The sequence below is a fragment of the Orcinus orca genome, chromosome 1 (assembly GCF_937001465.1).
Source record: "Orcinus orca chromosome 1, mOrcOrc1.1, whole genome shotgun sequence".
Classification (NCBI taxonomy): domain Eukaryota; kingdom Metazoa; phylum Chordata; class Mammalia; order Artiodactyla; family Delphinidae; genus Orcinus; species Orcinus orca.
In genome coordinates this window covers 180549739-180653017 of record NC_064559.1, presented here as the reverse complement: position 1 = coordinate 180653017, position 103279 = coordinate 180549739, and the positions used below count along the sequence as shown (strand labels likewise).

General features: G+C 44.7%; 2 protein-coding genes across 3 annotated transcripts; both read right to left on the bottom strand.

The window, feature by feature from the left end:
• Nucleotides 1-14109: 14109 nt before the first annotated feature.
• On the bottom strand, nucleotides 14110-56893 carry TRIT1 (tRNA isopentenyltransferase 1). Of its 2 annotated transcripts, XM_004266406.3 has the most exons (11): nucleotides 56705-56893; nucleotides 31727-31867; nucleotides 27343-27441; nucleotides 26489-26634; nucleotides 23643-23785; nucleotides 21508-21619; nucleotides 21037-21149; nucleotides 20706-20783; nucleotides 18010-18119; nucleotides 17575-17692; nucleotides 14110-14938 (listed from the first exon to the last, which is right to left on the bottom strand). In XM_004266406.3, exons 1-11 carry the CDS (start codon nucleotides 56876-56878, stop codon nucleotides 14769-14771), a joined length of 1404 nt encoding a protein of 467 aa, XP_004266454.1. In that variant the 5' UTR covers nucleotides 56879-56893; the 3' UTR covers nucleotides 14110-14768. The 2 variants fall into 2 exon arrangements, with proteins under 2 accessions (XP_004266454.1, XP_033277942.1); XM_033422051.2 differs by lacking the exons at nucleotides 26489-26634; nucleotides 27343-27441 and having other exon boundaries at nucleotides 31632-31867.
• A 10453-nt stretch (nucleotides 56894-67346) lies between these two features.
• MYCL (MYCL proto-oncogene, bHLH transcription factor) lies at nucleotides 67347-73956 on the bottom strand. Its single transcript, XM_004266405.4, has 3 exons — nucleotides 73734-73956; nucleotides 72871-73375; nucleotides 67347-69904 (listed from the first exon to the last, which is right to left on the bottom strand). The coding sequence occupies exons 1-3, from the start codon at nucleotides 73812-73814 to the stop codon at nucleotides 69306-69308; spliced, it is 1185 nt and encodes a 394-aa protein (XP_004266453.1). The 5' UTR covers nucleotides 73815-73956; the 3' UTR covers nucleotides 67347-69305.
• Nucleotides 73957-103279: the final 29323 nt, after the last annotated feature.

The window sequence follows — 103279 nt, the reverse complement described above, 5'->3', positions numbered from 1 at the left end:
CCTGACATCCTCAGCTTATATCCCCAGGGCTGACATCCAGTGGGAAGTCAACAGATGCTCGATGACTGGATTCATTTGTATTTTATCTTCTGTAGAATATAAAAAGGAAAGAAAGAGTATGTGGGGAAATATGTGTACCGATAAAAACAACACCACAAAAACCAAATGTACATTTATTTTCCAAATAATTGAATTAAGCATGTAAGTGTGACACTGGATTCTACTCCGAAAGGGCTTAAACTATAAACAAGATGAATATAAAGTGATCTCAGGAAAATGATGGTCTTACCGGTGAATAAAATAACTGCAAATTCAGTTGCCTTAAGACAACATTATAGGCCCATAAAACTAGAAAAAAACAAAGATAGGTAACGAAGCCCCAAGTTGGTGAGGCTGTGGGAAACAAGGGCACCACCAGCCACAGGTGAGAGCAGCGTGGCCATCTGGACAGCAGCTATAATAGCGTGCATACCCTGGAACAGGGGTCCTTAAGTTGCACATAAAAGAAATCCATTTAAGCAAAACTGGGGTTTTAATAAGGAAGCGGAGGTATCCAGAAACCCAAGGAAGCACCTGGGGCCTGGGCGGGGTAAGAAACCAGGAACTGGGAAGCCAGTAGGAACCTCTCTCTCCTCCTCATCTGGGACTCCTTTGCACATCTGCTTCTTCTCTCCTTCTCTGCAGATCTTTTTGCCATGCACCCATTCACACAACAAATATTTATTTTACGTATATGCCCAAACATTACGTTTCTGCATTCAAGTGTACCCAGCAAAGACTGAGTCGTGATTTGAAATTCTCGGGAGGAGGGGTCTGATTGGCTCAGCCTCGGGTCCTGCACTGCTCTAATCAGCTAGAACCCAGCGGGGCAGGGTATTTCTTATCTCCAAGTGGGTTGGAAATCTCTGATTCCTTTTTCCACAGGAAGACCTCCATGTAAATTAGTAGATGTGATTAGATAAACTGGGGAGGGGATGTCCCAAAGCAGAGAGACAGCTAACATTAACCATTAACCCACCTAGAACTTCTGAACTCCAGGCCCTGCTTCCGGCCAGAACATCTTTTTCCTGCTTCCACATTCCAAATCCTTACAGTCCATTCTCCACATAGCAGCTAGATTTATCTTTTTTTTTTTTTTTTTCGGTACGCGGGCCTCACTGTTGTGGCCTCTCCCGTTACGGAGAACAGGCTCCGGACGCGTAGGCTCAGCGGCCATGGCTCACGGGCCCAGCCGCTCCGCGGCATGTGGGATCTTCCCAGACCGAGGCACGAACCCGTGTCCCCTGCATTGGCAGGCGGACTCTCAACCACTGCGCCACCAGGGAAGCCCTAGATTTATCTTTTAACATGCAGATCAGACTATATTCTTCCACTGCTAAAATCAAACAGACAAAACAAACCCAAAAAAAAACCTCTCCAACTCCTTCCAGTGGCAATTAGGATAACATCCTTACTTATCATCACTCTAATTTTAATTTAGCACCTCCCCTCCACCCCGTTACCTCCCTGACTTTATCTCTTATAAATCTCCCCCTCCTTCACTCTGCTGTAACACCTCTGACCTTGCTTGTCCTCGAATAAGCCAAATTCATTCCCATCTTAGGGCCTTTGCATTTGCTCTTCCCTCCCCATTTTCGCACAGCTGACTCCGTATCATTCCAGACCCAGGTGACACCACCACCTCAGAGGCTCTTCCCCAACTGTCCCATCTAAACTAGTAACACCTACCTCAACACACATAACTCCAGTTACCCTCTAACCTGTTTTTTAGTTTTTTCTTCATAGGACTTAATACCTGTTGAACTTCCCTTGTTTGTTTACTAGTATATTTTCTTTCTCTCCGTATTAGAATGTAAAGCTCTATTTGAGCAGGGACCTAGATATTTTCCCAGCAGCAGAACTGAGTCTGGTACATAGGAGACACCACATAACACGGAAGGAAGGCCTGAGTAACTTGGTTTCAGTGTGGGACCACCAGGCACGGCACTCCGCAGCTAACGCTTTGGAGCTGGCCGCCTGGCTCACCAGTCCCCCACCCCCACCCCCACCCCATCCCCCCACCCCCGCCCCCGCGCTTCCTGTGTAAACTTGCACAAGTTGCTGGACTTATCATATGTAAAATGGGGAGGATAACAGTACCGCTCCCATGGTATCGTTTGAGGACTGAATGAGTTCACACATATAAAAAAGGGTTTACAAAGTGCTTGCCACAGAGTAAGGCCTCAACGTGTTTTCACTTACTATTCATTATTAATCACTAGTCCATTCATTTTTGAATTCGTAAAATTCACCTTTCATTGTTCCGCCCTCCATATCTCCAATTTTATCTTCTTTTCATAGCTTTATCGGGCGTCCTCCGGGTTCTGGGAGACCATTTGAAGTTGGTTTTCCGTACTAAATCAACCAACGGTGTTCAACCTGGCCGTCACTGCTTCTATGCAGTTTTTAATTCAACAGCCACATTTTTAATCTCCCCCCTAATCCTTCCTTATCCTTCCAACAAATGATTCATTTGTTGGATTGCTAGCTCTGCATTACTTATGTACATCTTTTTGAAGCCTATTGAAACATCCATCAGGCATTGCCTACATTTTCTTCTGTTCCTTGCGACAGGTCTTTTTCTGAGGTAGGCAGCTCCTCTGAATCTTCAGAGAAGTGATAAACCACCCTCTTTGCAGCTGCAGAATATTTCTTACTTAGCCTTACGGAGGGAAGTCTGTATCCAGGGTAACCAACCATCCTAGTCTGCCCGGACCGAGGGGTTTCCCAGGACATGTCACTTTTTCGTGCCAACACCAGGAAAGTCCCAGACTAAACAGGACGAGTTGGCCACTCTACCTCCAGCTGTAGACGGCGTCAAGGAGGTGCTCTGTCACATTGGTACCGACGCTCCTCCAAATCTTTCACAAAAGGAGGAAACCATTTTCTAGTACTTAGAACTACTAGCCCTTCCAAGCAGCATTTAAACATGTGACAGTGTCTCGGAAATAAAGGAAAACACCATCAACTCCAAGCCTCCCACTGGCTCTCTCTCTCCTTTGGTAACTTAAAGATCAGACCATACTCACTATGGCCACTCTCTCTCCTCCTGTTTATTCCTCAAACTTCTGAGATACGGCTTCCACTTTCTAACCATCCAATGAAACTTCCCTTGCCAAGGTTATCACTGATGTTGTCACTAAAATCCACTGAAATTTTTCTCATTCCTTATCGTATGTGGCCTCTCTACACGTTCTCCCCTGCTGCCCACTCCCTTCTCAAACTCTTTCAGTGATCCCAGCCTCCTGGTTTCTCCCCTCTCACTACTCCTCAGTTTCCGATGCAAGCTCCTCTTATGCAATTGTCGATGTTCCTCAAGTTCTGTTCTGGACCTTTTCTCTTCTCACTACACCCCCTGCTCCAGTGACCTCATCTCGCACAGCTTCAAATACCATGAGTGCTGATGACTTAGAGATCCCTATCTCCCAGAATTCTCTCCGGGCTCAACCTGAATATCCAGTTCCTTACTGTACCTCCCATTAGGATTCTCTGCAGACACTTCAATCTCAACAAGTCCTCAACTGAACTCATCTAATGCCTCAGGCCAATCCTCAGACATTCTCTTCCTCCAGTGCTCTCCATCTTGGCCAAAGGACCCACCATCAATCAACTGCTCAATTCTTGACTCCTTCTCCTCCTCACAATCATCAAATCCTGTCAATTCTACCTGGTAAATACTAGAACCATCCCCCCGGCCTCTATTGTCTCCAGGCTGTCTCCAGCTTATTAGAGTGATTTCTCCAGTAAACACGTCTGAGGTTGCTCTCTTGGGGTTAATGGTTTACAGGGCCCTCTATGACCTGGTTCCTACAGACCTCTCCAGACTTTCTCCTAACACTTCCCTACCTGACTCACTCCTGTCACTTTTTCTGGTGTTTTCTTAGATGTCATTTCCTCAGAAAGTCTTCCCAGACTCCTCTGAACTGGGTCAGGTACAATCATGAGTATTCCCTGGACATCTCTATTATAGCATTTATCACACCCACTGAAATAGCCTGAGAGACTTGAACTTCTTTGAAGACAGGAACTGTCTTGTTCACTGATATACCTCTAGCACCTAAAATGGTGAAGAGCAAGCATTAAGTCTGTCGAACAATTTAAACAGACATTCCTCATCATAAAGCTCTTATCTGTTTATTGGATTAGGCTCCCAAAGTTCTCGACTTGCCTTTGTGTCAGTCCAGTTCAAGTTACTGTGAGCCTGAAGAAAAAAACAACTACTCTTTTGGAGTGCTCATTCAAAATAGCCAGAAGCAGCATCACACAGTGGAAAGAACACAACTCCTAAGCCAGGAGACCAGGGCTCCAATCACAGCTCGGCTGCTCTTTGTGCTGTTGTGGGTGACCACTTAGCCTCTCTGAGCTTCAACTTCTCCATCTGCGAAATAAAATGGCTACTCTAGATCAGTGATTTTCAAAGTGTGTTCCACATGGGAGGAGACTGAATCGGAGGGTCCAGAGGCCCGTGACCACCAAGACCCCAAGCCACTCTGCTCCTATCTATATTGTATATTGGAATTCAGGTGAGGTTTTCCCTAGAGAACGAAAAGAAAGGATCCACAGCGAAAGCAAGTTTGAAAACTGAACCATAAGATCACTGAATTCCCCGCTCTCTTTACATGCTGACATTTAAAACAAATGAAAGGCAGGAGTGTCATTATCAAGAAGGTAATGTCTAAAAAGCACGTGAGGACTCTGTGAGCATCTGAAGAGGTGGGCTGGCACTTCCGTCTGCCATTAAGAACTCACTGGTTGTCATGCAACTTCACCTCATTATGCAGGTCTAGTAGGATGCAGAGACTTTTTTTTTTTTTTTTTTTTGCGGTACGTGGGCCTCTCACTGTTGTGGCCTGCTCCCGTTGTGGAGCACAGGCTCCAGATGCGCAGGCTCAGCGGCCACGGCTCACGGGCCCAGCCGCTCCGCGGGATGTGGGATCTTCCCAGACCGGAGTACGAACCCGTGTCCCCTGCATCGGCAGGCGTTCTCTCAACCACTGCGCCACCAGGGAAGCCCAGAGACATTTTTGAATCCACAAATAACATCTATATAATCATCTTTATCCCTCAATCCCCTTGATAATAACCAGGAAGTTCAGACCGAAAAGATACAGGCCTAAATGGTTCTCGTTCAAGTCTTGCTTTCAGATGGCTCATCACTCCAAATCTGGTGACTCAAAGGCTGACCCCAGCCTCACAGGTGAGATGCACTGTCCTGGGGGCCTTGCACAGAGGGGGCCTTCCTTTTGCATGAAAAGTACTCAGCAGTTAGTGTGTGTGTGCCACTGAGGACTGCAGTCAGAAGACTTGGGCTCCTCTCCTCATCTGCCACTTACTTGCTCTGTGTCACTGTTGTGGACACGTACGGTTTGCTCTACTCAGCATCAATCCCATCCCCTCCTTCTTTCTGAAAACTGTTTTCTTCCCCCAGCCCCATTCTAATCCTATGGTTCTAGAGTGAGTTGCCAAGTTCTCGGGTGACTGGTTCTCTTGATTAATCTGGGGTAGGGGGTGGACAACAGAATTCAGCTCTACTCAGAGTCCTTCCTTGGGATTTCTAAATTTTGGACTCGGGTCCACTTCTGACATGAGGCGTGGAAGCTTCCAGCGATCAACTGGTTGGTGTGGACGAAAGAGTGAAGTCAGCATACAGAGAAGAGAAAGGAGGGGCAGACAGTGTTGGTGGTGCGAGTCCCTGATGGCAGTTGTTCCTGATGCCCAGAGGCACCTGACCTGCCCTTCAGGAGGGGCTTGGTTGTTCAACTCGTCCATAGGTTCCATGAGCCAATAAATCCTTCTTTATACCTAAATTAGTTCAAATTGGATTTTAGTCCCTTAACAACTGATACCAACCCTACATTAAGTCACTTAAATAGTATCAGTCTGTTTCTTCATTTGTAGAAACTACTTCAAAGATTTTTGGCAAAGACTAATGAGATATGTAACTCTGTTAAAACCATACTGAGCTATAACTATGTAAGGAGTGACTACGACTGATGTCTAATGCTGAAGATAAATGCAAGTGCTAGCCCAGTGGTTTGGACATAGCATAAGACCACCCCTGCTGCTACAAAAGCAAGTGTCTTGGGCTTCCCTGGTGGCGCAGTGGTTGAGGGTCCGCCTGCCGATGCAGGGAACACGGGTTCGTGCCCAGGTCCGGGAGGATCCCACATGCTGTGGAGCGGCTGGGCCCGTGAGCCGTGGCCGCTGGGCCTGCGCGTCTGGAGCCTGTGCTCCGCAATAGGAGAGGCCACAGCAGTGAGAGGCCCGCGTACCGCAAAAAAACAAAAAAAAAAACAAGTGTCTTGCTGACCAGAAGGCAGTTACTCCACAGTGGATACCCACTGCTTGTCTGTCCAGTTACCCTCCCTCCCAGCAACCCACACACCCTACCTCTGGAAATCACTCCACTTCCATTCCATCCACTTGGTTTCCATGGGAACTGCCCTATCCTTTCAAGACTCCATCCTAGTCTGGTTGATGGGCCTCAGGGTAAGCGCCAGACCCAAGCTAAGCTAATGAATCCCTTTCCTGGGACTCTTTTTTTTTTTTTTTTTAATTGTGGTAAAATACATGTAACATAAAATATACGATCTTAACCATTTTTAAGTGAACAGTTCAGTAGTGTTAAGCACTTCATATTGTTGTGCAACCAATCTCTAGAGCTTTTCCATCTTGCAAAACTGAAACTCTATACCCATTAAACAACTCCCCATTTCCTTGCTCCAGGCCTGGCAACCTCCATTCCACATTCTGTCTCTATGAATTTGACTACTTTAGATACTTCATATAAGTGGAAACATACAGTATTTGTTGTTGTTGTTGTTGTTTTTATTTTTTAAAACATTTATTTTTGGCTGCACTAGGTCTTTGTTGCTGCGCGCGGGCTTTCTCTAGTTGCGGGGGCAACTCTTCGTTGCGGTGTGCGGGCTTCTCATCGCGGTGGCTTCTCTTGTTGTGGCTCACGGGCTCTAGAATGCAGGTTCAGTAGTTGTGGCGCACGGGCTTAGTTACTCCGCGGCATGTGGGATCTTCCCGGACCAGGGCTCAAACCCGTGTCCCCTGCATTGGCAGGCGGATTCTTAACCACTGCGCCACCAGGGAAGCCCCAGTATTTGCTCTTTTTTTGAATGGTTTATTTCATCTAACATAGTATCCTCAAGGTCTATCCATGTTGCAGCATGTGTCACAATTTCCTTCTTAAGGCTGAATAATGTTCCACTGTATGTATCTACCACATTTTGTTTATCCATTCACCTGTCGATGGACACTTGGAGGTTATTTCAACCTTCTGGACTACTGTGAATAATGCTATGAAAGTGGGTGTACAAAAATCTCTTCAAGACCCTGCTTTCAGTTCTTTTGGGTATATATCCAGAAATGGAATTACTGGATCCTATGGCAATTCTATTTTTCAGTTTTTTAGGAACCACCAGACTGTTATCCATAGCAGCTGTACCATTTTACATTCCCACCAACACAAGGGTCCAATCTCTCCATATCCTCATCAACACTTGGGTTTTTTTGTTTTTAAATAGAATCCGTCCTAATGGGTGTGAGATATCCCGGCACTTTTGAACTTAGAACCAGAGAAAGCATCAGCACAATCTCTCTCAGATGTAAAAGCTGGAAGAGGTAAAGCTTAGGTGCTGTGGGCAGTCCTGTCTCCCACCAAAGAGAAAGCCTGTTTGCAGTGACAGAAACAAGAGAGGGAGACTCCACAGCACCAGGGTAGGTGGTACTGGTTGTACCTGGGGCCTTGATCCTTTCCTGTGCTTGAATCTGATGAGGCACCTCAATAACCCTATCATAAGATCACCTTTTTGCTTAAGGTCATTTGAACCTGGCTTGTTTCATTTGTAACCGTAAGTCTTACCTAACAGAAACATCTTAGTAGAAGGGTTACTTCTTCAGGAATCTTTTTTTGCTTTTTCTTGTCTTGATTCCTTCTTATACATAGATGGGATATAAATAATTTGTACATCTGAAAACCCCTAAAGGAATGCCTTTAGAGAAGTACAGCTTAATGGTTACAGCACAGGTTTTAAGGCAGCCCAAACTGGCTTCATATCCCCCCTCAAGGAATGTTTAGGGACTTCCCTGGTGGTCCAGTGGGTAAGACTCTGTGCTCCCAATGCAGGGGGCCCGGGTTCGATCCCTGGTCAGGGAACTAGATCCTGCATGCATGCCCCAACTAAGATCCCGTGTGCTGCAACTGAGACCCAGCATAGCCTAAACAGATAAACACATAAATAAATAAATATTGGAAAAAAAAAAAAAAGAAAGAAATGTTTACCGAGTGCCTTTCAAGCAGCAGGCCCCTTGTAGGTGCCAGGGATAAAGCAGTTAACAGTGGACAAAAATTCCTGTCCTCACAGGACTTTCTCTCTAGTCCTCAGCAAATATTTGCATGTCTACTCTGTGCCAACTATCATTAAGCTCTCTGTATATATATGCCTGTTTATAAAATGGGAATAATAAATTTCCTTGTCCGTTTAAAGAAATCATTATAAGGTATGCATGTACTTAACACAAAATGCCTGACACACAGCAAAACACCCAATGAAGAGTAGCCATGTTTACATTTAGACATGGAGTCATGTCCTGTCTAAACCAGCCTTAGCATCTATTGGGTACCCACTGTGTGCCTCACATTTGCCTTAAGATAGGACTCACGTCATGGCAGGACTTACTCTCCAACGAGAGCATGAGATAGTTACAGGTGATATGTGCTGTAGCAGAGTAATGAGGAGGGAAAAGAATATGGTGGCTAAGAACACAGACTTTGGAGCCACCCACCTGGTTTCAAACCTCAGCTTGCCCTCCAGAAAATCACTTAACTCTTCTACTCGGTTTCTTCAACCGAAAAACAGAGCTAATAACAACAATGATGATGTAAGGACTAAATGAATTATATGTAAACTACTTAGAACATGCCTGGCACGTAGTACCATATGCTACTATTATGTAGTAAACTGCTATGGGAACACGTAGGAAGGAAAAACTAAACCTCCCTAAGGAGCCAAGGAAGCTTTGTCTAAGGAGAGGACATCAGATCTGGGCCTTGAAGGATATGCAGGAGTTCACTAAGTGAAGAGTAGGGGAAAGGGCATTTCAGGTGAATGAGACTGTTTGAGCAAATGAGCTAACTCATGAAGAAATCATATGCATTAAAAAACAACAACAGGGCTTCCCTGGTGGCGCAGTGGTTGAGAGTCCGCCTGCCGATGCAGGGGACACGGGTTCGTGCGCCGGTCCGGGAAGATCCCACATGCCGCGGAGCGGCTGGGCCCGTGAGCCACGGCCGCTGAGCCTGCGCGTCCGGAGCCTGTGCTCCGCAACGGGAGAGGCCACAACAGTGAGAGGCCCGCGTACCGCCAAAAAAACAAAAAACAAAAAAAAACCAACAGTAACGACTAACAGCTGAAGCCTGGTTGGATGACAGATAAAGCCTGAGGCCCAATTTTTAGCCAGTAGCCCCATTTTTAGCCAGTAGCCCTGTGGACCACCAAACCAGTCAGTTTTGAGTCAGAGCTTGCCCTGATAACTTCTGGGAACTGACACCACACTATAAACCAACACTTTAGTAACATTAATAATTTTTTCCCCAATGAAGCAAATAAATCCAATTTATACCTACCACTTACTAGCCACTGCAGTGCCAAACACTATGCTGCTTTCAGAAGGACGTCATTTAATCCTTACAATGTCCCCTGGAATGGAGGTAATAACTCCATTTTATATACGAGGAAATTCAGGCTGCTTGAACAACCTTCCCAGGGCCGCACAGACAGCATATTAGACAGGAAAGCCTTCAGCTGCAGGTACAAATAGCAGTTTCTTTTTTTTTCCCCCACATCAAAAGAAGTCTGGAGGTAGATGGTTACAGCCCTTAGTTCAGGTATTCTGCAATACCACCAAAATACCTTCCATCTTTCCTTTCCACCATCTTCAGAGCATTAGCCATTGGCCCCAAGGCTCACTCAGTCTCATGTTCACTGTAACGATTTTTAATTCTCATCTTAAAATCTCAGCAGCCAAGATTTTGTCAAGCTTTACTTTTTGAAATATTTCAGGTCAGCTCATACAACTCACTAATTTCACAGATGGGGAAATAGAGAGATTTGCCCCTAGCGAGCTAGCAGAGCTAATTAGTTAAACCAGTGTTCTTTCCATGAGACTAATTTAGTGGAGACTCCAAGTTGCCCACCAAAATCTGTTCTCCCATTCTTTCTTGGCTTGACTACATTTCTCAGCGGCCCTTGCAGGTTAGGTGTGGCCACGTAACTAAGTTCTTGCCAAAATTAAGTGAGCAAAAGTATGTGTGCCACTGCAGGGTCCAGGCCTTAAGGCATCTGGCGTGCCTGCTCCACGCTTTGCCGCCTTCCCACTGGCTGGAACCAGAGATGAGCCAACTTTAACCAGGCAGGTGTTGACAATGCCCCCCAGAGGGTGGAGAGGCAACATGATACAGGGAATCTGTGTCCCTGAATGACCGCTTAGAGTGGAGCTGCCCCACTGACCTGGACCGCTCACTTCGGAAATGTTAACTCCCCTCAGAGTTGTTATGTGAGGAGGAAACAAACTTCTTTGTTCTTTAAGCCACTGTATTGTTGAGTCTCTTTGTTACAGCAGCTTAGCCTTTTACCCTAACTAATACAACCAGGCAGCGTCCTTTGTACGTATTCAAAATAGCTTTACCAATGACCCGTTAGCCATCTTTTCAGAAAACAGCCCTAACCACCCAAGTAGGTGATAATCAAATAATGAAATTCCTTCCTGTGGCTACTATCCCAAGATTTCTTCATCTTAGTTAAAGGCTATTTAACAATTAAAGCAGATTATTTATGCAGAAATCCACTTAACTGTGAGGCTTTCACGCAACTAATTCAACAAATATTTGCCTTTCTAGATGCTGGGGATATAGAGACAGGTTACTGCATTCATAAAAGCTTACTTTCTAGTGTTTTTTTTTCTGTGTGTTTTTATTGTTGTTGTTTTAATGTTGTGCTGAGTGTTTTAAGCAGAAAAATCTTCTTTGTAGAATGTGGGATTGAGGCTAAGAACATAAATAATTGCTGAGAATTACAAAGGCTCAAACCATGTACCTTGACTATAGATGAAATGTTCTTTTGCTGAGCCCTAAAAAACAAGCAAAGTATTTTAAAGACTAAGAATCCACCTCTCTTTCTGGAGTCAAAGTATTTCCTACCTACTTAAAACAGCATTGTCTGAACTACAAGAAGTGTCTAAAGTCTAGTCAAGATTTCTGCTTTATCTGTCAATTATCTCTCAATAAAACTGAGGGGAAAAGGTTTTTACGGACAGAGGTAGATGGACCTAATAGCTTGCTGAGTGCTGGAATTAACCGCCAAAGCCATTTAGATAGCACCGCCATGGACTGGAGACTGGGTACCTGCGCTGAAAGGCTCTGCTGGTCTAGGGATTATCTGAGGCAAGATGGTACAAAATGGCATTCCTTATCCTCACTCCAGGCTGAACAAAATGCCCAAAGCTGGCCCCTTCCTGCTCTCAAATGAGATTTGGTATGAGATTGGGCAGTTGAGTGAGAGAGGAGACCTCAGGCTTGTTCTGGCTTTGTCACAACTTGCTCTGTGGCTGTGGAACATCCATGTTTTGGGCCTCAGTTTCCCCATCCATACAAGGTGCTAAGGAGCCTTTCATCTCTACATATAGGAAAATCATTAGACAGAGCTACTCCCTTCCCTACGTACAACAGCAAAGTCATTCAGAGGGCAGCAGGCAGACAGGGGACATCTACCTCAAGGCAGTGCCTCAGGCCAGGGCACCAAGGAGAGTCCTAGTGAGGGTCCTGCCTTCCTCAGGCCCTCTGCTGCTGGTAAAGGAATTCCATCCTGCTGAGTCTAAGAACAGGGGTAGCAGGCACAACCACAGTGCCTTAAACGTAGTTAAATATTGGGCACTTTGATTCTTCTTTTTCAAGAAATCCCTGATTTCCAACTGCCAGAGAGATAGCAGTAAGTCAGTTCAACGAGAAGTTACTGCTCCAGGTATTTCAGAGGACGGATTAAAGGTTTTTAAGGAAGGATTATTAAAACTAGTTTTTCCTGCTTCTCCACTGAAACTTTTTTTTAAGCTTTAAAACATAGTTAGCAACTTGTGTGAAGAGCATTTCAGAGACTAATGTTCCTCCTTAAAACCAGCCACCTTAACACAGGGCTCAACAGCTTGAACTCTTAATTCTGTGGCCTCGCCTCAATTCCGGCTTTGCCACTTACTAGCTGGGTGCCTCTGCTGAGCCCGTTTCTCCATTGGTAAACATGTATAGAAACAGCGTCTCTTTCCCAGGGCTGTATGAGAAGCTAATGTATATAAACTGCTTGGTCCCCCTTGGCTCACAATAAGTATTCACCTCCACTTCCAGTGGGAAGATGCCGCTTCCCACCCCATTAGCTCCTGAAGTGGTTAATAAACTGATTGGGAAAATGACACATTTAATCTAAAGAATAAGATGACGTGGATTCAATGACAATTTCTTCTCTGACCAAAGAATACATTTATTCTTGAGATTCAAATCCGTTAACATGGGTAAGTCTCAATAAAACTCAAGGGGGCCAGGATATCCCACAGACTGGGGGAGGAGAAGCCACTGAAGTCAAGTTGAGAAGCCCAGCTTTCCAGATCACGGGGTACCACGTGCAGTCTTGGCTTCAGACTCCTGCCCCAGCATCCTGCTGTGTCACACCATGCACCTCGACACACACCTCCCCACCCCCACACACTCCCACACACCAAGCAGGGGCAGGACTGTGGCTTACCTGCACTCACCGCGAGTGTCCTTTCTTTATAGCCCTTACTACAGCTGTAATTATTTGATCAATGTGGACTTTTTTGATCATTGAATTCCCAGAGTCCAGCACAGCACCTGGCACATAGTAAGTTCTAAAATATCTGCTGGCTGAATGAAAGGGCTGGCCATAGCTTAAGATTTCCTCAGAGGCTGGTTTTGGCCTAATCCTGGCATCTGAATGAAGTTCAGTATGCTTATGGCCTGTGCTCAACTGGGGGACCCTCGGGAGGGTGGTAAAGAACAGAAACAGGAGACCTACCAGAGGAGGCAGGGGAAACCCATGCACACCCAGGTACTGTCAACAGGTAAGGTAACGGATAAAGACAGTATGTGCTCTTTGTTATCTTTTGGGTAAGGGGAAGAAATAAGAATATATATTTGTATTTGTTCATATTTATTGATACTTAAAAAAACACTTGAGAGGTATGTAAAAAAACTAATAAGTGGTTATCTATGGGAGGAGAAGGGGATGGAGGTAGGAGTGAGATTTCTCAATGAACGTCTTTGTCTTTTTATATTATTTTGATTTTTGAAAATTGAACTATGTAAAAAAATCTAGTGAAAAAATAAAACTTGCATAGCTAGCTCACATACATTCACAAAGAACTGCTTTTTCAGGTCCCGCAGAAATGCGCCTTCTTCTATGATCCCTCCCCTCTTCCCTCCAAAGTGAAATTCTATACAGCTCTTACGGTCTTTGATAGTCTCTTACCTAAATTTGTTGTCTGTGTATATATAAGATATTTACAAGCTCCCTGAAAGCAAGGACCACATTTCATTGTATCTCTGTACCCCTCTAGCCTACTCTAGGGCCTCTCATATAGTAGATTCAGAACAAATAAAATACTGCTTGAGTGAGGAGTTACTGCTTAATGGGTGCAGAGTTTCTGTTTGGGGTGATGAAAAAGTTTTGGTTGCACAACATAAACGCTGCTGAACTGCAAACTTAAAAATGTTTAATCTTATGTTATATTCATATATATGTATACTCACGTTGTTGGTAGCTCAGGTCACTCCAATAAGAGAGCTTCAACTGGAGATAACAAATCTCCAATAAAAAGAAAGATCCTCTCCAGATGTTTTCCAGGAATATAGTAAGTGCTCAATAACCATGTGCTAAATAAACAAATAGATAGCATATTAAGAACATCGACTTTGAGAAAAAGCTCTCATGTTGAAAACAAAGCATACTGTATGTAAGTTAGACATGAACATAAACATCTTTTTAAGGACGAGAGAGGTTCTTGCAAACTTTTTCTTTATTTAACTTTCAATAAAAATATAGTCTCCTAACTCAATAGAAAGATAGCAGTGATTATCACACAGGAGGAGCTCAACAAATGTCAGTCTTCAGTTTTCAAGTTCCATGTCACAACCACTTCAGTCTGATTCTCTCCGTCTCGATGGAATTCCAAAAACTGGTTTGGTTCACTTAATTATCTCACTGGGGCTGCTCCTTTACTGCCATTCACCCAAATTCAGAACTCTTGAGTTGTGGCTCACAATAACTCAATCATCTATACAAGTGTCCGGAAATTAGATATTTCCAGCCAGAGTCAAGGACATAAAACTTTTTTTTAAGGGATACAGTAAATCCCAGTATTCATCACCAAAAAGATCAAATGTAAAAAAGTGCAATCTGTGCCTCTTTCAAAAATAGAAACTTTAAGGTTAAAAGAAAAAAAAAGCCCTTCCCAAACTCATTACCAGACCAGACATATCAGCCACACAGGAGCTAACAAGGCCTGTTGTTTCCATGACAGAGAACATGAGAGGTTAAAACCACACCACTAAAAAAAAAAAAAAAGAAAAGAAATAAAAAAATAAATAAATAAAACCACACCACTGAATGAAAGAACTGGACCCCTGCCACCTTTGCAAAGGCCACTGGACAAGTCCCTTAAACGCTGGATTTCAGCTCTTCATCATTCTGCCCTAGGGATCCCTTTTCTTTAAGCTCTTTATCATGGTCTGGGGAAATACTCTGACTTTCTATGGTAGTGATGGCATCTGAGTCCAACCTTCTTCTTTTCTTCAGTTGGTGCAAGTGGGACTTGGATTTCATGTGTGCTAAGGTAAAACAAACAAAAAAAATTAGGATTTTCTACAACTAATCCTGGAAGCATACAAAATTAACTATACAATCCTTTTCTTTAACAATAACGGGATCAACACATGTACTGGTACAGCTGCTTAGCATTTTTAAGAGAAGAATAAGTCATATGGCCAGCTAGCTAGCAAACTATACCTGCACATATCACGTATATGTATACGTATACGTATATGTATATGTATATGTATATCACATATCACGTATGTGTATATACCTATACATATCACGTATACCTGCTGGGGGCTTTACATCACTAAATCCACACAACAATCTTGCGGGACAGTATTATTCAGCTCATTTTATACAGGAGGAGACGGATTTCAGAGGTCTTACATTGTGTCCAAGGTCACACAGCAGGTAAGCTCCTCGGATTACCTGTAGCTCAAAACGCGAGTCAGTTTTCCAGAATAGGGCTCCAGACTCAATTTTCCCATATAGGGCTGCCTGTTACAGATACATTTCAACTCACACATCTCAAAAGTTACAAATCCAGGGCTTCCCTGGTGGCCCAGTGGTTAAGAATCCGCCTGCCAGTGCAGGGGACATGGGTTCGAGCCCTGGTCCGGGAAGATCCCACAGGCCGCGGAGCAACTAAGCCCATGCGCCACAACTGCTGAGCCTGCATGCCACAACTACTGAAGCCCGTGCGCCTAGAGCCCGTACTCCGCAACAAAAGAAGCAATGAGAAGCCTGCACACCGCAACGAAGAGGAGCCCCCGCTCGCCGCAACTAGAGAAAACCCTGCACGCAGCAACGAAGACCCAATGCAGCCATAAATACATAAATAAATAAATAAGTTACAAATCCAAATTCTAATCTGTATTGCAGGACAGATGGCTCAGGCCTACGGTACCCAGAGCCGCCCTTCGCTCTTCTTAACCAGCTCGCTCAGGTTGCCCCTCCTGATGTGACATCCCTATGCCTGGGTCAGATAAGCCATCTGAATGACTAACCCAGATACTCGCATTCTCCAGCACACAATGCACCAGAGAGATCACAGCAAGTATTCTTTTCTGATGATCCCTTTCACGGATCCACAGAAGCAGTAAAGCTGAAAAGCTACTATTGGCTGATATCAATTTCTGACCTCTCACCCTAAAGACAGTTCTCAGCTTCTGACTAACTCACACAAGCTCCTTTTTACCATCCTGTTCTTTTTCAAGGAAATCTTATCTGGAAACACCTATAAAGATAGACAACGAGATTAAGTTCTTTTATACTTACTTAAAACATCATTTTTAGGGATTTGGAAGCAAAAGTAGGTAAGGAAGAGGTTAGAAGTCAAGGAAAAGTTTACTTGAGGGAAAAAGTCAGTTTTGTCTCCAGCTAGAGCCTACGGCAAAAAGTGGCCTTCTGGACTGACTCTCCATGGCAGCAGGAGATGGGAGAGCAAGGACTTGACAGATGGCACTATAGAAGGGCTTACACAAGCTATGCTCACAAAGGCTCACAAATGTTGCTTCTCTGTGGCAATCCCTGAAGGACATTCGACAAATCAAACCACTAAGTTTCCTTTAGAAAAAACAATCAGACACTCTCTTTCTCTTCCCCTTTCATCATTATGAACCAACGATAATTGAGGCTTCTTCTGCTGCTTGGGCAATCACAGCCATCCCCAGTCTCTGACAATGCAGTTCATTTTGCCAGCGTTAACAGTTAATAGAACTAATCGTTCTATTGGTTGGTATGGGGGGAAAAATCCACTTCTATGAGAATGCCATGCAAAGCAGTACTCTGAACGGGATTCCAGCCGCTGGGTAAAATACAAGCCCCGCTTGTGCCTAAAAGGAGTGAGCCTTCAACAAGTTTCTAAATACAATGTAAATTCAAGGCTTAGAGGCTAAGGCCCTTTTGAGCTTTGCTGGATTACTGCAGAAATCCGACAGGGGAGTGCAATGTGACTCTATGGCAAAGACAGATCCAGGCTCTGAAACGGGGAACTAGAACCTCGGTGCGGGGCTGTTCCTGGGTTGGTCAGGAGCGCCTTATGAAGAAGACAGTACCCTTTGACCACCGTCTTTCGGCGTGTCTAACCGTCTTGCTTTCACACAGTTTCCCTTAACACTTTTCATCACAGTTTTTGCAACCAACACCATTTCAACGTATTACCTTAAAAGTTACTGGAGAGACACCACTTTTGAAGAATGTACTCAGGAGGAGTAACTGCACTTCCTGTTCCCTCCCAGCTGTTTCTGCTCCTTTGGCCTCTTGGGTGAGTTGCCTGGCTTCCCTTACAATCCTACCTCACCCCCACTGAGGTCTAAACATGAGACCAAGAAACTACTCAGGCAGGATCATGAAAGTCAAAGGAGCTCTGGCAAGTTAACTGCAGACCTCTCAGTAAAATATCTACTCTAGCTGAAGCTAGAGGGCATATGATCTTCCTTTGAAATTGAGAATACAGAGATAACTCTCCCGTTTGAGAAGGCCTCTCCATGAAATTTGAACAAAGGCTGTTAGAGGAATCTGGTCATTTTTTTTTTTTTTTTTTTTACAAACAAGCAGACTCCAGCATTCAACCTACCAAAGACCTTAAATTTTTCACGAAGTCAGTGTGACCCACCCTTACAGATTTCTCTATCCTAGACTCTACCTGCCCATTCACGGTCCCCAATGATGATTCGATCACAGAGGTCACACATGTGATAACTTCTCTTGTTCTCAGTTTCACTGCTTGGCATCTTTACTGGAGTAGCTGCAGGCTTGTGGCCCTGAAAAAAAAAAAGGCAGGGATGGGGGAGAAGCATTTGATTCAAAGAGATTTGGATATTATACTCTGATATTAAGAGGAGTGAGATTTTCCCAAGATTCCTTTTTCTCATCCCAGAGAGCAGGTGGGCTGTGAAGAGATTTTAACAACAACCTTTCTGAAAGTGAAAGTAGAAATGCAGCCTCCAGGGATTTAAAAGCAGCCTTCTGCTCTATTCCAAGGAAAAGAATGCTTGGTTCCCAGAATAGCAACAAAGGTGTCAGCAAAGGAAAGCTTTGTGAAAACCAGACAATAGACAGTACCATGATTAATAGTCACCTGGATGAAACTTCGCACAATTTCAAGAGCAGGTTCAAGAACAGACTCTTCCCACTTCGAGACGTCAGACACTTCTAGGCCATATACTGGGGGAACACTGGGACCAGGTCCTAATGATGACAAAGAAAAGCTGTGAGAGGTCAGCCTCCAAGACCCAATCTATTCTGCTCCTAGGACTCCAAAATCCTCAAGGGAAACATATGGGGTCAAAGAAATAAACATTCTGACCATGCCATTCAATCTAACCAGAAACATGAACCAAACAGCTACACACAATCCAAGAAAGACCCAGAAGGTTGACTGGTCTGCAGCCAATAAGTCTAGCTGTATAATCCAGAGTCTCAGGTGTAGGATCTTCCAGATCAGTCAGGAAAACAATATAGAGTAACAGCTCTAGTGACCACTGTATGGGCTACAATATAAAGGTAGCACGTGACAGGAGGCAATTAGCAGCTTGAAGTGAGTGCCTGTTCTAAGGTCCATATCATCTTACAGTGATGTCATTCTGTGGCAAAAGAGTTCACAGCTTTCTTTAGTCTCAGGTTTGTATACATCCCTTCAGCAGTCTAGCATTCACGAAACTCATTAATACCATACTGATAATCATGGGCTGGTAACAGCAGAGTATCAACCAGTGAGCTGCTGAATCTGAAAATTAGAAAAAAGCCTTGGAATTGAACTAGTTGAGCCCTGTCTCTAAGAAACAGATCTAGAGGAGTATTCAAGAAATACCCTTTGGTGAATACTTCTGAAGGGAGATAAGACTGGAGGTAGCCGCAAGTATAGCTATAAGCATTTCATCCATCTGAGCCAACTACGTTTAGTCTCTGCTGGTAGCTTCCCCAGTATGTGGATACACTAAATTGCCTTCCACATCCAGGTTAAGTCAGTTGCCTAAAGGCAAAGAGCATTGCCCCATGGACAAAAACATCAAAGTCCTCAGAATGCCAACGGCTGGCAGGTGCTGGCCTTTTGATAGTGCCAACCACAAATAAGATTCTTCATAAACTGGACTGGGCTGCACCTGCCACCACACGGAAAGGTGAGACTGGGAGGGTGCAGGCAGCACCACAGCACACCTGGCCTTGGCTAAGCTCTGCACCTGTTTCCAGGCCACTCTATATTTTCCTTTCCCCTCTAAGTCCTTTGTTGGGCTTCTGTGCCCTGTCTAAGTACCTTTCAACAAGTTCTCGGCTCCCAGCTGCTATTTCTGGCTTGGGTCCAAGGCCAAGCTGGGGTGGGGAAGTCCCTCTGGCTTCTTGCCAGAACCTTACCCCAGCAGACCAGCCCTTGGCCAATCACACACGGCTCCTGATTTACAGGGCAGCTGTGCCTTTCACCCTAGCACCAGGACTGCGCCGGCATACACATGAATGAGGACTGGGCATACGATGCCATCGAGCCCTCATGACTCAGAGATGGGGGAGTTATTGTGGCTTTACCACAGGAAGAAGTTCCAAATCATTATCCCAAAAACCCATCTTTTGTTACAGACTAATTGTTAGCCCTGCGGAGAAGAGAAGCTGCATTAGAAATTTGTAGTAGGGAACTTTGTTTCAGCTGACACAAAGACTTCTATCTAAAAGGACATGCAGAGAAAGCAAGGTAAGTAGAAGAAAGTGTAAAAAGCCCCTTGGTGTGAGAACTACACTGGAGAGCTCTAGCAGAGGGTGAGAACTGAGAGAGAGATCCAAGGGTCAACAACATGGCCCAAGGTGTTTCTGTTCAGAGGCACTGAGAGGAGGGTGAGACCTCAGCTGTGCGTATCTGTAACTGAAAGCAGAAATCCAATGGCAAAAGGTAAACAGGGATGATTCAAAAGCATATTAAAAAAGGGCCCAAAAGATAAAACTAGGGTTTCACTTATGCTTAATCTCCTTTAAATAATCTCCTTTTTGCTCATAACCACACAATTTCTTACCCGAGGCCCAATACTAATGCTGTCCAGCTAAAGTTATAACTAAAGGAAATAAGAAGCATGGTGTAAAGCTGAGCGTGGACTTCAGAGTCTGGCCCGCATTCAGTACTCTACTGCTTATTAGCTAGGGAAATTTTGGCAAGTTATTTAACTTCTCTAAGCCTCTATTTACTTATCTGCAAAAAGAAAAGAATACCACCCACCTTGAAGGCTCAGTAACATGTATGACACCAAATTTAGTGCTAAGGATGCAGTACAGGGTCCAATGAATGAGAATTTCGTTCCCTTTTCCTTAAAAGTGCTGTTCAACTGAAGTTAGAGTTGCAGCTGCCTGAAGCACTATGTATCTGAACACAGAAGCGATGCTGGGAGAATTGGTGAAAGTTTTGTCTTTTTATACTACTTATCTGGCCCCCAAACCATTTTAATTAGGAAAGCCTCCCTACGGAAATCTGACTGTTCTTCAGGTACAAAATCTGAAGCTAAAAACAACCCTGAGCACCAACTCCGCTAAGAAGGTATTGCTATTTTGTTCTTCCCTGTCTGCAGCCAGCACTCATGTGTTCAAGGCTTAAGGCAGATTCTTCCTGGGGAAGAACTGTTTTCTGAGGCATCACAGGAAAACACCCCTGGACAATCACTTATGCAAAACCCCCCAGGTCAGGTCCCAAATCTTAGAACAGATCCAGAAACTAAAGTTCACTTTCTGGGTGAGCTGAGAACATCTATGTTCCACCGAAAGCAGACCCAAGGCATCAGGAAAAACAAGGACACTTACTGCTCAAAAAACGGTTTTTAATCCATCGGTTTTGCTTCCGGGCATATCTCTTAGTCACTTGTTTCAGAGCCTCAATACCTGAAAGACAAGGTAGATATAAGAACCTCTATCTAACCACTTCTCACTCTGCTGAAAGGAAGGCCCATCCAGCCCAGCGTTAGAGAAAACTAGCCACGTCAGCACACTGGTGGATACTTGGTAGGTGAAAATCTCAATTCTGAGCTGAAGGCCGTTTGGGTCTCTTTTAGCCTCAGCTCCTTCTCAGGCCATAGCAGCAGGACACTCTGTCACCCAAGGATGTCCAAGGCTAGGTTAGATGGAGAATTCACACCTTTCTTTAGGAGCTGGTTTCTAGTCTCTGGTGTGCACTTTCCCTCAGTGATCAGGTACTCGTGAAATTCCTTGAAGCCAATTGATTGGAAGATACCATGTTGATAGTCCTGGCTGGGAACAGGAGAGCATCAGCAGATGAGCCATTGAATCTGAAACCTAGCAGGGCACTGGAGATGATCTAGCTGAGCCATTTCATCTCATAGATGAGGAAACTGAGATCCTTAGCAGTTACTACCCTCTGAAATCCTTCCTCCACCTTCCCCCACCAGCTCCCAGGTTACTTCCCTTGAAAATTAACTTCTGGGAATGTCTGAGATTAGAAAATTGCAACTGTAACAAGTACACCAAACCTCCTCCCAATGATGAAGGGTAGCAAACAAGTAGATCCAAAGCCAGTATTATATGTTTACGGTCTTTTGACCGTAAGCAAGGGGTGGAGAGTAGGTGAAAGTAATAGCCAAATTCTCACCTGTTTTCCACAATTTTCTTCTCATTATAGCGTCTGTGAAAATCTCTTAGTTCATCCAAGAGCCCAGCGGCGAGCATGTTATCCACCCTCTTATCCAAGCGCTCATCTAGAACTTGAATCAAATTAACCCATCAACCAGCAAGCCTGCCGAAGGTGTGTACTATACATGATGAATGCATAGGCTGCCATAAAGAAGAGAATTTGTTCAAATGGAAGAAAAGGTTCAGAGTCCAAAGATTATACAATAATTCATAATTATATTTAGTCACACTTAAAACTCGGCAATTCCAATAAAAACAGCCAGAATGAGGCATGTCTTCTTATGCAAAGAGCACACAATTACAGCTACTAGGAACAACAAATATTTTATTCTTGTATGGAATGTATATCCATTGTTTATTTTAGAGGCAGCTGAGAGCCCCGTTTTACTCTTACTTTTTTCCATTATATTTGTTACTCTAACTTTATGCTATTTCATATTTAAGAACTCTCAGATGACACCTTAAATAGGAATGAAAAACTTTAAACCAAAGCCATCCTAAGTATATCTTGAACTACTGAGCCAGACAAAGGAGCAGAGTGAGAGATGATAATCATTCCAATGTGGTGGGCAAACACAGCTTTATTATGAATCAGATACCACTGTTGGATGCTGCACTGTAACACATGTTTTTATTTACAAAATATTCATTATTAAAACATTACCTTTTTCTATAACCTTATAATTTAAGTTTGAGATAATATAATCTGAGATTAATTTAACAAATTTCCACCATTTCAATTATGCTCTTCTACATCTCTGCCATTGCTATTTCTTGGCTTACAATGATAATAACCTTTTTTTCTACCTTCCTAGAAAGTTTGCATTCATTGAGGACTCACCACGTGCCAGGCACATTCTGAGCACTTCGCATGTATTATTAATTCATCTAATCCTCAACGAAGCTATGAGATATGTATTATTATTATCATCCCCATTTTATAGAAGAGAAAAGTGGGACACAGAAAGGTAAACCAACTTGCCTTAAAACTCACATAGCCAGAGACGATGGAGCAGGAATTTGAATCCAGACAGTCTGGCTCAGAGACATGTTCTTAATCACTAAACTATACCGCCTGTTCCCCTAACGATCTCATTTTTCTAGACCTAGCTCATAAGTTACCTTTACAAATTGGTCCCCAGAAAATGCTCATCATCCCTTCTCTGTGGCCCCACAGCACCTTCTAGCCCAGCGTTTATCACAACAGAGTATCTACCTCGTTATTTGTTGCCCAACTAGACCGGAAGCTCCTTAAGGGCAGCTACTGTCTACATTCATCTCTGAAATCCAAGTACTATGTAGAACACTTGGCAGTTCATTGAATGCTTGCTGTTATATTTGTTGCATAAAGAAGTTACTATTATCACAGGGCATTAGCAAAAAACCAAAAAGAAATACTATCAGTTAGCTAGCTAACCATCATTCCCACTTCTCAGGCCTACTGATTCCAAAATAATCAGTGATCCAGGCTTTAGCCAGAGTCAGATCTCCTTCCACAGGAGACTTCCTTCTCTTTCTCCTTTGGATTTTCTCTGGATGGCAGTCTCTTTCCCATCCCATCTTATCTCATCCTCATCTTATACTAATCTTTTTTTTTTTTTTTTTTTCAGTACGCGGGCCTCTCACTGTTGTGGCCTCTCCCATTGTGGAGCACAGGCTCCGGACGCGCAGGCTCAGCAGCCATGGCTCACGGGCCCAGCCGCTCCGCGGCACATGGGATCTTCCCGGACCGGGGCACGAACCCGTGTCCCCTGCACCAGCAGGCAGACTCTCAACCACTGCGCCACCAGGGAAGCCCTATACTAATCTTATACTCAACTCATGTTATACTAATGCCAGGGCTACCTTTACCTGCTTTCCAGAAAGATAATGGCACTGTGTCTTACTAAGTCAATGAATAATGATCATGATAATAAAATGAATAGCTAACACTTGTTTAGTGCTTATTATGAGCCACTCAGAGTTCTAAAGCATTTTTTTTCAAAACAACTTTTTATTGAAGTATAGTTGATTTACTCTGAAGATTTTATATACAGTAATGTATTACTATAAGCTCTGTCTCAGATTAACTCTAGGACACCAAAGGACTTTTACCTGTCTGTTCAGCATGAAGCCAGAGGATGCACGGGTTAGGGAACTTCAGAGGGCCTCCAAGGGGACCACCACCTTCCTCGGAATGTTGACGATGAAGAAATTCACTATGAGAGATTCCTGTTTCTTCAAACACTTGCAAGCTCCTAAGTCATTTGAAAGGGGAGGGTGGGCACACCCATAACAACCATTAGGAAATATTATTTCTCAAGTGAAACAGGGGAGAGGCTATTTATTATAGAATATCTCACTGTCATTTTCACTGCATAAGCCCCTGAACACACGAAGGTCTGGGGTTACTGCAAACCTATAGCTACTCAGAAAAGCGTTCTAAAGAAAACTTTAGGTAAAGAAAGAAATAAAACTATTCTAAACATATATAAAATTTTCTGAAATCAGTTAAACAGGTTCAGAAACAACAGGTTTCTACTACACAAAGAGAACAGGACATATTCACTTTCGGGTAAGCAGTAAAAGCTTGTCTGGGACACTTTGCTATAAGCCAACAAGTCTAGTCTCGCTGGAATGCCTTTCCCACAGTACAAAAGTATGCTGTATATCCAGCTCATCAACTTTCTTTTTAAGTATGTCTAAAATTAATGAAAAATGCTTCTGACTAATTCAGTACTCTACTAGCACAAAGATCACTAAAGAAAGAACTACACACTTATTCTTAAGCCACTATCCACTCTGTCAGCATCTATTATGTTATGCAGCACTAGGTAATTTAACTCTCAAATCTATACTCTACCACTCTGGGTGATTGCAACTTATCAGCTTGAAAGTGATCTTTCCCTTCCTGATCCAATTCTACTTCCTGAAACCCTAACACAAGAGTAGAGACCCCTCGTCTTTCCCTATCACTGGTCACTCAGAGAGGACCTAAGAAGGAAAAATGTAATAGATATCTTACTTATCTGGAGGCTAGAATACAGCCTCAAACTAAAAGAAAGATGAAAGAAGTCCTCCAATCTTCTTTTAGAGACTCTAGAGCTCTTGCTTAGAACCTACTGTTCTTACGAAAACACATTCTCAACTCATTACTAGTTTAGAAGTCGCAAAATAAGGAGAAATGATAAGAACTGATTAATAAAAGGAGCAGATAGTAACAACCAAGCTCTAGACTCATACCATAAAACGATGCAAAAATGAATGTTCATCAGAGTGTCCCTGAGTTTTCCAAAAAGTTTTTGGAAGATTTCTATTTAACTTTAAAAATAAAGTGTTTGGATACTGGAAAGTATAAACTTTATTTATCTAGAATATGTATTATCAACAGGGTGACACTGCCCTCAAGGGAGCCAAAAAACCTTAGATATTACAATGATGTGTGGCGCTCTCCCAAAATCTTATTCTTCAGCATTAAAATTTCATTGAGGGGAGGGAGGGAAGCACAATTAGGAAAAAAATTTCTAAAAAGGCTTCAGGGGCAGGGGGGATAATAGAAAAGGATTAAGAAACACCGATCTAGAATGCTCATTTGAGTGTAATACTTCATAACCCCTGTCAATACCAAATGTTCCTATAAATATCTAATGTGTATAACCATCCATATAGTAGGTCCTCTACTCTGCCAGATAAGGTATCGCTTCCGGCACTACAGAAAAGTACACCTCAGTGGTGATCACTTTGTAATGTACAGAAATATCAAATCACTATGTTGTGCACTAGGAATCAACATAGTGTTCTAGATCAATTATACTTCCAAACAAACAAACTCATAGAAAAAGAAATCAGATGTGTGGTTACCAGAGGCTGGGGGTGGGGGAAGGGGGAACTGGATGAAGGCAGTCAAAAGGTACAAACTCCCAGTTACAAGATAAATAAGTACTAGGTATGTAATGTACAACATGATAAATATAACTAACACTGCTGTATACTATACATGAAAGTTAAGAGTGAGGCCTGAGAGTTCTCATAACAAGAAAAAATCTTTTTCTTTTATTTTGTGTCTATGTAATAAGTACACTAAACTTATTGTGGTAATAATTTAATGATATACATAAGGAAAATCATTATGCTGTACACCTTAAACTTACACAGTGCTGTATGTCAATTATATCTCAATAAAACTAGAAGAAAAAAATAGATTAAATGACTGATAAAATGAAGATGCAGTCAGAAGTGAACAGAATACGGAGCCAATGAAGATGCATATTTACGGAGGAAAAAATAAACCATCTAATCTTAGGAAGGAAGGGAGGGAGGGAGGGACGGAAGGAAGGGAAGGAGGGATGGAGGGAGGGAGAGAGGGAAGGAGGGAGGGAAGGAGGGAAGAAGGAAGGAAGGAAGAAAGAAAAGTATACCTAACACACGAGGCTGCAATTTCAAAGCAACCTAACAAAACATGGTTAATGAACTAATAAGGTCATCTCTCTCTTCCCTTCAAGAAAGTCTCCATGTGTAAAGGTGAACTGATCTATAAGACAGTTTATAAAACCTGTCTCCCACTGGGCAAGCTGCTGGGGCAGAACTCAGCATTGCACAATCAATTATGAAACCTAAATCACAATGTCAGCTGACTGCATGCCAGAAAAAATGTATATGAAAACTGTTATAAAAGCAAAGATCAAATAGAAAATGAAGCAAGATTACATAGGCCCTAGGGAAAAACTGTACTGTATTATGCATTTTAAATGTAACAACAACAAAGTAGGGTGCAACTATTTATTGAGGGAGTTGGACTGAGGCAATAACTCTGGGCCTCCTAACCTCCTAACCTGCTGAGGTAAAACACATCAATCTCCACTAACTGCTATTACCAAACCTGTCTCACCAGGCACACTTAACAACTGACCGCCCTCTAACGCTGAAGGGGCCTGGCGCCAGCTGGCTCCCGGCTTTCTTACCTGGCCACTTTGCGCTTGTCATGTGGGTGCAGCTTGGCAGCCATTTCTGGGTCCACCTGGCTTAGGCGTTTGTGGAGCGCATGGCCATCCTCCTTTTCAAGCTCAACTTTCTGGTCAATCACTTTCTCAGTGCCCATCTCCCAGGGCTATTAAATGAAGGTTTAGTAGTAAATTTAATTCAAAAATTCAACAAACACTGAAACACTGTATGTGCCAGGCACTTTACTAAGTGTTCAGGAACACAGAATAGAGATGAATCAGAAGATCTTGCCATATAGTGAGAGACAGATCATAAACAGAAAATTCCAATACACCATGGTAGTGCTGTGAGGCCACAGTAAACAAAGAGGAAAGAGGACTAGGTGTCTAGGGAAGTATTCAGGGAGTACAAGCTACCCAGGCTAACACATCTATATTAACACATCCAGGAGTCTAGTCTTCTCAACAAGTATAACCAAAGAGTGGACCAGAATTTCCAGCACATTATAGTTTGCAAAGTCCCACCCTACGCAATAGCATCTCTGTAAGAATGGTTAGTGTCAGATATCTCCCTGACATATAGATTGTTTCAGCCAGGAAATGCTGAATCAGACTAACGTACTGTTAACTTACATGGAGATGCTAATTAATCCACAGAGGAGCATTTTTCCCACACACAGCCCCTGTCCTTAGGCCAGCCTGGAGAAGCACACTTCACATATGGAGGGGACATTTGCTTCAGAATATTAAGTAGGAAAGTTAGTACAGTTGCTGAGTATAAGAAACACGCAAAAGTCAACTTTCCTCCCATTAAAATTAGCGGGCAAGAAAGAAGAACCCATTTCCTCATTGAATTACAAGTGAACTAAACATACCTTAGCATTGACAAGAACTTTCCAGAGCAGAGCCTCAATGTAATAATTGGTTCCTCCCACGACAATAGGAATTTTATCTCGGGAAAATATATCTTCAATGTGAATGTTAAGAAAGACATCAAAATATTAATATCAAGAAGAAAATCTGACTCACTTGGAAGTAGGGTATTAGTAAGAAACCACATTCGTCATATTTTTGATACTAGTCTTCACTGTTTCTCATGAGTTCTCAGAATCATTTCCTATCAGTTCTGGAGGGACTTGCATAAACCAGAGACAGATGCATGATGGTAATTCCTTCCAATTCGAGAACTTTCTAGGCCTTGCTGCTAAAACTCAAAGCTTGCTTAGTATTCAAAATTAGCTTAACAAGCACAAGCCTAAGGACTCTCACAGAATTAAGTGTCAGCTGCTCAGGAAGCCACCAAGATGATGTCCACTGTGTGACTTTGCCTTCTAAGGCAAATTACAAACTGGTTTCTCTAAGCCGTAGTTCTTAGACTCAGTCTTCACCATTTTGTAGCAGTAGTGTACATTTCAGCCACTTGAGACTCTACCAGATGAACTGGGAAGCACAGGCTATGAAGACAAATAGATTTCAATGACCAGCTCCAACACTCAGCAAGTCATTCAACTTGTCTGAGCTTCAGTTTTCTCACCTGTAAAATCCTCATGAGTTTTTTTTTTTAATTAATTTAATTAATTTATTTATTTTTGGCTGTGTTGGGTCTCCATTGCTGCGCGTGGGCTTTCTCTAGTTGTGGTGATCGGGGGCTACTCTTCGTTGTGGTGCACGGGCTTCTCATTGCAGTGGCTTCTCTTGTTGTGGAGCACGGGCTGTAGGCTCATGGGCTTCAGTAGTTGTGGCTCACAGGCTCTAGAGCGCAGGCTCAGTAGCTGTGGCGCACGGCTCCGAGGCACGTGGGATCTTCCCAGACCAGGGCTTGAACCTGTGTCGCCTGCATTGGCAGGTGGATTCTTAACCACTGCGTCACCACAGAAGTCCCTCATGAGTTCTTATGAGCATTACACGTGACAGTGCAAATAAAATCCCTAAGACAATGCCTGAAATATTTTTTTCAACTGAGTAAGCACTCAATTTAGTCATTACTGTTTTTACACCACTGCTACTTGGAATTTTTCTCTTTAGAATCTCTGTTGAACAGATAATTATCTGCTTTAAGAAGGGCTTTCCTTCTGAGAATAACTGATAAAGAGACTTTCAACCCAGATAAAGACTCATTTACACACTTCTTCCCCTTGCCAGCCAGTCTGTGGGCGTAGAGATAGATGACCTCTTTTCTGACAGAAGTCCTCTATAAGAGGTTGGGGTAGGGTGGGGAGAAAGATGTTACTAATCAAGGAGCATAAGGAAGAAACGTGTCTATTCGTTTTTTAAAAAGAGAAACAAATTCTATATCCCCCCCCTATAAATTAAGTATAAGAAACATACAATTACACAGTAATTGTAATAAAACTTCAAATATATAATCTGACTAACAAAGGGAAAGGAAGCAAGGAAAATAAAAGGGGAAGGCGAAATGGGGAGATACCAGAAGGGAGAGATGGAAAAGAGGGAGGGAGATGGGATAGGAGTTATTTGGTGGGAAAAGGTTTAACATGTTTGCCCAAGCCATGAAACAACTGTGATCCTAAGCAAAAACCTTTCTCTCTGGGCCTCAGTATCTACTACCCTCACCTGTCAAATCGAGAAGGTTGATCGAATACTTCTTAAGGTACTTTCAGTTCTGACACTCTGATTCTAGGTTCTTACTTAAATTCACAAATCTCCAATCCTCTAAGTGATCTGATTAAGTCATCCCCTGTTGCTGCTGTCCTTTAACTCTTTTAATTAGCTCTCCACTTTCCATCAGTCGTTTCTGAACAACTGACCTGTCTTACAGCAACAATGTTCATTTGGTGATATGTTGTTTTTTTTTTTTTTTTTTTTGTGGTACGTGGGCCTCTCACTGTTGTGGCCTCTCCCGTTGCGGAGCACAGGCTCCAGACGCGCAGGCCCAGCGGCCATGGCTCACGGGCCTAGCCGCTCCGCGGCATGTGGGATCTTCCCAGACCGGGGCACGAACCCGCGTCCCCTGCATCGGCAGGCGGACTCTCAACCACTGCGCCACCAAGGAACCCTGGTGATATGTTTTAATGTGCAAAGGGCTTTCATATACATTACTTCATCTGACACAAGTGCCTTATAAAGCAGGTAGGGCAAGAATTATTATCTGCGTTTTAATCTCTGCCCACTTGATAGGCAAAAAAATATTATCTCATTATTTTGATTTGCATGGCCTCGATTAACAGCAATGGTAAACTCTTTTTCATGTTTATCACCATTTATATTTCTTCCTTTGTGAATCACTACTCATGCTCTTTAAGTATTTTTTGAGTTCTTCATATGTTAAGTATACTAATGTTACAGATATTTTTCCCCTGGTTTATAGTCTGTTTTTGTTGTTGTTTTCAAATTTTTTATTTTTTGGCCGCATCTAGTCTGTTTTTTAATTTTGTTTCTAGTGAGCTGGGTTATTTTTAATTATAAAATATTCAGTACATACAAAAGAACATATGCAGCATATGTAAATAATAAAGCCTAAAAATAAAACAAATACTCATGAACCCAATGTAAGAAAGTGAACATTATCAATTCTTTTGAAGCTTCCTATGTAGTAATTCCCATCACAACCCCTTACTGCCCCTCTCTGAGGGAACCACTGTCTTGAATTGTTTTGTGTATTGTTTGTTTTTCATCATTCCCTTGCTTTTCTTTACATTATTACTGATGTATATAAAACCCTAAACAACATATTGGTTAACTTTGCTTGCTTTTTAACTTTTATAATAAATGGTATGACCATGTATGTATCCTTCTATAATCTCCCGCATTTCATGTTGTTTCTGAGATTCTTCCCCATTGACTGATGCATGTAACTGCAACTTATTCATTTTCACTGCTGAAAAAGTACTTATGTGAACAAAGCACATTTCATACATTCTTCTGTAAGTAGGAATCTGGGTATTTATATGTTTTTGCTGTTAAGAGCAATAATGTTAAAATTAGATCTACCACCTATCTCCTGGTATACTTGTGGCAAGGCTTCTCTAGGGTAGATACCTAGGAATTGAAATGGTTGAAATACTTTCTTGCCAGTACAAATTCTTAATTCTAACATATCCAAATCTAGCTATTTTCCTCAAAAAAACCCAAAAAACAAAAAAAACTATTATGGCATAGATAGATGGTAGTGATGGCTGCAAAACAATGTGAATATATTTAAGACTACTGAACTATACACTTATAAATGGTTAAGATGGTAATTTTTATGTATACTTTAACACAATAAAAAGGAAAAATTGAATTAAAAAATCCTTAAAAAAAAAAAAAAGACTAGATCTACAAAGTCCTTCCCTACTCTAAAATCACATAACTACTCAATTATATGTTATCCCATTTGTTTCAGTTTCGTTTAAAAAAAATACATATTTACTTAACTCTGAAATCCATCTGGAATTTATGTCCATATAATAAGGAACTGATTTTTTTTCCAAAAATAATTAACTGTTCCAGGAATAATTATTAACTACTACATTCCTTCTCCACTGCTTTGAAATGCCACCTTGATCGTAAGCTAAATATATACATCCATTTGAATTTGTATCTGACTTTTCTAATCTGTGCCATAAATTTGTCTAGTATTATGTAAGTTCCATGCTATTATAATTATTATGAATTTTCAATATGTTTTAATATGTAGCAGTCCAGATATTAAAGGCAGTTTGGACATTAAAATATAAGGGCAGCCCCCCACCCCTTATGTTATTCTTTTTTCCAAAATTTCCTGGTGTTACCCAGAACTATTTTTTCCTAATCCCTTTGGAATTCTAACTATAATTCCATTATATTTATAAATTAATTTCTTATCCCCATTTAAAGGTGGGAAAGTGAAGCTCAGTGGGGTAAACGCCTTACCCAATTAAATTTTTGTGGTCAGACGAGGCAGTTCTAAAACTAGGACATGGATTTTCTGGCTCCTAAATCAGTGTTCTCTCCACTAAAACAGCACCTCTCAAATTTTAATATGCATGTGAATCACCTGCGACTCTATTTAAATGCAGATTCTGATTCGGTAGGTCTAGAATGAGGCCCAAATTCAGCACTTCTATAAGCTCCCAAGTGATGCTGATGCTGCAGTCTAAGGACAAGAGTCAGAGTAGCAAGAACACTATATCTTTTCAATCCGAACAGTTCTCATGAGGATGCTACTATTGACCTTGGGTACCTCTGCTTAGGAGAAATTGTCACGAGGAAGAAAACTTTCTTGGCTTGGGCTGCCTTGCAGCCACCAAGCCTAGTTGCTGTCTTTCCTAAGGATATCAGAGCAGTTGCTTTGTTCCTGAAGTCCACCACTGTGTAATTTGTCACAAGAGGATCCACAAAGCTGATCATGTGGTGTCGGCACATTCTCTGCTCTTGGGCAGAAACCTTGTTGGTGATGATGTCTAGGCCTTCATAAACCTAGGGGAAAGAAGATTAGCATGAGAAAGTCATCTATCTCCATAAGATGCACACTTGATGGGCAGAAATGGTGATCTATTCCTCCCTGCAGCCAAACACTTGACTGACCCAAAGCACCAGGGGAAATGTGTTCTAACCAGAGCACAGCCAGATCCACATAACCCAAGACAAAGGAAACAAAAGAAAACAGAACATTGGCTTTCTTAACAAATAGTGGCTATTAACTCAGACTTAAAGATAAAAAGTATATGTAAATCGGTGCCCAAATAAGAACTAACTCTGCAAGATTAACTGGAGGTTCTTTGGCCTGAACTTCAAGCATTTAGAAGTGGGCAGGTTGTTACTACTTAACACAAGTCTCCAGAAAGGTAACATTTTGCATTGCTCATAGTTCTACTTCAAATGCTTAGATATTTTTTGGATTTAAATGCTCTGAAAGGTTTTTAGAATTTGTAAAAGATTGGCTCCATTTGTGGAGAAGTGGCCTATCTACAAAGATATATATATAAAACACACACATACACACTTTGAAGTCAGAACCCCTAATACTGCTGAACTGTAGTAGAACAGTGTGCCAAATTACTGCTTCAGGAGGTCAGCAAATACAGTCTAAATACTCAAAGGCAATATCCTGTCTGTAAGCTCTTGATCTGCCAATTAAACTAAAAAGTTCAAGTGTACTTTTTCTAAATGCAAGGTCTCAGATGGAGAACAGATCTGAAAATACTAGTTTGAAAATAGGGATGAATGCTTTGAGATTAAATGTTCTCTCTGTAATCACTGATTCTACAGGGAGCACTGAATGAACAAATAATAAGTTCCACAGAGCCCACAGAGACGTTAAGAACATTTTTATCTCACATTTCTCTTTACTTGTATGGGTGTCAAATAAGTACAGTACAGTATAATGGTTAGGAGGAAGGACCCTGGTGCCAGGCTGCCTCAGATCAATTCCTAGCTCTGCCACTTACTAGTTATTTGTACTTGGAGGAGTCAGTTACTAACCTCTGTGTGCCTTAATACCTCATCAGTAAAATGAGGAGAATAATATCTATCTCATATGGTTGTTGTGTAAATTAAATGTTGTGTAAGTTAATACATGTAAAGAACTTAGTTTTTGCCTGGCAGATGGTAAATACTATATAAGGGTCACTATATTACTACCCATATTACTACCATCAATACTATCACAACAACACAAGAAGAATGGGAAATAATTTTAGTGTCACTATCACTCTGAGGCCTCTGTGCTCCTAGCTACTGAGGTTACTTACTCAACAAGGATATAAGCTATCTTCAAGCAAAAAGAAAATTGTTAATTAGTAAGACAGCACACAAGAATCTAAAAAAAAGGTGGATATATGTATATGTATAACTGATTCAGTTTGCTGTACACCTGAAACACATTGTAAATCTATACTGCAATAAAAATTTTTAAAAAAGAAACCTTATAGTACAACTTTCTTTGAAATAAATAAATCAACAAAACAGCCCTCTTAAAAAAAAAACAAAACCAAAAAACAAAAGAAAACAACACACAGAAAATATATAAATAGAGCCATAGAGAAAGAACTAGCTTTGCCTTTAACTAACTCATCTATCTGTGCCTGACAAGAGAACTGCATTCTTACACCTGAACACTGATGGAATCTTAAATCATAGGGTGTTCTTTTCCCTGTATCTTGAACAAGACTTCCTTCAAACATTAGACCACAGTATACAGTAGGGTACACTGTATACTGTGGTCTTCCGTGCAAATTAAGAAAACTAAAGGAGGGAAAAAGAATTAATAATTGTGTGTGCCTCTCCTTCCCTTCCCACAGCCTTCAGTTGGCTCTGTTGAGGCTTAGATTCCAAATGACCCAATGTTAAAGGATCAAGCAACAACTTGATTTTGCCAAAAGGACTTCTGACCTCTGTAAATAGATTCTCATTTTTAACACTGAGATAAACGTTAAGAAAATGTATAGTTGCAAATGTATAATTACCAGCCCCCACCTCCAAAAAAGCCAAAATGTAAACATCTCTACCAGCACATTCTATCAGATACGTAGATAAATTTTAAGATATATTTTCATCCTGTGTTCTGCCTTTAGGTGTATCTTCTAGAGCCCCTTAAAATGGCCAGTTTTAACAGATAAACACATAAACATAAATCAAACAGAGGAGACTTCCCTGGTGGTGCAGTGGTTAAGAATCTGCCTGTCAATGCAGGGGACATGGCTTCGAGCCCTGGTCCAGGAAGATCCCACATGCCGCGGAGCAACTAAGCCCGTGTGCCACAACTACGGAGCCTGCGCTCTAGAGCCCGTGAGTCACAACTACTGAGCCCACATGCCACAACTACTGAAGCCCGCGCACCTAGAGCCCACGCTCTGCAACGAAGAGAAGTACTACAATGAGAAGCCCGAGCACCGCAACAAAGAGTAGCCCTCTGCTCGCAACTCGAGCAGCAACGAAGACCCAACACAGCCAAAAATAAGTAAATAAATTTATTAAAAGAATAATAATAAATCAAACAGAAGGTAACCCTAGAACTAAGCTCACCTTATTTGCTGAAGGAAGTAGCCTAATGTACTGTTTATGGTATATATACAAATGTCAATGAATATCAGGAAGAAGAGCATTAACGGTTTAAAAAAAACAGAGTTCTTGCTGGTAGAGTAAACAAACTAAAACTTGTAACTGAATCTTGGTTAACAATGTAAACTGTCATCTCTGAGTGACCTGTTAACCCTTTGTTTCCTGTACCATCAGATTAAAAGAAACTGAGCATCAAGATATAGGTGATACAAACTAGGTATCTGATGATAAAAGAATTGTTGTTAACTTTTAGGTATAATATGCTTTTATGGTTATGTTAAAAAAAGAGTCCTTAACTTTGAGGTATACAGTATTTTGAAGTACATACAAATGAAAGTATATGATGTCTGTTTTAAAAAAAGAAATCAGGGGACTTCCCTGGCAGTCCAGTGGTTAAGACTTCACCTTCCAATGCAGGGGGAGTGGGTTTGATCCCTGGTCGGGGAGCTAAGATCCCACATGCCTCAAGGCCAGAAAACCAAAACGTAAAACAGAAGCTATATTGTAACAAATTCAATAAAGACTTTAAAAATGGTCCACATCAAAAAAATCTTTAAAAAAATAAATTTTAAAAAAGAAAAAAGAAATAGGAGCTGCATAGGTAAAGGATTAGTGGTTGCCAGAGGTGGGGACATGGGGTGGGCAAAACAGATGAAGGCAGTCAGAAAGCACAAACTTCCAGTTATAAAATAAATAAGTCACAAGGCTATAATGTACAGCATGGTTAATAATACCACTATTGCATATTTGAAAGTTGCTAAGAGTAAATGTGAAATTTCATCCCAAGGAAAAAATAATTCTGTAACTATGAGCGGTGATGGATGTTAACTATACTTATCATGGTGATCATTTCACAATATATACAGATGTCAAATCATTTTGTTGTACACCTGAAACTAATATAATGTTGTATGTCAACATTTATACCTCAATTAAAAAATATTAGAGGTAATTCAAGGCTATGTCTATAATGATGTTGCTTCACTCTTTTCCAATATAATATGACTTCTTTTGACAGGTACTGATATGCTGTTATAGTTGTGTTTACAAATGACGAGGCAGCTTGTGATCATAGTAACTGTGTATTGTTAACAAGCAAGAAGGCAAGGGTAGATGAAGGCATATGTAAAGTATATCTATACCTGCACTGTACAAGAGCAAGAATGATGCTGAGAAAATACTTGTTAATAACGACACAAGAGGTATGGATCACTGAATCAAATACACAGCTATGATGCAAGTAAAATTCACAATACACTACTTATATTATAACATTGTTTTATGCTTTATTTTGCTTTAACAGAAAAAAAAGAAAGTTTATATATTATAAATCAACTATACTTCAATTTAAAAATTAATTCATTTTAAGTTTATGATGACTGGGGTCTGCGTTCCAATAGTGGGGGAGGAAGGACAGATTATAATTGGAACAAGATTAGACAAGTGTTCATAATTATTGAGGCTACGTGACAGATATATGGGAGTTCAACTACTATTCGCTCTATTTTTTTATATATTGGGAAATTTCCATAACAAAAGGAGTCTTTAAAAATTTTTGGAAGCACTTCACACCCATTAGGATGGCTATTATTAAAAAAACAAAACAAAACAGAAAATAACAGATGTTGGTGAGGATGTAGAGAAATTGGAATTCCTGTGCACTGTTGGTGGGAATGTAAAATGATGCAGCTATGGAAAACAGTACGGCGGTTCCTCAAAAAATGAAAAGTAGAATTACCATATGATTCAGCAATTCCGCTTCTCGGTATGTACTCATGAGAACTGAAAGCAGGGAGTTGAACAGATATATATATACACCCATGTTTATAGCAGCATTTTTCACAACAGCCAAAAGGTAGAAGCAACCCAAGTGTCCATCAGAGATAAATGGATAAACAAATGTGTTCTATACTTACAATGGAAGATTATTCAGCCTTAAAAAGGAAGGAAATTCTGACATGGATGAATTTGCTATGACATGGATGAACCCCAAAGACATTATGCTAAGTGAAGTAAGCCAGTCACAAAAGGACAAATATTATGATTCCACTTATATGACACACATAGAATAGTCAAATTTTGAAACAGAAAGTAGAGTGGTGGTTGCCAGGGGCTGGGGCAGAGAGGAATGGTAGCTTAGTGTATAATGGGTACAGAATTTCAGTCTGGGAAGAGGAAAAAAGTTCTGGAGATGGAGAATGATAATGGTTGCAGAACAACCTGAATGTGCTTAATGCCACTGAAATGGTTGGTAAAATGGTAAGTTTTACATATTATGTATATTTTCCCATAACTTTAAAAAGACTTGATGATAGGTTTTAGATACAATGAGAAACCAGTGAAAATTAGCAAAATAAAATTAAAATGTCAAAGATTTGTTGAATTTTTCAATTCTTTTGAATATATACCCAGAAGTAGAATTGCTGAATCATACGGTATTTTTCAAAATTATTGAGAGGGCTGGTAGTGCTCTATTTCTTGAACTGAGTTGTGGTTACACAGGTATTTTCACTTTTTGATAATTTATTGAACTGTGCAGTTATGAATTATGTGTTTTATGGTGCACATTATTTATCAATTAAAATCATACTGCTAGGCCAAAAAGCAAAAACAGAGCAATATTTTATATATTTGCATTAAGGATAAATATCTAAACAAACCTAGAAACCAATCAGCTTTATAAATGTCACATTTGGTCCATATTCTTATTGTAAATGCCACAATTGGGCTTATAATTTTATTACCTGTCTAGAAAGCATCATTGCACGAGAACAGGTTTGTAGCTGACTGCCTGACATTTTGTCTATTTTCCATCTTTAATTATAGTTTCAGTGTGACTCTACCTATAGCATAGTCAGCTCTAGGTGCTAGAAGAACTAAAAGGATCTGTGTTATCTTTTAAAGGCAGCACTTCACTCTGTTCCATTTCCCATTCTCCCAGAGGACACCTGTGATCTGTGTACATAGAAATGACTAGATAAAATGCTTCTCTGCACAAATCAGATTTCGACAATACTAAGGGAACTCTGGCCTCTTTGTAAGACTTGATAACTGAAATACGCAGAGAAATTGCAGGTTTAACCTACTTGGCCAATTATCAACAAAACTGGCTTATCTCAGCAAACATTTACTGAGAGTCTACTGTGTGCCAGGTACTCTGCAAGACATTAGGAGTGCAAAGACTTAGAAAGGGTCCTTGTCCTCAAGGAGTCCAGCTAGCTAGAGACACAAATATACTATAAGGAGATAAGTGATATAAAGTTTATAAGAGAGAGATTAAAGATTGACTTACAATCTTCTCTAAATATTATGATCATTAAACATTTAATGTTCTAGGTATTTAACTGGGTACTATCGGGAAATAATGCCTCTTTGTCTCACCTCTGTTGAGAGTTTATTTTCAGACTGAAAAAATTCTGAAAAAAGGCTACAAGGCTGAATAACCCAAACTCTCCAAACCAACAGAGCTCAAGTGCCCAGAGGAGCTAATGAAGGTGAGGGAAATCTACAACAGAGACCTAGAGGAAAACCAGCAGAATCTAGAGCTGTGGTTGTTTGTAAGCCGGAAGTGAATTAGTCCATCAGGGGATGCTTGGCAACGCCTAGAAACATTTTTGTTGTCACAATTTGGGCGTGGGGATGCTACTGGCGTCTAGTGAGTAGAGGCCAGGGATGCTGCTAAACATCCTACGATACACAAGACAACCCCCTGCCCCCACAACAAAGAATTATCCAGCCCCAAATGTCAAGAGTCTCAAAGTTGAGAAACCCTGATCCAAAGAAATTTCACCTCGGAGAAACACCCCAAAAATCTGTACAGCCAAAGGTCCCACTCCTTGAAGCTCCAACCCTTTGGGGTTGGCATGCTGTAGGATGGCCCTAATGAGTGTGCTAACCAGCAGAGACACTGGGCAGATCCTGGAGCTCTGTCCAAGTGCTGGCTGGCTATGATGCACCAACACAGCTGTCTACAAGCAAAAGGAAAAGCTACCCCCCACTAGTTTGGTTCCATCCTCTCAAGTTATCTTCCCCCTTTTGACTTCATTTACTTCCTAATCCAAATTAGATGCTGAAGCCCTTCAATCCCTTTCTTGCCTCTAGGGATTACACCTGCCTTGAAAACCACAATCTTGGATTATGCATCAATATAACTATCCATCCACCTTCTCTGCTGGCTGCCCACCACTGCTCCATGGATATCTCCCTCACTGAGATCACTAACGAACCCTGACTGTCAAGTATAACATTCTTCTGCTAAGCTCTCAAAACATGTAATGGAAATACAACAATCTGATACTCCTGAGCTCTCCTTCATAAATCATTCTCCTTTGGGGACTTCTCTGGTAGTCCAGTGGTTAAGAATCCTCATTCCAATACAGGGGATGCGGGTTCGATTCCTGGTCAGGGAACTAAGATCCCACATGCCACGAGGCAACTCAGCCCATGCGCTGCGACTACTGAGCCAGAGCCACAACTAGAGAGAAGCCCATGCGTCGCAACAAAAGATCCTGCATGCCGCAATGAAGATCCCGCGTGCCGCAACTAAGACCCAACGCAGCCAAATAAATCAATAAAATAAAATTCAAAATAAATAAATAAATCATTCTCCTTTGGGACTTCAAATGGCACCATCTTCTCCAGGTTTTCTTCCTATCTCACTGGACCTTCCTCAGTTTACTTTACTGAGGCCAGCCACTGATCTATTAGCAATGTCTGTCATGGGAATAATATGGAGAAATGGCAGTCTTTATGTCATCTACCTGCCATTTCTGTACTACAAACTTTCTCTGGGTGACCCCCATGGCTTCTACAACCATTTTTTGTGCTGATAACTCCCGAAATCCTATCTGCAATCTAGTTCTCTCTCATGATGCTAGAACTGTACATTTAACTGCCTAGTGGACATTTCCATCACCTATGAGAGGTATATAATATAGTGATGAAGCGGTTAACAGTACGGACTCTAGAGTCTGCTTGCCTCGGTTTAAATCCTGGCTTCACAACTTACTAGCTATGCAACCTTGGGCAAGACAGTGACCTCTCTGTGCCTCATAATCCTTATTTATAAAGTAAGAATAATCTTAAATCTACCTCAAAGGATTATTGTAAAAATTAAATAAATGATACAGCAAAGCATATGGAATAGGCCTGCCCTATAGGAAGCAGCAATAAATGTTAGGTAGCTATCATCATCATCATCATCATCATCACCCCAAACAGGCACCTGAAACCTGCTATGTCCAAACTGACCTCCTTATCTTCTAACCCATACTTGAGTGAACCACCTTGATAATCAAACCGAAAATCTTTAAGTGATCCTAGTATCTCTGTCTCTCTCCCCTCACATTTCCAATCTGTCTCAACTTCTATTCACACAAGTTCCTAAAATTATCTCAAAGCTTATCACCATTACATTTCCCACTGCCATTACATCAATTGAAGGCTTCATGATTTCACAGCTGAACTGTTCCATCAGCTTCCTCATTGATCTTCCTTCCTTTAGTGTATAACTGTTCCAATTTAGTCCACACTGCAGCCGGTGATCTTTCTAAAATGAAAATATGGCTTCATGCAGCCCCAAACTCTTTAGCACCACCTCTAATGAAAGCCTGCCTTGAGATCTCTCCCCAATCCTCCTCCATCCATGCTTGTCCTCCATGTTTCCACAATACCCTGTATTTACCTCTTATCACAGAACTTCTTGTACATGTGAAGTATTTTGATCTCCCCAACTAGACTACAAGTTCTGAGGGAAGACTGTATTTTATCTCTAGTCTCAGCACCTGGTACAGTGTCTAATACATGGAATATACTAAATTAGTACTCTGTGCCAGAGGTACAGAGTGCCAGATCTTATGCTAAGAGTTTCACACCCTATGAAATTATGTTGCCTCATTTCACCAGTGAGGAGATAGAAACGTAGACACATTAGGTAACCTGCCTGAAGTCACATAGCTAGTTAGTGGCAGTGACAAACTTTGAATCCATGTCTTCTAACTTCACAATCAGTGTTCTTTTCCCACTATGTTGCTAATCTCTGCTCTGTACAGATCAGCTTTGTGACTTTGGAAAGTCAGTTTTCATTTCTGGAACCTCAAGTTCCTCATACCTAACATCCCTTCTAGTTCTAATAGCCCAAGCTTCAGGAAAAGTTTTGGCATAGGAGGATAAAAGGAAAACTTTTTTTTTTTAAAGATGTTGACACTAGCCAGAAAGTTGATTTTCCTTTTTGATTAAAGGAATTTGAATTTGGTTATTCAACTGAAGAGCTGTTGAAGAGCAGAGAAAAAGTCAGTCTCTTGTCTAACTTTTCTTTAATAAAAGGATACCTTTTTAAAAAATTTACACTTCACTACATTGGAAACAATGGATTAGCTGCAGGAACATCATGGCAGGCAACTACTCCTTTTAGCTTTGTTTAGCAGAGATTCAACTGCAGACATGTTGAATAAACAGCCAGATTAAGATGCCCAGGAAGCAGGAGAACCAGTACCTTGACCTGTTCAGTCAGTCTGGTAAAAGGAGTGGTTTGGAATTTATAGTGCCAATCATGACTTTTATTTTCTTATGGCTATCTCTCTTCAAAGGAAAAGGGATTAGAATCACATAAAGCTATGCTTATCAAATTAAGAAGTGCACACAGGGCTTCCCTGGTGGCACAGTGGTCCACCTGCCAATGCGGACACAGGGGATACAGGTTCGATCCCTGGTCCAGGAAGATCCCACATGCCACGGAGCAACTAAGCCCATGCACCACAACTACTGAGCCTGCGCTCTAGAGCCCGTGAGCCACAACTACTGAGCCCGCGTGCCACAACTACTGAAGCCCACGCGCCTAGAGCCCGTGCTCTGCAACAAAGAGAAGCCACCGCAATGAGAAGCCTGCATACTGCAACGAACAGTAGCCCCTGCTCGCCGCAACTAGAGAAAGCCCACGCATGGCAACAAAGAGCCAACGCAGCCAAAAATAAAATAAAATAAAATAAATAAATAAGAAAAAAGAAGTGCACACAGCGAGTTCCCTGGTGGCCTAGTGGTTAGGATTCTGGGCTTTCACTGAAGTGACCTGGGTTCAATTCCTGCTCAAGGAACTGAGATCCCACAAGCCTCACAGCACAGCCAAAAAAAAAGTGCATACATAATGTTTGTGATGTATTCTTCCAGAGCATCAATTACTTGGTGGCAACAAGAATTTGAAACATTTGTACGTCTGAATAAATACAGATAGATAAGAACAGAGAATGCAAAATGAGCACATACTTGTAAGTTAAAATGAGAAACTTTGCAATGCGGAGTCTATGCTGTGGCTGCTTAGAAGTCCACCTGCAGGGGACTTCTCTGGTGGTCCAGAGGGAAAGAATCCACCTTCCAATGCAGGGGACAGAGGTTCACTCCTTGGTTAGGGAACTAACATCCCACATACCGCGGGCAAACTAAGCCCACGCACCACAACTACAGGGCCCATGCGCCCTGGAGCCTGTGCGCCACAACTAGAGAGAGAAAACCCGCAAGCCACTACTAGAGAGAAGCCCGAGCACTGCCAACGAAGAGACCGCGTGCTGCAATGAAAAGATCCCGCGTGCCACAACTAAGACCCGACGCAACCAAAAATAAATATAAAATTTAAAAAAAGAAAAAGCAAAACGTTAAAAAAAAAAGTCCACCTGCAAACACTGATGAAGCATGGATGTTAGGAAATTCAGAGATAACGTATCCAGTCTTATCATCTAAATTTTATGTTGAGAATACTGAGGCTCAGAGAGCTCCCCTGGCCATATAGTTGATGGTAGTGGAGGCAGGACTAAAGCCTAGATGCTCTGCCTATAACCCAAGCTGTTTCTGCTGCCTCTTATCAGTAGAAGTTTTATCGTCATTTGACTCTGGTCTGTTCGCTTGCTTGAAGTAATGAATTCCTACTGAGGTGGAATTAAATTCAAGAAGCTGAGGAGAATACAGCTACCATACTCTTGAGAACCTTGAAGGGGTTCAGTGTAAGTGTGACAGAAAGCTAGAAATATGCACACAGACAATGCCATGTGACTATAATGCTGAGACAGAAACAAAAGGGCTACTTTGAGAAAAAAACAAAGTTAATGATAAAGTTTCTATTTTGTGGCCATCTTTACAGCCTCAAGATTGGCCCACTTTTGATGGTTTGAGTGATATTTTCTCTTAGGATAGCTATGATAGAGTATAACAGCTGAGATGCTCCATTATTTGGAGGTATATGTCTAAGTTAGGGAGAGGAGTAGAGCATAATAGAACCAGAAAATCCAGGTTCAAATCTGGCTCTATAGCCCAGTTAGCCTTCATCTGTCAGCTTATTTAAGTATCTAATTTTCCTTTGCCTCAAGTTTGCCTCTGTAAAATGGGGATAATAACAGCATCTATACTCCTCACTGGGTCATTCTGAGGATTAGAGTTAATACATGTAAAATGTTTGGAACTGTGCCAGGCAGATGGTAAGCAGTACACAAATGCTTGATATTACCTATATTTAATTGCTGGTGGTTAAAAAACATTTTCCTTGGCTCTTTGAGATAAGTTCCCTGACTAGGGTTTGAAAGGAGAGAAACAAAAAATACCAGAGCTGAAAGGAGCTTTAGACACTGAGGCAAACAGACACTGTATGGCCCACAAAGCCTAAAATATTTACTATCTGGACTTTAATGAGTCTGCCGATCCCTGATCTAATCCAATCAGTTTCCCCTCCCTAACATATCCAAAGAGGAAATTAAAGCCCAGAGAGGGGGGGCTTCCCTGGTGGCGCAGCGGTTGAGAATCCGCCTGCCAATGCAGGGGACACGGGTTCGAGCCCTGGTCTGGGAAGATCCCACATGCCACGGAGCAACTAAGCCCATGCGCCACAACTACTGAGCCTGTGCTCTAGAGCCTGTGAGCCACAACTACTGATCCCATGTGCCACAACTACATAAGCCCATGCGCCTATAGCCCGTGCTTCACAACGAGAGAAGCCACTACAATGAGAAGCCCGCGCACTGCAACGAAGAGTAGCCCTCGCTCTCCACAACTTAGAGAAAGCCCGTGCGCAGCAACGAACACCCAACACAGCCAAAAATAAAAAAAAATAATAAAAAAAAAAAGCCCAGAGAGGGGTAGTAACTTTCCAAAGTTATATATACAGTGAGTTAGTAGCAAAGCTGGGACTAAAACCCAGTTTTCCCAGTAAATAAAACTGCCTACCAGGCTAAATAAGTGGGCTAAATGATAACCTTAAAGACTGACTATAAATTAGGAGAGAATACTGGCACCTGAAGAGTTAGGCAAATCACCTAATCCGAATCAACAGGTATTTATTGAATACTATAAGCCTAGGCATCAGTATTTTTTTTAATGCTCTCTAGGTGATTCCAATGTGCAGCTGAAGGTAAAAACCATTGTTACAAGTATCGTACTAGGCAGAAAGACGTTAAAAAAAAAAAAAAAAAAAAAAACAGAGAGAGCGAGCTAGGAAACTGGGTAGCTAACCAAAGGTATCCAGACCTAAGCAAGCCTGGACAATGCAGGATCCCATGCTTAATCTGCATCTACCTGCACAAATGTGTAGGAGACTTCAAGGGGAGAGCAACATGCACAGTGAAGGCAAGGAGGCCCAGGATATATCTTCATTCACACTAGAGAATCAACAATACCTTTTATTCACATCTATAAATTCCAACAGTTCAATGGATTATAAACTTCAGATGTGAACTCTTTCTAAAAGAATACTAAAACTAACTTGTACTCCTAAAAAGTGTATAAGAATATACAAATTAAAAACCTTTTTTTTTTTTTTTGGAAGAACCTAGGGGCAGGACAGGAATAAAGATGCATATGTAGGAAAAAAAAAAAAAGATGCATATGTAGAGAATGGACTTGAGGACATGGGGAGGGGGAAGGGTAAGCTGGGACAAAGTGAGAGAGTGGCATGGACATATATACACTACCAAATGTAAAATAGATAGCTAGTGGGAAGCAGCCACATAGCACACGGATATCAGCTCGGTTCTTTGTGTCCACTTAGAGGGGTGGGATAGGGAGGGTGGGAGGGAGACACAAGAGGGAGGAGATATGGGGATATATGTATATGTATAGCTGATTCACTTTGTTATACAGCAGAAACTAACACACCACTGTAAAGCAATTATACTCCAATAAAGATGTTAAAAAAATAAAAACCTTAATATGGCAAAAAAAATTCATAAAAGTCAAAAGACAAATGACCAACTGAAAAAATATTTCCAACTCATGAGACTGGACAAAGGGTTAAAACTCATAATACACAAAATGCTCTTATAAATTGATAAACACAAAAATGAAAAACATTATACAGAAGTAGGCATAATAGGTATTGAACAGGAAATTCAAAAAAGAAAAACACAAATGGCCAATGCACCCTTAAAGAGACAATTTACCTCAGAAATGAAATTTAAATAAAATCCATTTCTTGTCTACCAGACTGACAACAATGAAAAGATCGATAACACACAGAATTGCAAGGGTACAGGGAAATAGACATACTACCGGTACAAACTTTTTTGAAAGCAATCTGGCAATATGTATCAAAATGTAATGTGTGCAGCTCAAACAAAAAGAGAAGGGACCCAATTTAAAAACAAGCAAAGGACCTGAATAGACATTTCTCCAAAGAAGATACATAAACAGCCAACAAACACATGAAAAGATGCCCATTAGTCACTAGGGAAATGTAAATCCAAACCACTATGAGATACCACTTTCACACCCACTAGGATAGCTATAACTTTTTTTTTTTTTAAGGTAAATAAGTGTTGGAGAAGATGTAGAGAAACTGGTGTCCTCATACATTGATGGTGGGAATGTAAAATGATGTAGCCATTGTGTAAACCAGTTTGGCAATTTCTCAAAAAGTTAAACACAGAATTACCATATGACGCAGCAATTCCACTCCTAGGTATATACCCAAAATAATTTAAAACACATACTCAAATACATTACACATATGTCCATAGCAGCACTATTCACAACAGCCTAAAGGTGCTAATGTCCATCAACAGATGGACAAACTGTGATCAATACATACAATGGAATATTATTCAAGCATGGAATGAAGCACCAATACACGCTACAACCAATGTAAGTGAAAGAAGACAGCCATAAAAGGTCACATATTGTATGATCCCATTTCTATGAAATATCCAGAACAGGTAAAATCTATAGAAACTAAAAGCAGACTTGTGGCTGTCAGGGGCTGGGGGGGAGGGGAAACTCAAAATAGTGGCTTAATGAGTACAGGGTTTTCTTTTGTGGTGATGGAAACGTTTTGGAACTAGATAGAGGTAGTAGTTGTTGTACAACACTGTGAACATACTAAGTGCCAATGAATCGTTCTTTTCTAGTTTTTCTTTTGGCTATACCGCACAGCATTTGGGATCTTAGTTCCCCGACCAGGGATCGAACCTGTGCCCCCTGTCCAGGGAAGTCCCTGAATTCTTCATTTTAAAATGGTTAATGTTATGTGAATTTAACTTCAATAAGAAAAATAATATAAAGTAAGCATATACTCTTGGGACTTCCCTGGCAGTCCAGTAGTTAAGACTTTGCCTTCCAGTGCAGGGGGTGCGGGTTTGATCCCTGGTCAGGGAGCTAAGATCCCACATGCCTCAAGGCCAGAAAACCAAAACATAAAGCAGAAGCTATATTGTAACAAATTCAATGACGACTTTAAAAATGGTCCACATCAAACAAACAAAAAAATCTTTTTAAAAAAAGTATATACTCTAATAAAGCTCTTAGAAAACTGGAAGAATAAGAAAGTAACATGTACATCCTCTCATCCAGCAATCCCATTCCAGAAATTTACCCTAAAGAGAGAATCACACAAATGCAGAGATGTTTGTGCAAAGATGTTCATCTCAGCATCATTTATTAAAGCAAAAAGAAAAAACAAAAAAACCCAAAAAACTAAACCTACTAAATGTCCTTCAGCAGAAACCTGGTTAAGTAAATTATGATACACCTATAAAATGGAATACTACACAGAGATTAAAAACAGTAACGTAGAAAGTCGGACAGCTTACACTATCAAATTTCAAGACTTATTATAAAGCTACAGTAACTAAAGACAATGCAATACTGGCAAAGAACAGACACACAGATCAATGCAACACATGAGAGGCACGGGAGAGGCCGCAACAGTGAGAGGCCCGCGTACCGCAAAAAAAAAAAAAAAAAAAAACACCAAATGCTGGAAAGAATACAAAGAAACAGAAATTTCTCATTCACTGCCGGTAGGAATGCAAAATGGTACAGTCATTTTGGTAAATAGTTTAGTAGTTTCCTATAAAGTTAAACCAGTCCTGTAAAGTTAAACCACTAGCTATGTTTATAATAGCTTTCTTTACAACTACTAAAAACTTGACACTCAGATGGCCTTTCACAGGTCAATGAACATATTACGTACAATAGAATAATACTCGACAACAAAGAGAAATGGACTCATGCAACAACACTGAAGAATTTAAATGTATTTTGCTAAGTGAAAAAAGTCAGACCCCAAAAGCTGCATGTTGAGTGACTAAATGTATGTGACCTTCTGGAAAAGGCAAAACTATAGGGACAGAAAACAGATCAGTGGTTGCCAAAAACTGGTGCAGGTAGAGGAGTTGACTACAAAAAGGCCACATAAGGCAATTTTTAGAGTGATGGAAGTGTTCAGTATGGTACTGTGATGGTGCATATCTGACTCTCTCCATTTGTAAAAACCCACAGAACTGTGCACAACAATGAATGCACTCTACTGTATGCAAATTAAAAAAAATAATAGCCAGAATGTCTGAAGAACCAGGACAGAAGGCAGACTGCAATAACTGAATCTAATTATATTACAAATGTATGACATAACCTCACTGGAGGGGGGTGGGGAGGAACTGACCTAAGTAACTTTGTAAAACAATGTTATGACTAGATACTATATGGCTAAAATGAACAAAAAGAACTGAACACAAACATCATACTGTAGTTGGTAAATTTGTTCTCACAGTATTAACTACTTAAACTACTTTACAGGTTGTACAAATAAAATATTTGTAGACAAGGAGAGCCAGGTTCCTTACTCTGAGAAAGAAGTCACAAATAAGCAAGAAGGGAATATTAATATAAACCCTGTAGTGGAGCAGAGTCAGAGATATCAGTATAAATTCATGTTTATTTTAATATACATACAGATAGATACAGAAATATAGATATTTGTGTATACATGAATTAGTATATATACATATGTTTCCTAGCAACAAGCACATTTAGCACCCAGCTCTTGGTATCTAAATACCATTCACCAAAAAAAGGAGCCAGGGGGACTTCCCTGGTGGCACAGTGGTTAAGAATCTGCCTTCCAGGGCTTCCTTGGTGGCGCAGTGGTTAAGAATCCGCCTGCCAATGCAGGGGACACAGGTTCAAGCCCTGGTCCTGGAAGATCCCACATGCCGCGTAGCAACTAAGCCCGTGCGCCACAACTACTGAGCCTGCACTCTGGAGCCCGCGATCCACAACTACTGAAGCCCGTGTGACACAACTACTGAAGCCTGTGTGCTTAGGGCCTGTGCTCCGTAACAAGAGAAGCCACCGCAATGAGAAGCCCGTTCATTGCAATGAAGAGTAGCGCCTGCTCGCCGCAACTAGAGAAAGCCCGCACGCAGCAACAAAGATCAAACACAGCCAAAAATAAATAAGTAAATTTAAAAAATAAAAATAAAAAGGAACCAGGGCTCCTTGGAGAAATGGATGATTCTAGGACTGGAGCAGGACAAATGTAAGTTGAAAGCATCTTGTAATGCCAGAAAGGAAGTGCTAAACAAACAAATATGGGGCATGCCAAAGGACACAAGAGTCAACATGAAAGAGCTCCCAATAACCAAGTTGAAATAATTTGAGCAATAAAATAAATAACTTAGTACTGGACTATAACCCAAGAAATAAAATAAATATCCCTACAGATGTAAGTAAATAGGAGAGAGAGGACAAATCTCTGCAAAAGAATTTCTATAAAAGTAGGAGGACTTCCCTGGTGGCGCAGTGCTTAAGAATCCGCCTGCCAATGCAAGGGACACAGGTTTGATCCCTGGTCTGGGAAGATCCCAAATGCCATGGAGCAACTAAGCCCATGCGCCACAACTACTGAGCCTGTGCTCTAGAGGACGTGAACCACAACTACTGAGCCCTCGTGCCACAACTACTAGAGCCCGTGCGCCTAGTGTCTGTGCTCTGCAACAAGAGAAGCCACCGTAATGAGAAGCCTGCACACTGCAACGAAGAGTAGCCCCCACTCACCGCAACTAGAGAAAAGCCCGCGTGCAGCAGTGAAGACCCAATGCAGGGACTTCCCTGGTAGCGCAGTGGTTAAGAATCTGCCTGCCAATGCAGGTGACACAGGTTCGAGCCCTGGTCCGGGAAGATCCCACATGCTGCGGAGCAACTAAGCCTGTGTGCCACAACTACTGAGCCTGCATTCTAGAGCCCGCAAGCCACAACTACTGAGCCCGCGTGCTACAACTACTGAAGCCCTCACGCCTAGAGCCCATGCTCTGCAACAAGAGAAGCCACCTCAATAAGAAGCCCACGCACCGCAACGAAGAGTAGCCCCCCACTCGCCACAACTAAAGAAAGCCCGCGTGCAGCAATGAAGACCCAACACAGCCAAAAATAAAAAGATAATAAATAAATTTATTTTTAAAAAAAGACCCAACACAGCCAAATAAATAAATAAATAAATAAAGACCCCAAACATACACATAATTTAAAATAAAACAGAAGTAGGAGGAATGAAGGAAATTACCACAATAATTATAGCAGGAAAGATTCATTGATAAATGTTAAAATTAGGAGGTGAAACTTTAAGGAAAAACAAGATATCTGCATTGCCTCAAGCAACTCCCCTAAAATATTAATTACTGTGGTGCTTTTAACATATTCCCACAAATTCTTTGATAGTCCTCCCTTCAGGATGTGGAGCTTAAATCCCCTCCCGTTCAATGTGGGACTTAGCAACTCATTTCCAACAAAGAGAGTATAGAAAGGAAAAATAGGGATTTCCCCAGCGGTCCAGTGGTTAAGACTCCGAGCTTCCACTGCATGGGGCGCAGGTTCAATCCCTGGTCAGGGAACTAAGATCCCACATGTCACACGATACAGCCAAAAATAAATAAATAAATTTTAAAAAATGAAAAGAAAAAGATTTAACTTTACAGTAGAGGAAGCTGGCAGACACAACCTAAACCAAATGATCAAGGTTAACATCACTAGTTGATGTTAAATCATGCTGACATTATACCCTGATATGATGCAATGAGAAAGGTACTTCACCTCTGTGGTATGCCTTCTCAAAATTCATAATCATGTGAAACCATCAGACAAACCCAAACTGAGAGACAATCCACAAAACAGCTGACCAGTACACTTCAAAAAGTAGCAAAATCATGAAAGACAAGGAAAGACCAAGAAATCTGTCACAGATTGGAGACAAGCAGACATGAGGACTAAATGTAATATGGTATCCTACATTGGATCCTGAAACAGAAAAGGGACATCAGTAGAAAAACTGGTAAAATCCAAATGAAGTCTCCAGTTTAGTTAACAGTATTGTGCCTGTGTCAATCTCTTGGTGTTGATAAATGTGCCATGATGATATGTTAATTTTAGAAGAAGCTGGGTGAAGAATATACAAGAACTCTCTGTACTACCTTTGAAACTCTTGTGTAAATCTTATAATTACTTCAAAATTTAAAAACTAACAGTAATGTAGAACAGGGTTTCTCAACCTCAGTACAATATATTGATATTTTGGGCCAGATAATCTCTGTTGGGAGGAGCTGTTTTATGCATAGTAGGATGTTCTGCAGCATTCCTGGCGTCTACCCACTAGACGCCAGGAACCCACCTTTCCATTTGTTACAACCAAAAACGTCTCCAGAGATTGCCAAGTGTCTCCCGGCGGGGGGGCCGGGCAAAATTACCCCAGATAGAGACCGAGATGAGGGTTCAAGAAAGTAATTTTTGGTAGGGGTGAGATAATAATAGGGCCTACCTAATAAGGTTGTGGTGAGGATATTAAATGAAATAATATATGGCAAACTTCTAGAACACTGCCTGACATATATTTTATTATTGTTATTATTTTCAGTATTATTATTATTCATGGTACAGTGGTAAGAGCTTGAACTCTGGCTGACACAATGAGGAAGGAGCAGCGGTAAAGTTCCAGCTCAGAAGTAGGGCCCCAAAGGTAAGCAAAGAGACAAACAGGACCCTGGTCTGATTCAAACTTATCTAAAGAATCCAACAAACTATACAGGAAACCACAACCAGTTCAGTTAAGCCATACTAGAGTATATGCAGAGCACATAGGTGAATTCCTATATACCCAAATAACTTAACACCCCTCAAACATACATTCCTTCTTGAAGTGGAGCTGTTTCAACACCCTGCCCCAGGCACTGAAACATCAGGGCAGCACCTCATCCTCACAAATCTGAAACTGCAAGTCCCATTTGTGCTCTCCTATGGTTTCCCATTTAGCCAGTAGTCACTTCTCCTTCCTTACATAACATGGGAGGTTTGACTCTAAAGTTCTTCCCACAGCTGCAAAAAAACTGAATATATATGTACAACCCACCCAAGCTTAATACTGTAGCCAAAGGAAAACCAAATTCACTCACAACGGATCTGAACACAGGGACCTAGAAATTAATATATATATTTTTAGATGAGTCAAAAATTTTGAGATTTCCTCTGGCCTACTCTCAAGCTCAGTCCTGTAAAACACTGCCTCTGTAAGTTGTGGAAAGTAGCCTCTGGATAGCCCTCATTTCTCCTAGTTAACAGATTTTTCTAGCTTTCATTTTCATGTCCTAGTAAGCCACTGTGATCCACTATCCCATCTCTACTTTCATATCTCTCCCCCATGCAACCCAGATCTCCCTTGAGCACTAGCAAACAGTCCTTTGGTAAAAAACACTGCTCCTAAATTATGTTCCAAAGCAGACAAAGAATGCAGAACTCCACATTTATTAGGTGACACATAGCTTGCTTACTAGTCAGACTGCCAAAAATAATTTGCTTCCCCTCTTGTAGGTTTAGGCAAACACAAGGGAACTGTGCTCCCATGTATGACTACTGCTTCTCCACAGGACTTGAAGAACTAAGGCATTAGAGATACTTCCTCTCTATAAACCCAAATAGAACACTCTGTTTATTTTCTCTTGGCATATAGTTGGTAGTCTGTATTTCCAGGCAGCCATTGTACATCTTTTGGCAAGTGCCTTCAAATTTCTCAGTACAATGTTTCATCCAGTCACTGAAGGCAATGCATTGTACCTTAAATTTACATGCCAAGAAAAAGACTCAGACTGAAAAGAAGACCTTCAGTATCATCTTCCTGCAATACATCAGACACTACACATGAGTTAGAAGACCCAGATCCAATTCCCAGGTGTGCAAGTGTCTTGCAGTGTGATCTGTAGTCTGCTCTTTAATCTTTCTGCACCTCAGTTTTTCCATCCTGGAAAACAGGGATTGTATTACCTGTCCCTCCTTGAATTTAGACTCTTACTGCTAGCTGAGAATATTTATGCTTCTACAACTTGTGAAACTGGGGTTTGGAAAACTCAGAAAATTAAACACAAAATGTTTCTCACTTTTGTCAGACCTACCATGAAAAATCCACAGTTGAGCCCAGCAGAAGTCCCTAAGCAAGTAATCCCTCAGAAAGTTAGTTCTGACTTCCCACTCAACAGACCACTGACACAAGAATGAGAAGTGAGGGGCCAGGCAGGACCTCAGGTGCTACATGGCTAAAAAAGCAAGTCATTGTCTATTATGTTCCCTGACAGTATTATCACCCTAGACACACTACCCTTAACACTCCATTGTGGTTTTATCTCAAAGAAGCTACCTCAATACTTAGAGCACTTACTTCTTCAATGTTTACGAAAAACAAGCACTTTCCCTGGATGGGAAGTGCCCTGCTGGGATTGCCTTGGGATGACCCTACAATTAAGGTAGGACAAAGGGATGACAAAAGGAGTATGAGGTGCAAGAGAATTTAAGATTTAAGGCAGTGTTTTACAATCCTTTCTGAGTCACTGGTACAATTTTGAAATACAAAACTCTGGGCAGCATTCCAAAAGAGATTATTAAAATTCAAATACTGGTTTTTAGAAAGATCAATTTGGAAACTTGAAAAACCTTTCTAATTATCCACTTTCCATTAGGTCCCCCTTTAGTCTGCGTGGCTGTCGCAACAAGGAAGTTTACTGCTCGGTCTAGGCTCTCCACAAGGCCTAGTTTCCCTCTGTTCCACTAAACACTGCCTTTGGTATCTTCGAATTATTGACATTAAATTATATCTCAGCTGCAGTAAGTTTCAGCCCCCTAGCAATGCATCACATGGCCAACACTCAGCTCAACACTCAACTTGAGAGATATCACTATGAATTCACACTAAGATCCACAATATAAATCCTAAAATACATTTTATACCCTGTTCAAAATGTAGCACACTCCTGTGAAGGATCAGTGTCATACAAGTTAAGAAATACTCTCTAATAATTGAATCCCACAGCTCCTGCCTCATTTAAAGGGATAACTTTGTGTATAGATAAGGCAGGCACTGAGCGTGGAAAGTAGAGACCTATGTCCAACTCCAGGTCTGCTACTTACTATAAGACCTTGTACCTGTTTCCTTAACTGTGAAGTGATAATAATGTCTACCTTACAAGGTTATTGTGAGGATAAAAAAGCATATGTAAGCATTTTATAAACAGTGCTATTCAAATTTAATTCTGCCTGTGGATTTAACTAAAGCTGAAAAAGTTCTTTTAAGAAGCTGGTTAGGGACTTCCCTGGTGGCGCAGTGGTTAAGACTGCCTGCCAATGCAGGGGACATGGGTTCAAGCCCTGGTCCGGGAAGATCCCACATGCCGCGGGGCAACTAAGCCCGAGCACCGCAACTACTGAAGTCCGTACGCCTAGAGCCCGTGCTCCGCAACAAAGAGTAGCCACCGCTCTCTGCAACTAGAGAAAGCCTGTGTGCAGCAACAAAGACCCAACACAGCCAAAAATAAATTAATTAATTAATTTAAAAAAAAAAAGCTGGTTAACTCCAACATTAAGAATGTCATTTGTTCACATGCTTGCAAAAATTTTCTGCAATCTCAAGTCACTGAAAAGCATTATCTCCTTCCATTGGCTAAAAAGCAAGCAGAGTAGCACTATGCTACGAGGGGCATGGTAAGCAAGGGGAGAAATGAAGAACTGCGTATACCCACAGTGAATGGGGCAGAGATACTTTATTTCATTATTTGAACTGAAAAGTAAACATTAAAGGTCAAAGTTTTCCAACGGGTCTGAGAGGAATATATCCACGTTATGAATATTAAACACAACCTATTGCCAGTTCAGAAAGCTCAATTATCTTCAAAGTGTTTTTCACACATTAATTAATCCTCACAGCATCCCAAGGATGAAAGAAATTTAATTTTCATATTCTAGTTATTTATAACAACAGGAAGAATCTAAATGGATCGTGATGTGCCATTTTGATAAGACAGGTCAACAAATGTTTCATCAAATGTTAAGGATCTACCATATCATCAGCACTATATAAGGCACAAAGTGTCTAACTGATGTGGCCTATTTCACATCGAGCAAGACCTCTAGCAAGCTCAACCTTATGGTACACAGCTATGCGTAAAGAAACATTTCTGAATAGCGGATAACAGCAATTACAGAGCTATAACCAATCCTTATTGCCAGAAGCTGCTAATTTACTTAAAAACATTTGTAAAATTAAGATGTTTTATTGAGAACGCTTTCCTGACAAGGACTATGTGTGGTACATGAGGAAGAGGCAGAAACAGGGAGCAACAGTGTGCTGTGTTGTTTTAAATAGGATTGTCAGAGGCCTCAATAAGATGACATCTAAGTAAAGACCTGAACAAAGAGAGGAAGCAAGCCACATGCTTATGTAGGGGAAAACATTCCACCAGGCAGAGGGAACCTCTGAGTGTAAGAGTCCTAACACGGGATCATACCTGCTGCATTCTTCACACACCCACTAGACTTTCCCCATGGATGTCCTGCTGCAACCTCCACTGTGCCCCGCCAGATCTTCCTGACTTCCAGGCTCACCATACTCTCCCAGGCACACAAACCTGAAACACACTGTGTGCACTGCTCTCTTCTTTCCACAATCAGTGACCAACTCATACTGTAACATGATACTACCTTCAAAATGTTACATCTTTCTCTTCCATTCATTCCCACTAACATACCAGCCCCAAATTACAAAACATTAAGACTGCAATGGACCTTAGATATTATCAGTGAAACGCCATCTTACCGAAGCCCGTATACCCAAGTCTCGGAAGTATCGAGCCAAAGATCTATAATTACTACATTCTTGGACTTTTTTTTTGGCATGCCCCTCCCACCCACCCCCAAATTCATCAGCATACTGCTCACAAATGAATGCTTCTTACACACTGTCTTCATCATGTTACTCATCCCCCATTCCACAATATCTACAATACCTGTTAAATAGTCTCCTTTCACTGTCCTACATGCACACTAAGTTCATTTCACCTTCTAAATCTTCATTCACAGTCCTTCCTTTGATACAATGCCTTTTCTTCTTTATCTATCTAAAACTCACCTATCCTTCAAGTCCCTTTTCACAGAGCTTTCCAAGACTATATCAGCTTTCACTGATTTCTCTTCTCAGAAATTCTATGGTTCATCATAAGATCTAACACGGTAGTCTCCCTCCTCCCCACCTCCCATCCCCACCCCTTGCAAAGCATCATCAATAACTCACTTCAAACACGTATTAACTTGCTTTGTTTCATGTTTATCTGGACTAAAACTCCTTGAAGACAGGATTGCAGTTTTGTCTCTCCAAAAGGGCCTTGCAGAAAATAGCACCTAATCATATTTTTAGCACTTACTGTGTGCCTGATATTGTATTAAGTGCTTTACATATTTAATCTCGTTTAACCATCACAATAATATCATGTTATTGATATTATTCTTCCTCTTTTACAGAAGAAACAAAGACATGAAGAGGTCAGGCTGAGGTTGCATATCTTAGAAAAGGCAAGGCTGGGATTTGAGCTAAAGTCCGCCTCTCAGAGCCAGCACAAAGCAGAGGTTGTGAACAAAGGTTTGTTGAATTATCCTAATCATCTGATGTGTGTTGATGGCCGTGTCATCCCACATGAATTAATGAGGGTGGAAACCATGCCCAGAGTTTACGGGGTACAGTGGGGAGAAGGCCTGCCCCTTCCTGCTGAATACCCATCAGGCGCTAGGTTCAGCACCGGGGATTTCACCGAGCATCTCATTTACACTGTGAAAACTCTTAATTTGTAATTCCTCCATCGGAGATGTACCCCAAATGTCACCCATCCTCAATCGGAGCACAAATGTTCCCAGGTGTGATGTGTACACACTCCTTCTGGGCCTCCCTGCGGCTCAAGGAAGAGGGCAAAGCCTGCTGATTCCCATCAGCCGCTAAGTTAAAAATCTCAGCATCATAAAGCATTTGCCAAGTGCCTGGACTTTTTCAGGACAGGCCACCCTGCTCTTCTTTCTAACACTCATGTTCTCACTTATTAAGCACCAGAGCCCTGTGAAGTAGGCGGCATTTTCTCCACTTCTCAGATAAATAACGTCCCCCCAAACCGACGCTGTTTAGGTCACGTGGCCGATGGCAGATGAGGGAAGAGAATCCAGGTTTCTGACTATCCACCCTGCTTCATTCCCTCAGCAGACACTCGTAGATGGTAAATGATTTATCCTGGTGTCGCTGGGAACTCTAAATAGCAAAAGCTCTGGAGTAATTTTCCTTCAAAAGGTATATAATGGACACCTATAGGTCAACCTTATATGTTCAAATACCATCTCCACGTATTCCCTTAGTGACACAGAGATAGTCGTTTCACCTCCCTAGGTGAATTCCCTCATCGGTAAATGGAGATAATAACAGTACCTACACCAAACAGTAATATCCTGAGAAGTAAATGAAATGATGGCAGTGAAACAGCTGGCACGATGTCCGGCATATAGTGGGCGCCTAGGAATTATGGGTGCCCTTTCCCGGCCCCCTCCGCCCCATAAGCCTCGGGGTTCACCCACTACCATTAAGCGACAGGGTATCCACTCAGCCAGAGGCCCACGCACGGCCTCCGGTTTACCAGGCTGGGGACAGCCGCACTGTCATACCTGCATGGAGTCAGCGCTGACGATCTCGCCACCGAGCCGCTGGCCTAGCTGTAACGCCAGCGTGGATTTGCCGGTGCCCGTGGCCCCGAGAATTACTACAAGAGGCAGTGTCCGTTTTAGGCCCCGGAGCCCAGGGCCCGCAGACACAGCTCGTGCAGCCGCCACCGCCGCCATCTTAAAGAAGTCTACGCTTGCGCAGGAGCAGCTGTCCCCATGGCAACCGTCAGTGCGCCTGCGCGGACCTCGGGCTCTGAAGGGAGGGTGCGGAGGGAGGAAGGAGGTGAGGGACCCAGGTCCCCATGCTCAGAAGCTCCTGCTGTGACTGCCGTCAACTAGCTGCTGATGTGAGAACCTCAACTACCTCCTCTCTTAAATGGGGCATGGCAGTCGTATCTAAAATAGATCTGTCCGTATTATTCTCTCTTTCACGGCACCCAGTTCTTTTTCTTCATAGAGCTAATTACAATATGAAACTATATATTGACCTCTTGTCCATTGTCTGACTTTCTCTCCAGACTGTTAGTTCTATAAAGGCAAGGAACAGATTCTGCCTAGGTCACTACTGTATCTCCAGTACAGTACCTGATACCGAACAGACACCCAATAATTGTCGGTAGAGGGGAGAATGGCTTGCATATCTAGTGCTACAGCCAGTGAGCTCAGAGGTGTGGTGTTCTCCAGGATCAGATCTACCCAGTTCTCAGGCAAGGGCGGCTGCTCTAATGTTTTCATCCAACAACTCAAACTGAGACACAATCATAAGGCAGAACAAGATTTTTCATCTATTTGGCGAAAGGATGCAAGAGATGGGGTGAGAACAGATAAAAAAACAAGCAATAAACAACCCACAACATACAAAGAGAAAAAATAAGGAAGGCAGAAAGGATAAAACAGTAGCAACCCAGATTAAAGTGGGGGTGGGAAAAACTAGGTCCAGAGAGGACCAAAATTCTGGGGACTACACAACCTTTAAGAAAGGGCTATGGGAGATTTCCCTGGCGGTCCAGTGCTTAAGACTCCGCGCTTCTACTGCAGGGGGCACGGGTTGGATCCCTGGTTGGGGAACTAAGATCCTGCATGTGGTGTGTGGCCAAAAAAAAAAAGAAAAGAAAAAAAAGAACTTTGGAACCAGATGAACATAGGTTCAAATCCCCACTCTGCCACTTTCAGCTGAGTGACTTCACACAATTCGCTTAGCCTCAGTTTTCTCATCCTTAAGTACCTCTCAGGACTGCCATAAGGAGAAAATGAAGTAATGCCTGAAAGGTGCCTGCTACAACGCCCTGGCACATAATCACCACCATTTGTTAAACATTTTGTATTATAATAGTAACACCCCATCTGCCTTACTAAAGAGGTTAGAGCAGCAGCCTAAGGGCAGAGGAATTTTCAGTAATGTGTGAAAGTGCCTAAATACCTATTCTACTAACCCTTTGTTAGCCAGTTTAAGAGTCTTAATTGCTTTCTGCCTGAGATTACTACCTGGCTCTGCCTAGCTCACAGGTCATATCACCCTTGGGTCAGAGGAATCACCCCTGGACGGTTAGAGAATATGATAGGCCTGCCCTGAATGACTGCCAATAAATACATTTCTCAATCACTTGGATCACCGCTGGCATAATGGCCATTCTTGCAGACCCAGTCTAAACCTTGTAGTCACATGTAACCCAGGGTCCTTGTACCTCCTTTTCTCACTCCAGCCTGCTTTGATCAAAAGCCTTGTTCTCTCCAATTTGTGGTACCCGCCTGGGGCTGGTTTTAAAATCAAGATGTGTGGCCACATATTGGCAGACACTCTCACATGATGGTTGTTAACTGTAGAGCCTTTGCCTGCAGATTTTCCGAGGGTACGGTTACCTTGACAACAAGCAGAAAGAAGGCAGGCCGGAGAAATGATGCAAATAAAGCAAAAGGGAGGCTAATTTCATGATGACAATCTGACCATGACAGAGGAGGCTCACTCACAGATGGGAAAGTACTGTCCAAGTCATGACCAGGTGACTGTTACGAGAGAGAGAAAGAGAGAGAGAAGGGGCGGGGGGTGGTGGTGGAATTTACCACTGAGAGACCAGAAGAGGGAGAGGCTGGTTACCAAGGCAACTGGGGAGCAAGGAATGAAAAAATGGGGCTTCACCACAGCCGCAGAAAATTGCTTCTAGCCAAGCAACACAGGACTGTTGCTATAGAAACAAAGAGAACAGGGATCCTGTAGACCATGGGGAGAATTATCACTGAAATACTGAGCAGGAAAGACTCCTAAATCAGAATGGAGCCTGTGGTCCAAAACAAATGAGGAGAAGTGAGAAAAAAAACATCATACCATTTCCATTCATTGTAATTCTGCCAGCCCCACCAAAGGAGAATGGGAACATATTTTTTTAATACCTTTAGGCTATTTTATTTGTACCTCTGTCTCCCTAATGATCTTCTGAACTCTAAATTATACTAAGAATAGTTCCTGAAAGATAATCTGTAACTTGAAATCCTAATTAGAGAGATTAAGTTCAAGGGAAAATTGGGAAATTGAAGTCTATGATCAAGAGTTAATAAGTATTTATAAAAAACAACATAAAACCCTCTAATGGGCAGCTTTGCAGAGTAATAAGGAGACAAAAGGCGGCAAAAGGGAGTCAGAAAAGCTATTTGTGGTCATGCCCAGGTATTAGCCCTGACCCCTCTCTGCCTTGTATGAGGCCAGATGGGAAATAGCTTATTCTGAAAGATAGCTCAACAGGAAAGGGAGTCTCTCACTCAAAGTGTATGTGTATATCTAGAGGTGAGGATGCAGAAGCCCATCTCAACACACTCCACTGCTTACAGATTATTTGGGGTTAAAAAAAAAATCTAGTTTACAAGGCAAAAATGCTGGGATACGTTCAGTCTGGAAGAGGATGTCTAAAATGCAGGAATGAGGTACTAGGGAGACTCAAATTACTTGGAGGGTAATAATTCTTGCCTGCCCTTCTGAAAGTCCACAGTCAGCCACCTAATTGTTACCGCTGGTGTGGGTGTGCTGTACCCTAGGGCAGATGGGTAGTCAGGATGGGGAACCTCTAGGTTGCCTCACATTCTTTAGGAAATTGAGAGCAGTACATGGGGTGGAATGGGCATGGGAACATGGCAGAAAAGGAGAAAGGGAGAAGTGCAGAAAGTTAGAGGGGAAATCTAGGTGATGACCCAATTAAAAAAATTTTTACAAAAAGAAAGAAATATAGGGAGAAGGTAAAGGTGAAGCCATTAAGAGTGGAAGGATCATTCAAAATGGAACATCCAGGAAGTTTGAACTTTTTGGAATTCTACAGGATGCTGCGACATGGAAAGGAGGAGGTATATGCCATGGAAGGCCTGAAGCATCTGTTCCCAAGGTAAGAGAAGAAAGTTGGGTCAAAGATAAACACTAGCTCTTTGGTACAATCCAAAGTGCTGAGAATTCCCTGGCAGTCCAGTGGTTGGGACTCTGTGCTTCCACTGCTGGGGTCCCGGGTTCAATCCCTCATCAGGGAACTAAGATACTGCAAGCCGCACAGCCAAAAAAAAATTATTTTTAAATTACAAATTAAGGGCTTTCCTGGTGGCGCAGTGGTTGAGAATCCGCCTGCCGATGCAGGGGACATGGGTTTGTGTTCCGGTCTGGGAGGATCCCACATGCCGCGGAAGCGGCTGGGCCCGTGAGCCATGGCCGCTGAGTCTGCGTGTCTGGAGCCTGTGCTCCGCAACGGGAAAGGCCCCAGCAGTGAGAGGCCCGCGTACCGCAAAAAAAAAAAAAAAAAAAAATCACAAATTAAAACAAAAAAGCAAAGCGCCTTTGCAGCCTGACCCCCATGCTAATTAGAGACCCCAAATAAAAAATGTTTCATGCAGGAATATTTCATGATGAACATGGTGCCTTCATTTGTTTCCTAGGACTACCATAACAAATTACCACAAACTGGGTGGCTTAAAAAACAGAAATGTATTCTCTCACAGTTCTGGAGTCTAGAAGCCCAAAATCAGTGCATTGGTAGGGCCACACTCCCATGCTTCCCCTCTAGCGGAGAATCCTTCCCTGCCTCTTCTAGCTTCTGGTGGTTGTTGGGAACCCTTGACATTCCTTGGTTTGTGGCAGGATGACTCCAATCCTGCCTATCTCACATGGCCATCTTCTCTGTTGTACGTGTGTCTCTGTCCGAGAATTTCCCTCTCTCTCTCTTTTTTTTTTAAATAAATTTATTTATTTATTTGTTTGTTTCTTTAATTTTTGGCTGTGTTGGGTCTTCGTTGCTGCATGCGGGCTTTCTCTAGTTGCAGCGAGCGGGGGCTACTCTTTGTTGCAGTGCGCAGGCTTCTCATTGCGGTGGCTTCTCTTGTTGCGAAGCATGGGCTCTAGGCACGCAGGCTTCAGTAGTTGTGGCACGTGGGCTCAGTAGTTGTGGTGCACGGGCTTAGTTGCTCTGCGGCATGTGAGATCTTCCCAGGCCAGGGCTCAAACCCGTGTTCCTTGCACTGGCAGGTGGATTCTTAACCACTGCACCACCAGGGAAGCCCGAGAATTTCCCTCTCTTAAGGACACCAGTCACTGGATTAGAGCCCACCCTAATCCAGTATGACCTCATCTTAACTTGATTATATCTGCAAAGACCGTATTTCCAAATAAGGTCACATTCACAGTTTCTGGATAGTCATGAATTTAGTGGGGGACAATATACAACCCAGTACAGTGCCTGTGAGTAATCACAACACCTTCTATTGGTCTGGTGAATGGCTGTTTCCATTACTGTTGCCACTGGTGATTGGCCAATTCAAATCTAGGAGCATCGGAATGGCTCAAAACAAGTGAGGGGAAGAAGAGAGTAGAGCTCACCATAAACCATGGAGTTACCACGGTTTCTGTAACTCCTAAAGTTGAGTTATAGTTTGCTCCAGAGCACACCAGAATGTTCTCAAAGAGAGCTCACTTCCTGCCTTCTCAGATCTCCAAGACAGCCTACACACGCACAGGGATCCCCGAAGGCTGCAAAATCAGAGTGGGGAGGTGCAAAAGGGGAAAAGATGCAGAGCCATCAGAGGTCCTTTCCGGTTCTAATCTCATGGCTCCTTCAATCCCTCTCCTCTACTTCTTTGGCCCTTTCTCTTTCTTGTGGCTTTGGCACTGTGGGCCTTCATCATCTTCATATATTGATGAGTCTCAAATCTGTATCTTCATTTCAACCCCCTTTCTAAAGCTTTAATGTCACATTTCCAACTTCCTGTTGGGTGCTCTATTTTGAATGACCCCATTACCTCAATCTTATTTTGTCCCAAACCACAATCAGTTTCTTTTCCTGACTTCCCTATTTCAAAGAATCACAGAGGATGTTTGTGGCAAAAAGATCCCCTTAGAAATCCAGTGCAACCCCTCTTGTTTTGTAAAAATGAGACCACCTGGCCTGCAAATCAGACCAGATTCCTCCCCCTTCCCCAGATTCCACACAACCTTCCCAATCCTCTCTTCCGCATAGCTATTCCCTTAGCTTAGAACACCTTCTTCCTCTTCACCTAGCCAAATACTCCTGGAACTCGTATTTCCAGTTAAAGTCACAGTATCTCCAACAAGAACTTTCTTGACGACTCCAAAGTGCTCTCTTTCCCTTCTGAGGCTTGCAGCCCTTGTCTGAGTCGCTTTACTTTGTGATCATGTTTGCACACTCATAAACTTCCATAAGGAACCATCACTTCATATATCATTGCTCTTACTATGTGGGCACTATTCTAAGCACTTTATTTTATTTTAATTAATTAATTTATTTACCTATATTTGGCTGCGTTGGGTCTTTGTTGCTGTGCGTGGGCTTTCTCTAGTTGCAGCAAGCGGGGGCTACTCTTCCTTACGGTGCGCGGGCTTCTCATTGTGGTGGCTTCTCTTGTTGTGGAGCATGGGCTCTAGGTGCACAGGCTTCAGTAATTGTGGCTTGAGAGCTCTGGAGCGCAGGCTCAGTAGTTGTAGCGCATGGGCTTTGTTGCTCCACAGCATGTGGGATCTTCCCAGACCAGGGATCAAACCTGTGTCCCCTGCATTGGCAGGTGGATTCTTAACCACTGCGCCACCAGGGAAGTCCTAAGCACTTTCAATATAGTAACTTATTTAATCTTTGCCACAGTCCTATGAGGTAGATGTTAATATTATATCCATTTTAGAGAAGAAGGAAACTTCTAGGACTCAAGGGTGTTGAGTGATATTCCCAAACATCACATAGGTAGTAACCCCAAGTCCCTGTTCTTAACCATTTTACTATGCCATCTATACCACCTTCTGTAAATACTTTTGTATCTCCACAGGACATGGCTCCAACCCCTTGTTCCAATGTTTTTCTAAGTGTGACCTCAGGAAATCCACCTCCCTGCTTGCTTGTCAGTAATGTAGATTCCTGGTCCTGACCTACTACATCAGGGTCTTGGGGATGCATAGATTCTTAAGGTCCGCTCAGGTTCGAGGATCATTGCCTTAACCAAAATAGGCCTTAGAGGATTTAAAGACTGAATGGAGTCATTGACTCCAGCGCAGTTTGAAGACACTGCAGTGCCCAGTGAGGACAAATGGAGGGCCCTTATGTGCAACAGCATCACAGACTCACAGCTCCTGCCTGCCATGGGTCATGAGATGCTATGGACCAGTCAGAGGCTCAGGTCTTTGCCCTCCTTTCTCCTCTGTTCATCTCAGTCTCCCAAAATCCTGTCTACTCCTTCCCTGATGATTTATTGCCTCTTGAGACATTAATATGTCCATTTCAGATTACTTTAAGCACTCCTTCCGGGAAGATTTCTTATTTTGCCAATCCCTTCTATCACCTTCCAAATATGACTGGTCTGTGTGGCTTGTTAGATGGTTTAAATAATACTAATCATTTACTGAGCACTTAATATTGTTCACAACCCAAAGAAGCAGGTACTATGATTTATACCTGTTTTACAGATGTGGAAACTGGGACTGGGAGGTGTTAATAATTTGTCCGAGCTCACAAAGCTGGAAAATACAGAGGCTGATTTGGAATGGAGCTCTGTTGGGTGTGGGAGGCTACTTAACCATACCGCTTCCCACAAGTTTAGAGGCAATCCAACACTTACTTCCTGGGCACCGACTGGACCCTGGCACCGAGTCTTATTGTTTAATAACTCACCTGATTAGAGACTTGAAGAACATATTTAGATTTGCTCACCAAAAGAATGGTAATCTTAATACAGTTGATCCCTTTGACAACAGTTCTAAATAAAGACATTAAGAAGAGCTGTCCACTGGGCTTAAAGTAGAAATGCCCACACCCCAACGGAACCTTAGCTGACACATTTACAGACCTCCCTTTTACCTTCCCCAGTCACCCAGTCATCAGTCACCTCCCAATTGGTTATCTTATCCTTAGAATCCTCTTTCACACTCCCTATCACCTTCCAGATCAACAAAGCCATCCTCATCATCCCCTTCTCCTTCTAATGTGCATATTCTGAAATATCCTGACCCCAGGGGGCACTTAAGACAAATTCGACACTTTTGAGATAGTTCCACCCATCTCAGTTCCCCAGGATAGCTGCCAATAGGGGCAGGAGTTAAGCACTTGGTTTAGCCTTTGATTGTCTAACAGAGAGGATGGCCTTTCTTTTCCACTCCACGTGTGGCTTCTCAGCTGTCCTTTATTGTCTACGTCCACAACCCCGAGTTGTGTACTTAGTCCCTTAGGTGTACTATTCAGGGGAAAACCTAATTTGTAGAAATTGTTCTCCGAAATCCAGGAATAATCTCATGGCTATTTTCAGACAAAGATAGAGGTAGGAGCCCGCAGAAGTGAGCTAGGAAGGAGCTTAAAATACTTCACATACCAGAAACACCCTCCCTTCCCCCCAGGAGATGGCTTTATTCCCACTCCTTTCTCAACAGTCAGACTCAAAGGAGCTGAAGCTTAGAGGCAGACAGTTGGTACTAGCTGCCTGGGCTCAAATGACTTAAATGTCTCTGAGCTTCAGTTTGCTCACCTGTGAAACGGGGCTGACACCACCCTGATCTCCAGGTTATTGTGAGAATTAAGGTATGTAAAACAACATCAGCATCAGCATTAGGGCCTGTACCTAGGAGTCCCTAAGATTTTGCTGGGGACTCATGAATTCTTTTAAGGTCTAGTAAAGCGAGAGAAGCCCTACAAACTAGTGTCTTGACAAGTGGAAGGATGAACGCACTGGGAACAGAGTGACTATAACTAAAAGAGGGAAATGGAGTTTTTAAAAAAAAATTATTTATTATTATATTTTGGCTGCGCTGGGTCTTCATTGCTGCACGCGGGCAGCGGGGGCTACTCTTCGTTGCGGTGCACGGGCTTCTCATTGCGGTGGCTTCTCTTGTTGCGGAGCACGGGCTCTAGGTGCGTGGGCTTCAGTAGTTGTGGCTCGTGGGCTCAGTAGCTGTGGCTCGTGGGCTCTAGAGCGCAGACTCTGTAGTGGCGCACGGGCTTAGTTGCTCCGCGGCATGTGGGATCTTCCCGGACTAGGACTCGAACCCGTGTCTCCTGCATTGGCAGGCAGATTCTTAACCACTGCGCCACCAGGGAAGTCCTGGGAATGGAGTTTTAAGAAAAGAATCCCAATAATCCAAGTCTGTTTTTATCAAACAGCTATTTATGCCCTGGGTTTGGGGACATAGGGGCAGTGGGGGTGGAGTGGAAAGTTTACCTGACAGGAGACTGGGTTTGGGATTAGGATTCTGTTCTGGGACCTTGAGCAAGAAACCTGTCTGGGGGAATTCCCTGGTGGTCCAGTGGTTAGGACTCTGTGCTTCCACTGCAAGGGGTGTGGGTTCAATCCTTGGTCGGGCAACTAAGATCCCAAAAGCCCGCACAGTGCAGCCAAAAAAAAAAAAAAAAAAAAACCTGTCTGGGCTCCAGTACCAAGCGGCAGACATTGCTTATTTACCAGGTTGTGATGAGGGTCACTTTGTAAATGTGAGGAATTTACATCAATAGTAGCTTTTGGACTCAGCTCAGGCTTCGCAGGAGTGCAGGTGGGCAATACCGACCCAGGTCTCAGCTGTAAAGCAGGATTACAAGAGACAAAGTGGTCTTCTCCCACCATGATGCTCGTGCCTCTCTGAACCGCAACTGTTTTCCTTTCACAGTCCCAGAAGGCGCCTCTCTGGGGCAAGACGAATCTACCCAGCCCATAAAGGCAGCAGAGTGGCTGGTCATGGAACATTTGCTCCACTTCATCCCAATAAGTGGCAGGCACAGTGGCCCCAAGGAGAGATAATTCCAGCAAGCAGTTAAGTGATGAAATTCCCTACTTCCTCCACACACCCCATGCTAACAAAACAAGCTGATCATTATTATGCAGTGGTTCACACCTCTGGCTCTGCAGATAGGCAGAGCTGGTTTCAAATCCCTTGAACTCATTTACTTACTAGCTGTGTAATACTGGACAGTTATGTTTCACTCTTAGAACCTCAGTTCCCTCTTCTGTAGGCCTTGGCCTGTGGTTGGTGTGGTATAATGTGTAGGAAGGAGCAGGGTGCTTAGACACAGGCAGTGCTCCATCAGGAATGGCTATTAATAAATTCTCCCCTCTTGCATTTACGGCAAGTTTCTGAGAACTATGGGAGGTAAAGGGAGCCTTCATTTTCCTTTATTAATCAAGGGAGAAAGAAAAAAAAATCACATCACCAATTCTCATAGAATTTTTAATAATCTCTTTTTTTTTTTTTTTTTTTTTTTTTGCAGTACGCGGGCCTCTCACTGTTGTGGCCTCTCCCATTGCGGAGCACAGGCTCCGGATGCGCAGGCTCAGCGGCCATGGCTCACGGGCCCAGCTGCTCCGCGGCATGTGAGATCTTCCTGGACCGGGGCACGAACTCGTGTCCCCTGCATCGGCAGGTGGACTCTCAACCACTGCGCCACCAGGGAAGCCCCCTCATAGAATTTTAAAAAAGACATCCTGCAAGCGACTTCCCTGGTGGCCCAGTGGTTAGGACTTTGCGCTTCCATTGCAAGGACCAGAGGTTCGATCCCTGGTCAGGGAACTAAGATCCTGCAAGCCGTGGGGCATGGCAAAAAAAAAAAAAAAAAGGGCATTAAAAAGACGTCCTGCAAATACCACTAAGGTAAGAACAGTACCACCCTAAAGGATTTAAGGGTTTATAGTTTAGAAAGTGGTTTAAAGTCTATACTTTGGGAATTCCCTGATGGTACAGTGGTTAAGACTCTGCACGCTCACTGCTAAGGGCCTGGGTTCTATCCCTGGTCGGGGAACTAAGATCCCACAAGCCGCGTGGCCAAAAACAAGAAAAAAGAAAAAAAAAAGTTTATCCTTCATTTAATGCCTGCCAACCCCTTGTGAAGTAGCATTTATCCCCACTTTACAAGTAAGGAAACTAGGGCTTTTAGCTTTTAGGTAAAGCTAAAAGCACAGGACGAGTAAATGGTGGAACCCTGGGATTTCCAGCCTTCTAAAATACAAATTCAGCACTCTGCAATTCACAAGAGTGCTTACTGAGTACTGAACCTACATTGTTTAGACATGTCTGAAATGGCATTTCAGGAACCCAGAGTGGAGTGACCAGGTTAGCAACATGGTTAGAGATCACTCGTGGCTACCCTGAAACAATTTTCCTTGGTTCCGGGGGATGCGGTGGGCATAAGCTCTGCCCCCACTCTGACATGTTTGAGAAATCTTTTATTAGAAGATGTTTCAGAAGGCAACATTTTCAAATCAGGCAATCAGTAATCACAACTAAATACAAAATTTCAGGTAAACCTGCCTTTTAAAATAAATCAGACTCTTGCAACAGGAGAATTGCCCCAGAGCTTTTTTCTTGTACAAAAACAATTAACACCACTTTGCAAAAGGCATACAAAAATACAGTATTAAAAAAAAAAGAAGAAGACTGCTCCCGGCATAATACCCAACAGCAGCTCATAAAACACAAGCTATTCAGGTGAGACATCAGTAACCTACATCTCAACTGTTCTCCAAAGACAGTTCTAGAAGTCAGTTGGCTCCCAAAAACCATGCTCCAGAAGGTAGGGAGGCTTTTTCCTAACTTCCACTGGGGTTCTCTGAGGCCAGGAAGCAACCTCAGGAACAGACCCTCATGCATAATAGGTTTGGAAGTAGCAGCCGGCTCCCCAGAGCCACGTATAGCGCTCTACCATCCTCCCTTCCCCTACTTTCAAACCCCCATCCAGTAGGCACCTGCTGCCCTGGGCAGAGTTCTGGAGGGGCTGGTCTTTCTTCCAGGCTAGGCTTAGGGGCTGCTGAGATTGCCCACATGACACCTGTTGGGGTGGGTGTCTTTCTCAGAATGGAGGCTGTGCCTGGAATCCACTTGGAGAGGCTCAGTCCAGCTGGGGTAAAATCCATCATGGTCCACTAAGCAGAGCTCCTGGAAGCTCCTTAAAAACCCACCAGGAAGCTAGTCTGCCTTCCAGAGCACTGGATGCGTCCCAGCAGCTCTCCCAGTAAGAACTGCAGTAAGGCCCAGATTCTGGGAAAAGGATCTGACTCATGTCAAGCTGGCAGGAGGCCAAGGGCGGCTACAGAGCCAGCAAGCTCCTTGGAGTTGCATGAGAAGGACAGGTTTGCATGGTCCTAGTAGAACTTCAAACTTACCAGTCAGGGATTGAGACGAGAGGGAGGTGGGAAAGAGGAAGTGGTACAGTTCTCCCTCCTCAGGTGCCTGGCATCTGCTTTGAGAAAATTCTAAGATGGAAAACACCTGGGCAGGGAACAGGTTTACAGCCAGGACTCCAAGCCTTCCCCAGGCCACAGTGTGGGACACTTTGCCCTGTGTCCTGGGGAAATATTTCTGACCTGTGGGAAAGGGGGTGCCTTAGAGCCCATTGCATAACAAAGGCAGAAGGAAACAAAAAATTCCCTGGTGAGGACTGAATGGTCTCTGCCCTCAGAGGAAAGGACCCAGGGGGCTTTTAGACAAAGAATCTAGAGCCCAAGTTCTTTAAATGTTCTCAAGGTCGCAGCCTGGAGAGTGGTGGGAGGAGGGGTGTCATTTAACGTCAGAATATATATATTAAAGGTGTCCAACTCCTCAGCTACTGTAAAGTGTCTGACAGTGAGGTAATGGTCCCTGCTGATTAAGTCTGCGAGCTCGTCTTCACCCAAGACAGCTTGTATGTCTCCTGGAAAAAGGAGCCTCAGGGAGAGTGTCCAGGCCCAGCTGTCCCAGCGTCACCCCAGAGACACCAGTGGGAGCATCCTTTCCCAGCCTAAAGCTCATCGGGAGTGTGAGATTTCATGCAGGCTGGAGCCCCCCGACAACGTCCACCACCTGTTGCATAGCATCTGTCGGGCTTTTCTTCGGAGCTAGTGAGCTAGGCAGACCCCAAGACTCCTCAGTCAGCTGTCTGCCTGAGAAGCCAAAGGCGTCAGAGAAGCCACAGCGCTCCCATGAGTCAGGGCAGAGGGAGAGTTGGGCTGCAAGGTTTCCAAGAATGCAAGCCCTTCTTGTGTGTGCTCCGGCTGCAATGCATTCTGGGATCTACTGTCCAGGCTGTCCCACTGGAACCAAAATGTGCAAATTCCTATGGGGGATAGGAGAGGTTAAAAAATAAATTCGGGTCTTTGTTAAGACAGAGCAGTCAGGCTTTTTGGTCAGTTAGTAGCCACTGAGGTACGCAATTCTTTTCTGCAGTTGCTGCTGCCGACACCGGAGCTGCCTTTTCTCTGTAGCCATCCTCTTCTCAGCCCCCACTAGGGCTTGCAAGTATTCCAAGGCCTTGCTCAGGATCACTACTTTGGGGGCCTTGGAGCAGCTGGCCAGGGTGGGCACCTGGTCCCTCAGGGCCAAGAACCTGGAACGGAGGTCATTCCGTCTTTTGCGCTCCAGGAAGTTGTGGTTCTTCCTCTTGGTCACGTCCTCAGTGTCAGAACTGACAGGTTTGGGGTGGCAGGACTGGGGAGGCTCTCTTTCTACAGGCGGGGGGCTCACAATTTCTTCATCTGCCTCATCTTCCTTTTCCTCTGGTACATCTCTCTCCAGACCCTCTTCTTGGGGCCCTCGCCCTGGAGCCTCTCCTTGGGAGCAGCTTTCTGGAGGAAAACGGGCGGCATAGTTGTGCTGTTGTTGATGGATGGAGATGTGGAAGTGTTTCATGCAGGGGTCCAAAGGGTCTGCTCGCACTGTGATGGTGACCGGCTTCCGGACACCCAGGGACTGTCTCTTCTCCACGGTCACAACGTCGATTTCTTCACCCTCTGTCCAAGAAGAGAGATCAACAGAAGAAACACACCCCATGAGAAACACATACTCAGACCCTATCTTGGAGTTTGGGAAAGGAGGTGACATTTTCCCAATTTAGATATAAACAAATTCAAGGGAGGAGAAAGACAGCTGATTCATCTGTAATGAGGCTAAGGGCAGCGTGAAGGAAAGGAGGCGAAATACGCAAGGAGGAAAATATTCTCCGATTTCTCTTTGCACAGCAAGGCTTAGATAAGAACAAAAGGCAGACCCAAGCCAACAGCCCCCAGTCTGCACAGGCTCTCCCCTCCCCCACTGAGGGGATGGAGAAAAAGAGCTATCAGCCTGGGACAAAGTTTAGCTCTAAAGATCTTCCCCAGTCGGGCTCTTTCATGCCCCATCAGAATTGTAAATGAGGGGTCTGTGGGCAGAGCTGCCCTTTGTTCCAGCCCAGCACAGCCTGCACTTGGGAATTGTTACTTTTCACAAGTTATAAATCCTATTATTCCCCCACCTCTCTATTCTGCCGCCCCTTTCAGCTGAAGAGTCGGAGAAGGGAGGGCTACAACCCATCCCTCCTCACCCAGAGGGGAGGGAAAGGGCTTGCCTTAGCAGCATTTTGCTCCTGGGTTCAATGGGTTTCTAGAGTCATCCATCATTTATAGGTTGCCTGCCCCACCCCCTTCCCTGACCAGAAGAGGGTTGGATTTGTAATCACAGGTCTGCAAAAGCTGCAGGAACTTCACAAAGGTACAAGCGACCATTTCCAAGCTACCTATGCCAGGGCAGGAACTGAGCAGCATGGGAATGTTCTGACACAAGGGCCAAAACACTAGCAACACCTGGACATGCCCCCATCATTCCCTTGCTCCAAGGTCTTTTAGGTTACCCCAACCAGGAGAGGGACAATTTGGGGAGAACCTTCCTGCTCCACACGTTTTCCAGCCCCCGCATAGAAGGCCACCTTAATGCATTTCAGCCTGACAACAGAAGAGCTCAGTTCTCGGCCTCTTTTGCATATCAGGATGCTTGAGCCCCTTTGTCAGGAAGGCTTCCATTGTGTGGACAATCGCATTATTTCTCCATTAATAAAACCTGACCGTTCAGCCCTCCTGGCCCCAAGGCCTGTGATTGGCTGGCTAAGCGGTGTTTTGAAGGCTGTCTTACCCAGCCCCTGGCCCCTATTGGCTGAGCTTTGCCATCAGTCACTCTTCCCACCCCCCCTCATTGTTTGCAATCTGTTGCATTTTGTTCTGGGCCATGTGGCCTATGGGTGAACCAGGAGCTTGCAAACAGGTTCAGGTTAAAGGGCAGGTTAGAAAATGAATCAGGAGGCTTCCCCACATCCCAAACCTTTAATATTTCAGGGTTAAACCTCATAGCTGCGGAAGGCTCTGCCTAAGGAAGAAATAAGGTACAACACGATTCTCCTTTCCGGAGAGTAGTGCCTAACTCTACCCAGACAAGGAAGTGTCCTCGGCTGGACAATCAGGTCATACTCCATGTGCAAAGGGAGAAACTGAGACCCAGTTCGGCCAAGTCCACACATCACCTTTGTAATGTTCTGGATCTCAAACTAAGATCTCCAGACTCCCGAAACAATGGTCTTTCCATTCTACCACTCAATTAGCCTTTGTAGAGATACATCTTTATTGGTTTCTTGATCTCAAAGTTCCCATTCCAGCCATTAAGCAAACAGAAGGTCTTGGTGTAGAAAGCAAGCAGGTTAAAAATGACCTTAACACAGTGGACCGAAAAAATTGACTTTTAATTGTTCTTGTTATCCTTATTTTTACCTTCAAGTGTATGACAACCTCCATACCCATTCCCCAGTTCCCTCTAAATGGTCATGTAAGTTATTCTTAAAAGCTACAGTGAGGTTTCAGTCCTGATTTTCCCGATGCGAGCCTCAGTTTGCACCCTATAAAACACCCTCGCCAATATTTCTCATGGGCACTTCTGAGAAGAGATTAGGCTAAGAACAACATAGTCTGGTGGCACAGGATGCAGCAGGCTGTCCTCAGTGAGGTTTACACTTGCCTTCAAGGATAGGGAAGGGGAACCTGGAGCTCTGTATCTGTGACCCCAGCACCAAGCCCAGAGCTTAGCACAAAGTAGGGGCCAGCTAACATTTGTTGAATACAAATGAGGCAGTTGAAAGCCCTCAGATGAATTGGGCGGGACCTAGAGGAACACCTTCCCACATCAGGCCAGAGCAAAAAGGCAAGATGTACCACTTCCCAGATAAGCTACCACGAAGTTCCTCTAAACCTCAGAGAAGTGCCTGGTTGGGATGGAGGATTGAGCAAAAGAGGCTGGCTGGATGGCAGGAAGCTGGGGTTCACTTCTGGTGATTTCCTATTTCTAAGCCTGTTTCCATCTGTTAATGGGGAGTGGTCATTCCTCCGCTACCTGTCTCATGGGTGATGGTGTGGATGCAAACATGGTAAGGGGTAGTGGAGCAAGAGAAGCCATTATTGTCTTTCAAAAGTAAACCAGGCAGGAAACCAGGTTTTTGAAAGGATGAAGGCTTTGGCTTTGCACAAAGACTCCTCAGCTTCTTCTCTCCTCAGGGGAGTGAGTTTCCCAGAGAAAGAGACAGGAAAAAAAAAAAAAAAATTCAAGCCTGGAGTGACACTTAAGGGACCCTTTCCAGCCTTAGGAGGACAGAAATCCCCTACGGTCCAATCCCTGTATTGTCCTCCTAAGCGCCAAGCCCCAGCCTGTCTCCCTGTCTCCCTTGTCCCCTGGGGCTCCAATCATCATCAAAGGGACGCTGGCTCCCACGCCACTTCTTCAAACTGTTTACTAACACACCCACGTGCCAGACAGACACCGCTGGGGGCTACACCGGCAGCTTCAGCCACAGGAAGGGGGAGGTGGCGGAAGGGCTTGCGCAGACCCACTGCCTGACCTCAGCGGCAGAGGTTTGGCCACCCATGAGGTGCCCCCCTCTTTGATGGCCCACGGCGGTCCTTACCCGAGTCGCTTGGGCTCTCGGACCCCGAGCAGGCCTGGGTCTTGGGCTCGCCCAGCGGACAGGGGGCAGCGGGCGCCGGGTTGCCGGCTTCGAGGCTGGGAGCGCAGTCCAGGGCGGCGGGCGCCTTGGGCGGGTTCCCCCGGGGCGCGCCAGCAGCGAGCCGGTCGCTCACCGCTCTCTCCAGCCGTTCCCGGGCCGAGAAGCCGCTCCACATGCAGTCACGGCGGATGATGGAGGCGTAGTTCCTGCCCCAAGCTTTCGAGTGACCCCGGGATTCTGCCTCGTCCCCGGCGCCCCCTCCGGGCCACGGCTCTGGAGGACCAATTCCGGGGGCCGGGTCCCCGGCGCCGGGACCGGAGCCCCAGGGCGGCGACGTGGGGGGCGACGGCACCAGCTCGAATTTCTTCCAGATGTCCTCGCTGGGCGCCGTGGAGCGGTAGAAATCCTCCCCGCAGTCATAGTCGTAGAAATAGTGCTGGTACGAGTCGAAGTCCATGTCCGCTCCCTGCGGGAGGGAAGGGGGACGTGCTGACCCGGGTGCAGGCCCGGGGAGGGAGGCGTCCCCCCGTCCCCCAGCACAGCTGGCTGCCAGGCTCTCGTCCCTCTCCAATCGCTCGGCTTGGAGCCCGCGCCCTTCTCTCGCGACCCGGCAGCCCGGCCGCGGGTCAGCGTGCCCAGGGAAGCCGGTCACAGCGCGCGGACTAGGGTGCAGGGAGCGAGTTCAAAGCAAACTTTGCCAGCGCCGCCCGGAGCGCAGCTCCCAGGGCCCGGCCGGGCCGGGCGGGGGCGCGCTGTGCCCAGAAGGCAGCCTGCAGCCCGTCCCCCGGGACCCGAGCCCGTTCCCCGGCCGCCCGCAGCCTCACCTCGCTCCCGCCGCCGACCGCCTGGAGCGTACCGGCTCCCCGCCGGCTCGGGGCAGCCCGGCAGCCCGCACACATGCACATGCGCGCCACCGAGCGCGCGGACCGCACTCAGGAACTCGCCCCCCCGCGCGCGCTCCCGCCCTCGCTCGCGCACGGCGACCCGGACGCTCCCGGGAGCGGCGCGGGAGCGCGAGATGCAGGCGCATTGTTTCCCGGCTGCCTTATATCTCGTCGCGCGCCCGGGGCTCAGGGACCGGGGGCGGGCCCTACGGGACAAGCCCCGCCCCTCCCCCGCCCCTCCCGGTCGACAGGTGGGGGCGGTAGAGTCCCAGCCCCACCCTTCCAAGCTACCCTCTCTGACTCTATTCTATTCCCTGTACCCCTCGAAATGAATTGCACACTGGGGAGCGCAGAGCAGGCGGCGAGCTGATGTAGCCCGGCGGTCGCCTGGTGGGGGCGTGACTGTTTAGCGAGGCCCGGGTGGTCCGCTAGAGACCGAACGAGAACCGCGCTCCTTGCAGATTCTGGGCTGGGGAAGAGAACTACTCTCCGCCCCACGAGCCTGCTTCCCCGGGCTCGCCCCTCTTGGTTCTGGTGCGTCTGGCCCGCGGGGAACAAGGTAGTTGGGGGCAGCCGCACCTCCACCGCGCCACCTGGTGGCCCTCAGCCCTGAACTGGGACTGGTCCCCAGCACCCGCTTCATCACCTTTTGGCCCGTTTCATCAGCTCGGTGTTCCTAAACCTCAGCGAAGCAAGGTGGTGAAGATTCCGGATTTTGAAGCCTGTAACTTAACCTTTCTGAACCTTGGTCTCATCTGTAAGATGAAGGGATGGTAATACCTCACAGGATTGTTGTGAGGGTTTAAGAAGATAGACTAGGGAAGGGATTAGGCCAGGAGAGGCAAGTAGAACAAACTTAGCCCCTGGTATGGGTGGTAAGGAGAATTTTTCCCCAGGACCAGGCCAGGGCTGAGATTCCCCTCCCTAATACCACACACAAAACACTCTGTAGCAGCTGTACTAGCAGAGGAAAGAATGGAGATTTGGAGTCTGGAAACTCCCTTCAAGCCCTTGCTTTGCTACTTGCTAGCTGTAGAGCCAAGTCCTTTGAAGCCTCTGTTTACTTATCTGTAAAATGGGAACTTTGCTTGCAGCTGCATCTCTAGCCAAGATGATGGACATATAAGCCTTGTGTCCTCTTCTATGCAGACTTCCTTCAGTAGAAGAGGAAAAGCTAAACTATAGGGGCTTTTCTATTTAGACCGAGGAAAGTAACTTGGGGTAGCAGCCAATACATCATCGAGAATGCTCTAACTGGCATTCAAGGTCTGGTCTACAAGCAGCAGCCTGATTACCTGCTATCTTTCTCTCCCACCTCTGTAGTCTAAGAAACCAAACTACTCACTGTTGAAATCCCAGCAGAGGGTTGTGAGATGTGCAAGCAGTTCAATGTGTTTGGAGCGTGGGACACCAGGTGTGAGTTGATGTATGGGTTGAGAGAAAAGGGAAGGAAGATGACACCCTTAGTTTTGCATATGTTAGCTCCAAGATGCACACCTCTGAAGGCAGCAACTAGCTCTTACTAGCTTTGCAACCTCAGTACATAGAACAGCTTCTGGCTGAACTTACTGAGTGACTCAGCCAACCAGATTTTAGTGAGACAGCCTGTGTGCCCTGCTTTGTGCTGGATGGAAGGTACAGATCAGAGAGGTTCCAGGTTTGGTTGCAGCCCTGAGGCAGAGGGGTTGGGAACTGCCTTTTGGGGACTTGTTCTCTGGTCCACAGATGTCTGAAATGGTTGCCGTACCAGTCTGAGTTCTTGGTTACAAATGACAGATACATTTAAGCAGAAAATCATTTTACTGGAAAGATTTGGGGCATAGAAGCCATGGGAGGCTGGGAATATATGCTTGAGAAGTGGGTCTTCTTTCTCTATCTAGATGAGATTCCTTACTCAACAGCCTCTCCCCATGGTTCATTGTAGTAGGTGATATCTGGGGACAACCAGGAGGTGGCCTCACCTCAAGAACTAGAATAAAGTGAATTAAGTTGTCTTCTGAGAGTTAAACTGCTCCTTCACTTTGCATACTTTGTCTTCCTCACCAAACTGTAAGCTCAATGAGGGCAAGGACAAATGTCAGTCTTGTTGACCACTGTAATTCCAGAGCTTAGAACAGAGCCTGGCACAGCATGGGTGCTTTGTAAATGCGTTGCCTGTTTGGACACAAGCCTCTAATGCTTTAAAGTAGAAATGTGTGGATGAATTGGGAGATTGGGATTGACATATATACACTATTGATATTAAGTATAAAATAGATAACTAATGAGAACCTACTGTATAGGAACTCTACTCAACGCTCTGTGGTGACCTAAATGGGAAGGAAATCCAAAAAAGAGGGGATATATGTATGCGTATAGCTGTTTCACTTTGCTGTACAGTAGAAACTAACACAACATTGTAAAGCAACTATACTCCAATAAAAATTTTTTAAAAAGAGGAAAAAAAAATAAAGTAGAGATGTGCCAGTCTACCTGCTGGAGACAGAATCACTATCAGGCCCAGTCTAGACTGTAACCTGAAAAAAGGTATTAATGCAGCTAAAGAGAAGAAGGTGCCAGTCAGGAGGGGTCTGGAGAGATCAAGAAGGGTTGTCAAGGCATTCACCAGAGTGTCCATCCTGGCACTGTCTGGGGACAAAGATGCTGGTCCAGGAGATGGAAGCATCATCCTTGAAACCACCCAATTCATCCCCCACTTCACTTGTGCTCTGGATCACCAAGAGACCTGCTGAAAAACCACTCTGTTCCCCATGTAGATCCGCCCACAGGGAGAGAATGCACTCATCAGTGAACAAGATGATCCAGCCTGCTTCAAAGCCCTGCTTCCCCTTAAAACTTAATGAATTGGCATCTGATTTGAAGTATCAGTCTCATGGGCCTGGTTAATGTGTGTCTGTTCTGCAGAGACGCTGCTGCTTTTAGGGCTAATAGCTCTGCTTTCTGAGTGATGTCTGGACCCAGGATGGTGATGAATTCACGAAGGTAACAAATGCTACTCTAGGGACACTGCAATTTTTAATTTCCTTTATTATTTTTTTTCTTTTATTTTTTAAAGACGATGTTGGGGGTAAGAGTTTTATTAATTAATTAATTTATTTTTGCTGTGTTGGGCTTCGTTTCTGTGCGAGGGCTATCTCTTGTTGTGGCAAGCAGGGGCCAGTCTTCATCGCGGTGCGCAGGCCTCTCACTATCGCGGCCTCTCTTGTTGCGGAGCACAGGCTCCAGAAGCGCAGGCTCAGTAGTTGTGGCTCACGGGCCTAGTTGCTCCGCGGCATGGGGGGCTCCCAGACCAGGGCTCGAACCCGTGTCCCCTGCATTAGCAGGCAGATTCTCAACCACTGCGCCACCAGGGAAGCCCATCCTTTATTTTTCTTAAAACATATTTTGAATCAAAATAATACATGTACATAATTTTTCAAAATCAACTAAATGTATGACAAGGTTAAAAAAAAAGGCAGCCTTCTCCCCTACCCTCACCACCCCTGATTCCCACTCCCCAAAGGCAACTACTGGTTTAGCTGTTTTTTTTTTTTTTTGCGGTACGGGGGCCTCTCACTGTTGTGGCCTGCTCCCGTTGTGGAGCACAGGCTCCAGACGCGCAGGCTCAGCGGCCATGGCTCACGGGCCCAGCCGCTCCACGGCATGTGGGATCTTCCCGGACCGGGGCACGAACCCGTGTCCCCTGCATCGGCAGGCGGACTCTCAACCACTGCGCCACCAGGGAAGCCCAATTTAGCTGTTTTTTGTCCCTGATATCTCCTTCCACATTTTGACCAATACAGATAATCTATTTTAAAAATTGGGGGGTGAGGTGACATAAAAACAACATAAATTTATTTCTCACAGCTATTGGCTGGGAAGTCCAATAGGAATTTTAAAATTCCTATTGACCTTTTTAAAATTAATTAATTTTTATTTATTTATTTATTTATTTGGCTGCGTCGAGTCTTAGTCGCAGCACGTGGGATCTTTTTTGTTGCAGCGCCGGGCTTCTCTCTAGTTGTGTTATGCGGGTTTTCTCTTCTCTAGCTGTGGTGCACAGGCTCCAGAGCACATGGGCTCTCTAGTTTGTGGCATGTGGGCTCTCTAGTTGAGGCGTGCGAGCTCAGTAGTTATGGCGCGAGGGCCTAGTTACCCTGTGGCATGCGGGATCTTAGTTCCCCGACCAGGGATTGAGCCCCTGTTCCCTGCATTGGAAGGTGGATTCTTTACCACTGTCCCCCTATTGACATTTAAAATAGAAGGAGAAGTAGCTCTTATATTTCCCTTCCCACCATACATACTTTTTAAAAAAATATTTATTTATTTATTTTTGGCTGCATTGGATCTTCATTGCTGCGCACGTGCTTTCTCTAGTTGCAGTGAGCAGGGGCTACTCTTTGTTGTGGCTTCTCATTGCGGTGGCTTCTCTTGTGTAGCACGGGCTCTAGGTGCACGAGCTTCAGTAGTTGTGGCACACAGGCTCAGTAGTTGTGGCGCACAGGCTTAGTTGCTCCGCGGCATGTGGGATCTTCCCGGACCAGGGCTTGCACCCATGTCCCCTGCATTGGCAGGAGGATTCTTAACCACTGCGCCACTAGGGAAGCCCCCACCATACATACTTGGTCTTCCCTTATTCTCCCAATAGATTTATAGTTCAATTATGAAATAAATATTCAATATCTATAATATTTTGACTATATGAGTCAAATATTGGAGTATCAGAGTACTGTGGAGTACTCTGACTACATTTCCTCTCTTAAAATTTTTTTTTTCAGAGTTAAATTTTATTTTATTTTTTCCTTTTTGGCTTAGATTTCAATGTAGATATTTCTTTCTATGGATATATTTATTCTATGTATATGAATTTAACCCTAGACATTCCCACCAGAGCTACAAAGACCACTTCATATGGTCAAACGTGACAGTTAATCAATCTATCAGCTCCATTTCTTTCTTGGAAACATCCCTTTTGGAGCTCTTTGTTTTTCTGTTACAGTTTGAACTTAATGATCTCTAGGCCTGCTTCACAACTGTCATTTTGCAACTTCCCTTCACCATCATCCTGGAAATTCCCTTTGCTTCTCTCCTGTGTTGGCTCTCCTGTTTTCTGAAGCTCATTGCTTCTTCTTTCTTGATTTACTTCCTCACACTGGTGGCACACATCCTTTAGCAGCTGCCTGAGAAAGGGTACTTGGGAAGTAAAATTTTTGAGGCCTTGCATTTCTGAAATTGTCTTTATACCCTCACCTTTTGTTGATAGTTTGGCTGGGTATAGAGTACTAGATGAGAAATAATTTTCCCTAAGAAATTTAAAAGTATTGCTTTCCTGTTTCTTAGCAACCAGTATTGCTATTGAGAAGACTGATATCATTTGATCTACAAACCTTTGTATGTGACCAGTTTCTCTCTCTGGAAGATTTTAGGATGTGCTCTTTGTCTCTGGAGTTCTGACTTTTTTTTCACTGCTGTGCTTTGGTGTGGGTCTGTTGTATAATAAATAATTTGACTGGACCTTGTCGCCTGTCTTTAGGAGGTAGCCTCTAAATTCTTGGAATTTCCAGAGTGATAGGACTGTCTTTGTTATTAGGGCCCTGATAGTTTATGCTCATGAGGTTACTCATGGTGGTCCCCTGGATAGTTTAAGATGACTCAGGATAGGGGTTGGTCAAACAAGAAAGGCCAACCTTGTGATTAGGGGGTTAGAGCTTTAAGCCATGTGACACTGTCTGACCTCTAGAAAAGGGAAGGGGGCTGGAGATTGAGTTCAATCATGCAGACAGTGATTCAATCCATTATGCCTATGTAATGAAACTCCAATAAAAACTGGACACTGAAGCTCAGGTAAGCTTTCCTGGTTAACAGTATTCTGCATCCATGTGCTGGGAGGGTGATGTGTTCTGACTCCACAGCAAGGGGACACTGGAAGCTTCACATTTGGGACCCTCAAACCTTGTCCTATGTGTCTTCTTTTGGCTGGTCCTGATTTGTATCTTTTTTTACCCTAATAAATCTGTAACCATAAGTATAGCATTTTCCTGAAATCTGTGAATTGTCCTAGTGTATTATCAAACCTCGGGAGGGGCCTTCCCTGGTGGCACAGTGGTTGAGAGTCCGCCTGAAGATGCAGGGGACACGGGTTCTTGCCCCAGTCCGGGAAGATCCCACATGCCGCAGAGCGGCTGGGCCCGTGAGCCATGGCCGCTGAGCCTGTGCGTCTGGAGCCTGTGCTCCACAACGGGAGAGGCCACAACAGTGAGAGGCCCGTTTACCGCAAAAAAAAAAAAAAAAACAACCTCAGGGGGTAGTGGAAACTCCCTGAATTTGTAGTCAGTTGGTCAGAAATGTGGGTGGTTTGGGAAGCCCTAAACTTGCAGCTGGTGTCTGAAGTGAGGGAAGTCCTTTGGAGGACTATGCCCTTAACCTGTGAAACTTGGCCTACTCTGGATAGCTAGTGTCAGAATTGCATTGCAGGATCTTTTTGCATTATGAACCTTCAAATCTGAAAAAATAATTGCACTCTGCAATAATTTTTTTGAAAAATTTCCCCACTCCATTCATTTTCTTTTCTTCTCTCTTTCTGAAACTCCTGCTATCCTTTTCTTATCTTTTCTTCAATTTCTATCTCTCTGTGTGTGTGGTTTTGTTTTGGTTTTTGTTTGTTTGTTTGTTTTTGACTTTCCGGGAGATTTCCTCAACTTCCAACCTATAGATTTAATTTTTGGACTACTATATTTAAAAAAATTTTTTTTAGAGCTCTTTTTTTTTTTGGTTTCTCAATTGTTCCCTTTTTTTGGTTTCTTTTTTTTTCCATGGACACAATTTTCCCCCCTCTTTTCCCTCTGAGGCTATTAATAATAGTTTTTATATTAATTATAAATTTTGAAGTTTTCTTCCGCTCCCTGTTTTCCCTATTTCCTTGGAATCTGTCTCCCCAACCCCGCACTTGCTTTGCTCTTTTTCTTTTTGTTAGAGGCTTTCATCAAATGTCTGGTGATCCTTGCTGTCAGCTTTTACTTATATTAAAGAGTGAAGTATTAAAAGCTGATTGAAAGCTCTATGTGTGTGTGGTGGGGACCGGGCAGGCGGTGGTCTTTTAGTTATGGAGCTTCACTAAAGAGTGAGTAAGCAGATACCTGGCAGTTTTACCAGGAACTCTTCAACTGTCTGTATCTGTGGGGTTTAAAATTTCCACGTAGAGAAGTCCTCTAATCTTCTACCAGGGGCAAGGTAATAAGCCTGCTTGACAGTGTTCTGGGAACCAAGAGGGGAAAAGGGGTGAGAGGGTCTTATAGTTCAGCAAATCCTCTCTCATTACAGTACAGTCTGTCACTCCTATTCTCAGCTGTGCCTGGTGTTCCCAAGTCCAGAGCCTCTCAATTCAACCTCCTGACAAGCTGGAAGAGGGCAGTCACTTGGCTGCAGTGGTTGAGGGAGGAGATTTAGGAGTCTAACTCCTTATGCTTCCATGCAGGCCTCCCCTTTTCAGCCCCATCCTACAACCTGCCTTCAAATGTATCCAGCACCTCCTGTTCCTGAGCTGTTTTTCTGTTCTGATGCAGTTATAGACTTGTTTCTTGTTGGCATTTCTCTCTCTTCCTCACTCCCTGGATAAGGAGTTGTATTTCAGCTTCCTCTGGCCTTTTGCTAAGGCAGCCAGCCCTTATCCATCTGGTTTCCAGCTTCACATCTCTCAATCGCTGTTATCTCCCCTATTCTTTCTTTCTTTTTAAAAATTAAAGTAGGGAATTCCCTGGTGGTCCTGTGGTTAGGACTCTATGCTTCCACTGCAGGGGGCATGGGTTCAATCCCTGGTCAGGGAACTAAGATCCCACATGCTGTGCAGCGTGGCCAAAATAAATGAATAAAGAAGTAAATAAAAAATTAAAGTAAAATTTACATAACATCAAATTCACCATTTTAACCATTTAAAGTGTACAATTCAGTGGTTTCACAAGGTGGTACAACTGTCACATCTAATTCCAGAACATTTTCATCACTCCTCCCCCAAAACCTGTATCCATTAAACAGTCATTCCCTGCCCTCCTACACCCTGGCAACCTTTAATCTGCTTTCAGTCTCTGTGGATTTGCCTTTTCTGGACATTTCATATAAATGGAATTATACAATATGTGACTCTCTGCATCTGGCTTCTTTTGCTAAGCACTGTGTTTTCAAGGTTCATCCATGTTGCAGCGTATATCAGGATTTCACTCTTTTTCATGGCTGAATAATATTTCATTGTATAGATATGTCACATTTTATTCATTCATCAGTTGATGGACATTTGGATTGTTTCCACTTTTTGGCCATTATGAATAATGTTGCTATCAACATTCATGTACATGTTCTCGTTTGAATATATGACTTTGATTCTTTTGGGTATATACTTAGTAGTAGAATTGCTGTGTCAGGTGGCAACTCTATGTTTAACTTTTTTTTTTAATAACCTGATATTTATTTTTTAATTTATATTTATTTATTTACTTATTTGGCCACACGCGTGGGATCTTAGTTCCCAGACCAGGAATCAAACCCACGCCCCCTGAAGTGGAAACACGGAGCCTTAACAACTAAGCCGCCAGGGAAGTCCCCTATGTTGAACTTTTTGAGGAATGCCAAACTGTTTTCCACTATGGCTGCACTATTTTATATTCCCTCCAGTAATGTATAAGGGTTCTGATTTTTCCACATTCTTGCCAACACTTATTTTCAGTTTTTATTACTGTTATTTTTATTGCCATCTTAGTGGATGTAAGGTGGTATCTCACTGTGGTTTTTTTGGCGGAGATGCGCCTTGAGGCTTGCAGGATCTTAGTTCCCCGACCAGGGATCAAACCCAGGCCATGGCAGGGAAAGTGCCAAGTCCTAACCATTGGACTGCCAGGGAATTCCCCTCGTGGTTTTGAGTCACATTTCTCTAAGAACTAATAATATTGAGCATCTTTTCATGTTTATTGGCCATTAGTATGTCTTCTTTGGAGACTGTCTCTTCAAATCCTTTGCCCATATTTTAATTGAATTGTTTGTCTTTTTGTCATTGTCTGGATACTAGACCCTTATCAGATACATGATTTGCAAATATTTATTTCCATTCTGTGGATTGCCTCTTCACTTTTTTCATAGTGTCCTTTAATTCACAAAAGTTTTTAATTCCAATGAATCTACTTTCTTTTTTGTTGCTTGTGGTTTGGAGCATCATATCTAGGAATTCGTTACCAAATCATGCAGATTTACCCCTATGTTTTCTTCCTAGAGTTTTATAGTTTTAGCTTTTATATTTAGGTCTTTGATCCATTGGAGTTAAATTTTGTATATGGTGTGAGGTATGGGTCCAACTTCTCCTGTTCCTTTCTTTCCTTCCTTCCTTTCTTTTTTTCTTTCTTTCTTTCTTTCTTCCTTCCTTCCTTCCTTCTTACTTTCTTTCTTTCTTTCTTTTCTTTCTTTCTTCCTCTCTCTCTCTCTCTTTCTTTCTTTCTTTCCTTCTTTCCTTCATGCAACCATCACCACAATTTCCAGAACATTTTCATCACCCCCAAAAGAAACGCCACACCCATTAAGCAGTCATTCCCTTCCCTTGTGAGTTTATACTTTTTTCCTAATCCATTTACTGTCATTTTAGTGGAATTTCAGGGATCAGTGGAGATAAACCCATGTGATCAATCCTCATGTTCAGCCAGAAATCTGCTCTCCCTTTCAAACTTCAACAATTCTCACTTTCATTAGGCAGATTCCTGAGCCAGGTGGTCTGAGAGGGCTTACTGGAGAAGGGAAATTTCATCTGAGCCTTAAAGATGTTTAGGATTCCAGTGGAAGTTAAGGAGATGAAGGTGGGAGAAGATGAGAAGGGAGAGTTAGGGAAGAGAAAGGGGGAAGGAGGGGAGATGAAGGACTCTGGCGTCAACATCAGAAAAATTTAATCAGATTAAAATCTGGTTTCTTATCCCAAGTCTGTGGCTCTGCTTGAGTTTCACTGAAAAGCAATCCTTTCCTTAGAACCCTAAGAAATGTGGCCTTGCCTTGAGTACAGTGAGAAAGGAGTTCTGGAGTCTTTGCACCTCAGTCTGCAGCCAACTTGGGGAAGGGGCCAGGTCTAGAGAGACAGGGACAGCTTTCAAGAATGGAGATGGGTAGGCTAAATATAAAACTTCTCTGTTTGCAAGCTGTGTCACACTGAGTCAGCTTGTACTGCCTCTCAGTTTTCTCATCTGTAAAGTGGTTACCCTTATCTAGTAGCATTACTGGAGAATTAAATAATACTGTTGGCAAGGCATTTGGCGCAGTGCCTGGCCCAGAGGAGAATTTTAAAAATGTCAGTTTTCTTTTCTTTCTTTCTTTGGAGATTCAAGGTAAACAATATAGGTGGGGTCTCAGTCAAGACCTTGACTGTATGGTGAAGGAGCTTGAACTGAAGCTGAAAGCAATGGAGAATTATTGGAGGTTTGTGAGTGGAGGAGTGACACAGATATATCTGTGCTTTGGAAAGATCACTTCTGGAAGAAGAGAGTCTAAGCATAATGCAGGAGAGGTAGCCCCAGCTCTGCATCTAATTGACCCCTTCTTCTCATATGTGCCCGACACATATGAATGGTCCTCGTCAGTGTTTCACTAGTGGACTATGAGTTATGTGAAAACTTACGCCCTGATACAAACAAGGCACTCACAAGTTTGCCTTTTTTAGAGGTAGACTTGATGGGGGTGGGGGGAGCTGATGTAGCCAGCCTGAACTATCACATGGGGGATGAGATGGAATTTTTGAGAAGCTCTGGAGATCATGATCATGGCTGTCGCCCAGGGGCCCTCCACGACTGCCCCTCAGAGAGATGGAATACCACGTGTCTCATGCCTGAGGATAATTGTGAAACCATATGAACTCTCCTTAAGAAACTTTGTCCGTGGCGGATGACAAAACCTCATCCACACCCTGCTCTGGGTTCTGACCTCTGGGCACAGGTGGAGCCAGGGAATCACCTGGAATCACTCTTTTGTCCACTAGAGGGAAACCCAGGCTAGAGAGACGGTGACTCCTGAGTGTAGGAGCCCTGAGGCAGCAGAAGGAGCTGCCACCCTTGGGGCCTGAGTGACCTAGGCCCAGTGCTGTGCTGGAGTTGTTGCCTTTTCAGGAATCGTGGGAAGAGGTTGTTACATGTGGTCATTAAAAATTAAATTATATAAATTTACATTTAAATAAATATGAAAAACAAAGATAATAGAGACTCCAAACTCACCATTCCCCAGTTGTTTTACTGTATTTTACTATTATCTACTATACCTGTTATGGTGGAAGTATTATAGCACGGTGTGCTACTGTCCAACTCCCAACTAGAAAGTTTTCCCCCATCAGAAGGGTGCTTCCCTCAGGAAGCACCCACCTGGGTCTGTCTTCCCAGGCCTGGCTCCAGTCCCTGGCCCCAAATGTTGGATCAGCTACACAGAACACTGTACAAGAACAAGCAAGACACTGGTGTCAGACAGATCAGGGCTCCGCCATCCCCCCACTGCCTGATCTGAGAAAGGCACTTAACCAATCTGGTCTTCAGTCTCCTAACTTGACAAATAGGGGTAGGAATACTCATCATGCATGACCATTGTGAAGATTAAACGAGATAATCCGTACAGAGCTCTCGGCTGGGCCTTCGCATCACCTAGGAAGGTGTTCTCATGACGTAGAAGCTACTATTATCATACTTGTGGAGGGGTGGGGTAGGTGCTGAATTTAAATTGGCTCTGAATCCTGGACCACCCTGACACTCGGTGTGTCAGGGAAGGGGCGTGGGGCGGGAAGGACCAGGAGGCAACAAATCCGTCGTGGCACCGCTGGCTGACCTGCCCAAGCACACAGCCAGGAAGTGAACCCACCCCGACTCCAGGGTTGGGGCTTGGGGGGCGGAGGGCGGCAGCCGGACGTCTCAGGCCCGGCGGTTGTGCGCAGGAAGCGGTGGCCGGGGCTGTCCCGGAGCCTCAAAGCGGCGGAAGGGAGGGAGCAGCCGGCACCTGCATTGTGCAAGTCTCGCTCCCGCTGAGTCGCCGCGGACCCCCTGGAGCGCGTTCTTGGCGTTCGCTGGTGGGGCGGGGCCCGCGACGTTCAGGCAGGTAGTTACTGGGCAGGGAAGACTCGATCTGCCTTCATGCCTTCATGCCTTCACTCATTCACATACCCATCAGTTATTAAGGTGCGGCACAGGTCCATGATCCCAAGGACCTTCACAGCTGGTGGCTCTGTGGTCAGATGGCTGGGTTGGAATCTTGGCTCCGCCACCCAGTAGCTGTGTAACTTGGGCAAATGACTTAACCTCTCTGGACCTCAGCGGGTGGAATGTTGGATTAAATGAGCGGACGTAGCTCCACTACTTCATCAAGTGTTGGATTAAATGAATTCCGTGTGAAGCACTTGGAATCATGGCTGCAATCAGTCAGCATTAAGTGTAGGATCTTTTCAAAAAATAATTTTTATTATTGCAAAAGATCATTTCAAGAGTGGCGTGGAGGATGCACTAGAGGGGCCAAAAGTTGCACACTGGAGGCCTGAACAGTGGTTTTAAAGATTTTGAAAACTGATTGCCAACCTTTGAAAATTGTGAAACTTCATCTAAAACTCAGATTTGGGCTTCTTTTTAAAAGATTGATGGTCTGGAAAGCTTGTGTTTCATAATCTGCTATTGGCTATTGTGCTAGAGGCAGTCTCTTTATTTATAGTGTGTTTTCCTATGTCTTTTGCAAAATGCTGTTAATTGTTTTACTAGAAAAAAAAATTAAAAACTCTTGGGCAATTCCCCTGTTGCAAGAATCTGCAAGGCAAATTTATTTTGAAAGCCAGATATTATATTTAAGTTGTGGTTATTGGTTGCCTTGGTTTTAAAATGTTGCCTTCTGGGACATCTCCTTAAAAAAAAAAAAGATTTCTTAAACGTGTCAGAATGGGGCAGTTCATGTCATTTGCGTCCCCTGAACCAAGAAAAGATCTGAAGTTCTTTGCGTCTTCACAGCTGGGCTAGAGGCCAGAAGTTAGTGATTAAGTGGAAGGTGTCGAGACCTTACCAGGAAGTGAAGTGGAGATGGAGCGAAAGAGCAGACAGGTGTCAGGAATTTCAAAAGTAGAATTGACAGCATGTGGGGAATGGGGGAGAAAGAGGAGACAGGTTGACTCTTGGGTTTCTGGCCTAAGGGAATGGGTGGAAGGTAGACCCATTCACTGACCTGAGGGTCCAGAGGAGGGGAATAAGTTTGTATTTAGCCATGTGGGGTCTGAGAGTCTGCGTTAGTCATGAGATCAGTGAGGTATCTCAGATCTGGTGCTCAAAAGAGAGAGCCAGCACTAAGACACACCGTTGGTGAGACAGGAGGCCTGGTTAAATCACCCCAGGGGGGGACTTCCCCGGTAGCGCAGTGGTTAAGAATCCACCTGCCAATGCAGGGGAGACGGGTTCAATCCCTGGTCCGGGAAGATCCCATTTGCCATGGAGCAACTAAGCCCATGCACCACAACTACTGAGCCTGCGTGCTGCAACTACTGAAGCCCACGAGCCTAGAGCCCGTGGTCTGCAACAAGAGAAGCCACTGCAACGAGAAGCCCATGCACCGCAACGAAGAGTAGCCCCCGCTCGCCACAACTAGAGAAAGCCTGCACGCAGCAACCAAGACCCAACACGGCCAAAAAAAAAAAAAAAAAAAGTCACCCCAGGGATGTGTGGGAAGAACAGAAGGCTCAGGATGGATCCTGAGGACCTGTTTACATTAAGGGATGAAGGCACTGAAGGAACTGGAAGATGTAAAAGGAGGAGGAGAGGAGCCTGCAAGACTTTGCGGGGTCCAGAATCTCTTCCTTTTACATCCCCTGCATTGCCAGGGGGACTTATCCTCCACCTGCAGCACTGGACCTCTCCCCAGTATCTCACCACAGAGGTGGACTAAAGAATAGTTAAGGGGCTTCCCTGGTGGCGCAGTGGTTGAGAATCTGCCTGCCAGTGCAGGGGACACGGGCTCGAGCCCTGGCATGCTCCACATGCCGTGGAGCAACTAGGCCCGTGAGCCGCAACTACTGAGCCTGCGCGTCTGGAGCCTGTGCTCCGCAACAAGAAAGGCTGCGATAGTGAGGGGGCCGCGCACCGCGATGAAGAGTGGCCCCTGCTCGCCGCGACTAGAGAAAGCCTTTGCACAGAAACGAAGACCCAACACAGCAAAAATAAAAAAAAATAAAAAAGAATATTTAAGGAGGAGGGGTTCTGACCAGAGCCTGATGTAGCCTGAATGGTAAGATGGGGGCAAGACCCCAGTCAAGTTCAGAACACCTAAGTGCCCTTCAGAAGCTGCTTCTTGCCCCCCAGGGTCACTTGGTGGGCCTCTGGAACACTATCGGGAAAGGGAGCTCTGAGGAAGAGCCCAGCTGGGCCCCTCTGGCTGCAGAGTGAGCAAACAGGGCACCCAGGACATTCTCAGCTGTGGGGAAGTTGGGAGTCCAGAGGTACCTGGAGCTGCCACATGGTAGGATAACAGGTCAGGTGAGGGAACCCCAACCTTTGTGACCAAAAGGTATTGCGACTGTTATTGGTAGAGGCCAGTGATCTTACTTGGAAGCCAGAGATCTGGGCTGGGGCAGGGCTGAGCTTTGAAACATGCATTGACTCTTACTATGTGCCAGGCACCACCATGCATGTTTTATCTGATCGTCATAAAAAGTCTATGGAGGAAATGCAATCTTCTCCATTCTACAGGAGAAGAAATTGAGGTGCAGAGAACATAAATAACGTGCCAAGGACACTCAGCTGGTGAGAGGCAGAGTTGGGAGGCCAAGGCTGGAGCTCAGGCTCCATCCCTACGGTTTCTCCTGGGGTGGCCCCACTTCTGTGATGGCTTCTCAGTCTCCCTGACACTTGGACTCTACCTTGGGTATCCTCCTAGGCTTCATCCTCGCCCTCACACTCAATCAAAAAATAATTACTAAATCCTGTCAATCCCCCTCTACAGACCTTGTATCTGTCTGCTTCCCTCCAGTCCTTGAGTCACTGCTCCAGTTTGGGCCTTGTGATCTCTTGCATTGACCTTTCCATCAGCCTCTTCCTTGGTCTCCCTGACTTCCAGTTCTCCCACCTCCACCCCAGTCCCTCCTCCACGTGAGCAGCCGGCGGTCTCTCCTAAAACCCAAGTCTGGCCACGTCATTGTCCTTAACACCTGCCAACGATATCCCATTGCCCTCTGGATAAAGTGCAAATTCCATAGCAGGTAACCAGGCCCTCTGGGCTCTCACGCTCACTGCTCCCCCGGCCTGCTCCAGCTGAACAGGATCTACTTCACCCTCCTCTGAACAGACCCTGGGCTGGGCTTTCTTGACTCTGGACCGTTGCACCCACTGCCTACTTGGCCTACCACAATCTCCTTCCTCCATCTCTGCCGACTGAAGTTCTGGCCATCGTCAAAGGCCCAGCTTCGTGGAGGGCCCCTTTGCCAGAACCAAGTTACCTTGGATTAAAGTTCTTGGTGTTCCTGACTCTCTCTCCCCTACTGGGTAGCATGTCCAGCGTGTCTCTCCCTTTGCACCTAGCACAGTACCTGACGTACTGGGGAGGTTCTGTAAGCATGAGCTGGGACTCCCTTAGCCTCCATCCCCCAATCCCACTATCCTGGCTCTGGTTGCAGGTTCAGTCCTTGATATGGCCTGGATTCACTCCAGCAACAGCAGCTCCAGGTCCAGCTCCTGGCTCAGTCCCAACACTGATTCTAGCTCTGACCTGCTCCAAGCTGTAGCCCCAACTTCTGGCCTAGCGCCAGCTTTGGCTCTAGATCCAGGACAAGTATAGGCTTAGCCTATAGCATTGGGTCCAGACTCACACTCCAGCCAACTGTTTCCTACCCTCCCAATCTCCAGCTCCACTTTCCTGGACTGAGGTTTCCTGCCTCAGTACTCCCCAGTTAGAAGGAGGGAGAGAGCATGGGAAGAGGCTAAACAGAGCCCCATACAGCCTGCTCACTTCTGGGGTTACCCCTGCCCTCAAGCCACATTGCTGCAGTATCCCAGCTCAACATCAGGGCCCTGACAAGTGCTATGGGGACAAACAGTCCCAGGTTCAAAGCACGAGCCTGCCAATTCTCTTGCCTATAAAATGGGACAACAGTGGATGTGAGAATGGCAGGAGACAAGGCTGTGGAGTCCCCACAGGCATGGCACCTAGAGGAGAGTAGATGTCAATAACCGTGAAGGCCTTTCCTCTTCACCCTTCTCCAGGTCCTTTGGGTCAGTTCCTGCAGGTGTCCTTCACATTCCAGTGCCCATTGCATAAGGGTTTTCTTGCCACTATGACATTGGTAGGCCTGGCGCAGCCTTGTTTCTAGGGGACAGAGCCAAGGCACCCTACTGGAATACTGGAGCCCCTGCCCAGAACTACATGTCCCTGACGTCAGGTGCAAACATGAGTCCATAGAGTAATAGGGGAAAGGCCAGTCTTCCTTCTTTGTTGGGGGCTGAGTATATATATTTCGGTTGGGGAGGTAGGGTGCCTCCTTCTCCCCTCTGATTGCCTCACTGAGTCTCCGTCCCATCAAAGCTCAAAAGGCAAGGGTTCCTATGGATAAGGGAACTTGGGGACCCTGTCCCCCAGACCCAGGAACCACCATCAGTGGGGGTCTGGGTGTGATGTGCAGGTGTGTGCATGTGTAGGTATTGATGTATATGTGGCACGGTGTGTGGTGGGTATAGGCATGTTAGAATATCGTGTGTAGTGTGTATATGTCTGTAGGTAAGTGTGTGTCTATAAATGATAGAGGGTAGTTGGAGGGCTGCGCCTATATGTAGCATGTGTGTGATGTGACTTTTGTGTATGGATAACTGTATATGTGGAGATAGGTATGTGGACCTGAGTATGCGGTCCAAGCAATGTGCGTATGTGGTATGTCTGTATGTGATGTGGGACAGGGTGAGAGTGTGAGCTGGAGAGCTCTGTTAGGCAGTGGGCAGTGGGGAGGTGTTGGTATATCTGGAATTCCCCGCTGAATTCTCTGAGGTGACCCGGGCCAGGGTCATTGTCCCCTTGCTGAAAGAGCAGAGAAGGGCAGTATGCGTGAGTCAAGGGGGTTGGGTCTCTTCTCCAGAGAGCCAGACACTCCATGCCCAGCTGACTGCCCTGCCCTGACGTCTGCAAACAGCCCGGGGAAATAAATATAACCTTTGGAAGGCCTGGTGATGTGTCTGGGGAGGATGCTACAGCTGGTAGCTCATGTGAGCACTGCCCTGCCTTTGACCAGCGGTCGAGGCTGCTGAGGCCAGTGGCCTTGCTGCCACTAACAGGCCCTAGATGATTATCTCGAACTGCAGCCCAGCTCCAGAGCTTCCAGAGCCTCCCTGCTAAGCAGAGTTAGCCCAAGTGCCAATCGGCATCTCTTGGAACTCTAGGCCGGAGAAGGAAAGTTTAGGGACTTCTAAGTCCAAGCCGTATTCAGGCAGCTGATCTCTGGAGGAACTTAATTTTAACTCAGGTTGGTTCCTCCCTGCCCTTCCTCTAGGTGTGCCTCTTTCCTCAGAACGGGCCATGCCTCCCCTCTCAGAATCATTCCTTAGATAATGTGTTCTTGTGTCTTCCCTCACTCCGTGCTGGAGACACCCTGAATCACTTGCATTTCCAACAATGCACTCCGCAGCCCACTGCCTGAAACACCCTACTCTGCCTGGCTGACTCTGACTCATCCCTCACAATTCAGGTTAAGGATCAGCTCATCAGGATGCTTTCTGAAGCTGAAGCTACTAGTTGTCCCCTAAGATCCATTACCCTGCTTGTCCTTGGTCATAGAACACTGCTCTTCAGCTGGGCACAAAGTTTGCCTGGAGTAAAAGCTCTATTTCCCAGAATTCCTTGTAGCTAGGTGTGGCTCTGTGACTAAGTGCTAGTCAGCTTGTGAGCAGAAGGATTTTGTGCAACCTCCAGGAACTGTTTCTAAAGGGAGAGTGTGCCGCTTTCACGCCTTCCTCCTTGGGACTGACTGGAATGCAGCCGTGATGACCAGAGCTTGAGCAGCCATCCTGGACAACGATATGGAAGCATTGTGTTAAGGATGGCGGAAGACGGTAGAGCAATAAAACAGAAAGCACTGGGTTTCTGAGGGTCATGGATCCACCAGACTAGCTCTGGACTAGTTATTTCCAGACTTCTAACTGGTTGTAATGACTGCGATTTGGGGTTTTCTGTCACCTGCAGCCAAATCCAAGCCTCACTGATACACGTCCTTTGGATCGGCTATCTCTCTAGTCCCCTCAGCTCTGTCTGCCAACACCCTCCATTCTAATTGCCTAGTTCTATTTGCTCAGCAGATTGTGAACTCAGGAGGGCAGGGTCCACGTCATCTACCAAGCACAGCGTCTAACAAATCAAAAAAAGTTAGTTTTTATTAACAACCGTGTGAAATACACGTTGACGCATCCAGATTTGGGTGGAGCTGTGATTGAGGAGTTATTAGTATATTAGTATAGAATATAATACAGTCTATTAGTATAAATATGGTCACTGAAGTGGTGGGAGAGGATGGGGTAAATAGAAAAGAGGGTCAAAGGAAGAGGTCCTTTAAGGTCATGCTGAGGGGGCAATGCCCTAGAATGAGGCTGAGAAAAAAGCCTGAGAGCTGGCAAGGATCAAGCAAAGGGCTCTGGAGCAGGTGAGCTCGGAGACCACATGTGATTCCGGGGTTTCCTCCAGCAGCTTGCAGTAGACTGGCATAGAAGCAGAGAAAGCAATCAGTTGAGTTTGACCCAGGATGAGGACAGGGGAATGTGTCTGCAAAAGAAATGCCAGCCCGGTGGAGGAAAGACAAAGTAAAACTAGGAAGGGATGCTAGGTTGGGAGAGGATGGGGGTGTGTCAAGGGATGGGAGGTCCTGATGGGGTTGAAAAATAGGTGGCATGGACATGCAGACATGAGAGACCTGAAGAGAATTTGACATTTTTTCAGGGTGTAACCATGCCTAGGATAAAAACACGGTCACCAAATTGTGTATGTGTTTTTATTTTTTTGGTTCTGCAGGACCCCAGCCTCCCTCAAAGTCCTCCTGGGAGCTCTGGGCATCCCAGGGGCTTCTCACACATGCCCGGAGAATTCACTCAGGAGGCTCTCTCCTCTTTTTCCCTTTCTGCTTAGGATCTCAGTGGAACCATTGACTCTTGTCAATGCCGATGGCCAGTGAAAGCACTGCTGCTGGCGAAGCCCAAAGGGGGGCTGATGTGACTGCTGGTGCCCACCTGGCTCTGCACTGAGGCCACTCCTGCCCAAAGCTAAGGGCCCTAGTGTTAAAAGAAGCAGTGGTCAATGGCTCAGAGTTCTAGAGTCCAGGACATCTGAGTTTCCATCCTGGCTCTGCCACTAGCTCTGTGACCTTGAGCAAGTTAACTAACTTCTGCTTATCTGCAGAGGAGAGGATATTAAAGAACTTACTTCACGGGGATGTGGTGAAAATGAGAAATTCACTGAAACCACTTAGTACAGTGCCTGGCGTAGAGTGAGTGGTTAACAAATGTTGGTTATTATGATTTTTGTTATTATAGTCCTTCTTGCATTCATTAACTCATTTAACAAAAAGCTCTCGGCATTCCCCCACATGTGCTCTGTGCTTCAGCCAAAATGGATTTCCTGACATTTCCTAGCACTTAGCATCTTGCCTCACCCCTCTGTGGCTTCATACATGCCGTTTGCTCTGTCTGGATGGTCCTTCACTCCTCGTCTGCCTGGCAAACTTGCCCTTCGAGCCCCAGCTAATGCCTGTTATCCTCAAGGGACTTTACAGACTGGATCAGATGCCTCCTCTGGGCTCGCACGTGACCAGGGCAGTCTCGTTGCACAACTCTGGAGGGACCCATCATATAGACCCCCAGACTTGTGCAACATGGCAATCCTGCCCATATCTCTCCTCTGTTTCCTTCTATCATAATTTTTTTAAAATCAAATCCTTACTGTAATGATTTATTTACCAGTTGGTTTCTCCCTCTAGACTCTGAACTCCTTGAGGACTCTGCCTGACACAGAGTCAGGGCTCAGTGAATGCTCATCTGAATGAAGGGATCTTGGTCTCATCCTTGCATCCTGGGGCTCCTGAAGACTGGGAAGACAGAATGAACAAACATGAAACATGTTAAGAACTGAGCATGCTCAGGAGGTTCACAGCCCTGTGTGTTTTAGGTCAAGGCTTTTTTAAGACAAACAGAGCTGTAAGGGAGGATTCAGTGGTCACAGTGGGGGACTGGAGCTGAGATGTACAGAATGAGTGTGTACTTGGGAAACCCAATGCTCCACACTTCTGGAATGCTTCGCTCTGGGACAGGAAGAATTCAAGCCCTCCATTCCCCAGGATTTTCTTCTGGTCCAAAGTGAAGGAAGTAATCATTTCAAAGCTCTTAATGGGACTTCCCTGGTGGTGCAGTGGTTAAGAATCTGCCTGCCAATGCAGGGAACACAGGTTCGAGCCCTGGTCCAGGAAGATCCCACATGCTGCAGAGCAGCTAAGCCTGTGTGCCACAACTACTGAGCCTACGCTCTAGAGCCCACGAGCCACAGCTACTGAGCCCACATGCCACAACTACTGAAGCTTGTGCGCCTAGAGCCTGTGCTCTGCAACAAGAGAAGCCACCGCAATGAGAAGCCCGCACACTGCAACCAAGAGTAACCCCCACTCGCTGCAACTAGAGAAAGCCCACACGCAGCAACGAAGACCCAACGCAGCCAAAAATAAATAAATTTATTTTTTTTAAAAAAAAGCTCTTACAAGGACATTAGATACCCAAGAGGCACTATCATAGGTTAATGCTCTTTGCAGGCTTGTTTTTATACATGGTAGGCTGGGGCATAGCCTGAAACAAGAGGATGTGCTCAGAGGATCTGCCATTGCTCTAAAAGATAATTCGAGTTTTCCCCACTATGGGCAGGGACCCAATTATAAGGCTCTTAGGAAAGTGTTTTTCTTCCTCAATATGGATTTAGACTATACTGTTGCTGAGAATAAACACTTGTATTTTATAGGCGTATGTGTGTATGTGTGTTTTTGATCTGCATTTAACCACTCTATCCCCCAACCCGCCATCCCCACTCACCCAAAAGGCCAAATCTGAACAATGAGGAGGAGGCATAGCTTGTTACTTCTCATTGGTGGAAAGACTTTAAAGGGACAGGACACTGAGAATCAAAATTGCCAAGCCCACCCTAGGCTGCTTGGTGAAGGCTATTTCCTGTACCTTTGCATGCTCTTGCTGTGAAATTCGTCTAGACTGAACAATTCAGACTTTGGCGCATGTTCTGCTGAGTGTTTCTTATCCTGTTGATTTGATCCCATGTGGCTTAGGGGGTGAGGTTTCCTGCACAGAGCCTAATGGAGACTCTGCCCAATGAAGAACTGAAAAGGTGGTCTCTTTCCGTGGGTGTGAGGGAAGGAAGATCTGAGACAGGAGAATAAAGTTAGGAACTGAGTGTACTCATGAGGGGACATCCTGTTAACAGGTTTTGGTTGTTTTTTTCCTCGGGCAGTCATGTGTCATGTACAATTTTCAATGATTTTTCCCAGTTGTATTTCCCTACAGGAATTCCTGCTCCTTCAGTGAATTCTGTCACCAGCACATAGGCCTTGCATTCATGGCAGCGTCGTGGAGTGAGCATGTCCAGCATTGGGGCTGGGGAGGAGTCCTGCTGGGCAAAAGGCTCCAGAGCAGATGGGGGAGGAAGGGGAATAAAATGTGGAGAGGTCCATTGTAAGGGAGAAAGCAGTCAGGGTAAGGGGATGGACTTGAGCAAACGCTTCAGTGAGCCCTGGAAATTACCTCTTCTGGGGCCCAAGAGCTTCAAGCCCTACTCCTGGCTGGAACAGAGAGTGGGGTGACATCTCGGGGAAAGGAAAGGAAAGGAAAGGTGGGGGTAGGAACCCCTTGCTCTCACCTCATGGTTGCCATGAGCTGCACCTGTGCTTTCTCACTACACTCTGCTCTGTGGGAAGGTCCTTGATAACAAGCAGAATAGATCCTGTCCACCTGAGGACACCTCCACATGCCACCTGCCCTACCCTTCACTTCTCATTCTTCCTGGTGACCAGGGAAGTCTTCAGCACCTCAAGGAAGGTTACTACCACCTTCACTTTGGCCTTCTCCTCTGGGAGGAGGAATTAAAGCTGAAAATCTCCAGGAAGAGAAGTGGGGCAAAGGGAGAAGCTTAAGAATTTGCTACTCTCCCTTCTGTAACCCCTTCCTCTCACCCAATGTAAGCCCAGAGCCTGGAGTTCAGAGGACAGAGATCACAGCTTACCACCTAAGGTTTAGTACTCAGCCCACCCCAGCCCCAAAGTACAGCTCAGAGCCTTGAACCCAGAGCCCAAACAAGCCCAGCCCTGGTCCAAAGTCCAGCCCAGAACCCAGACCACAGAGCCCAGAGCACAACCTGGCCCAAAGGGTAGCCAGAGCCCAAGATCAGAGCTCAGAACTTAGAGCTGGACCCTCAGCCTACAGCCTAGGTCACAGCCTAGAACCCAGAGCCAGAGGACCCAAAGCTCAGAGTCCAGAATTCAGGTCAAAACAAAGCCCAAAATCTAGAGCCCAGAGCAGCCTAGAGTCCAGCTCAGAACCTGCCCCAAAGCCTAGAACCCAGCACAGACTCATCTTAGTTCCAGAACTCAGAGTCTAACCTACTAGTTAGGGTGGCCTAGAACCCCACACTCAGCCCAGAGCCTAGCAGATCTTTGACGCTCTTCCTAGAGGCAGCCCCAAAGGCAGAGATCAAGACTGCAAGCCGAGGTGGAAGAATTCCAGATCTCAACCCTACTCCTGGCAGGAGGGAGTAAGGAGCTGGTGTTTGTGTGTGTGGCAGGGGGAGTGTTCTGTGGTCCTCCCAGTCCTGGTCTGGAGGGTTCATCTTGGGACTCAGATACCAGGCAAAACAGGGCTTTCTCTGCAAGGGCTGGCCCTCAGAATCCCAATGGGATGGGAAACAGAGTCCCTCCACTGATGATTTGCTTTGTGACCTTGAGCAAGTTCCTTCCTTTCTCTGGTCTCACTTCTACCAGAAAGGAAATTAGGAAGCGCTTTATGTAGACCCATAGTCCCAGAAACATGGAGGAAGGGCCTATTACAGCCCCTTCACTCATTTAGTCTTTCACTCATCATACATTTATTGAGGACTTCCCTGGTGGCGCAGTGGTTAAGAATCTGCCTGCCGATGCAGGGGACACAGGTTCGAGCCCTGGTCCAGGAAGATCCCACATGCCGCAGAACAACTAAGCCCGTGCGCCACAACTACTGAGCCTACGCTCTAGAGCCCGCGAGCCACAACCACTGAAGCCCGCGCGCCTAGAGCCCGTGCTCCGTAACAAGAGAAACCACCACAACGAAAAGCCCGCGTGCCACAACGAAGACCCAACGCAGCCAAAAATAAATAAACATATTTTTTAAAATGTTAATTTCTTTCCTCTGATCCCTCTGATTGGCAGGATGTCTTTGATTAATAGACAGTGGAAAAACACTTTCTGGTCTGGGTTTAAAACTTAAAGGTTGAGAGTCTTAAATTTTAAAAATAATAGAATACTTGGGGGAGCTGTAAAGGTGGCCTTGTCAGTACTTTCACTGAGACTATTCGGTGTCCACCCAGCAACACAGAGATGAATAAAGCATGGATAATCTTATCCTCTGAGAAAGTAACATCTAATCATAGAGACAAGTGTAAGCAGACTAAGTTATGGAATGATGTGACAAAGGCCTTATAGAGATCTGTCTGAGTACACATTTGAAAACGTCAGCTTCTGTCTGGGGGGTAGAAGTCTGCGAAGGCTTCACAGGAGGTGGTAATGCAACCAAATCCTGAAGAATGAGTAAGAGTTCCTGAGACAGGGATGGACATGCCAGCCACAGGGAACACCACAGACATGGAAGTGTGTTGGAGGATGGTGGGTGCAGGAATACTGAGCAGCTTGGACTGGCTGGGCATTTGCTGGCTGGGGATCTGGTAATCCCTGAGGCTGAGAAGATGGAGAGAGGCCTTGTATCCTCATCCTGAAGACACTGGGGAGCCATTAAAAGGATTAAATGCAGAGGAGTAAAATGACCACATCTGTACTTTATAAAGATGACACTGTCACTAGCCATCCTCAGACCCTCATCTCATCTCTCCTGGACTGCTGCAGCAATACCCTAACTGGTCCCCTCTGAGCCAATCTCCAACAACAGATGAATCTTTTTTTTTTTTTTTTTAGTTTGGCCTCGCCACGTGGCTTGCAGGGTCCTAGTTCCCCGACCAGGGATCAAACCCGGGCCCTCAGCCCCTCAGCAGTAGAAGCACGGAGCCCTAACTACTGGACTGCCAGGGAATCCCCCAACAGATGAATTTTCAGAAAACAAATATGACCTTTTCATCCCCCTATTTATTTATTGATTGATTTTTTATTTATTTATTTTTGGCTGCATTGGGTCTTCATTGCTGCACGCGGGCTTTCTCTAGTTGCGGCGCGTGGGGGACTACTCTTCCTGGTGGTGCGCAGGCTTCTCATTGCGGTGGCTTCTCTTGTTGTGGAGCCCGTGCCCCTGCATTGGCCAGGGAATTCTTAACCACTGCACCACCAGGGAAGTCCCCAAATTAACATTTGTTGAGAGCCAACTGTACGGTTTGTTTTGTACACATACATTGTCTCACCTGATCTTATAACATGATGATCTGATAAATTACAGATCAGATAAATGAGACTTAGAGAACTTAACTGACATGCCCAAAGTCACAGAGCTGGCTAGAGACAGAACTAGATTCAAGTCCTGATGAGCCTGACTCCAGGCCACACTCTCTAAGGGCCCCAGCTATGCTTATCTCTTGCACCTAATCACCATGAGATCACAGGGTTACGTGTCTGAAGGTAGCCACCAAAAGCTGGAGGTCTCTGCATGCCAGTGGAAGTGGAAGCAGCCACTGCATGGTGTTGGGCTGTCCAGAGTGCTTTTTGTATAGATAGGTGAAAGGAGGCCCAGATGGGAGGCGGGACCTCAGGCAGGTTCTGCTTCTGCCACGTTGGTCTGAGTCCAACAAGTCACTTACTCTGAAAGAGTCTTCCGGCTCTCAGAGGGTCAAGGCCAGCAGACCGAGGCACAGCTGCTATGCAGGAATAAGGAATGAGCATAAAGAGAAGGAAGGCAGAGGCCTGGCCAGCCTGTAAGAGAGCAGTATCACTCAGGCTTCAGTCCCCACCCCTTCTTCTGAGGCCAGGCTTTGGGCTTCTGCCCAGAGAGCACCTCACCTGATCTTGTACCCCGGAGCCTACCAGGCAGGTTGGTCCAGCCACTGGGGCTTCCTCAGAGCTGTGCCACGGCGTGGCTTTCTGAGCCAAGGCTGACCTACCCAGCTTCTTCCACACTATCATTCTCATGTCACCTCAGCAGTCAGAGTCTTCCTGGGAAGTAGGGCTGTCTCTCTCTTCTGGAGAGGACCTTGAACCTGGGGGAGTCAAGGATGAGAAGATGCAGAGGCACTAGGTAGGGAAGGGGGCACCAAGTATCCCAAGGAGTCTCTGGGCACTCTCCATGTCCCTCAGCCCCAACTGAGGCTCAGAAATTAGACCCATCACCCAGCTCAGTCCTGAAGCCCGGATAGGAGGCTTCCCCATGGAGTGATCAGCCTTGAGTTGGGGGATCAGCCTCGAGGCCTCTCCTGTCTCTCTATTGCCCAACCAACATCCAGGGAGGAACTGGTAGCCCTCAGATGACTTCAAGGGCCCTCAGCTACTTCCTTCCCAAAGAGTCTCTCTTGGGACCCTCAAGAGTCCCTCCTTTTTACTTTCTGCCCTTCCATCTCCCCGCAGGGCAAACAAAAGGGCTAGGTGGGGGAATAGCCTCAGGCAATAGCTTGCCCAGCCCTAAGCTCTTCAACCTGGCCATTCCCTGGCCTCAGGCCTCAGACCATCAGCACTTAGGGTATAAACTCACTAGTGGCTCTTGAGATAAGTATGTTTTAAGGCATGGGCTGGGCTCCTTTTCTCCAGAAGTCAGGGTGGTAGATCTGCCAGTTAGGGACTAAAGAGATCTTACCATTGGATAACAGTTTGCAAGCAAACTATCCCACTTGGCAACACTGGCATCTGACAACACCTTCACTTAGCAACAATCTCCTAGCACCAGCACCCCAAAGGCTCTACCTGGTAATCCTGCCCTGGAAGAATCCCACAGGGCTAGAAATACCCCTTGAATCACCAGATATAAATCTAGCCCCTAGTCATTTACATCAAATTTTCTCCCCTCTGACTTAAGTGGCCTAACTTTGTGTGGCTTTGCCCAGGATACTACTAATGATGATGATGGTGGTGATGATGTTAATGATGACGATAAAACTTTTTAAGTGCTTACTATAGGCCAAGCGCTGTTCTAAGGACCCTACTTAATCCTCATGATAACACTGTGAGATACACAGAATTATTATCCCCATTTGACAGGTGAGGAAAGTGAGGCTCAGGAGACTTTGTAATTTGCCCAAGAGTAAATTGTGTGGTAGAGATAGGCTATGAAGCCAGGTGACCTGTCCTTGGAATCTTTGCACTTAATTCTGCTGCTCTGTCTCCCAAGAAGATCAGGGGACCCAATGGCCTTCCCCAAAGGCCTTCAGGGGAGTACGCTAGGATATGATGAAGCCCACCAGGCTGGGAATGGTGCCCTGTGAGGGCACAGACAGGTGGAGAGCAACAAGGGGATCTCTGAAATGCATTTGTCCTTGACTGTGAGGCTGGGCTAGATCCAGAAAAGGTCAAGGTTGGCCGCAAGGATAGTACCCCTCGGAGTGGGGAGTTGCCTTTCTGTTCTTAAGGGAGAAGCCCTTGTCCTCACTGCTATCCTAGATGAAAAGAATGTTGCTATGAAGAACGGGCCCAGGTGTCTGCTCCAGGCTCCTGAGGGTAATGGAGCTGATAAGGTTGCCCTCTGCCCACCTTGGACGGGAGCCTAAGCAAAGCCTCTTGGGCCCCAGGCCTGGTGGTGTGGGGGAAAGGGGGTAGGAACAAGAGTAGCCAAGAGGGTCATGGAGACACATTGTCAAGACTGTGTGTAGCCAGAGGACAACATCTCTAAGTGACGAGTTTACAGACAAGCTCATGGTCTGAAAAAGAGGCCTGACTCTGGGTGTATAAAACTGGTCGCTGCTTTCCCTCTCTTAGCCTCAGGTTCATCATCTATAAAGTGGGGGTAATAAAAACTACCCTCCCCAGTTATGTTGTGAGTAAATGAGATGGTATATACCTAAAGCACTTAGCACAGTGCTTGCCCAGCAATAATTGGGAGCTGTTGTATTATCAGGGCCCTGATTCGGTCAGTGGTGAACGAGTGTCTCTAGTGATGTGTTATGGGGCTCTGTCTTGACCAGCAGGCTGGATGGTATAGTTGAAGTCGCCTGGAGCAGCCTGGATCTAAACTTAGGGAGAGAAAACAGGGGGCAATAGAACCAGCATTCAAAACAATTTTGACAGGTTGGAATAAGCAAGATGACACTGTTGTTCTGTGAGCTTCAAGAAGGGGGAGACACTACACAAAGCAGAGGATGAGGGAGAGACCTGACTTGACCCCAGCTCCAGTGAAAAGGATCTGAATGATTTAGTTGACCACAACCTGATGGGAACTAATCATGGGAGAGAAAGGCTCCAAAGCCCAGCAGTCTTAGGCTGCATTAACAATGTGTCGTGTCCAGACTGGGGAAAATAATAGGCCTATTGTGTTGGCTTGGTCAGGCCATATCTGGAATCTTATATGCTATGCTGGCAGACTGGAACTGGGCCAGGAGGGGGGGACCAGCCCAGCCTTGGCTCCCAGGCACTTGTGCTAAGCACTTCCCCTGCATTTTCTTGTTTCATATCCAAAACAGCTCTATTAGGTAGTCACTTAATATCTCCACCTTATACACAGGGAGGTTAACTGAGCTGCCCAGGATCAACCACACAGCTAGTAAATGGAGGAGCCTGGGGCTCTTCTGAATGGGCTACCCTTATGCTTGTACCTGAGGGAGGCTGAGCAGGCATCACTGAACACATCTGAGTCAGGCCCCCGCTAGTCGATGGGGATATGGCCGTGAAAAAGATGTGGTTCCTACCTTCCCAGAGCTCACGGTTTGGCAGGGGTCTAAATCACCTGTGTTGTAGTGTGATCCCATCGGACTGAGGATGTTAGCGCTGGAAGGGATCGTACAGTCACCTCAGCCAACTCAAACCCAGAGAGGGGAAGAGACAGAACAGTGTCACACCGCTCGTGGCAGAACCGTGGGGGCCAGTTCAGGCCCTTTTCACAGTATTCAGCTGCCTCATCTTGGCTCCCTTAGGCTCAGCAGTGGCCAAAATCTGTGTGCCAAGATGGGGATCTGCTAGGGCAGATGAGGAAGCTTGGTGTGGCCATCCTGGGGCAGCCAGACCTCGTCTCTCCTGCTGGCAATCAGATTTTATGAAAGAAAAAAGGAAACTGACACTGAGCAACCACAGGCACAGGAGTGAGTAGCCTTTGAGCATCCCAGCAACCACTTCGCTAGTCAGTCTCAACTGGCCCCCTCCCAGCCTCTTGAGTGCCTGGGAAGCCAGGGCTGATGGTGACATGAGGGGCCCAGAGGTGGTAGAAGACTTTTCTGGCATCTGGGTCTAGCCTCCCATCTTCTTTCTTTTTTATAAATTTATTTATTTTTGGCTGCGTTGGGTCTTTGTTGCCGCATGCGGGCTTTGTCTAGTTGTGGCGAGTGGGGGCTACTCTTTGTTTCAGTGCACGGGCTCTAGGCACGCGGGCTTCAGTAGTTGTGGCACGCAGGCTCAGTAGTTGTGGCTCGAAGGCTCTAGAGCGCAGGCTCAGCAGTTGTGGTGCACGGGCTTAGTTGCTCCACGGCATGTGGCATCTTCCCCGAGCAGGGATCGAACCTGTGTCCCCTGCATTGGCAGGCGGATTCTTAACCACTGTGCCACCAGATTATTCAGCACTCTTTCAAACCTTTCCTTGATTGTTTCAACCCAGAGCTTTGTATCTCCCAGGGCTTCTTTTTGGCCGTGCCACGCAGCTTGTGGGATCCCAGTTCCCCAACCAGGGATCCAGGGATTGAATTCTGGTCCTCGGCAGTGAAGGCACGGAGTCCCAACCACTGGACTGCCAGGAAATTCCCTCTCCCAGGGCTTCTTCTTGGGGAGACTGGTTTACCCTTCTCATAATTTTTGCTGAGAGGGACAGCACAGGGCTGTGGAGAGGGAAGGATGTAAAATGGGGCAAAACCTTATAGGCCTGCCTCTGCCACATGAGCGCTGTTTCATTTCTCTGAGTTTTCCTTCCCTCAGCTGTAAAATGGGGATAATAATAGCACCATCCTCACACGGTGGTTATGAGGGTTGAATTAGATCATGTTAAGCATGGAAGGAGCTCTCCGTAAAATGCCGCTGATAATCATCATTGTGTGCTGATGGCTGTGGTCCCGACTCCTCTCCACAACTTAGGAGCTTCCTGCCGGCAGCGACTGCGACTGCGTTGCCTCGTCTTTCTCTCCCATCGCGAGGGCCCCACAGATGCCAATGTCGGGAAGAA

Excerpts from the sequence above, each read along its gene's own strand:
- TRIT1 (XM_004266406.3), bottom strand. The coding sequence starts at position 56,878 with ATGGCGGCGGTGGCGGCTGCACGAGCTGTGTCTGCGGGCCCTGGGCTC. Across the intron at positions 26,635-27,342 it reads AAGTTCTTGTCAATGCTAAG|CCCTGGGAGATGGGCACTGA; the intron begins GTATGTTTAGTT and ends TTCATTTAATAG. Across the intron at positions 17,693-18,009 it reads TTGTGCGAAGTTTCATCCAG|GGCCACAAGCCTGCAGCTAC; the intron begins GTGACTATTAAT and ends TTTTTTTTTCAG.
- MYCL (XM_004266405.4), bottom strand. The coding sequence starts at position 73,814 with ATGTGCATGTGTGCGGGCTGCCGGGCTGCCCCGAGCCGGCGGGGAGCC. Across the intron at positions 73,376-73,733 it reads CGGTCGGCGGCGGGAGCGAG|GGAGCGGACATGGACTTCGA; the intron begins GTGAGGCTGCGG and ends TCCCTCCCGCAG. Across the intron at positions 69,905-72,870 it reads CGAGAGCCCAAGCGACTCGG|AGGGTGAAGAAATCGACGTT; the intron begins GTAAGGACCGCC and ends CTTCTTGGACAG.